This window comes from Ahaetulla prasina, chromosome 1 (assembly GCF_028640845.1).
Source record: "Ahaetulla prasina isolate Xishuangbanna chromosome 1, ASM2864084v1, whole genome shotgun sequence".
Classification (NCBI taxonomy): Eukaryota; Metazoa; Chordata; class Lepidosauria; order Squamata; family Colubridae; genus Ahaetulla; species Ahaetulla prasina.
Genome location: NC_080539.1, coordinates 300,883,646 through 301,006,189, shown reverse-complemented (window position 1 = coordinate 301,006,189; position 122,544 = coordinate 300,883,646). Strand labels below are relative to the sequence as shown.

At 40.8% G+C, this 122,544-nt stretch overlaps 8 protein-coding genes across 9 annotated transcripts; all 8 read left to right on the top strand.

Moving 5' to 3' along the window:
• The first annotated feature begins 31,590 nt into the window (after nt 1-31,590).
• MED6 (mediator complex subunit 6) lies at nt 31,591-67,633 on the top strand. 2 transcript variants are annotated; one of them, XR_009152571.1, is made up of 9 exons: nt 31,591-31,687; nt 36,617-36,776; nt 40,714-40,805; nt 42,337-42,419; nt 43,291-43,399; nt 44,149-44,264; nt 45,751-45,778; nt 46,347-46,529; nt 67,497-67,633. XR_009152571.1 is itself a non-coding variant. In XM_058161934.1 (8 exons), the coding sequence occupies exons 1-8, from the start codon at nt 31,666-31,668 to the stop codon at nt 46,475-46,477; spliced, it is 741 nt and encodes a 246-aa protein (XP_058017917.1). In that variant the 5' UTR covers nt 31,591-31,665; the 3' UTR covers nt 46,478-46,829. The 2 variants fall into 2 exon arrangements, 1 of the variants encoding a protein (XP_058017917.1); XM_058161934.1 differs by lacking the exon at nt 67,497-67,633 and having other exon boundaries at nt 46,347-46,829.
• LOC131187544 (disintegrin and metalloproteinase domain-containing protein 20-like) lies at nt 47,570-54,347 on the top strand. Its single transcript, XM_058161930.1, has one exon. It carries the CDS (start codon nt 50,479-50,481, stop codon nt 52,564-52,566), a length of 2,088 nt encoding a protein of 695 aa, XP_058017913.1. The 5' UTR covers nt 47,570-50,478; the 3' UTR covers nt 52,567-54,347.
• Nucleotides 56,972-60,705, top strand: LOC131187622 (disintegrin and metalloproteinase domain-containing protein 20-like). Its single transcript, XM_058162071.1, has one exon. The coding sequence runs from the start codon at nt 56,972-56,974 to the stop codon at nt 59,249-59,251; it is 2,280 nt and encodes a 759-aa protein (XP_058018054.1). The 3' UTR covers nt 59,252-60,705.
• Nucleotides 67,408-69,591, top strand: LOC131187614 (disintegrin and metalloproteinase domain-containing protein 20-like). Its single transcript, XM_058162059.1, has one exon. The coding sequence runs from the start codon at nt 67,408-67,410 to the stop codon at nt 69,589-69,591; it is 2,184 nt and encodes a 727-aa protein (XP_058018042.1).
• A 3,401-nt stretch (nt 69,592-72,992) lies between these two features.
• On the top strand, nt 72,993-76,073 carry LOC131187542 (disintegrin and metalloproteinase domain-containing protein 20-like). The gene has a single exon (XM_058161928.1). It carries the CDS (start codon nt 73,021-73,023, stop codon nt 75,223-75,225), a length of 2,205 nt encoding a protein of 734 aa, XP_058017911.1. The 5' UTR covers nt 72,993-73,020; the 3' UTR covers nt 75,226-76,073.
• A 1,921-nt stretch (nt 76,074-77,994) lies between these two features.
• On the top strand, nt 77,995-79,994 carry LOC131187546 (lamina-associated polypeptide 2-like). Its single transcript, XM_058161933.1, has 2 exons — nt 77,995-78,280; nt 78,434-79,994. Exon 2 carries the CDS (start codon nt 78,508-78,510, stop codon nt 79,777-79,779), a length of 1,272 nt encoding a protein of 423 aa, XP_058017916.1. The 5' UTR covers nt 77,995-78,280; nt 78,434-78,507; the 3' UTR covers nt 79,780-79,994.
• A 4,808-nt stretch (nt 79,995-84,802) lies between these two features.
• LOC131187543 (disintegrin and metalloproteinase domain-containing protein 20-like) lies at nt 84,803-87,175 on the top strand. Its single transcript, XM_058161929.1, has one exon. It carries the CDS (start codon nt 84,803-84,805, stop codon nt 86,990-86,992), a length of 2,190 nt encoding a protein of 729 aa, XP_058017912.1. The 3' UTR covers nt 86,993-87,175.
• A 27,200-nt stretch (nt 87,176-114,375) lies between these two features.
• Nucleotides 114,376-117,988, top strand: LOC131187545 (disintegrin and metalloproteinase domain-containing protein 20-like). Its single transcript, XM_058161932.1, has one exon. The coding sequence runs from the start codon at nt 114,542-114,544 to the stop codon at nt 116,642-116,644; it is 2,103 nt and encodes a 700-aa protein (XP_058017915.1). The 5' UTR covers nt 114,376-114,541; the 3' UTR covers nt 116,645-117,988.
• Nucleotides 117,989-122,544: the final 4,556 nt, after the last annotated feature.

The following is a 122,544-nucleotide window of genomic DNA, read 5'->3' as shown; positions in this document are numbered from 1 at the left end:
AACCTGGGATCCCCAGGCCCACTGACAAAACCATGTCTTTAGCGCTTTCCATAAAAGTATCAAGGTCAGGGCTAATCTTATCTCTTGGGGAATGATATTCCATAGGGAGGGACACACCATGGAGAAGGCCCACTAGATCACAGGTGTCAGACTTGTGGTGTCATGTTGCCATCACGTGATGTTTTGCAATGTGTTTTCCCTTTGTGGAGTTTGGGTGGGCATGGCCTGCATGGGACGCATCTGGCCCACGGGCCACCAGTTTGACACCCCTGCACTAGAGGCACTGTCCTAATATATGGGCTCTGTAACTTACTTTGCCTTCCTGCTCTGGTGGGTTGGGTAAATGGCGAGAGGTGGTCCTTTAAATACCCTGCCCCCCAGCCATAACCAGCACCTTGAATGGCACCTGGAAGCAAATCGGTAATCAGTGCAGCTCCCATAAAAGAGGTGACTTATCTTGATTTGTGCAAAACTGTGGAGGCCACTGCATTTTGACTCAACTGAAGCTTCATATTGAGTACATCACAGAAGTCCACACGAGATGACTAAGAGATGGAGAAAGTGTGAGAAGGGCACATTGATTGAGGGAAGAGTATAACTGGTGCACAATTCACAGTTGTGCAAAGGCCCTCCTAGCCATGACTGCCATCTGGTCTTGAACAAGAGCAGTGAGTCCAGGAAAACTCCCAGATTATGTACTAGGTCTTTTTGGGGCAGTGCCACCCCATCTAAGACTAAAAGAGCCAAAAAAAATCATGGACATAAAGCCTCTCTATCTTGGCAGTCTTCAGTTTTAATCTTTTGTTTCCCATCCAGACCTCAACAGTCCCCAGGAAATGAGAATGGGCAGCTGCAGCAGGGATGTGTAACTATCATCCAAAGGAAACCTGAATGCCTCTGAAGCAAACAATAAACCATAGCCTGGTTCCTATGGGGAGAATATATGCGTGGATGTGTGGAGAAATTAGTTAGATTGTTTACAAATGGTAGTAGGTGTAATTAAAAGACGTTCAAGAATTGGTGTGTATGTGTGAGGTAAAAACTAAAGACAAAATATGTAAGCCTTAATCTTAAAGTCATCAGATGTGAGTGTCTCGTTGAAGTCATGAATATGAAATGCCTGCTATGATACAATTAGTCATCTTTTGGCAATAGTAACCATTTCAAGTATTAAAGTTACAAATCAGTCTTTTTCTGGAGAGAATTTAATAGCATTTTAATGAATTCCACACAATAAAATGAGGGTTGCCATATGTGGATTGCAAAACTCCAGATGACCAATAGATGGCAAAAAAGAGATATGGAAAACTCCCTCTAGTGGCTCTCAGGATTTTTAAATCCCAGATATGTTAAAGCTAATAAAAAATACAGAATTCAGTTTTACACTTACTAGAGAAGATAAGGAAAGGAAATAATCTGGAGGAGTTTACAGGCTTTTATTGTCATGCTGGGTGCCTCAGTTCTGATTCTGCCCACATCTGCTAAGGCAGCCACTACGTGTATATCCATACCTTGTTGATGGCGAAGAAGACAGCACTCTGAATTATATTAAGTTACCCATGTAGATAAAGGAATTGTTAGTAGAATTTAACAGCCTAGAAAAGGAGCTACTGTTAAAAAAAAAGAGAGAGGGACGAAAAGCCATAAGTAACTGATAAAGAATTTGAACGAACAAAAAAAAATACAAGACAATTTCAGAAGTCTTTAAGTTTATATTATGCTTTTCGGCAAGCAGTTCTTCAGCAAAGAATATCTTCAGATCTTCATCATTTCTAGCAGGGGTGATGACAAACTGTTGAAGTATACATTGTGATGTCATGACACAAACTGTGTACTTGTGACATAAAGTCACAAGCACATACATAAGGGGAGGACTTTCCATTGTGACCCATGTTTTCTCCCTTGCTGCTTTTGCCTGTCACCTGGAAGACGGATGCTCTTCAAGAACCTTATCAGGTACCAGCTACCAGCTACAGAAAGAATGAGAAAGTATTTCTCTCCTGGTATTTCTCTCCTTATCAACAAAGGAGAATATTTGCAGCTCAGGGTTGAAATGAGGGGTCTTTGGTGCCCTCCGACCTTGGTTGTTTGTTTGGGGGTTTTTTAGGCCTATGCTTCATTACCTAGTGCTAGCATGGATGATGTTACCTAGTTTGGGTAATGAAACATCTGCAAGAAAACAAGATCACCTCACTACCATTTTTTGCATGGCATTTTTATATGTCTGCTACAGCAGAGGAAGGCAACTCACAGCTCACTGGCCATTGGCAGCCCCCAGCACTTCAGGATGGCATGACAAGCTTTAGTGGTAAAATGGCTGATTTACAGTAGTGATGGGGAGAATTCCCCCTAGGGAGGGAAAGAGAGTGGGAGGCCTCCAAGTAGTAAATTACTTCAATTTTCACCCTTAATAGTCCATTTGTAGTAGCTTTAGTAAAAAAAAAGTTTGAATGTAGCTGAAGTTTAGAGTCTAAATTCTTGCTTTTGTCATATGTTTGGCTGGCACACCCACTTTGGCAAGTTACTGGCTAGTAAAGGCTGGATGAAACCCAGGAACCTTGGCATAAGTATTGACTTTTCCAGTCAGCTGCAGCTGTACAGAGCTTCAGGGAGAAGGTTTTTGAACCATTTTCTACTTGAGCAATGTGCATAGCAGGTTTGCTAACAGTAAAAGTAGTGCCTTTTCCTCAATTCGTGAATACTTCCTGCAGGATTGTAGTGTCTTGTTGTCATGGCCAATCTTTCTCACATGTTCATCTATAGGTAACAAATGGAGAATCAGAAAAAATGGGCAGATTATGAGGTTTAAACTAATCTGGCATTCTAGCACAGATATGGTGATAGTAATCCAACATTCTCTAAGCATCGTCTAACACAAGGCTATTTGCTATGTTCACGCAACAAACTAGACTATGGTTTATTTAATCAGGGATTACAAATTGATTGGGTCAATATTTATCCATTTCAGTCAGGCTGAGTAAGTGTCTTATAAAACCGGTGGTGATTAGTGGTCTCACACATTACGTTGAACTTTGGTCCACAGTGGCTGGATTCACACAAAAGTAAACAAATCACACTATGGCTTAGAATGAGGTGTAAATCCAGCCAATGATTAGCTCAAATAATTTGGTTAACACTAAATTTTATTTCTCTGATCTGCATTTAATTCTTTATCCGTTAGAAATTATACAAGTAATTTTATTATATCACAAGCTGCCCTGTCTATTGCAGGTTGCTTTATCTATTCCTACTGTCAATAGGCATTCCCATTTTAAGTTTTGAAATTGCTAATATTATTGTTGATGTTGCTGCTTTCAAAGGAAAAAAAAGTTACGGATTTCCAAAGATTTTGATGTTTTCCAATATTAGCTGAGTTCCATTACTACTTATTTGCCACCTTTGCCACCATTTCTGTCTCTTGAAAGGTGGCTCTTTGGGGTCCTTCCTCAAACTGGTATAGGTAGTCCTCGACTTACAACCACAATTGTGCCCAAAAATTGTGTTGCTAAATGAGACATTTGTTAAATGAGTTTAGCCCCATTTTACAATTTTCTTGCCACAGTTGTTAAGTGAATCACTGCAGGTGTTAAGTTGGTAGCACAGTTGTTGAGTGAATCTTGCTTCCCTATTGACTTTGCTTGTCAGAGGCTGCAAAAGGGGATCACATGACTAATGTCACAGCACTAGCAATAGCACTCAGACTTATATACTGCTTCACAGTGATTTACAGCCCTCTCTAAGCGATTTACAGAGTCCTCATATTGCCCCCAACAACCCAGATTGTTGGGGGCAATATGAACCAGCTGCCATGCATCTGCGGTGTGGCTCAGGCTGTAAGAAGCCTGTTATTAAAACACAGCTGTCTGCAATTACTGCAGGTTCTAGTCCCACCAGGTCCAAGGTTGACTCAGCCTTCCATCCTTTATAAGGTAGGTAAAATGAGGACCCAGATTGTTGGGGGGGCAATAAGTTGACTTTGTAAAAAATATACAAATAGAATGAGACTATTGCCTTACACACTGTAAGCCACCCTGAGTCTTCGGAGAAGGGCGGGATATAAATGTAAACAAAAAAATAAAAAATAAAAAATTAATCACATGACCATGGGGATGCTGCAATGGTCATAAATGTGAAAAACTGCCTTTTTTTAGTGCCGTGGTAACTTTGAATGATCACTGAAAGAATTGTTGTAAGTTGAGGACTACCCGTACTTTCTCTATCACTCCACTTCACGAGAGGAACGGGGAAAAAATTGGAGAACACCAAATTGGAGATGGCTGCAGCCTTTGCAGCCTCATTGAGCCTCTCTGTTTAAATGCTTACAGGTATGATTGCTTGTCAGTCTGGAGTGACTCTGTGTCTGGATATACTGTGATGTGTCTGCCTTAAACTTTCAGAAGGAAAGTGATCTCAATACACTTTGAATCACCACACTTTGACATTACTCAGTTGGGTCTAAAAAAAGGTTACGATGAACTGTTTCAACTCCTTTTGGCATGTCTTAATTGCAAAGTAATTCATCTGGCTAGCCAACAAAATGGGCATATCAAAGGCGGAAATGGCTCAGAATCAAAGAGCTTGAATCAAAGATAGATGCCAACTTATAAATATTTTCAATTTAAGATCTTTCACCTCAAGTACTTAAAGGGTATCCAGGACAGGTTTAGCCACTCCAGATTTTATTACTGTACTATAGAATCAATTTCTCCTCTTTAATCAGGAATGTGTTTTCTATAATAGGAGATAGACACATGAAGAAGAAGAAAAATAAGAGGCAGCTGATGATGGAAGGGAGGCAAAATAACTCTGTTTAAAGTCCATAGTAATGTCCCCCCCCATCACAATGCAATTCATTTCTTTCTTTCTCATGTTTATTTGATGCACACATGGCCTAGCATACACTAAGCCATGGTGTGATTTGATTAGGTTGGACTTTGTTGCTGTATGTACCCTACCACTGCACTTGCAGCTCAGCTTGTCTCACAAGACCAGCCAACTGCAGTTTATTCAACAAATCAAGGGAGTGCAATTTTGAATCAGACTGAATGCCCATGCAGCATTAAATTAAACTGAAGCTCTGAAAATATGAGTGCCAAAATTAGTTTTTTTATCAACATGTACATCATCTTTGGAATAAAGAGGAAGAGAAATGATTCTATTTCTTTTTAAAGCAGAACCACAAGGAAATATTAAACTACATTCCCTATGTACAGGTATCTTCTTTCTAATCCATGCCTCTCTCTAGGGATTTTTGTTTCAGTTTACATTGAATTTGATTCATACATTACTAGATTCACAGGTTTGCTTTACCAGGATGTAATTACCTATATTTCACTGAAAAGATCATAATTGTCTGAGTTCACATTTTCCCTAAATTACATTTTACAAGCCACAGTGGTTAGGTTCAAGCAACACAGTAAGTCAAATACAACAAATCACATAAAAGTAGCCCCAGGGGTGGGTTGCTACGGGTTCACCTGGGTTTGGGAGAACCCACAGCTAACATTATGGCTGGTTCAGAGAACCTCAAAATCCCACCCCTGGCTGGCCCCTCCCACGCCTCCCTGCACCTTCCACCCTACTCCACCCCTCCCAGGAGCCTCCACATGGTCCGTTTTGGATGCGAGGTAAGTGCAGGAGGCTTGGGGAGGGGGAAAATGGGACTCCTAGAAGTTCCGGAAAGCTGGAAACAGGTCGATTTCTGGCCTCTGGAGGGCCTCCAGAGCCCGAGGGAGGCTCAAGGAAAGCCTCCGGAGCCTGGGGAAGGTGAACACACACACAACCCGCCATGGTGCAGGAGGTCGACCAAGCCACACCCACCATGGCCATGCCCACCCAGCAACTGGGCAGAGAACCGTTGCTGAAATTTTTGAAGCCCATCCCTGATTAGTCTTTGTTTACTGACTACTTATTTAGTGACCATCTGAAGTAGCATGGTGCTAAACAAGTAGTATTTGTAACTGGTCCTTGAAATGTTGGTTATCACACCACCTCTTCAGGTCTCATGACCATTATTCAGACACTTGGCAATTGGCTCACATTTACGAAGTTGCAGCATCCCACCATCACGATTGCTATTTGCGACCTCCCCTGCCAGCTTCACATAAGCAAAATCAATGGGGAAGCTGGCAGGGAAGGTTGGATCCCAACCTGTTGCTCCAATAACTTCCCCAGGCCTTCCTGTGCTAGTGCCAATCTGTGGCTTCCTTCCCACAGCCTCCCTGCATTCACACACAGCCTGCATTGGCCTTCCCAGGGCCTCTCTGCCCCCCCCCCCATGACATTCCTTAACTGGAATGCCCCTTCCCCTTCTTCCCACTTAACAGCCCATACTTTTTGGGATTATGATGGCACCCAGCATTGCCATTGGGATTGTCATTGCTAAGTGAATTGACCATATGATGTCGTGCTTTACGACCGCATTACTTAGTAATGGCAATCCTGGTCCCGACTTCTGTCCTAACCCAAGCACTACCTGTGATGACTCTGAGCAATAGTGACATAACACTGACTTTTAGCCACTGACCACTTGCTCTAGGTTTCAACCTTATCAACTGCTCACTCTCTATAAATATTTATTACTAGCCACATCATGCAAACTGGGGAGGAAGGTAGGGACCAAAGAAGAAATATGCCATCCTGATGTCAGAACACAAACTGAAAGACACAGGCACCCAGTGTCTGGATACAAGTGGATATAATTACTAAAGGTTGGCATTTATATCATGTTCCTCCTTCCTTTCTTAGCCTTTGATTGCAATATTCCTGTAAGGATTTATACATGGTATTTCTGTGCTTCTGGTCCTTTACTTATTGTTTTACTTAACCTGAACCATCACTGATCTGCAACACACACACACCTGGCCCCGACCACCAAAAACAAAAACAGAGATGGAAAACAGGTTATTTTCTTAGGGTGGCTTGGCTTGGCAGTGGAAAGAGAAGTAAAGCAGCATATGTCAGCAAATTCGGTTTGATCTTCTAATAATTAAAATTATTTAGGTTTTAAAAGATTAAAAGATTAAATACCACCTGATAAAACTCTTACAGGCAAGAAGGAAAATTAGATGTGTGCAGGAAAAACAAATGAAGTGACTAAGAAAGTTATCCTCAAACGTTCCTCTGTCTGTCTGCTTATGCTACGTGTTTATGTTCATAAGCTCCAGTGCTGCTTAAGGACACAATGCACATGGGACTGAAAGCTTGATCCTGTCCCTACACGCTTAAGAAAATCCATTAGACTAACTTAGAACACAGTAAAAGAAATACAAGAACATGTTTACCATATATCCTTGTGGGTAAGCTGAGAATTAAAATGCCAAAATACATCCCAATAATTGGGTTTGACGTAACTGTTTAATCCTTCTTTATATACACACAGTAATACATTTTTAAAGTACCTGCATATACTTAAGTCCATCCATGGATAAGACAGTCCTCAATTTTTTAAAATTAAAATATCATGAAAAAAGTGCCACACATGGGTAAGCCAATTGTAAAAATTAAAACATGATCACCTTATCTACGGGTGGCATAAATTAAATTCAATGACTTTGAAACTTAATTAGCAGGTAGATGACAAAACAGGAGATGATTACACAAGGTTATTTTTTCATGTCATGCTAAGCCATAAAGTAGTTTCTTCTGACTGATTATCAACCCAGCCATTACAGTTTGTATAAGATTTAGCATATATGAGTGTTCTCATATATGTTTCAAACAGATAACCTGGTCATAAGATAGCCATGGCTAATTACTGGCTTTGTACAAAGAGTGAACCCAGCACAGGTTTATGTTGTCATTTCATCTGTCAGAGATCTGAAAATGCTTTTAGGAATGAAAAAGTGCAAGACTGTACATAAATAAGGGCCCTGGATAGAGGGCAGAGCAAAGAGATTAAATAGGAATGAAAACCGACCTAGATTCCTGGGATGTAAAGCTCTTCCTGGATGTTTCTAGTGAGATTTCAGAAATAACTCAACTTCTAGAATCTTCCACCAAGCAACTCCACCGAGTAATTTTATAAACACATAATGCCCTCTTTAAGTAAATGTATACATTTAAAATTGTATGCTTCTGTAAAATCAATCAAGGAATGTAACTGAAATGTTCATACACACTCAAATCTATTGGGGTGAGCAGTGCTATGCAAAGTGCAGAAAAAAGTTAGGAAATAAAGCACTAAAAGGCATTAGGGAAAAATATAGATAATTATAAACTATCTTGTATCAACATCATTCATTACAGTCTGCAACATTCCAGGCCCTGCCCTTGTTTCCACCATGTCCACACATAGTCTTCATACATTGCTTTTTCTTCTTTAATTTTTCACACATTGTCTTCTTGTGAATCTCACCGATTCCTTTCATTTTTCTTGAACTTCTTCCTCTTGATTGATGCGCCTTCTTTCCTACATTCATTCTGCAATTCAACAATTCATCCATTGTGTTTATATAACCAGACCACCACCATGTACTTCCTTCATACTGATTACTTACTTTTGTACTTGATCCATATTCATTCAGTATCCATTCGTTCTTGAGGCTATCCCTTTTTGTTTTCCCAAAGGCCCCATTTGCACTGTATTCGGCATTTATGTTTCTCCTGATACACCAACTGGGAAGGAGATTACTGTTATATGCAGAAGAATTTCTGCTTCTGTCAACTAAATTCCTTACAATAGACCACCTGCAATCTAGCTCCTTTCTAGCAGAATTCGCAGTCTCAAAATTTCTCCCACACAGATGCTCATTTTTACTAAACATTTCACCAGGATATGCAATTTTATTTCACCTTTTTCACAATTTCTCTACAATGGGCAATTGAATTCTTTGTTTTGGTCCAAACACAGCTACCCTGATATTTAAAGCATTAAATTTTCAAATTCAAATTCCTTGTTATTTTTTTATAGTCTAGTTTACATTTACTGCAAAACATCTGTATTCTTTTGTATGCAAGTAATGCTATGTTTAAGAACATATACACACATTTCCTACCAAAACAGCCCTAACATTAGCATATCATTCAATATGTTATCCAGAAACATATTAAACAACTATAGGGATTTCATACATCCTTAACCTACCTCTTGTTCAATGCCAAACCACTTGCTAAGCATTCTTCTGTCTCATACATACTTAATTGCCATTATATGCTGCTCTTTTTGCAATCAACTTCAACTCCATTTATGAAAAATATTACATAATTCAAGTGAATTCATGTTGCCATACTCCTTTGCTAAATGAACAATAAATTATTTATATTCAAATTGAAAGCCAGGTTGGTATAGTGGTTAAGGTACTGGCTTAGAAACCTGGAGACGGTTAGTTCTAGGCCCGTCTTCGGCATGAAAGCTGACTGAGTGTTCTTGGGATAGTCATTCTCAGCCCAACTCACCTCACAGGGTTATTGTGGGAAAATAGTAGTAGTAGTAGTAGTAGTATTGGTAGTAGTAATAAGGAGGAGGAGGAGGAGTCTGCTCACAACATTGAGTTGTATATGGAAAAAAAGGCAGGACAAATAAATAAGTTCATGCATTTCTCAGTGTCTTACTGAGAAGCAGAAACGTGGTCTGCACATGCCCTATCCATCAGGAAACCACACTATATTTCCTGAATTTTGCTCACTGATACCTCTTGTACTTTTTCAATCAAAATTCTGCCGACACCTTCCCAGGCACACTTAACAAACAAATCACCATATAATTTTGCATCTGAATCACATCTGAATCAGCTACTTTTTCCTTTTCTATAAGGGATTAATAAGGTTTCTCCAATTTTCAGATGTGAATGCATCTGTCATGCACACATTCAACAAATCATATTGTTTTAGCATATTTTAATTCTTCCACTTACCATCATCTATACCTGCAACCTTATAATGTTTCAAAGTATTTATAATTTCCTTTTCCTCGGTTTTTACTTGGGTGCTAAAACAGCATTTGATTTAATGACACATTTTAACACAATTTCCATACAGATCTTTAAAATGGTCCTTCCAGTATTCTCTTGCTTCAACTCCATCTCAAATCCTTTCATGGATTGTTTTGGCAAGTCTGAAATGAGCAGGAAGCTATTTCTGGCATAGGCAGAATCTCAGTGTTTGCCTTTAGTAAATAATAATATGGACTAAAAGTATGAATTTCAACTGCATGGTCCGTGTTGTTTCTGCATCTGATAAGTTTGGAAGATGGATAACTTAACATCCTTCCTCGTTCTTCATATTATAATAAAAAGAGTTAAACAGAATGCTAAGACAAGAGGCAAACAGGAGGGAGATGTCTTGCCTAACTCCTACTTATCTGTCTTTTCTTATCTTACCAGCAACAGCTCCAATTACATAGAATAGAAATATGCAGTTGGAGGACATAGCAAGGATGTTGACCTTGACTTTGTGCACACATTGTGCAAACTGGGGTGGGGGTGGCAGTTCTGACTTATTTTGCAAGTTTCAAGAACACAGACAGTGTAGTTTATAAACCAGGGTTTTCAGTTCACCATTCTATTCAAATACAAATAGGTGTATCTGTTTAAAGCACAGCTTTGTGCATGAACGCAGTTTGTCTCAGAAGAAAGAAACATGACACTGTGTTATTATTAATGTGAATACAATAATGACTGCCATTGCTAGATGTGGCATAACTACAGCCCTTGAAGAGAAACTGAAGACAGACAGAGAATCACGGCAGCTCCGCTCATCTTCTGTACAGTACTAACGAAATCACCCATTTAGCAACCCACTGTGTTCCTAGTATTCTACAGTTACAATAAAAATGGATAGTCAACAGCCTGGTCTATGTGTCAGCCTAAATAAGGAAACTTAAAACATTAGCTGGATCAGAACACACAGTAAGCCATTTAAAAAACAACAACCCCAACACACATTGGTTTGGATTTGCTTAGAATGTGAATTCAATTACAGTTGTTTATATAGTCAATAAACTATGGGCAAGCCATATATGGCTCCATAGTCTTGGCAGCCCAGTCTGATATAGTCCCAAAACCTTGCAAAGAGTCCTATAGGCCTTCCAAATCTGGCTCCTAGAGTGTAACTTTGAATGTAACAATGTCATTAATAAGTACCGGGAGGAAAACATCTTTAACCTATGTCAGTTTTATTAAAGTCACCCAATCAAGTGTTTTGTTCTGGCAGCGTCTAATTCTTTGTCCAGCTACTTTGAAAGCACTGTGCAACCACCAGCGTGCTACCCAAGGGCACACTGTGGTTTTCATCCTAAACAAAGTGGTCTCCTAACTTAATTCTTTATGAACTAAGATCAGTAAATGACCATTTTGTTTCAATGGAGTTGTTAGAAGGGCCAAAAGAACACGTCCTTTTTCTTTAATAGACCAAATTGCTTGTGGACTGCATCTATTACTTATAATGGAATCCTGTATAACGAATGACCTCTGTATGATCTAATCACCCACTCTGAAGAAAGATACAAGCTGTCTGATAAAAAGGAACTTTTTATTAGGAACCTCACATAGAAAAATTACCTTTTTCTTCAAACCAAGGTAGCTTATACTGAACTGGACCAGGCAAGCTAATGGAGAGAAAATTAGTGTGTTCATCGTATGACCACTAAGATCCACTCTGTGGCTATTTTGACATGAAACGCTGAACCACAAATTATCACGTCAAGTTTTAAGGCAACTGTGCACCATAATTATCCACAAGTAAGCATATCATGCTATTACAACCAATATAAATAAGTATGATCAATGGTGCATTTTTTAATTTCAATAACATTATTCAAGTTTTCTAATTTAAAATGTTTGCTACAAATCTGAACTCCACCTATTCTAATTATACCCGAATCATAAAATCTTTAAAAATTATTCTGTAGTGGGTGGTAGAATATGTATACCACAGGATGTTTCTCTTATCTCTGGTTACTTTTATTGCTTCATTTTGTTTTAATTGTGAGCCACCAGTCATATAGATGAGATGGGCGGCCTATTAATTAATTGTTTAATTAATTAAATAAGCTTGCAAAATATAAAACATCATTTTGTTATTCTTGGGTTGTTTTTTTTTTTTTTATAGCAATGACAAGTGCTATTCTTCTTCTCTTTCAGTTGCTTCATTTATTTCAGTGACACATCCCAACTGCAACATTTTTCCTGATCTGCGTGAAGCACAAGATACATAAACATGAATGACAGGCTTGATACGTTTTAAGAAATAATGAGGGTTAACTAGTCTGGTTGCTGACAAGACTATATAACAGCAATTACTGAGCATGTTAAACTTCCAGTCTTTTCTCTATGGGGTCTCCTTTTATGTGTACACTCCATCAATTGGTCTTTGATCAACGTTCGGTATAACCTTGTATCTCTTGCTCTTGGCTCATCTGATGCAAGAAAGCAGTGACTCTCTCTAACCTGATAGTTTTGTGATAGGGAGAATTGCTCCTCTCCAGTTAGTGGTGTTTATTGGGTGAGTTTACCACCATAAAAGACCAAGCTGTCTCTCTGCAAAAGACAAGGTCCTCAGTGCATGGCAACTTTCACTAATTTAACATCTGCAGCACAATGTTCAGTCAGTATAGGCTGCCAAAGTGCATGGCATTCTTTTTAGCATAAAAGAGTTTGTCTCTGATGCCATTGATTCACGTAGGTGTCTGAGGGTATTAACAAATAAATAAATAAATAAATGGGCTCTTAGCTCTTTTAGGATAAGGTCAGGGGTGAAATCCAGCAGATTCTGACAGGTTCTGGAGAACCGGTAGCAGAAATTTTAAGTAGTTCGGAGAACCGGCAAATGCCACCTCTGGCTGTCCCCAGAGTGGGGTGGGAATGGAGATTTTGCAGTATCCTTCCCCTGCCATGCCCACCAAGCCACGCCCACAGATCCGGTAGTAAAAAAATTTGGATTTTACCACTGGATAAGATGTCATTTCTGCCATCCTTAGCTAGGTATAGACCTCCTGTTGTCATTCAACAGAATTTAAATCAGCAAAACTAAAAAGGATGACCAAGCTATGATACAATGATTGGATTGGTCCATTTAATTAGTTTAGGGTTTGCTTAACTATGACTTACAAAATAAAATGATTAGATGGTTGATATGCTGCACTAAGCCAAACTTGATTTTTATGGATCACGTGGTCTCGATTCACACACCCACGCTAGAAACAAACCACATTATGCTGGATAACTACTACATGGCAGTAAGGAAACACAAAAAAACCTCATTTGCTACAAGCAAGTACCATTCTAAATTATTATAGTGCAAATCTAGTAACCCTACCAGCTAGATCTCTTACTTTAAAACTTGTCTAACTACCTCCTGTTGTAGTTTGTCATATGAACAAGCTCCATGTTCTATTTTATTGCATTACTGCCTATAAATGTTATTTGGCTAATTATACATTTGTCTTCAAATCTAGATCTTTTTGTAGCCTGGGAAACAAAAAAAACATTAGAATAGAATTAGAATAGAATTTATTGGCCAAGTGTGATTGGACACACAAGGAATTTGTCTTGGTGCATATGCTCTCAGTGTACATAAAAGAAAAGATACGTTCATCAAGGTACAACATTTACAACACAACTGATGGTCAGTATATCAATATAAATCATAAGGATTGCCAGCAACAAGTTATAGTCATACAGTCATAAGTGGAAGAGATTGGTGATGGGAACTATGAAACGATTAATAGTAGTGCAGATTCAGTAAATAGTCTGACAGTGTTGAGGGAATTATTTGTTTAGCAGAGTGATGGCCTTCGGGAAAAAACTGTTCTTGTGTCTAGTTGTTCTGGTGTGCAGTGCTGGTGTTCAGTGTTCATCTGAATTAACTTGGCTTGGCTGCATGTATGGATAACAAAATTTAGAAGTCATATATTTATGTGGAAGAATTAAAAAAAAAGAATTATTTTCCTAATTTATTTGGGCATTTTTATATGAAGACACTTCAGTTGATTAACTTGCATGTTAGAAGTGCTCTGCAGTGTTGCTGTAGCTGGATGTCCACCAAATACTGTACTTGGGATCACGTGAATATTTTCTTCTTTTAAACTGACCTGAGATCTACAAAAGGCATCTCTGTATCAGCTCCTCTAGGGCAAATGTCCACTGTTGAACTGCAATTCCCATAATTCTCAGTCAGATTGCTAAGAATTGTAGAAGTTTTAGTACAAGACATCTTTAAAGCACCTTGTTGGGATGAGAAACACTAAATCTTTTCCTAAGACATTGTCAGGTGAGAATACCAAGCCCACATGTGCAGAGTTCGAGTTAACCACTTTATTATCTTCTGCCTGTAATACAGGAATTTTCCCAGACTAGCAGCTTTCCCTTGGGAACAATTAGATAAGGCTCCATGGAATTCAGGAAGGGCCAGTTCTGGCTCTTTTATGGTTGCACAGTGACTCTAGATTAGCTTCATGCTTGATAGCTCCTCCCTGCAAGTCTGACTGCTTCCCAACAGACATTCACTTTGAAAAATCTGAATAAAAATTGTGTTTGGAGCTTTTGGACAGAATGGAATTCTTTATATAATCTTTTATAAAAGCAATAAAAACATACCAGTATTTGAGAGTCAAATAATATCATCCAAAGTCTAGGGTTGAGTCATAGATTCCCTTCAAAAAAGTGATGCTCAATTATAATTTTAATGTGACAGAACCGCATTCTTACAGACATGGTAAGCAATCATATGCTTTATACAATTTTAAAAAGAAATTTATTTAATTTAAATGAAGCTCAATTTAGATGTTGTCCAAATTTTGAGATGCCCCAATATAGCCCTCCTCCCCTAATGATCTAAAGTGGCCCTGAGCCAGAAATAGGGGCTAGAAGATAACATAGTAGGAGCAACAACTATTTAAAGCAGGGGTGCCCATGCTTTAAATAGCTGAAGAGGTTGTTTAAAAAAAGAGTTTAAAGGGTTCTGACGGTTCCAGCTGAGCCGTGGGATCATCAAAGGCTTTTTTTTTTACTTTTAAAGGCATTTTTCGGCTGAAAAAAAATGCTTTTAAAAGTAAAAAAAAATCAACAACCTCTGATGATGACGCGGCTCAGCTGGAGCAGGGGACGGGGCCTTTTTGCTACCAGTTCTCCGAACCACCAGCCACCATCACTACCGGATCAGGTGATCTGGTCCAAACCAGGAGCATTTCACCCCTGGTGGAAGGGTATTCCTCAACATTTAGCATTGCTATGTCTCAGAGAGAATCCTTCTTATATATAATAGTGCTGTAAATTGAAATTAAGAAATTAATCAGAAAACCAAGACATTTGATTTTTTTAAAAAAATCATGTCTTTATCATGAACTCACCTGAGCCTGTGACAGAGTGACTTCACGATGAAGCATGTAATATAATAAACATTTTATGCAAAATCTTTGCAACACCATGCTAGATATTAGACCGAATCCACCAGGTGAACAAATGGATATCTCATACTGTAGACCTCTGGTTTACACATCCTGGCCTGTCTTCTCACTTTGGTTGTGGCACAGAGGTGGGTTTCAGCAGGTTCTGACCAGTTCTGGAGAACCGGTAGTGGAAATTTTGAGTATTTCAGAGAACCGGTAGTAAAAATTCTGCATGGCCCTGCCCCCATCTATTCTCTGCCTCCCAAATCCGAGCTGATCGGGAGGAAATGAGGATTTTGCAGTAACCTTCCCCTGGATTGGGAACGGAAGGGAGATTTTACAGTATCCTTCTCTTGCCATGCCCACCAAGCCACACCCACAGAACCGGTAGTAAAAAAATTTGAAACCCACCACTGGTGTGGCAGATTGATAGTTATTGTGGCCACTATCTATCTTCTGCAGATGCCTTTACCTGGAGTCTTCCCTCTGAACTACAATATGTGAGAAAGATAGCATCATGTACTTTATTGACAAACAGAAGAGGGGGAGAGGAAAAATTCACACAAATTTTTAAATAGCTACCTCCTTCCCTTAAAGCTTTGAAGTGTATGGGAAATCAACCTTCCCCCTTCCATTAGGTAGTTACATCAATATCACAAGATCATCATCTTCGTCATCATCATCATCATCATCATCATCGTTATTCCAAAGAGGAGGAAAGTAAATATTCCTTTTTAACTTTAGATAATCACAAGTGAAAACAATAAAAGATAAACAAAACGCAAATACAGTGCAGCTAAAATCTCAAACTGCACTTAAAAAAAGAACCATTAAGGAGAAATCTAAATTTGTTGGGAGAGATTATAAAGTGGGATGGAACTGCTGCTCAGAAACTCCAAAGGGTTTCAAACCTTACCTTACATTACCTTACATTACCTTACAGACGACCCCCATCCCGTTAAAGACCTTGGAGTTTTCATGTCAAATGATCTAAGTGCCAAAGCCCACTGCAACTACATAGCAAAAAAAGCTCTAAAAGTTGTAAACCTAATTTTGCGTAGCTTCTTTTCCAAAAACACCACACTACTAACCAGAGCATATAAAACATTTGCTAGACCAATTCTAGAATACAGCTCACCTGTTTGGAACCCTCACCACATCTCTGACATCAATACAATTGAACGTGTCCAGAAATATTTTACAAGAAGAGTTCTCCATTCCTCTGAAAACAACAAAATACCTTATCCCACCAGACTTGAAATCCTAGGCTTAGAAAACTTGGAACTCCGTCGCCTTCGACAAGACCTAAGTTTAACTCACAGAATCATCTATTGTAATGTCCTTCCTGTCAAAGACTACTTCAGCTTTAATTGCAATAATACAAGGGCAACCAATAGATTTAAACTTAATGTAAACCGCTTTAATCTAGATTGCAGAAAATATGACTTCTGCAACAGAATCATCAGTGCTTGGAATACTTTACCTGACTCTGTGGTCTCTTCCCATAATCCTAATAGCTTTAACCAAAAACTTTCTACTATTGACCTCACCCCATTCCTAAGAGGACCATAAGGGGCGTGCATAAGCGCACAAACGTGCCTACCGTTCCTGTCCTATTGTTTTTCTTTTCTTCTTCCTATATATGTTTATATGTGTATATACTATATAATCTTTTTGTATGATGTTGTGACAAAATAAATAAAATAAAATAAAATAAAACCTAACAGCGACTGATCTTGAGCTGATCCAATAAATATCAGAGGGAATAGATCAGACTTAACATCACATGGAAAATGAAATGAAAAAATAATCCCTTCTAGAATAGCTGCACATTTCTATTTAATCCTTCCTGAGGGTAACTATTGCCTGAAACGGTTTTCTTTCTGTCTCCATTATTCCTGGACTCCTCCTCCGGATGATCCCTGAGAATAACAGTGAGATCATTTCTGAGCCTGCTCGTTCCAACCTCCCTTGCTACCTTCTCTTTCTAGTTTCAAAAGACAAAGGAGCCTTTCTATCTGGCAGAAAAGGAAAGTGTTGGGGCCAATCTCCCTTCATTCATGAGCCAGAACATGCATCTCTCTGTGAATAAGACACCTTTAAACCCGGATGTGAGAATGTTTTCAGAATGTTGCAGTTTACCTGGCATGAAGCCAACATTCTAGAATACTGTACTGAAAAAAAAAAAAGTCTGGCTTTATAGTATCAGCATCCTTATTTAAAAAGAAAACTCAGATGCTGCATAAGTAACAGCCAATCAAAATGTGTTCTACCTAGCCAACAGATGACCACAGAGAAATCTCAACCAATCAGAACACAGCTGTTGGCCAGCAACCAAATATATAGTCTGCCTACTGTGCTCAGTTAAGTTCCAAAAAGCCAATGTCTTTTCCCTCTTCCAGTAACCACCCTGGTGACTTCATTCCTGGGTACTGAGCCAGAATGTTACCGTAGTTGAATCTGATGTACAAAGTTGGTTCGGTTTCGTTTGACTTTTTTAAAAAATGGGTGATCAGGAGCCTTAGTTGCATTATATCATTTTTGTCTATTTAGTTATCATTTAATTTAAATATAGATATTTAAATTACTTTTACTTTTGTATTACAATATTGCATGCTTTTAGATATTATCAGCTGCATAGAAGCACTATGCTGAAATAGCAATTGTATAAACCATTTTAATATGTGATAAATAAAAGATTATACTGTATTTTTGGTCTCTGTACTCCATCACTGCTTAGCTGACGCTCAGCAGCTGGGAGGTAGAAAAGGGCACCAGAGATTACCCCATGTAACGTAATTGGCTCCAACACAGGCACTTCTGCTGCGTCTTTCACTTTTTAAATTTTTTTTATTTTTTTTAATCTATTTTTATTTTATTTTATTTTTTTATTTGCATTTATATCCCGCCCTTCTCCGAAGACTCAGGGCGGCTAACACTGTGTTAAGCAATTTCACTTTGTGGAAATGGACGGTTCTTGCATGCCCCAAAGCCTGTAAATGGAGCAGGAGGAGATCAGGACTGGCCTTCAGGAGGAGGGAAAGCATTTAGTATTGACTGAACAGCAGGGGGGCTCCATTGATTTCATAAATGGCTCTGAAGGCACATCTGTCAATGCCCTGAGATATTACTGCATTCCTGTAAAAAAAATGCTGCCGGTATATTCTGGATCTTGAAAGATGAGTTTGTGCATGAAAAGAAGGAATTTTAAACGAAGGAATTTTATTTGCCTAGGATTGAAGGGAAGCAGGTACTGTACAGCTTTAATTATATATGTTTGTGGTAGGAGAAAAGCAGATTAGTTTTAGAGGTGAAAGGTATCTAGTTTCTCCAACATGAGACCCTAATTAACCTCACCTAAACTGTTTCTGTTGGGAATATTAACAATTTGTCCAGTCTGGCCCCAGCAGAGAAAATTCACATGACAGTTCACTGATGTGTACGAAGGATGTAAAGGCATTCCGCTGGCATCCCAAAGGGCTTTCCCCCAACTTCTATCTTGCATTTGACAGATGCCTTTCATCCTTCCATGCAAGGAAAGCCAAAATGCCCACTTGAACTCACATGAACTTTTTCTGATCATACTAATTCACAAGCACTGTTACACGATTGAAATGATTAAGGAACAAATTCTTTTTCAAATATGTATCTTCTGTGGTTTTATTCTAGTTTGGCGTCTACAATACAAAATTTCGTAGCCATTTTACTCTCTAATCTTCAAAGAATATCATTTATGAAGAGTACCACATAGTGTGGGAAGCTGCCTCCCCCATAGAATGAAATATTTTGGGGAATATTAAAAGAGGCAGAATATTAAATTTCCCCAAAGGAGAAATGGAAAAATATGCTCTTAAAGGCAGAAAGCAACCCCAGTCTTCCTGCTATAGGAAAACTCAAGCTGCCTCAAGCAGAATCCTGAAGTCTTTAGAGATGGATATTTTGTGTCCATTAAGAAATCCAGGCCAGCATATTCATAAACAGAACACTTTCAGCCCAGCTCTCCCAGGCTGGAACTGATGGGATTAAAAGTTTACATTTCCCCATCCAAATTCTAAGGACAGGACATGACCTTTAGGACATAATAGGATTAACTCACCACCATTGAAATAGTAAAAGACACAAGGCTCACTACATTGCACAACCCCCTGGAGCATCTCAATCACCAAACGCTATAAAAATCCATCCACTCATTGAGCCATTATGTCAGTCACCCCAGAAACAAGTTGTTGTCATTGATGTTTCTGGAAACCAAATAGAATAGAATAGAATAGAATAGAATAGAATTTTATTGGCCAAGTGTGATTGGACACACAAGGAATTTGTCTTGGTGCATATGCTCTCAGTGTACATAAAAGAAAAGATACGTTCATCAAGGTACAACATTTACAACACAATTGATGATCAATATATCAATATAAATCATAAGGATTGCCAGCAACAAGTTATAGTCATACAGTCATAAGTGGAAAGAGATTGGTGATGGGAACTATGAAACGATTAATAGTAGTGCAGATTCAGTAAATAGTCTGACAGTGTTGAGGGAATTATTTGTTTAGCAGAGTGATGGCCTTCGGGAAAAAACTGTTCTTGTGTCTAGTTATTCTGGTGTGCAGTGCTCTATAGCGTCGTTTTGAGGGTAGGAGTTGAAACAGTTTATGTCCAGGATGCGAGGGATCTGCAAATAAACAGAGACCTTCTTTCCAACCAGCCAGCTTCCATTTTATTTCCAGTGTGTTTCTCCCAGCTTGAAACTGGACTGGATTTTTCTTCCTACAACAGCAAGGACTATTCAATATCTCTTCTTCTTAAGAGTTATGACATGGCTGCATTAGCAACCGCTGCAGGGACTAGAGGGATGGGTCCTGGGAAGTTCACATGCTATTAGCAAGGCAGTTTAAATAAGAGAAGTAGCATAAATCCCTTCAGTGGCTCATCTGAAACAATACTCCCCTCTATACAGAAGCACTCTGTGCCAGCAACACTAAATTTTACATATAGGGAGCAGCTGATGTTCAATTTATGAATAGCTTGACTGGAGCCAATATGACAAGCAAATCAAATTTCCCCATTTCAGGATGGGGATTCAGGAAATCCGTCCCTGGAAACTGAGAAGCTAATACTTAGATTCCTGATGCAGAAACAAAAAAGAGGGTCATGAGATAATGAACCATTCTTGAAGACTCATAAATACGCCTTTAAGATGCTTAGTATGAGGCTATCCTAGCACTGTGCTTGTAGGTGTGCAAAATAAAACTTTCTGCCTCCTCAGCTGTAAAATGTCTGCTCTATTAATGAGAAAAAGTCATTAAATGGCTTCTGATTTGTCACAAAGAAAAACAACAGACTGCCCTCCATATGTTGGCCATTTGGCAATCTTCAAGAGATAGTGTTAGAGAGGCACAGAGAAGAAAAACGTATTGTAGTGTGTTTGAATGTTATCATGTATTAAGGGGAGGGGGAGAGAGAAGAGGTTAGGAAGGAAATTAATGGAGACAAACAGAGGTTGAGGTTACTAGGCAACCAGAAAACAGGAAAGGACCATTGGAAGGAAGGCTTTCAGTGAAAGAACTGGTTAAGCAAATTAGATTTCTGGGTTTTTTTCCCTAGTATCTATAGACCCTTAGGAAGAATATTGAAAGTATATAGCAGATGTTGAAGGGGAATTGAAGGCAAATGGTCTTGATCAAAGAGGCAACAAGCAAAGTGAAATATTTAATGAGAACTATATTTTTACAGTATAGAAAATTTAATATGAAGATCTTTGGGCTGAAATGAATTCAATACTGTAGACTGCATTGAAATGAAAGAGCTGGACAAGCTTTGCCTTTAAAAGAGATGACAGAGAGGTCTATGACAGCTGAATAGTGTCAAACAGGAAAAGGTGAAGATTATTAATGTATCAGAGTCAGGACATGAAAAATGGAACTGCATGTTGAATGTTAAAAAAATAAGAAAAACTTCGAATTAAGAGCAATTTGACAGTGGTTACCAGTGACTTGATGAGCTCTTGTTTAATGGATGTTTAAAAGAAGAAACTAGATATCCATCTATCAGTGTTACTTCAACATGGATTCTCCTTACCAAATAAAGGATTGGATTTAATCCAATCCTAACGTTTCTATGGCTTTTCTTTTCACAGATTTCTGATCAATTGCCCTGCCCAATTACATTCTGGTCAAATATATTCTATATTTAACTGTCAAATAAGAAATAAAAACTCCAATTTGGCCCAAGTTAGCAGCAAGTCTGCTTAGCAAAACATCTTCATCTATGATTTGGATGAGGGGATAGATGGGGAGCTCATCAACTTTGCAAATGACACCAACCTGGCAGGAATAGCCAACACTCCAGAAGATAAGCTTTTAAGATACAGAGGGATCTTGACAGTCTTGAACATTGGGCGCTATATAATAAAATATAATTCAATGGTAAAAAAAAAGTAAGGTTTTACATTTATGCAAGAAAAACCAGATGCACAGATATAGTATAGGTGGTACCTGGCTAAATAGTAGTAATTGTGAGATGGATCTTGGAGTCCTAGTGGACAATCATTTAAATATGAGCCAGCAGTGTACTGCACCTGCCAAAAAAGCCAACACAGTTCTAGGCTGCATTAACAGCGGAATAGAACTGAGATCACGTGAAGTGTTAATACCACACTTGGAATACTGCATCTAGTTTTGGTCGCCACGATGTAAAAAAAATGTTGAGGCTGTAGAACAGGGGTGTCAAACTCACATCATCATCATGGTGGCGTCACGTGATGTATCAGGACTTTCCCCCCCTTCGCTAAACTGGGCATGGGCATGGCCAGCGCGTGACTCATCCAGCCCATGGGCCAGGAGTTTGACAACCCTGCTCTAGAAAGATGCAGAGAAGAGCAACAAAGATGATTAGGCCACTGGAGGGTAAAACATATGGAATTGGGTATGTCTAGTTCAGTGAAAAGAAGGACTCAGGGTGACATGATACAATTGTTCCAATATCTCAGATCTGCCACAGAGAAAAGGGATTCAAGCTATTCTCCAAAGCACCTCAAAGCATGACATGAAGCAATGGATGGAACCTAATCAAAGAGAGAAGAAATCTAGAATAAGGAAAAATTTCCTGACAGAACAATTAATGAGTGGAACAATTTGCTTCCAGAAGTTGTGAATGCTCCAACACTGGAAGTTTTTAAGAAGAGATTAGACAACTACTTGTCTGAAATGGTATAGGGTTTCCTGCCTGGGCAGAAGGTTGGACTAGAAGACCTCCAAGGTCCCTTTCTAACTCTGTTATTCCATTCCATTCCATCCACTTAATTTTAACTTAAAGATTACCATAACTGTTGATTATTTCCTCAAGGTTACTTGTTTGTGGGAAAGTTCTGTTGGAAACAATGTCAACATTTCCATGACCTGCTACTCAATTATTTTTTTCATTTGAAACAAACTTGTTTCCTGATAGCTGCATGGACAAATTCATGCAGTTTTCTAGACAACACTTTCAGAAGCATTTTGCTATTACACTATGCTCTTCCTAGGGCTGAGAAGGAGTTTCCTGCAAATGGGGCATCACATTAAGCACTGAACCAAACTGGTCCTCATGATAAGCCTCTATAACAGGATAAATCAGTATCCCACATTCTATTCATAATACAAGATTTATCAGACTCATTCTGTCATCCAAATGCAGAGCAGTTGCCATTGTTGGACTACAGAAAGCAGAATATGAAACTAAAGCCTAATGTAAGTACACATGACACACCTAGCTTCACGAACTCTGTAACACTGGGGTAATATATTTAATTTTTAAGTGATTGAATATTATATAAATGTTATGTATCTTTAAATGTTTGGGCGGGAAACAAGCACGTTGCTGATTGGTTGAAGCCGCCGGTTGAACAGTATATAAGGAGAGGTTTTTCCCCAGCCACGTTGCTGGGTTCACCCTATATTAAAGAGCTGTTGTCACTACCCTGGTCTCCAGCCTCGTTACTTCCCGAACTTAACATTGGCGACGAAGGTGGGATTTCGAAGCTAAGGAGCACCAGAACCGAGCTGAAGCACGGAAGAACCGAACCCAGCAAACCCAGGGCAGAAACGCGGAGATGGCAAGTTACACTCCGCCCGCCGTTTGACCCAGCCAGAGAGAAATGGGAACGACATGACCCGCTTCAAAGCTTCCTAGAAGCCAACGAACTGCAAGGAGTTCCAGACAACCGCAAAAGGGCATATTTCTTGAGCCACTGCGGTCCCGAGGTCATCGACATCGCGGAAGCCCTGGCAGAGCCAACGCCGGTACAATCGGTATCGTGGCAAACTCTGCAAACCCTGCTTAAAAACCATTTCGCACCAACGCCGTCCAAATACGTGCGGCGTTTTGAATTTGGAGAGCGCCGACAGCTGGAGGGCGAATCCATAAGCGACTACATGGCCGCCCTGCGGAAAGCGTCCAAAGACTGTGGGTACCGAGACCTGGACGAGGTGCTACTAGAGCAACTCATCCGTGGGGTCAGAGACATGCGTTTGCGGAGGCGACTGCTTTCAAAAAGCAATCTAACGCTGGCCAACGCTCTGGACGAAGCCAGAGCTCATGAGATGCCCACCCAAGCGGCAGAGACCCTGCAAAAGCCACTCACGCCGACGGCGAGCACAAAACCAACCCCGGTACACCACGAAGAGATCCAGACCGAATCAGACGGTGAGGATGAGGAAGGGGTTTGTCGAACCAAGAAACGCGGAAAAGAAGACCGGAACGAGTGCGGAAGTTGCGGGGGTCAACACCATCGCCAACAGTGCAAGTTTAAGGACGCTACATGTCGGCGGTGCGAGAAGAAGGGGCACCTGGCTCAAGTCTGTCGAGCTCCCCAACCTTCCCGCCGAAAATTCAAATCAGCCAATCAGAGCGCGGAATCGGCAAGGCGACCCGCGATTGGCTCAAACAAAAAAGGCGCGAACTCAATCAAACGACTGTGATAATAGGTCACACAACCCGGTGGAGAAGAAAATCTTCACCAAGCCCAAAATAGAAGGAGTGCCGTGCCGACTAGAAGTGGACACCGGTCAGCGATCACAATCATGTCCTGGGACACTCTTGCGAAAGCTTTGCCATCAGTCGCGAAACGCCACCTGCAAACACAACGGCTACGAGTCCACGACTACCAAGGGAATCGCATCCCTGTTCGAGGGACCACCTCTGTCCGAGTCGAGTACGGACCACACAAGAAGACCCTGCCCATCACGATCGTCGAAGGAACCCTGCCAAGTTTGCTGGGACTGGACTGGTTCCGTGCATTGGGCATGGGAGTGACTGGCATCTACAGAAGTGATGTTAAACTTAAAGATGCACTCATGAGTGAATTCGAAGATGTGTTCAAGGACTGCCTGGGCAAGTACAAGGGGACCCCCATTTCCTTTAATCTAGACCCCCAGGTAGCCCCTATCAGGATAAAAGCAAGGAGGGTACCTTTTGCCCTTAAGCCAAGATTGATAGGGAGATAGACAAGTTAATAAGGCAAGGGATACTGGTACCTGTCGACCACGCCAAATGGGAGACGCCAATCGTCACCCCGGTAAAACAAGATGGGTCAGTAAGAATCTGCGCTGATTACAAGGCGACGCTAAACAAAGCCTTACAAAAGAGCGCATACCCAGTTCCCGTGGTGCAACACTTGCTGCACTCGTTGGGACAAGGGCAAGTGTTTGCTAAACTAGATTTGGCCCAAGCCTACCAACAGCTACCCGTAGACGCAGCTACAGCCGAAGCCCAAACAATCGTGACGCATAGGGGGGCTTTCAAGTGCACCCGGTTGCAGTTTGGGGTGAGTGTGGCACCAGGTCTATTTCAAAACTTAATGGAGCGACTTCTACAGGGGCTCCCCGGGGTAGTTCCCTATTTTGATGATGTGTTGGTGTCGGCAGAAAATTTAGAGGAACTGGGGGAGCGTCTAAGGAAAGTTTTGGGCATTTTCCGGTCAGCCGGTCTAAAGCTTAAAGTGAACAAATGCCAAATCGGGGTAGAATCCGTAGAATTCTTGGGCTACAGAATTGACAAAGAGGGAATTCACCCCACCGAGAGCAAGGTCAAGGCAATAAGAAAGGCTCCAGCGCCAAAAAACAAAACAGAGTTACAGGCTTTCCTGGGTTTAGTGAATTTTTACGCGGTTTTTTTAAAAAACAAGGCAACGATTGCCGAGCCGCTGCATAAATTGTTAGGAAAGAATGCTGCATGGTCTTGGGGGAAGGCGGAAGCAAGGGCTTTCGAAGCAGTAAAAAACTTACTCTCGAGCAATAGCTTGCTAATCCAATATCACAGCAATTTGCCATTGGTTCTAGTCTGCGACGCTTCCCCTTACGGAGTGGGGGCAGTGCTCAGCCACAGACTCCCAAATGGCACAGAAGCCCCAATAGCATTCTATTCAAGAACGATGTCCTCAACCGAGAGGAACTATAGCCAATTGGACAAAGAGGCCCTAGCTATAGTGTCAGGGGTCAAGAAATTTCACGAGTATGTCTTTGGCAGAAACTTTGAAATTGTCACTGACCATAGACCCCTGCTAGGAATATTGGCTGGCGATCACCAACGCCTGTGGCACTTTCACCCGATTGACCAGATGGACTATCTTCTTGGCTGCTTACTCCTACAAGCTGCAGCATCGACCAGGAAAAGACCTGGGGCATGCGGACGATTAAGCAGATGCCCACTGCCAGGGGCAATCGAAGACCCCACCCGGGACGCCCATACTGCTGATTGACTCTCTGACTCTGGCCCAGTCACATCTAAGGAGGTGGCTCGGGCATCATACCGACGTTACCTTAAGAACTGTACTGGGTTGGGTGCAAAGAGGGTGGCCCGCTGCGCCGGGCGAGCGTTTTAAGGAATTTGTGAAGAAGCGGGGAGAACTCTCGGCTCAAGGGGGGTGCCTGCTGTGGGGGGATCGAGTGGTGATCCCGGAGAAATTGAGGGCAAAGGTATTGGACCTCCTCCACGAGGGCCACCCAGGGATCGTAAGGATGAAGGGGTTAGCAAGAAGCTATGTGTGGTGGCCCCTCATGGACTTAGAAATTGCTGAGAGGGTAGGGAAATGCCTGGCCTGTCAGGAATCCAGACCACTACCCCCAACGGCCCCAGTCAGGGAATGGGAAAAACCCCAAGGGCCCTGGTCGAGAATCCACATTGATTTTGCTGGCCCTTCCACGGCCAAACCTTCCTAGTGGTAGTCGACGCTTCTAAATGGCTGGAAATCATTCTCATGAGATCCATGACAGCCGAGGCTGTAATCGCAGCCCTAAGGCACCTGTTTGCAACCCACGGGCTGCCCGACACGCTAGTATCCGATAACGCCCGCACCACGGCAACCCAGTTTGAGGAATACCTGGCAGATGAGGGCATCCGACATGCCCTCTCTGCGCCTTTCCACCCCGCGCCGAATGGCCTTGCAGAGCGTTCCGTCCGGAGCGCAAAGAGGCATTGTCAAGACTCAAGCCAGGCGACTGGCAAACAAAGATAGATTTCTTTCTGGCGTCCAGCATAGAACCCCAGCACTGCAACAGGCAGAAGCCCAGCCGAATTATTGATGGGACGGAAGCCCGTGCCCACTAGACCGCTTAAATCCCCATTACACACCAGAGGGTTACAAGGGGAACTGGAAAACTAGAGAAATGGACATAGGCGATCAAGTGTGGGCACGAAACTATGGGGACGGCCCAAGTTGGCTGGCAGGGCAAATCATAAAAGCAACCGGTCCAAAATCATACTTAGTTGAGTTAAAAGACAACCGAGTATGGAGACGCCACATAGATCAGATAAGAAAACGAATAGCCGAGCAATCCGAGCTAAATGAAGCAGACCATGACCAAACATTATTTGAACCCACAGCTGACTTTAACCCGGGAGAGGCGCAAGACTTAGCTGAGTCCCCGGAGGTCCAGCGACACCATCAGGTTCCCTTTGGAAACAGCAGGGACAGCTCTGCAAGTAATCCAAGACCGGATGGCCAAGAAAAGAGTCTGCAGTAATCCGGGGCCGGATGCCCCAGAGAAAGAGGTGGGAGGACCAACCAGCCCCTCCGACCAGCTCAACCCATTCCCAAGGACTGAACCGCGCAGGTCCGAAAGAATCAGGAGACGCCCAGGTTATTTGCGTGACTACGTCGAAAAATAACATGTAAATAATATGTAAATATAGGTAAAGTGTTTTCTGGGAGGGGAGGAGTGTTATGTATCTTTAAATGTTTGGGCGGGAAACAAGCACGTTGCTGATTGGTTGAAGCCGCCGGTTGAACAGTATATAAGGAGAGGTTTTTCCCCAGCCACGTTGCTGGGTTCACCCTATATTAAAGAGCTGTTGTCACTACCCTGGTCTCCAGCCTCGTTACTTCCCGAACTTAACAATAAACATAGCCAATATAACTAAATTCTGAATAAATATAGTTTAAGTTCAGATATTTACTGAATAATTTGTCTTCATCTATACCAGGGGTGTCAAACTCACGTCATCACGTCATTGTCATGTGACATATAGGGATTTTTTCCCCCTTTGCTAAACTGGGTGGGCATGGCCAGCATGTGACGCATCTGGCCCACGGGCTGTGAGTTTGACGCCCCTGATCTAGACATTGTTTAGCCTGAAATTTGGAAAAGAGGCTTGATTTTTTTAAAAAGAGAGGTTAGCTCTCTTCCAAGCTCTAACACAGAGACTAAAGACTAGAGTGCCTTTGCAATAAAGTTCCTCCAACTATACTGATCCTTTTTTATTTCACTACTCTGTGACTATACAAGAAAGTGAAATAGAAAAACGCCAAACCTCCTTCCATCTATTGTCACTAGTTCCAATCATTAAGCCATTGTTCAGAAACTATCCAGGTTCTTCGATGCTTTAAAATAGATCTAGGCTGCAACTGCACTGCACTGGATAGCAACAAGGAGCTGGTGTTTTATGGCTTTCAGTAGCAACGCTGCTTGCATAAAAATACTTCATGCCCCTGATGAAGTGGACAAAATCTCAGGAAAACATGCTTTAGAAAAATACTAAAATAAGTAACTAATCAAGCAAGCTGGTTCTCACAGTTCCACTGTACAGGATCCTTGGTTCTCTCTGAGTTTGGTGGGTTTTTTGTAGATGTTTCATCACCAAACTAGGTAACAGATCTAGTAGTTGAACACTGAGCTACAAATAGTCTCATCTATCAGCATCTACATTGCATTTATGTATTAAGTGTCTATAAGGATGTACTGAGTTGCAGGCTTATAGAATAGAATTTTTATTGGCCAAGTGTGATTGGACACACAAGGAATTTGTCTTGGTGCATATGCTCTCAGTGTACATAAAAGAAAAGATACCTTCATCAAGGTACAAAAAAAAATACTAAAATAAGTAACTAATCAAGTAAGCTAGTTCTCACAGTTCCATAGGGATTGTTCCTGCTTACACCTAAGTACTTAAACTTATTTATAACACTTAAAAAAGAAAAGCAAGAAGTACCGTAACAATTGACTTGATGCTGCAAAGTTGCAGGAATGCTGCCCAAGATACCCCCTTCTGGCAAGCTGAGGTTATTCTTGGTTTGTAGATCTGATGCCAAATCACCAGGAAGTTAGCTATGCAAATGAAGCTTTTAACAATATTCAAACAGGGATTATCTCATGGTAAAAATCTATTGATCCAATTATTGTTAACAATACTAGAACAGAAGTAAAATTTAAAAGGCACGTTAGAATCAATAGTTGTTAATTACTGTTGCTCAAAATGACTTTCAGTTCAGATTTTCATATTTATAATTATATTCTGCTAACATAGACAGAATGCCTATGTTCACAAGATGACTTCAGTTTCTTAAACAAAATTCTTCGAATAAATTATAATTGATTGGGTTCCTGTGATACCTTTTGTTTCAAAAGACCATAATTCAGTATATTATGGACAGATGTTGACTGAGTTTATACAACATGCTAAATCATGTGGCTTGTTTGATTTGGGTTAAATGTATTTGAACCAACCTTGTCTGTTTATCTGTTCCTAGCCAATTAAAATGCTAATTTATTCAGCAAACCACAGCAAGGCAAACCATGGTTAAAGATGTGTAAACACAGTAAATTATGGCATGTTGCTCAGGAATATTTAAATTTCTATTGGTTAGGCAAAACTAATATTTGTGTTTTGTAATTATGATTGCATGGCCTTCTGTGGTAGTATTTGCATAGATATTTCCATTGGGTTTTACTTTAACTATCTTTGATAGTCCTTAATCCTTATACAAGCTTAGCTCAAATATTGGGCCATCTCATTTCCCTTAGCAATAAGAGAAATTACATAATCTCTGTAGAGTATTGTTCTCCTGAATACCCGCTATATACTGGTAGTCCTGGAGGAGTTTCCCCAGGAGGTAAAAATCTTTAATAAGTTTTATAGTACAAAAGGTAACTTCAAGTCAGTCTCAAATCCTGATTAGTTCATGAATTCATTCACTTAGTTTTCTTGCCAGGAATACAAAAATGTATCTTTATCTTTTTCCCCATTTTTTTTTGAGTGGGGGGGCTTCCTAGTCTAGATGACAGCTGTTGTATTCTCTGGCCAATTACACTATGTTTAGTTTCTAAGACCAGAAATACTTGACAGGTTGTTCTGCCTGTTGAGGCCAATTTACCAGGAGTTGCTGGAATTAGTTACATGTAAAGCACTCTGCTCTGATAACAGAGATTGATAGGAAAGTCAATAATAAAATATGGAACAGGAGGAACATTTGTTTAATAGTTTGCTTTTCCAACTTTATTGAACATATATTGAACATATAACTGATATTGTCTCCTGATTGCTTATTTGTAGCCTATGACTATCATTAAGTGTTAAATTTGTATCCTATGACTATCATTAAGAGTTGTAAGTGTTGTACCTTGATGAAGGTATCTTTTCTTTTATGTATACTGAGAGCATATGCACCAAGACAAATTCCTTGTGTCCAATCACACTTGGCCAATAAAAATTCTATTCTATAAGCCTGCAATTCAGTGTATAAGGATGTACCTTATAGACAATATGTAAATGCAATGTAGATGCTGATAGATGAGATTATTTATAGGTCAGAGTTCAACTATTAATCTGTTACCTAGTTTGGTAATGAAACATCTACAAAAAACCCACCTAACTCGGAGAGAACTAAGGACCCTATACAGTGGTGAAATCCAATTTTTTTTACTACTGCTTCTGTGGGCATGGTGTGGCTTGGTGGGCATGGCAGGGGAAGGATACTGCAAAATCCCATTCCTTCCCCACTCCTGGGGGAAGTATATTGCAAAATCTCCATTCCCACCCCACTCCAGGGGAAGGATACTGCAAAATCCCCATTCCCTCCCCACTCCTGGAGAAAAGATGTTGCAAAATCTCCATTCCCACCCCACTCTGGGGCCAGCCAGAGGTGGTATTTGCCGGTTCTCCGAATTCCTCAAAATTTCCATTATTGGTTTTCCAGAACCTGTCAGAACCTGCTGGATTTCACCCCTGACCCCATACAATGAAGACAGATAATATTTCTGAGAAGCATGCATCTAAAGGAAATGAGAGGAGCTAATTAAGAAGCCCTACATCCACATATTTTGCTAACCATTGTTCCCCATGCTGGTTGTTATTAGCCTTTGAGAATATCATTGTTTTACTGCCCATTCACAATAATCAGGTAACTTGAACTTCCTTGGCCCAGGAATTTTGCAACATGAAAAAGCCGATGAACATTAAATAGTTTGTTTGCATCCACCTAACCAATTGCACAATGTAATTAATTTTACAAAAACATTTAAATTGGTTGATCAAAGTCATACCAAGTGTATATCATGATTAGTTACAATGGGACGACTTCCCCACTTCCAGATATTGTTAAGATTCGTAGCTGTGCTTGGTGGGTAGGAAATGATGGGAGTTGCTCTCCTATCCATCTAAAGTAGGTACAGAGGTGAGATGAGGCTTAATTACCAAGATTTCAATAAACGATATACTTCGGTCACTTTACTTTGGAATCTAAGTCTTTATCATCATTCTCTAAGGCCCAGCACTTCCTGAGAACTACAATGAAAATCTTTCATAGCGTCTTGATTTGAAACCCGTTTTTTGAATCAAGTCTTGATTACGCTCCGAGGCGAGCGTTCCTATAGAAACCGTACCATATTCTGCGGTTGCCTGGACACATGAAGCAATGAATACGCATGCGCTGCAGGCGGGTTTTCCCCCCCCCCCACCTTTCCCCTTCCAGTCTAGGAAAGCGCTGTTTCTCCCTTTTGATCGGTCTAAGCGCCGTTTCTCTATGGTTTGCAGAGATCATCGTTTCGCGTCAAGTAGAGAGTGGCTGCGACGCGCGGAGGTGAATCATGGCGGCGGTCGACATAAGAGGTATTGGAAGCGGGTAGTTTAGCTGCCTGGTACTTAGGTATAAACAGGGACGATCCCTACGAAACTGGGACGATGAGCTTGCTTGCTTAGTTACTTATCTATTTTAGTATTTTTCCAAAGCACGTTTTCCTGGGCTATTTATTGTCCGCTTCCATCAGAGGCATGGAGTGTTTTCATGAACTGCGTCGAAAGCCACAAAACGTCAACTTCTCCCGACTATCCAGTGATTGTAGGATATTCGCAGCTTAAATCTATTTTAAGACATAGAAGAACCAGGGTAGCTTCTGGACCGGAGGAGCTTCAGATGTTCAGATCCATTCAGATTTCTTTCCGATTTCAAATCTCCAGTATTTGGGAGGGGGAGACGCCGTAGTAATTAGTCGTGCAGCCTGACTAATATTGGTCAGCAAAATTGTACAGACAAATCCTGTTACGCTAGTTTTCTTCTGAACAAATGACGTGTAGGCTTGATTTGTGAATATAGCAATTGTATATAAATTTTCTAGTCTGGTAATTAGATAAAGATTGCACATGAATCAAAATGAGAAGATCAGACTTGTAATACTTTACTATAATCATTTAAATAAATGTTCATGCTTTGAAGTGTCGGGTTCAGTTTCAGGAGCCACTTGGATGAGTGAGACAGTTACACAGCAGATTATAGAGTCTTAAAACAGGAACTATTTTAATTTTTTAAAACGTGTTAGATGTTAATGAAACACCTATGTAGTAGTTGTATTGTTTTACTATTTATATACTATTAAATTTCTCCTGAATAATCAGTTTGGTTGAAGTTTTTCTAGTGCTGCAAAATGTTATGCCAATTAAATAATTGGTTAACTTCTTGGATAAGCATATCTATTTTATATCATGTTTAAAATAGATATGAAATCAATATGCATGAAACTGATAGAGATAAATTGTTATAACTTTAGGAAATACAGTGTCTAAGCCAAAATGTGTTTTTAAATCCAACTCTCAAGTTTTTCATGAAGAAAAAATTATGAAGTATATATGTGAATCAAGTCACCATAGCTTGTTCATACTATGATTAAAACAAACCATGGTTAGATTAGGTGAAACCAGTTTTTGTAATTGAGAATCAAAACATACAATCAAGGCATCTGTCAAACTTCGACTCTATAAAGAAGAGAAATTTCTTCCAGTTTTGTAGCAGTGAAAAGGGAAAGAAAGTCAATTGATCAGATCACTCACTATTAACAGCTACTATACAAAAACTATAGTGACAGAAAAGACAGACCTTCAGGTCTGAAAAAAACCATATTTTTTACATATTCCAAGGTCAAGCTAGAATTAATTTTAAATTTGGTTTTTTTGTAATTTAGTGCAAGTCATAAATGCTTTTAAGTAGAGTTCAGAAATAATCAAAAGCAACCCTTAAAGAAAAACACAGCTGATACTTATTGGTTATTATTAATCTGATCCTGTATTTCTGTTTCAGAATATCAAACTTCTGTTTAGCAGAATGAGGCCCAAACAGACCAGAGATGTGTGGGCGGGTGGGGGGGGGATCTACTCCAGAGCAGTGACAGAAAAGGAATGTCTCTGGGTTCCTACAGGGTGTCATTGTTTGATATTGGAAGCCGATCATGCCCACCATGCTAGATCTTACAGGATAGCAGATGTAATTATGTAAGGATGATCCCTTAAACATCCATGCCCTGATCCTTGAAGAACTTGATAGACAATAAATAGTACCTTGAATTGTACCCAGGAACCCAACTACAAGTAGTTCTAGACTTATAACAGGTTGCTTAGTGACCATTCAAAGTTATGATGGACTTACCTAGGGAATATTTATGACCTGGATTTGAAGTTTCTGTAGTTCTGGAGTCACATGACTGCACATTGGAGACTTAGCAGCCAGGTCATATTTACCCACAATCACATGTTTACAATGTTTTTGCCAAAACCCGCTGTTTACTTTCAGTTTTCAGCAAAACCAGCCCAGAGCAAAACATGGGTTCACTTAATGACCATGACAAAAAAAAAGATAGTAAAACCATCTCTACATAAACCATTATGGTTGGTTTACCTGAGTAACCAATGTAGCCCATGAAAGAGTGATGTCACATAAGTGTACGGTTTACTAAAAAAATGTCAGTGGAAGTTTCTGTTAAGCCATCCTAGCTTGGATGCTTCTGTAATGTTTATTTTAATTACTTTTAAGAAGTAATTTACCCCAGTAAAAAAAAAAAACTGTTTTCATAGAAAGGAATGGAGCAGATATATTTACATATGATTGTCTGATGTCTTCCAAGAGCTAGAGAGCAGCACATGTATTATTCATAGACCTATTTATGCTGCATTAAGCATGGCTTCCTAGCCATCTGGGTTTTGCTTTCTAAAAGATTTCTGAAGCAGCATATGCATATTTTATGCAACCATATATCACAGGCTGGATTTCAAGTTGGTTCAAAACTTCCCTGTCAAGAATCTGCTGTAAAATAATTGCTAGGAGAATCCTGGGTTTAGAATTCTTTATTGGCCAAATGTGATTGGACACACAAGGAATTTGTCTTGGTGCATATGCTCGGAGTACATAAAAGAAAATATACATTTAAAAGTTTAAAGGTAATAATAATGCTAAAATATCTTAAATTGAATTAGAACACTTCTGTATTCTTTTTTTCTATATATATTAAGAATATTTTTTTCAATTAAAAATCTCATGAAATTGTATTTTTTTAGATTTCAAATGGCCTTAACTATCATGTACCTTAATCTTTTATATAGCAATTGCCCGGAGATATGTGATGCTACTAGACTATCATAATGCAATACCTGAATTTTATCTGCTATATGTAACATTTTAGGAATATCATGTTATTTGAAGCTTCCAAAGAGCTTGGCGGAATTAAACAAATATAACAAATATGGAGAAGGGAAGGAGATCCATCTGTAGACCTATGAGACGTAACTTATATAAAGTACTGCCAGCCACTCTACATTTACTTTGGATCACCCCATTTCTTCCCTTCTTGTGTTCTTTTGTCCCTATCAGTCATGCTTTCACACTGTAGCCATCCCCAAGGTCTTGTGATCAAAATTCAAAGGATTGGCAACTGACTTATGATAGTTGCAGTATCCTAGGGTTATGTGACCACTTTTTGCAATCTTCTGATGAGCAAAGTTAATGTGGAAACCAGATTCACTTAACCACCGTCCTAACAACTTAACAACTGTAGTGATTCACTTAACAACTGTGGTAAGAAAGATAAAAATGGGACAAAGTTCACTTAAATGTTTCGCTTAGCAACAGAAATGTTGGGCTCTATTATGGTCATAAGTCAAGGACTAACTATATTCTGAATTCAGGTGTTATAGGAAAAGAAAGAAAATCTGTCTAAACAATAGTCACATTTATAAACCTTTATCATATTCACTACTATCATTTTTATAAGCTAAAAATTCTCAGTACCATATTTTTCTTATATCTTCTTATGGCATCCTGTTGGACATAGTGTCGTGTCCCACTCCTCCGCTGACGGCCGGGTCAGGGAAATCCGAATCAGGCGTGCCTCTGCAGCTCTGCCAAAGTCCTATTAAAGTCCTCAGGGCAGGCAGGAGACCAGAAAGTGACTTCAGCAAGATATGTTTAGACTTTGCCTGACTCAGAGAATGCCAGAAAGCAGGTCCTTTATATAGGCCATGGGATGTGGCTCCATGACTCAGCACTTATCCAGGCCTGCCCCTCCCTTCCTTCTGTTGCCTCTGTCTATCAAGTCTTCTGACGCGAGGGTCACTCCAGTCTGCAGCTGTTGGCAATTGACCTCCCTCAGGCTCACATGCTGTGGAGGAGGGGGAGGGGTCTAGTTGCTTCATTTGCCTGGGCATGGAGCCAGAGCTGGGGGCTGGAGATACTTCCTCCTCTTCAGCCTGTCTGGGCATGGAGCCAGGGCTGGGGCTGGGAGGCATACTAGGACATTCCTCCGTGTTCGGAAGCAGATAAGAAGGCCCCGGCTGTGGACGGGACGAGACACAACACATAGAAACCATTGGAGTGAAATAATATTCTAAGTATATTGGTATAAGTCAGTGTCGGCGAACCTATGGCATGTGTGCCGGAAGCAGCATGCAAAACCATCCTGCAAAGAATGTGCAGCCTCACTGGCTCCTATTCCATGTTCCTGTGTTCACACACACGCTGGTCAGCTGGCCGTTGTGCATGCGGGAGCAGTGGAACCCGAAAGAGCAGCGTTCAGTCACCCATGTGCAGGCCGGCACCTGAACTTCCAGGTTGACATTGCACCTCCATGCTGGTGTTCGGGTGCCGACATGCGCGAAGGACCACTGCCCCACATGTGAAGGCCAGCGGGTCTGCGCATACCTCGCAGAATGGTTTCATGTGCCACTTTCGGCATGCAGGCCAGCACGTGGTGACATCAAAGGTTCGCCAACACTGGTATAGGTGATGGAGTGATAGTGTGGCTTTGAATTTGTTTTCTTTGCTTAAAGATTTCTGCTGTGATATTATTTATCACTTTGATGCATTGTTTGTTTTTTACTGAGAACTCATAGGACTCAAGACCTCAAATGCAAGTTTCTTAGGAGACTTCTTATCCAGTATTCGTCTCAGCAAGTTTCTGTTTTGTGTGCCTTGGGGCTAAAACAAAAATTTGTAAATGATAGTTTAAAATGATAGTTTAAATGTTTTACTTTAAATATGCAGTATTGTTTAAAGATGCTTCAGTGAGTAAAGTATAGATCTTCATCTTAAAGAGATAATTTATTGTATTATTTTGGGACTGATGTCATTAATATATAAGTTTTTGCACTGGATATCTCAGGTTGGTTAAACTGAGTTTTTTTTTTTTACTGTCATTGGTTTTTCTGAACGCGAAACTATGTTTTTCTCTTTTCTCCTCTTACTTTACTTCTCCCTTGCACATTATTTTACTCTTATAGATAATCTGCTGGGAATTTCCTGGGTTGATAGTTCATGGATTCCAATATTAAACAGTGGGAGTGTATTGGACTATTTCTCAGAACGCAGTAATCCATTCTATGATCGAACATGCAACAATGAAATGGTCAAAATGCAAAGGCTAACCTTGGACCACTTGAAGTAAGTTGATGTAGTATTATTAGTTTTTTAGCTTTCAGGAAGAAATGATGTCATAATATCAACTAAGATGTTAAGAAAAGAAATATGTGGCATAATGCAGATAGTCCTGAGATTACATCCATTTGTTCAGTGACTGTTCAGAGTTATGATGTGGCCATGTGACATTATGCTTTATGATGCATTGCTTGGCAATGCAATTCCGGTTCCAATTGCTGGTCTAAGCTACAGATTTGCCTTTTATGAAAGAATAAACCAAAGGTTTTTAAAGTTCACCCATGAAAATAAAATGGGATGTGTATGTGCCATAATTTAAAGGCAAACTAAACAGATGAGTGAAGCTTATTTTGTTTATCAATTGAATCAGTGAATAGGATGAATTATTAAAATGCAGTTAATTTAACAGGCTCATTTTAAATCAAATTAAATTATTTAGTGTTTTTTAAGTTTAACAGTTTAACAATATTTTTAAAAAATGTATCTATCTTAAATCTGTAAAGCAGTTATGAAGGATCTAGAATAGGCCTGTCAAACTGGTGACTCGTGGGCCGGATACAGCCTGCGCAGGCCACACCGACCTCAGCTCTGCAAAGGCAAAAAACATCCCGATATGACATGATGTGGCCCCCGATGCAGTTGGGTTTGACACCCCTGATATAGAATATTCATTCCACTGCTAAACAAAAAAACAACCACAAAAAACAAAACAAAACCAACCTTCTGACATGTTAGTGGCCAGAGATTAGAGGACAAACATTAAGCCATATTATGCCAAATCTAAACTTCTGTTTTTGTTTGTAATTAATTTGTTATATCTATATTTGATAAATTATTTTCTACTCAGAGCAAAATTGTTTTTAACTCAAATGCTTCTATATCTTGCTTTCTTCCTTTCCATCATCTCAATTTTAAATCAGTTTAGTGTTAATATTTATTGTTTTTACGTTTTAATGTTTTATCTTGTTTTTAGCACTTAGCAATAACGCTTAGTTGTATATAGTGCTTTATACATAGTACTTTACAGCAGTGGCTCCCAAACTTTTTGGCACCAGGGAATGGTTCTGTGGAGACAGATTTTTCCATGGATCGGAGGGGGTCTCCCACGAATGGGGCTTTCTTTGTTTGTGCAGCCCGGTTTCTGGTATGCCCTGGCCCAGTGCCAGTCTACGGACCGGAGGTTGGGGACCCCTGCTTTACAGCACTCTCTGTGTGGTTTACAAATGTCATCATATTGCCACCAACAATCTGGGTCCTCATTTTATTGACCTCAGAAGGATGAAAGGCTGAATCAATTTCGAGCCTGTCAGGATCGAACTCCAGACTGTGGCAGAGTTAGCCTGCAATAGCAGTAGTCCTCGACTTACAAGAATTCATTTATTGATAATGCAAAGTTATAATGGCACTGAAAAAAGGGACATAATTGTTTTTCACACATACCACTGTTGCAACATCCTTATGGTCACGTGATCAAAATTCAGGTGCTTGGCAACTGGTTCATAATTATGACCATTGCAGTTTCCCAGGGTCATTTGAGCACCTTTTGCAACCACCTGACAAGAAAAATCAATGGGGAAGCCAGATTCATTTAACAACCTTGCTACTAAGATCATAAAATGGGAAAAAACTCAAGTAACAATTGTCTCGCTATGCCACAGATTTTGGATTAAATTGCGGTCATAAGTCGAGGACTATATCTCTACTGCATTCCAAGCTCTGCTCCACCAGAGCTGTTTTTATGACTGTAAGCTGCCTGGAGTCTCCTTTAGACAAGATGCATAGCATATAGGTTTAATTAATCATTAAATAAATATTTTGACATCAACTAATCTTGATTCAGCATAGCTTCTTAACCAAAACTGAAAACAAAACCAACAGTTTGTCAGCGTTCCAGAAAACTCTCTGCTCCAATTAAAAACTCTGAGGCAAGCATTTTCTCAAAGTTCCATTTATTAGAGTAGGTATACTGGCACATCTTGGGAAAATCCAAATCTGAGAGTTCTGGGTTTTCCCTCAGTAAATCAAAACCCCCCAAACCATCCCTTCACTCCTCAGTTGATCACATGCTCCAATCACCATCCGTTCCATCTCCAGACAGCAGTCCAACCACTCCTCCAGATGCAGGCTCAGCCTGACCTTTGACTGACGGGAAGAATGCTATTTTGTCTAAATACAAAACCCTCAAATAAATCCCCCCTCTTACTTTCCCACACATGAGAAGGTGGCAGCTTGGCAGCTTCCAACCTAATATGGCTTCCAAAGCTGACACAGTGTTGATACCATTGTAGTTACTGAAGTTTGAAGCTGGGTGAGGCTGGCATCTCCAATATGAGAAAGCCCTTTTGTAAACATGGGGCAAATCCTCAAAGCAGCCAAATTGCTGTTGATTCAGAAAATTTAAGGAAAGACCTAGGATTTAAGATGGGGATTAATTTCTTTATTGGGCGAGATTCCAGAGTTCTCTTAGATCGAGCCTTTCTTCATATGTATTGTCAGCTTTGGAAGCCATATTAGGCTGGAAGCTTCTGTGCTGCCACTTTCTCATGTGGGAAAGTAGGAGGGGCGATTTAGTAGAGGGGTTGTCTTTAGACATAATAGCATTCTTCCTGTCGGTCAAGGTCAGGCCGATCCTGCATCTGGAGAAGGAGTGGTCGGAGTGCTGTTTCAAGATGGGACAGTTGGCGATTGAAGCATGTGATCGACTGTGTAGTCAGGGGTTGGTTTTGGGGGCTTCAATTTACTGAGGGAAAACCCGGACCTCTCAGATTCAGGTTTTCTTAGATGTGCCAGTTTACCTATCCTAGTAAATTGAACTTTGAAAGATGCTTGCTTTGGAGTTTTTACTTGGGGTGGTGGTTCTGGAACGCTGACATGTATGGCTTTCTAATTCTTTGCGGTAGATCATTTTATCTAACTGTCTTGTGTTTCTTTGTGACTATGGAATGAGGAGAGTCTCTTTAATCATTGCCACACTATGAAATTTTGACTGCTGCATAGTCTTACTATACGTTTCTAGTGGAAACTATAAATTAAGGAATGACTTTAAGCACCTGAGGGTAGAACAAGAAGCAATGGGTGGAAACTGATCAAGGAAAAAAGCAGCTTAGAACTAAGGAGAAATTTACTGACAGTTAGAACAATTAATAAGTGGAACGACTTGCCTTGTGAATTCTCCAACACTGGAAATTTTTAAGAAAATGTTGGATAACCATCTGTCTGAGATGGTGTAGGGTTTCCTGCTGGGCCCCCCTGGTTGGACTAGAAGGCCTCCAAGGTTCCTTCCAACTCTGTTGTTGTTGTTGTTGTTGTTATTATTATTATTATTACTTAGAAGCCACATTTCTGTGAGGCTAAAGCTTAACATGTACTATTCCTTTTTTGCATTGGAAAGGCTGCTTTCTAAAGTACCATTTTCTCGTTAGTAAATAGTTATTCAGGATCTTCCCAGGCCTTCTAGGTTTGCTCCTATTCTTTTTACTCCTTTAATTTGCTTCCTATTAAAGTTGCTAATTTCTTTTTTGTACATCCTGAAACTTCTTAATTGAGTCGTTTCTTTTTCATTTTTCCAATCATATTTGAGATTTTTGAATAGCATTACAGTTTCTGTTTCCTGATATTAAAGATTAATGCCAGTAATTTAAATCAATATGCTTTTAAATCACCGTCTTTCACCTATTTATATGCCGGGGGCGAGTGGGAAGATGATCAGCAGTTGATAAATTTATTAAAGCTGTATTAATATAAATCCCCATTCATTATTAAGAGCTATGGGGTGTGTGGGAAGGAAGAAATAACTTACCACTTAAATGATTTCTAGATTAGCTGTTTTCAAAAAGGGACCATTCTTTTTTCTCTACACTAAAATAGCTTATAATTTCAGTGTTTATAGCGTCTGCGACTGTTTTCTGTCTCTAGATTTCGCTCTGTCCTTTTTATCTTTCAGTCAAATGGTTGGAGTAGAATATATTCTTCTCCATGCACAAGAACCAATCCTCTTCATCATCCGCAAGCAGCAAAGACAGAACCCAACACAAGGTAAGGCTGTAGACAGCTGTCCTATTTAGAATGACTTTTCCAGTCTGCATGTTCTTCAGACAGACCAATTCCAAGTTTGTTTGTTTTTTTAATATGGCTGGAGAATTTGGGGAGCTGAAATCCAAACATCTGGATGCTCTCTAGGTTGTGGAATCTTGCCATTGATACAGATTTTCCTTGTGCAGGAATACTACTTCCATATAGAGTGGTGGACTATGTGTCCCTTTTCATTTTGCATGGAGCACTGGGTTTTACAATGGCCTAAATTACCTCTTTCGGTTCTGTGATTCTGTAAATCTAAAGTAACATTGTATGTTATTCTCCAGTGCTTCCATCTTGCCTCACAGCCCTACCTACTTGTTTGTCGGGACAGACTGCATACATTCTGAGCAAATATATTCCTATTTTTGAGCAAGGAAGTTCCTCCTTTTGATTATGTCAATAGAAGAAGAAATAGAACCAGAATCAGTGGTATTCATTCTGATAATTTGTATTGTTATGTCTTCTTCTTGAATGTTACTTAAAATAGTTTAAAAAAAACCCTGGGGTGCTGTAAAAGTGTTAGATTTTCATTACCTCAGGAGTGAGAAGAGAAGAAAGGATTGCTGTGAAAAGGAAAAGATGAAATGGAAGAAAGGCAACCCCGAATATATTTGAATATATTAGGAAAAAAATTTGAAATAGTTAAAAAAAATGAAAGAGAATGAACACTAATAAAAATGGAGAAATTAGAACTTGAGGGCGAAAGAAGATGTGATTTAATGAAATGAACAAGGAAATATTAGGAAATGAATAAAAATTATGAAAAAAGAACATACTGGCAAAAATTGTTTACTAAGTAAAATATATTTGAATATATTGAATTGTATAAGATACGATATGGCCAATACTCTGTTCATAAATCATGTATGTGTGTAGGGGGGGAACTAAAAAACCAATAACAGCTTGTTCTAAAAAAAAAAAGGTTTTCATTACCTCCTACTATCTAACCCAATTTGAAATAATAGTATTTGCCTTGGAGGATATGTGGATAGTTTTGGAAGCTGTCTTTGAGGCTAACCTTATTTTTTTTGCAATAAGGAAATGCCCTCTTGTGGTAAAATGCAATATGGATAACAAAATGAGCTTTGTCTTCAAGCTATTTCTCTTTTTGGATTACACTGGTATCTTATTATGGTTAAGATTTTATCTGATGTTATTATAGTTAAGATTTTATCTGGCCATGTTTGTTCAATCTTTCTGCATTTTAAATGTCTTATCACTATAATACTTTTGAAGTGGAAGGCCAATTATTTCTGCATCTGATTAGTGGAAGCAGAAGTTGGAGAATTTATATATTACTGTTTTATTACACTGAAGTAGTTTTAAATACATGCCCATAAAAGTAAATCTACTGAGGATGTAGGCTTTAAATATTCTTGTAATCTAGCTATATTTCAATTTCTTTACTGTTTTATGCAATAAATTAAGCAATTGAAGCTATTATATATCTAGAATGGATTGGTTGACTAATGCTATGCTTCTTTTAAAGTTATCCCATTGGCTGATTATTACATTATTGCTGGAGTAATTTATCAGGCACCTGACTTAGGGTCAGTTGTAAACTCAAGAGTGGTAAGTTTCTGTGACACTTGTTTTATTAGACTAAAAGAAATGCCCACAAAAATTTGGTTTGGTTTCTGGTTCTTTGTTCTAATTTAAGCCTCTGAAAGTTTTATTTTTCTGAAAAAAAAGTCTATAAAAATGTAAGCAAAGGGAGAAAAATGAAAAGATTTTAAAAGGTTGGCTTTTCCCACAGGCACTGTGTCAGTGTGAAGTTGGAGCATGAGTATTATACGATTGGATGGATATGAGATTGTGGATCAGACCCTGGCTTCTTTGTCTTTAATTTTATCACTACAGTGAATCAGCTAAAGTTGGTGTCTGGCCATGTAAATCTTTTTAAAATATGAATAAGTAATCATTGATCCTTTATTTCATTGATCCTTCCAGAGACGGTTTCTGAGACTGCATGTTATATGAAATCAGGGTCATAATGAATACATACACCTATTTGTCTGAAAACATTTTCCCTCACTTTTTTTTTTGTATCCTTTTTTCTCTTTTCCTTTAGATGTAGCAGGGATGGTTAGATAGGTCTTGTCAGAGGTCTGTACTGAGCTCTTGTACTGTACTGAAACTTTAAAACTAGATCAGACTATATAAAGTTAGTCTGAAGGCAGATTATCACTCTTAGTTTACCTCATGTCTGTTATTTCCTTTACTGAAGGGAAGGTTAGCATATTGCTCTCTTTGCTCCTTTTATATTGACTTGCCCAACTTGCATTCTCATTTGCAATGACATAATTGGAAATTGTATCAAAACAAAGCTTAGAATATTGAGTTATGTGTGAAAAATATACGTTGTGACTCAGCCCATTTGGCTGGCTGAAGTACTGTACAACGAGAGAAATCACGTATTTTCTTACAAATTTATATTGTTCAGCTCACTGCAGTACATGGAATCCAGTCAGCTTTTGAGGAAGCTATGTCTTATTGTCGCTATCACCCTTCCAAAGGTTATTGGTGGCATTTCAAAGATCAAGAGGAACGAGGTAAGATATCTGGGACTTCAGATTTCAAATTTTATCTTTCCCTTTTCCTTAAGAATTATGTGATTGGCCTTGGTCTGTATATTTCAGTGAAATTCAGTTAATGTTGCTGTCACTTTATATATTTAAAACAATAGAATATAGAATGAGTAAAGTATTCCAGGAAATGCCATGGTGTTCTTCACTACATTTTCCCCATTTGATTGCAGGTTCTGGGTTTTTTGCTCCGTGCTTGCCTAGATCACCTAGCAAAAGTGTCAGTGCATGGAGGAAGGGAGATTTTTTTTTTTTGGGCTGGGTTATAACAGAGCCTAATTAGTTCTGAAAGGAAGTGTCTCTCTTAAGATCACCCAACGGATTTCTATGCTTAAGGTTGATTTAGAATCTGGGCCTCCCTGCTTCTAATCCAATATTTTAATTACTAAATGACATTGGCTCTTATTCCAGAAATATCATGTATCAGTATAATATTTTTGTGTATGGTGTCAGGTTCTTCCATTAGTACTTACTGTTTTAAAATGTATTCTCAGCTAATTATCAGATAATTATTATCTTCTGCCAAATACTATTTTTTTTCCTTGTAGCAATACAAACTGATCAAAGCCATACCTATTTTACCTGAATTGCAGAATACCAAAAACATCCATCTGACTTTCATTTCTAAATAACTAGAATTAATTTCCCCTTACGCCTATAAATTATGGTATCAAAAAGTTGGTTCACTTTCATTATGATCGTAATTTTATTTTCAGATAAAGCCAAACCAAAAACAAAGAAGAAGGAGGAACCAAGCTCTATTTTCCAGAGGCAACGTGTTGATGCATTACTTCTAGATCTGAGAAAAAAATTTCCCCCTAAATTTGTGCAGGTAACAGTCAGATAGTAAACTACTATTTGCTACAATGAGATACTTTGTCAAAACTGTTCAAGACCTGCTCTGAGCTGGACTCTGGCTTTTCAGGTTGTTTGAGTTTGACTGATGTGGTAATTTAGCATGAAAAGAGTTTGAGACTGTTGTTCCCAAAGAACTGGATGGGATCTTCAGGCTGTGGAGAAGATGACCTGGGAGGGAGCAAAAAACTCCCAACATTCTTGGATTCAGCAGTTCTGAAGAATTTTCATCCTGTCTCCAACCTAAAAAGAGAAGGTTGTTGAAAAAACATCCACTTTGCAACTCTGAAGGGACCTCAAAAAAATTATTATCTGGATCCTTTTCAGCTGAGCTTCAAATCAGGATGTGGTACTGAAATTACATTGTTCACATTCATAAATGACCAAATAGATGAAGAGCATAGCAGAAAAATATTTCATAGAATTTTAGAGTTGAAAGGAATCTTAAAAGTTATGTAACCTCCTATCCAATTTAGATCCTGTCAGATGCTCTAGGGCAGTGGTAGTCAACCTGGTCCCTACCGCCCACTAGTGGACATTCCAGCTTTCATGGTGGGCAGTAGGAGTTTTATCCAATACGGAAGCACTTTTCTTTTTTTAAATTTAATTGATTTTTTAAAAAAATTTCATAGCATTATTTAAAAACATTTTCATTAGGTTTTCATAAAATTCCACGTGACAATTTAAATTTCTGAAAATATAATATTTCGATCGCCCATGCATAAGTTTAGTTCACGTTACCTAAGTGAAACTAAATGGCACTATAGTGCAATTGAAGACAAAAGACCCTCGTCCCAGAATAGCTCGCGCACACCACCCAGCTGTAACAGACAAGCAGAGATGGTAGCCAGCGTCCCCCCCACCAACCCAATCCACGATGTGCGAGAGTCATGCACAGACGATAATACACAGCGCGTTACTATGGAACCGGTGGGCAGTTAGAAAATTTTACTACTAACAGAGATACAAAAGTGAGCGGTAGGGATAAAAGGTTGACTACCCCTGCTGTAGGGGAATCGGTACTGAACAGGAAATTAGATGAATCCAATTCTATAATAATGTGAAACATTTTTTTGCTCTGCCATCCATCCCAGATTACAATATTTTGAGTAGGCTTCCAGCAATGAGAACTCATCACCTAATGTAATAGCCTGTTCCACTGGCAGCTAGCTTGTAAAATTAGAAAGTTTTTTCTGACATTTATCCTAAACTGACTTTATTGTAATTGAACTCATTAGTTCTGGTCATGCTTCTTAGGCAATAGAAATAAAATCCATTTTCTAAGCGGCAACCATATGTGTGACTTGCTATGTTAATCTTGAATCCAGTTATACTAGATAGATTACAACCAACATTTCTTATTCTCCATTTGGGCAATGTTCAGTAAAAGAATGCAATCTTATATCTATACCAAAAAGATGTGCATTTTTTATTAATGACTTGGTTTTTCTCTTTATTCACAGCAAAAATCTGGAGAAAAACCAGTCCCAGGTAAGAATTTAGTTAGTGTTTTTAAATGAGACCAAATCCAGCAAAAGTATATTATTAGATTTAATGCAGGCTCTTGAGAAGATAGTTTTGTCCAATTTGGTCATTATGCATATCATTTTATGCGTATAGAATTTATGTAACTTGGATCCTAAAGAATTCCAAACCTTCAATCTTTTCCCCCCTTTATGCCATCCAAAGAGCAGGAATTTATGATTTTCTCACAGGAAAAGAAAATCTGCATGTAGCAATTCCAGCAGTCTTGGTATTCTGGCAATTTTGAATTGCAATTCTGGTTTTAGGTTAAGGGAAGACCACTTGAAAATTGGAAAAAATAAATAAATAAAGGTTCTTTTCTTCCTGTAACTGTTGTTTCTGCATTGCTCTGCTAAATGAAACTGTTTAGTTTTAGATATAGGGCAAGGGAACAGAGTTTGTTCCTGGTACTTACTGCTAAAAATCGAGGTGATTCTTTCAATGAAGTTCTAGCATTAGGAAATATCTCATGGTACTGATAATGAGACATGTAAGTCTATTAGAATTAGACTTAATATGGTTTATTTTTTCCCAGTGGATCAGATTAAGAAAGAATCAGAGCCAGCACCTGAAGCTATAAAACAAGAGGAGAAGGAAGCTGCAAAGACCACACAACAGAGTACTACTACTAAAGGGCCACCAGAGAAACGAATGAGATTACAATGACAGAAGGGAAAATGACATTCATAACTAGTGAGGACTTGGTGAAGAAACAGAGGTAAATAAGTTAGCTATTTAAAAATGGGACAGTGAACTGTGACATTTCCAAAATGTATTTTTTTTTTCATGTTACAAACTTACAGCAACTTTCAGGATGGAATGACCTGTTTTTGTGTTCGAGACTAAATTGTGCTTTGTGAATCTTTTGAGGACTGTTTTAGCCTCTGATATTTTCAAATTGTAATCTCATACTTTTTATCAATGTCTTCTTGGAGTCTGAAACGTCTTAATCTTTCATAAAGAGTGTGTGGCTCTATTGTTCTGTCAGGTCTTTTCCAAATAAATTAATTACACCAGTTCAGAGAGAGTTCTTTTTCTGAATTTCTACTTTTTCGCTAAGATTAAATTCAAATTGAGATAGAAGATTTTTTTAAATCTTCTTTCCTGCACCTTGGGTTATCGTATTAATCATTGGTGATTTTTCCCTTTTCAGTTTATTTTTTGAACAGCTTATGCATGGGTGTGGGAAAAAATGCCCATGATTCTGATACTTGCCTAAATATTGAAGTACAATAGCTAAATAAGAGCATTGTAATATTTCATAGGCTTAGCTTCTCTCAATTACTGTATTTTTTTTTAAAATATAGGATGAGGTTTTATATGTACAGAATATTATGTGGTAGCTATTCTCTGGTAATTTCAGTACACTAGCTAGGAACATCTTACTCCTTGCAGAGAAAAATCCTGTAAGGTAATTGTCAATAAAATAATTTTATAATCTGTGATTTTTGTAAATATTTATTTGTTTTGAAGAGGGAATGGAGACAAGAATATTTTTAATCTTTCTCCTTGGTTTTTCACAGTACATGGTTTTTCCTTTTTTTAAATTCTAAAAATGTTTTGTCCATTTGTACTTCTTTCCAGTCTACTTTTATATTATTATGAAAAATAAAACCTTTTAAATACCATTTACAAATTCACAGACATCCTATTTTGCTTCTCAATAGGCAAACTTTACTAATGTGATATTTTCAAGTGTGTCGGATTAGCATTAGCATGACTTCTAACCTTTCTGGCTGAGCATTTTAGAAGGTATTAATACAAGTTATTTGGAAAGTCATAGATTGTAGAAAACTATTCTAAGGTTATTACTATATTCTTATCAATCGCTCCCTTTGAATTATGAAGAGCTAATCATACTGAGAAGTATTTAATACTCTTAAATATATGCAATGCATTTCTCCAAAGAACTAAGAAAGATGTTTGTATTTTCTCTTTCTTACTGTTGCCCTCATAGTAACCGAGTTGATTGAAGTCCTTGTACAGGACAGAGGGATTCATCTGAAATTGAGTCAGTAGTTCAAGGTCACTAATAGTGTATCCCTATAAATCTCTATTCAAATGTGACAGCTATATTCAGTGGTACATATTTCCCAATGTCTGAACATGACACACATTCTGAAGTCCCCTGGAACAGTAGCGCAGAAATAGAGGGTGAGTTTGATGTTTGCTGAGTTATAGAGAAAGAAAAAAAAAATGGGACTGCATATTTTAGGGTGATAAATTTTCCACCACTGAAAAGAAAGAGCATCAAATATAATGTGAAAGAAGAAGAAAGCGCTTAAAAACCCTACTTTATCCTTAAATGATTTGATATTTTCTTACCCTGCAGAACTTTTCCCTAAACTTTTCTCCCCCCTCCCCCCTCCTAGTTACTTTGCTTTCCTGTATTTCTCTTTTCCTCTTCCCTCTTTCCACTCTCCTAATTCATGTTGTATTGCTTCCATCTCCTTTTCCCACTTTCAAGAGAATGGGAAGATCCCCATAGCAGATTTACAGAGTAGAAAAATAAGGCCGCCTCTGTGCCCATACATTTCCAGTTGTAACTTGTTCAGAGTTGATTGATTGCAGCAGGCTAAAATTGAGTGAGTGAAAAAAAGAAAAAGATATTGTGTAATTAATTTCCTTTAAGTTATGTTATTACGAACAGCATTGGAATACACACACACACACACATACACACACACAAATTGCAAAGTAAGACAGAGCAATACTCCCAGAAAATACTGACTGGTATATATGGTGAGGAATAAGATTATTGTCGACTAGAGACAAGGTGAGAGGAATATTTTACAGAAGATAGAACAAAAGATCATAGAAATTCGGAATACAGCGCAGAATCATCATCATTTGTCACAGCTGCCATTATCAAGCTTCTAGTTGAAAAGATGTGAAAACCACTATTTCTGCATTGTGACTGCCTGATCTAGAATGCCAAGAATGCCTACAAATCCCTTAGAATGAACTTTGTTGATACAGAATAATGATAACACTAATCTCGGAAAGAAAGAATCAGACTAAAGAATTACTTTGTCCTGGATGACATTAGATTGCACAAGAACACATTATTTGTGAATACAACTGTAAGCCGGAAACGGTTTCTGGAGTTGAACTTCGAAGCTATCTGCATGCTGGGTTAGCTTCGAAGCTGGGAGGGAGGGCTTTCAAACGAACAGTAAGTTATGCCTTCCTCTTCTTAATCACCTTCAATGATTATTATTCTATCTTAAGCTAATTTAAAAGAGGCTCATTCTAGCAACAGCCTGCTATACCTTTTTGAAGGTATGCACCATTTTAGGGATTTCTTTTTGTCTCTAAGAACAAGGAAGAAGGCTGCTAAGGCAAGCCAAATAAGGAAGTGTGCTGAGAAAACAAAGAAACAAAAATGCTGAAGGAGAAAAATAAAGATTGAAAGCTGTGATTTTAGTTCACTACTATTGTAACTGGTAGCTTGATCTTCCTAGCTGTGGATGGCTAAAATCTTCTGATTCTGACTAAAAGAGGAAGCCAAGATGGTGGAGACATATTTGAAAGGTCTCTAAATAAAATACAACAATTTGTTGACCAGTTGTTCTCTGGTGACAAAAAATCTTCTCAAAGTACTCCTGAGATGCAAACATGTGGAGAATGTTACCAAACTGCTGAGGCAACTTCACAAGGAGCTGAAAATGCAGAGGAGTTTATCACAGTTTTGGAAGAACCGGATATTAACTTTCACTTTCACCTTTACTACTATGGTCCAAATGTAAATCTCTCAACACAACTGAAAGAAGAACATTGAGAAAAAAGACAAATTTGGGACTTTTTCTTTAAGGACATTAACAAGGTTGAAGATCTCATGATAAAAAGAAAGGCCTTCAAAATGTATTCAAGAGTACCTGTATTAGGAGAAAGTTAAAGAAAATGATGTACCAGTTTAAAGAAAAACTGTAAAAAAAGGATGTTTTTTTAAAAAAATATTCTGTAAGGGTAGTTTGGCAGGAGGGAGCTAAATGCAATACTGAAGTGATTTGAATACTTGAATGTTAAGTCAAAGAAAAAGATGTATTAGATAGAAAGTTTTGATTTTTTTTAAAAAAAGTGGTTTTTAGTACTTTTAAGGGAAAAAAGGGGGGAGGGGTTTTTCTCCTTTTTTTCAGTAAGACCAAAGAATTTGAAAGAATATAATAAATTTTATTTATTGGTACACTAGATATACTTGTGTAAAGGTCCCTATTTTGCACACAAATTTCAAATACGGAATTCTGGGCAATGCCACTGAGGGTCAACAATGGGACATCTGGATCAGGGGACCCAAACAAACACAGCCGTTAGTCTTATCAGGATTGAACTTGAGTCTGAAAGTTTGCTTCTGCTTCAGTGACTTGGGACTAGGGTGGTTTGGAATGGCAAAATAGCCTACCTGATGGAATAGATCAATCCTATTGGACTCTGCCTGCCAACTAGAGGGAGGGGCTTTCCTGAAAGTTCTGGAATGCCCTCCAAGAAGATACAGGAAAAAGCCGTTTGCTGTACAGCCAAAGGGAGCTCCATGGCTGCCCTCCTCCCACTACAGTGGTGGCGGCGGAGTTTTATTTTTATCCTCTGCCTTCCGCCTTGCTGCTTTCATCATTGTCACTCTCCAACGTGAGGCAAGGCCTCCCCTCCCTTGGCCCCTGAAGGGAGAAATGGGGTTGGGTAGAGGATTTTTCTGTCTCGTTCTTGCCTCTGGGATATTCTGGAGTCAGCCCATTTGTCATGTACCACCTCAGGGGTTTCCCTTCATTTCTTACGAAGTTATTATCCCAAGAAGGATGGCACCCCGACGAGGCCGGGAACCCCAAGATCTTACTTATTTAATGGAGATAGAAGGGAAAGGCCATGTGGTACACCTCAGGCAGAAGAAGAATTTCGTTCCTAAACACTTCCCTGTTTTTACCTACAATGAAGATGGAGACATTGAGGTGGACTACCCTTTCATCAAGAATGACTGCTTTTACTATGGTTTTGTACATGACGAGCCTTCCTCTCTAGTCACCCTCAGCAGTTGCTCAGGAGGACTCAGAGGCTTTCTGCAAGTGGGTAATAAGCTCTACGAAATTGAACCTCTGCAGACATCTACTTTTCAGCACATGGTCTACAGACTGGAAGAGAAGGGGATTGATATCCCAATCAGGTGTGGAGTAATGGAAGAAGACAAAAATCACCCGGAGGCCATGATCCAGAACAGAGAGAATATTGTAAGCAAAAGTGCTTTGAGCGGACTATGGCAAACATACCCCAGGTACATGAAGATAGCGATTGTAGTAGAACATGAACGATATGTCCAATTTGGTAAAAACGAAACTGCCACTACTAGGCAAGTCCTGGATATTGTTCACCTTGCAGATTCGCTGTATAAGCCTCTTGGGATTCATCTGGTGGTGGTTGGATTAGAAATATGGTCACAAAAGAACCTCATTGCAATAGCCAAAAGCATAGACGAATTGCTTGACACGTTCAATACGTGGAGGAAAACGATACTTGTCCAGCATCTAAGGCATGATGTTGGCCACTTATTTGTGTATAAGCATTTTGGGTTTAAGTTTGGATTATCGTTTGTTGGATCTGTGTGTGATCCGAACTGGGCGTCTGCTGTTGAGGCATTTATTACTTCTAGTTTATTTTCTTTCACAATAACTTTTGCTCATCAACTGGGTCATAACCTTGGTATGCAGCATGATGAGAAATCCTGCACCTGTAAACAGCATTCTTGTATTATGGCTCCCTTCCAAAGCAACACAAGTAAGTTCAGCAACTGCAGTTATACCAGTTATTCTAAGCTAATGGATACTAGTAGCAAGCAATGTCTGTTAATTCCGCCAGAACATGAGAAATTGTATGACCTCAAAAACTGTGGCAACAAGGTGGTAGAGAGTGGAGAACAGTGTGACTGTGGTTCAAAGTTCCACTGTGAATCAGATGCATGTTGCCAGTCTAACTGTATGTTGCGTTCAGGAGCCACTTGTGCTTTTGGAAAATGCTGTGCTGACTGTCAGCTTCTTCCAGCCGGAACAGTTTGTAGAGAAAGGACTAACATATGCGATCTTCCCGAATACTGCACCGGAATTTCAGAGTGGTGTCCTGAAGATGTTTATGTACAGGATGGAGCTCCGTGCTCTGATGGAGGCTATTGCTATCATGGAGAATGCTCTACTCACAGTGAGCAATGCAAAGTTATCTTTGGCGAAGAAGCATTGGTTGCCCCAGTGGAGTGCTTCAAAGCAATAAATTCTCGAGGTGATCGTTTTGGCAATTGTGGCGTTATTCCTGGTAATATGTATAAGAAGTGTTGGAACAATAATGTCTTGTGCGGCAGAGTCCAGTGTGTAAACATCGGCGAAGTGCCTAATTTCAATGAGCAGACCACCATCATTCAAACGCCTGTTAGCAACCATTTGTGCTGGGGTATAGATTCTCCAAGTGGAATTGGTGTAGTTGATGTTGGAGCAGTGAAAGATGGCACGCAGTGTGGCCTTGGCATGATATGCATTAATGGTGATTGCATCAAGGTCTCCCTCCTGAACTATGATTGTAATCAAACCAAATGTCACGACAAAGGAATATGCAACTCCCATAAACATTGTCATTGTAACTCTGGTTGGGCTCCTCCATACTGCCTAAAGAAAGGCAGTGGTGGCAGCATTGATAGTGGGCCTCCTCCACCCAGCAGTGCCAGTGAAAGAAGGACTAAAGGCATTGTAATAGTTCTTCTAGCTGGGTTTGGCATCTTATAACAAACTGAATGTCGGATGACAGACTTCGATAACTCCGATTCCAATATGAGGACAAGTGTCCAGCCTGATATTATAAACTCTTAGGAGGCTAGGAGGATATAAGAAATATCCTTTCAATGCATTGTGCTGGAAATAATGCAATTTGTTTCTTGCAATTTGGCCTCTAAAGATAGTTTTACCATCTTTAACTCTGTAGCTTTCTAGGCATATTGTCTTATGAAAAGCCTTATGACTGTCTGAATGTCATGTGGGGTGGCCCGAACATTTAGATAATTACTGGGGAATATCCACAAGAGTGCTGTTGCAGTTCATTCCCCTCCTTATTGAAATGGGTGGTCGTTGCAGACTATGTGGATGTAATCCAGGCTATTGGGGAAACTATCAGATAAAAATATACTAAAAAAATTCAAACTTTATCCACTACTTTAAATGGCTCTTCCTATAAAAAGTGCTGTATGGAGGGAACAACTGAAGTTTCTTGTTCTTGTTAAAGCTGAACCCGCTCAGTACTTAACAAATTGGTACCATAATATTTTGGATTCAAATACTTTTGAAAGCATTTCTTGAAAGTATATGCAGCTGGTAAAATTTGATTGGAAGCGGACAATGATAGAGCTGCTTAGAGAAGTAAAATGGGTACCTAGACAGATCAGGTTTGCAATGGCATCTTCAGTTGATTTATCTGAACGGCCTATTATGATGAGATGCATCTTTACATGTGCACATTTTAAATGCCGTTTTGAAAAGGCAAAAGTGCAGCTGGGGCTGATCGTTGTATACATACTGTGAATGGGAAAAGGACCAGATGATGAAGTAGCAAAGTCAAAGGTCGCATTTTGCTCAGAAGGAACATTGCTCTAAACTCTACAGTAAGAGCAGTAGCATTGGGCTCCTAGTGTCTGACATTTCTTTAGAAAAGAATACCTCAAAATTGCACATCCAAGAACTTTTTGCTCAAGAGCTGTATGGGTATCCTTAATTACAGAGTTTTGCAAAGGTATTGAACACGAGATCAAATACTGCACAGAATCATAGTATAAATAATCTACCACAGACCACGTTAACCTTTGACAATATATTTCTTCTAGTGGGGTTTTATATATTTAATACAAGATTTGAGGTAGTGGTGAAATTGTTTGGTGCTCGTACCAACACTCCCATTGACTTCAGTGATATATAATCATGTGTAACTGTATTGGGAATCTGCTTGCAGCTTAATTGTTACCCTGCTATTCTGTAGTGACTCCAGTGTATTGACATCGATTCAGAAACTGTTTAGTAAGCATGAGAATAAACACGTTATTGTAAAATTGTGATGACAAAAAATTTAGTTTGTTCAGATTTTTTTTCTGTAGTTTTTGCAGAAAACACAAGTGCAAACCAGCAGAGTTTTATATGCAATAGCAGCAATGCTCCTTCAGCAATCAAACATCTGAAATGAATACATTATTTCTGGAATTGGGTAATATAATATTCCTGTCATTATTTAGGAAAACGCAATCTAAATTTTAAACATTCTGTATCATTTACAGTCTGCCTTGCCCACTCTTTTATCTTTGAATTTCCTTTCATAATCCGTACACGACCACTGCATTTGTTATCACTTGAGTTTCCTGTAAAAATTATTTTGTATATCTGAACAATAACACTTCTTCAAAACAGACCCAGTTTACTATATATCTTTAAAAGAGGGATCTCAGCCAGCTATCATTTATTACTTATCACATTGTATAATACAGTAACTACTTTCAAATGTGCTTTGTTATTGTATAACCATGAGAATTATTTCTTTTAGGGATTATTTCACATTATTTAATAAATTATTTTATACTTATTCAGTTGTTGCACTCTTTAGATTTTTATTATTCAGTAGTGATTTAATTAAAAAGGTATGTGGTTATTTCACAGAGTATATAACATGTTATTCAAAGATTACTGAACCAGAGATTTTGCTATGAATGCATCTTAGCCTCCTGGACCATGCAGCATCCATCCATAATCAAATTTTAGTTAATTATCTGTTTATTTGATGTACAAACCATTGTACATGATTTGTATGTCTGGTGCTCTATTGGTACAGTGTTTTTCAGTCTAATGAATATCCCTTTTATGTGGATAATGTATTGATTTAAAACTGAGTGTTTAAGAATAGAAAAGGGGCTTAATATACTAATTACATTGTGTTCGGTGTTCATTCAATTCTTCATAAAATTTCACTGTTTTTAATTGTGGGTTTGGTAGAAGCTCTATTTCATCCTAAATTCTTTGCCAATGAATAAATATTCCAATAGTTCTTGTAATAGAGGAAGCAGAAAAAACTGTGTTTTTTTTAAAAAAAAATCAGAATTCTTCTGAAATACTTTGCACCTAAATACTGAAAATTGGCATTATTGTTCAAATTGCAAATAACAAGACCATAGTAATATTATTGTGGCCTACTATAGGAGGTTCATAGTCACAATACAAAACCAGTGCTTGCAGGATAACTAATTCCCTTGGTTTCATGGACTTAAGGAACATAATAATTTTCTTATCACAGGACTGCTGATCATTAGATCAGAATGCTTAATAGTACTTTCCTTAGGAGAAAATGGAAATAAGTAAGAGAGCTATATTCTGGGATGGGAGGAGGAAGCTTTATTTTTCTCCTCATTCAATACATTGCCAAATTTTTGAGGAATGACCCCAGATTGTGAAATTCTCTTCCATGCTTTAATGTTGGGTACTTCCAGTGATGGGTTGCCCCTGTTGTGATCCGTCAGCAGCCTACGGAGCTGTCGGCGGAATCGGACTGCAATGAGCCTGTTCCTAATGCCCGTAGGAGAAGAGCTGCCAGAAGGCAGGAGCAGCTCAAGCAGAGAGGTCACCTCGGGAGTAGGGCCAAGAGATGATTGGCCCCTCCCATAAGGTTTAAAAGGAGACCAGCACCAATGTCTCAGTTTGCTGGAAAGCATCGTTGCAGCTGCGCTCTTTGCTCTGTTCTCTGCTCTGGACGTTTATTAGAAAAGACCTTGGCAGTTATCCAAATTGAACCAGATTTGAGATAACCAAAGACTTTCTGTTTGTGAAGCCTTTGTTTCGTTTTGAATTACCCAGCACTGGGAATGAATTAATTCCCAGCTGTTTGAATAAAGTGTATTTTTACTAAAGACTGCGTTTGTTGCTACCTGCTTGGGTCTGGGTCACAACAGCCCCTGGTTCAGACCGGTTCGCAAGAACCAGTAGTAAAACTGGTGGGAGGCGCCGCCCACTGACCCGGACATTATCAGGAAGCTTCTCCGCATGCGTGGCCCCGTTGCGAACGGGTAGTAAAGGTAAGTAGAACCCACCCCTGGGTACTTCGTAGGTGTGGGTGGCAAATTTTGAGAGTCCTTTCCAAGGCACAGACAGATGTGTACGCATGTATATTTTTATGAATATTTGTATGTGTATGTACATATATTTATTATTAATATGACATGATTACATCATATACACTATATACAAATAGAAAGATAAATTTCCATCAACGTGGCAAGTTGGAATTCTAATTTAGAGACAGAAGGACAGTTTTTATGGTGTTATCATTAAACAAGTAGAATTATAATCCTTGTTATATCAATCAATAATTTATTCATAGATTAAATCTTCTGACTCCCCAATGCTGTTTTAGAGCGATTGAAAACAGTGACTATAATGCTGTTACATGCAGCATACTTACCAATAGGAATCTGTCAGCAGCTGTAAAAATTAAAATGGCTTCCTCTAGATAATGTGAAACCTCTTTTAAAGAGGAGAACAACATGAACAAGAAAAATAATTCAGGTCTGCTGCTTTCCCTTCCCCAAGGTATAGGATCGGTTTAATGGAATATTCATTGAGCATATTTTGATTCGTAACTTTATTAATTCACAGCATCTGTGTCAAAATAAGGCGACCTATTTTTTTTCTTATTTTTGATGCTTTCTGAACTTATGTCTATATTACCAAGTCATGATGAAATGTCTTAATTTTTTTAAAAAAATATTTATTTATTCACTAAATTTATTTCCCAACCATCTTGTTTCGAAACCATGGTAGTAGCAATCATCCCTGAAGAATGGATAGTCCAGCTGCAGATCCCCATCCTTACTGTAGGTGAAGATGGGCAAATGCTTAGGAACTAAATTCTTTTTTAACATGGAAAAGTGTACCATAAATAAGATATGATTTATCTGGTCAGCAAAATACTTGGGGATGTGGGGAAGAGAACCGTCTTCCTGCCAGTCTGTTCCATTCTTCATCGTCCAAGCTCCACCCACATTCCAAAGGAAGCTACATAACTGTTGCTATATACAGAATCCTTTTCATCATCTTATTTACATCTGAGATTCTTTCCAGCTTCTTACTACTCTGTCATCTACTTTAAGAGAGCTTCCTTCTGGAAATGAAATATGAGAATGTGTGCTTTCAAGATTTCCTTCAGCCACGAAAAAAGACCATCCATCTTCTGTGGCTCTTGATGTTCCTCAGGAATCTCCTAACTGTGACTACCAGACAAATACTTCCTCAGGGCTTTATTTACGCTTCTTATGAGGTAACTATCCCACAGTTATTAACTTTAAAACCTGGACAACAGGAACAACAGAATGTCACTTGTCTCCTTCAGTTTGAGGGAAAGAAAATCATCATGCACCTCACACAAAAAAAGAATTTCGTTCCTAAGCATTTGCCCATCTTCACCTACAGTAAGGATGGGGATCTGCAGCTGGACTATCCATTCTTCAGGGATGATTGCTACTACCATGGTTTTGTGCAGGACAGGCCCTTCTCTCTGGTCACTCTCAGTACTTGCTCAGGAGGTCTCAAAGGCATACTGCGGTTAGAAAATAAGACATATGAAATTGAACCAGTACAGGGATCTCCTACCTTTCAGCATGTGATATTTCGTTTAGAAGAAAAAGAGACTGCTATCCGAATGAGATGTGGCTTAACACAGGAAGAGCAAAAACATCAAGAGACCATGTTCCAAAACATAGAAAATATAGTTTCCAAAACTGCATCCAAAGGAGACTGGTGGCTACGCACTCGATATGTAGAAATTGCTTTTGTGATTGAACATGAACGTTATTTAATGTTTGCCAGAAATGAAACTGTTACTGCTTTGCAAGTTCTTGACATTATTCATATTGCCAATTCTTTTTATGAACCTCTTTCTATTCAGTTATCTGTAGCTGGACTGGAAATCTGGTCACAAAAGAACTTCGTAACGATTTCTCCTGCCATAGATAGCACTCTTCAGGATTTCACTGACTGGAGGAGAGACTTCTTGGTTAATCATCTAAAAAGCGATGTTGGTCACTTATTTGCATATAAGTCTTTTGAATTATCACTTGGATCAGCTTATGTAGGTACCGTTTGTGATGAAAGGATGGGATCTGCTGTTATCTCGTATAAGACTACCAGTTTGTCCATTATCAGTAGCATATTTGCCCATGAATTAGGGCATAATCTTGGTATGCAGCATGATGAACAGTACTGTAGTTGTGGTAACGCTTACTGCATTATGGCTCCAGTTCACGAAGTGACTGATAAATTTAGCAATTGTAGTTACAATGACTATTTTCTCACAATGAATGCTCCATGTTTGTTAAGTCCTCCAGACCCTGATAGAATCTTTAAAATCAAATCATGTGGCAATAAAGTGGTAGATAAGGAAGAGCAATGTGACTGTGGTTCAGAAGCTCAATGCAAGCTGGATCCATGTTGTCAGTCTAATTGTACATTTCGTTCTGGTGTCAGTTGTGCTTTTGGTGAGTGCTGTGCTAAGTGTCAATATCTTAAGTCTGGAACTATTTGCAGAAAGAAGACTAAGTATTGTGATCTTCCCGAATACTGCAATGGGACTTCTGAGTGGTGTCCAGAAGATGTTTACATGCAGGATGGTGCCCCATGTAGTAACGATGCGTACTGTTATCATGGGAACTGCATATCTGAAGATACACAGTGCAAAATGATTTTTGGCTTCAGTGCAAAAACTGCTACAGATGTTTGCTTTAGAGAAATGAATGCTAAAGGCGATCGCTTTGGCAATTGTGGCTTTAAACATGGAATTTACCACAAATGTCACACTAAGAATACCCTGTGTGGCCGAATCCAGTGTGAAAATGTCCAAATCTTACCTTCTTTGGAGGAACACAGCACCATAATTCAAGTCCCCCTTGGTGATAAGCAGTGCTGGAGTACAGACTACCACAGTGGAATGAAGACGGCCGATATTGGAGCAGTGACAGATGGAAGTCCTTGCGGCAAAGAGAGGATGTGCATTAACAGGAAATGCGTGAGCGTGTCTCTCTTGAATTATGACTGTAACTTCACCAAGTGCTATAATCGGGGAGTATGCAACAGTCATAAACATTGTCACTGTGATTATGGCTGGGGTCCTCCAGACTGCCTGAAGAAAGGGCATGGTGGTAGCATTGATAGTGGGCCTCCTCGACCACGCAAACGTTTAACCACTATTGCAAAAGCTGGGATTATTGGAGGGATTATATATGTCCTTTCTTCTGCTTTTGTTCTGGTTAGCGTAGGGATATATTTCAGATACGGATTTGTTCGCTTATTTAGAAGGCTTAGAAGAACTGAGTCAACCACAGAAGTGAAAGCCAATCACAGAAATGAAGTATATCAAATACGTTCAGAAGAGTTAATAGATATTATTATATAAAATGTATTTGAGCCTCTGGGATTTGAGTATTACTTTATAATGCTGGGAAAAAAATTGAACTTAATTTCAGGCAGTGTCATTTGTAAAAGTTATGTTTTATTGCGTGGGAACCAACTCTCTGGTAAATGCTGAAAACATTTCATTGGGAATTTACTACATTAATTAATTACCAAAGAAGAAGAAGAAAATAATAATAATCTAACATTGCCTTTTCAAAATTCTAGCTGAAACATAGTACGTACGGGTGTTTAGGAAAAGCTGATCCTCCTGAAGCAGGGTCTTCCAGCCTGGCAGTCAACTTCATAGCAGCTATTGCTCAAAGAGGAGAAAAATGTTGCAACGACAAAAAACCAACATCATCACTCATGGTTTTTATGGATTGCACAGGTATCAACCTATATCGCATCTTTATCATCATCTTTCCCATGTCCTAGACTTATCTTCACATCAAGGGCCACCTGTACAAACAGCACACACACTGTGTAGGAAAATCCCAAGCATGAACACGGCAGATGGCAGCGAGTTCAAGAATGGAATCTGCCCTGTGTGCTGGAAGACTCCATGGAAGAATCAAATTTGAGGAGAGAATTTCTCTTGATAAGAAGTCTTCTTTATATAAGACACCCCTGTGTTTAGAACTGATCGCTAGTCGTCCGTAGTATGAGGGACACTGATACCTTCCTTTCCTCATAATTTAAACATTTCATTCATGAACTACAATAAAACCAAGCACCAACCCATCCTCCAGTGTTATCAGAGACAATGAATGGGAAATCACACAAGACTACTGAAGGGGTCAGGAAGATGTCTTTTATCCACTCTCAGTGAGTACCTGCAATTTGGGGGCACTTTTAGAAAAGATAACAGACAGTTCCTAGTTCTTGGGGTTCATGATGAAGAACCCCAATAGAGGCTTTTTTCCCCCTAAACTGAAATGGACATTTGCAATGGTTCAAGAAAAGACATTAGCCAGTGAAACTGCACTGCACAAGTGACAGAAACCAGAAAGAGAAACTAAGGTACATGGTATGGCACTGAGTGGATTAAAAATGCAAAGCAACGAGCTCAGGTAACATAAGAAATGCCTTCTTCGCAATCACTGAACATAGATTCAGACATATCAATCTCTGCTTACACTGCGGAGGATTATATATTCTGTGCACAGATTGAAGGATGTGGAATGTAGCAGTTTTTCAATAAGATGATATGCTGTACAAGGTTCTTTAGTATGACCTCACCGCTGTACTAAAGTCATATCACCTAGTTTCAGAGGAACTTGATTTTTCACAGGATAATGAAGATCAGCAGCTGCATCATGTTCAGAATGTGTGTAAGAAGTAGCCAAGATGATGTAACAATGTTAATTGAAGCTTAGTAGATCTGAAATGGATGTTGACTTGTTGTGGACTACATTATGCATAGTCAGCAAGGTTACTTTATTGCATATTTTCAAAAGAGCCTCCTCTCAAATATATTTATTGATACATTAATTTATTTGGGTGTCCATCTATCAAAAAAAACAAAAAAAACCCTCTGTGCAGCAAACAAGATGAAAACAAAGGGTTCCAAAAAACCTACCCAAACAATGACTACAAATATACTGAAACGCATTAAAACTGCAAAACCACTAACCGCATACAACCATCCCACTACTAACATCTTGACTCTGATGTCTATGGGAAAATACCCTTCTGAAAGGCCAGTAGAGTTGAAGCTGTCCGCATTTGGGATGGGTGGGGGTGGCGATGCTGTTCCATAGGCCATGCGGCATAACAGAAAAGGCATGCTTTGGGGGACCACCAGAAGACATTGTTTTTTTCAGTAGAACCCAGAGCATGCCTACTTTACCAGTTCTGGTAGAATGGGCAGAATTCAGGGAGAGGCAGTCCTGCAAGAAATCTGGTCCTAAGCTATTTAGCACTTTAAAGATAACAACAGTCTTCAACTGCACTCAAGCCTTTTAGGAACCAGTACCACTTACATAGCAGTATTGTTGCGTAGGTATTAGATATGCATGCCACTGCACTCTGGACCAGCTGAATGCTGTTCAAGGGCAGCCCCATATAGACCATGCTGCAGTAGCACAGTCAAATTATTAAGGCTTGAGTGACTATGAGCATTGTCTCTCTATTTACAAATACAGTAAGTGCCACTGATGCACAAGATGCAGCTCTGCAAATGTTGTCCCGGCTAAGGCTGCAGGGCCACCGGCTTCTTGAGCAAGAATTGTGAGTCCAGGAGAACCCCCACATTATGCATCCTGACTGGAGGCATATAATCCCATTTCCCATTATGGAAAATCACTAGATCCAGGGGAGGGGGCTAAAACGTCTTACCAAGGTAGAGCTGAATCCATCCAGATTTACATAGCCTCCAGGCATTGGGAAAGCACCTTGCATCACTTGGCCAGCCCAAGCTTAGATATACAACATGGAGTATCTTCACCATGATGATGATACGTAATCCCATGCTGAAAAATGACCTCACCCAGCAGTTTCATATAGAGCATGCGTGTCAAACGTTGCCGTCACGTGACGTTTTGTGACGTTTTTCCCATTCACAGAGCTGGGGTGGGTGTGGCCTGTGAGTGACACATCCGGTCTGCAGGCCGCCAGTTTGACACCCCTTATGTAGAAATTCCTGTAAATAGGAGGGAGGAGACAGTCGTACTCTCTGGCAGCCCACTATGGCTAGACCATTCTTGTTCTACTAGTACTGATTAGGCCTTCTAGGAAAGCCTGGGAAACAGGAAAACCACTGAAGACCTGGGCCTCCCTCTCTCAACCCTCTGAACTAATTGAACACTTTGACTGGTGGTACTGAAAGCTGCCAAGAGATAAAGGAAGATCAGGGTGGATACAGTAGCCCCTTCCCAGGCCACAAGAGTAAACTAATGTGCTAACTGTTGTCAGTGCTATATCCTGATATGAAACCCAACTGCTAGAGATCCAGATAATCCATTCCTTCCAGAGCCTTTTGGAGCTATGCATTCTCAGTTATGAGGCCCAAAAAGGGAAGGTTGGGGTCTGAATGAGAACTGTCCAGTAGAGTTGAAACCAGTAATGGTCTCATGTGTAAGGATAAAACTACCATCTTCCTGAAGACAGGTGGAACAACCTCCTTCCTACAAAGAGGCATTTGCCACACATTGTAGTAGTCTTTATTTTATTTTATTATTTATTCAGCTTACACAGCTGCCCATCTTACACACATGACTCTAGGCAACGCATACTACAATAAATAAACCAGCTAATGCAAACAAAAACACATAGCAACTGAACATGTAAAATGACCACCAACACAGCCAAGAGACAGGCTCTATCACACACCCCTAACCCCAATCCCAGGCCAGGGCACAAATCCAAGTTTTCAGCACTTTGTAGAAGACCAGCAGGATCAGGCCCGTCTAATGTTGGAAGGAAAGAAGGTTTAAAATGCAGGTACCATGGCATAAAGGCTCTCCTGAGCCCCACCAGCTGCTGGCTTTGGTCAGTGTGTGGAAGTCATCATGTTTTATCTGTGATTATGCTGAAAAGAAAGTTGTTGGAAGCTGCAATATAGATGTGTGGTGTCTCTTTTCCAAATCTTCCAGATCATTGTCATGAAATAGGAACATTTTAAGGAGGAGCTGATTCTTATCACAAGGAATCAACCCAAGAGATGAATATCATTAGTATTGGTCAACACTTACTCAAAGAGATTAATAGATGTCAAAAATCTATTAGTTTCTCTGAGGAATTGGGAGACTATCAAAAGAAAGTACTGTTATACCACTTCAGTGTATTTGTTATGGCCATTGTAGCATTGTTAAAACCTAATGGGAAATAAGGACTATAGAAACATTATAAATAAGGTACTTAAACATTTTATAATATATAATATAATATATATATCCCATCTTTATTTTCTACAAATAACTGAAGAAGGCAAACATATCAAACACAGTTTCCTTTTTTCCCTACAACTCTTGCTGTTCTTGCTACATAGAGAGTTTGCACAATTTTACCTAACTGAACCGTATTAGCAACTGGCTATTAATGATTTGATAATGAATGTCCTAACTATTATTATCCATCTCAGAGTATTCAGAGTTAAGCATATTCTGTTTGGAATCCTTGAGGTCGCAAAAATTTCAACATTTCATGGAGATTCCACATTTTGGGGAAATTCAGTACTGTGTTATACTATGTTAATATTCTGGTTTGGGAATCAAAAGGGTTGATCAATGTGGTATTCATTAAAAGAGAAACAAAAATAGATTTCCCCCCTTTTAGCTGCCTTTATTGATGCTTTGGTATAGTGATCTAATCAAGATAAAATATTAGCAATGCTTGATGCTCCAAAATTAAACAGGGGCTTCAGGTTCCCTAGGGTTCCTTAATTTTTATAATGAAAACAACTGGTGAGTCACTTCATCACTGTACTAGGCACTTCATCACTTGCTACACAAAGAAATTATGTGACTTTGGGTTTGCATCATAATGCTAATAGAAACGTCTTGCTACTCGGATCAAAATCAAATCAAATCAAATCAAACCTTTATTGTCAATGCACAACATGTGTACAATGAAATTGAATGAGCCTCCCTTGGTGCAGCCCCCACAAAACACAGAATACATCTCAATAATTTAATAAATAAAAAGAAATCCCTAAATCGAAATAAGTAATAATTAGCACACATTCCCGTGTGTGTGTGTGTGTGTGTATAACATTGTATTATATTACACCAGTATTGCTTGTTGCTTGTTGCGATGGCCCTGCAAGTCTATCATATTAAACCTAATTGTGATGTTATGTTGCGTCAGAAGCCTGACAGCCCATGGATAAAAGCTATTTTTCAGCCTATTCATTCAGCTGGCTATGCTTCTATATCTCCTGCCCGATGGTAGGAGAGTAAAGAAGTGCTGACCAGGGTGTGAATCATCCCTGAGGAGTTTCCTCACTCTGCTAAAGCAGCGGGTCCTGGCGATTTCATCTACTGGGGTTATGGGACAGCCCATAATTTTTTGTACTGTGCTCATCACCCTCTGTAATGCCTTTCTGTCAAGCCAGCATACCATACCGTAACATAAATATGAATGCTTTCTATTGTAGACCGGTAAAAGGAAGTCATCAGTTATTGTTCCACCTGATTTTTCCACAAAACCCTAAGGAAATGGAGTCTCTGTTCGGCCTTCCTGACCACCTGGATTGTGTTATTTTTCCAGGTTAGATCCTGGCTGAGGTGGACTCCCAAGAATTTGAAAGAGGAGACCCTCTCCACACAGCCCCCCCCCTCCCGCTTGATGTAGAGTGGGACAGGTTCCTCTCTCTGCTTCCGGAAGTCCAGCACCATCTCCTTTCTCTTGCTAGTGTTTAGATGCAAGTTGTTTTCTGAACACCATATGGATAACTTCTGGACTTCTTCCCTGTATGCTAATTTGTCTCCTGGTACAGTGGCATCATCTGCAAACTTTATTATCATATTAGATTGATCAGAAGATATGCAGTTGTATGTGTACAACAAGTACAGGTAGGGACTGAGCACACAGCCCAGGAGAGAGACAGTGCTGAACTTCAGGGAGGAGGATGTGAAAGACCCAGCCTTCACTGTTTGTGGCTGGTCCATCAGAAAGTCTTTAATTCAATCACAAGTGAGAAAGGGGAAATTCAAGCCAGTCAACTTTTCAATGAGGATGCCTGGCAAAATGGTGTTAAAAGCTGAGCTGTAGTCTATGAAAAGCATTCTGACGTAGTTCCTAGATTTCTCTAGATGACTCACTACAAAATGTAAAGCAGTAGCAATGGCATCGCCTGTCAACCTATTTCCTCTGTAGGCGAACTGATGTTGGTCAAAGTTTGATGGAAGGCTTGACCTGAGGGGTTGAAGAAGCAGTCTCTTGAAGCACTTCATCACTACAGACGTTAGTGTAATGGGTCTGTAGTCATTCAGGCTGTTTATTGCTGTTTTCTTCAGGACTGGAATGATAGTGACTGCTTTCAGACATGATGGAACAGTGGCCGTTTGCAGGGAGATGTTAAAAATCCTTGTTAGGACCTCTGATAGTTGGTCAGCACAGATTTTTAGCACTATCCCCACCACCCCATCTGGACCTGTAGCTTTATTGGCATTCATGGCCTTCAATACAGCTCTCACTTGGTGTTTATGCAGGGTGAGTGGTTGGAAGTTGGAGGGCCGGCGGGCTGGGATTACAGGGTCAGGTCTCTTGACCTCGTAGCGGGTGAACTCCTCTACCAACTAGGCATCTGTTAACTGTCTTCATCGTATTGCCCTTATAGTTGGATAGATTCTGCAGTCCCTGCCACACCTGCTTCGGGTTGTTGTCTGCTAGATGGTTCTCCACCTTTTGTTTATATTTTTGTTTAGCTACCTTGATGCCTCACCATAGATTTGCCCTGGCCTCATTGTATTTATCTCTGTCCCCTGCCTTAAAGGTGGAATTCTGGGCTCTCAGAAGTATCCGTACCTCTGCTGACATCCAGGGTTTACAATTCCCTTAGATTCTGCTGCACTTGTCCACTGTTACATTATCAGTACACGTTTTGATATATGAAAGTACGGTGTCGGTGTATTCATGAAGTTCTAGATCGGGGTCCTCAAACTTAGCAGCTTTAAGATTTGTGGACTTCAACTCCCGGAATTCCCAGCTATGCTGGCTGGAGAATTCTGGGAGTTGAAGTCCACAAGTCTTAAAGCTGCCAAGTTTGAAGACCTCAAATATGCTCCACTCAGTGGTTTCAAAGCATCCTGCAACTGACTGAGTGCACCCTCTGGCCAGATTTTAAAAGTTTTCATGACTGGCTGTGTTCTTTTCCTAAGAGGGACATACTTTGGGCATAACAGCAGAGAGAGATGGTTGGATGTGCCCAGGTTGGGGAGAGGAATTGCTCTTTATGCCTGTTTTAAGTTTGAGTACATCCAGTCTAAAGTGTTCTTCCCTCTGGTTCGGCACTGCACATACTGCACAAACTTAGAGAGAACAGTCTTTAGATGGGCTTGGTTAAAGTCCCCAGCCATAACAAAAGCGCCCTCAAGATGAGTTTACTGCTACCTTCAGATGAAGTCATATAGCTTAGTGAGCGCCATGCTAACATTGGCGTCAGGTGGAATTTAACAGTGATAATTATCACAGTGATTTCTCTGGACAGATAAAATAGCCTACATATGACGGTAATTAATTCCACATCTGGGAAACAATATGTATATATTACTCTGCTGTTAGCACACCAGTCGCTATGTATATAAATACAAAGTCCTCCTCCTTTGCACTTACCAGAGTTGCCATTTCTATCAGAGCGGTAGATAGCACAGCTAGTAAGCTCCACTGCCGCATTGGGTATGAGTGCCTATAGCCAGGTCTCCATGACAATCATTACACAGCATTTGCGGATAAGCCTGCTCGCTGCCATCTACAGCTCTAGTATGGATGAGACAACTAACATAGGTCAAAAATAGTTTGGTACTGCTGGTCTGTGGGACTGTTTCCATAGTTGAGCTAATAGACCACTCTACATCCACGCTTCTGTTTCTGCAGCTTTTGCTGCCGTCAACCCCTCCCAGAACCAACAACAATCCATGGAGAACCTGGAAGTCTCGTCATTCAGTTTGGTATGTTATGGGACCACTGGACTTGCAAAACTGATGTTTAGCAATTCTGCATGGGTGTAGACAAGTTTTACCGCATATACTCCACTGTTCACAGACATCCATAAGCACATTATTTCAAACACAGCCCACCAACACCAGGAGCTCAGGGGCATAACATCTGCACATGTCGCCATCTTGAATTATGCACCCAAGTGCATCTTGGATTATGCATCCAAAACTCCAGAAACAATTCACTCATGCAGGCCAGGCCATTTTATTAATCAAACAGGATCCATTGTTTCCAATTTTCCTGAAAGAGGTGTGTGCTCAAATTCAAAACTCAACATTATCTATTCTTTGGCTGTCATTTTTTGTTCTTGCTGTATTAAGCTCCACCCATATTCCAAAGAATTCCATGTATTGTTGCTATGGTCAGAATCTTTCAACTTCCGATTCATACACATCCTTCTTTATTTTTCTCTAATCCACAAAAGTTATAATGGACTCTCTTTCCACGAATAAGGGGTCAGAGGTTCTATTTTGATGGTCTTCTTTCCCTTGATGGGAAATGGATATGTACATTTCATGGCTATTTGTGATGCTGTTGAGGAAGAGTTTGGCTGAGACCATTGAAGAGAGATGGCCTCCAGGCTTCAGGCGCATTTCTTATGAAACAATCATTCCAAGGAAAGTGACTCCCAAGTCTGGACCTGAGGAACCAGAGCATGTAAGCTATTTACTGCAGATTGGAGGGAATAACCAAGTGGTGCATCTGAGACAGAAGTGGGGTTTGGTGCCTAAACATTTCCCTGTGTTCTACTATAATGAAGAAGGAGATCTCCGGATGGACCAACCTTTCATCAGAGATGATTGTTTTTATCATGGCTTTGTTCAGGATAAACCTTCTTCTCTGGTCACCCTCAGCTTTTGCTCAGGAGGACTCAGAGGTATTTTACAATTAGAAAATAAAACTTATGAAATTGAACCAGTTGAGGCATCTGCTATCTTTCAGCATGCTGTATATTCTCTGGAAGAAGTACAAGGTGCTAGCTCGATGAGATGCGGACTAACAAAAGAAGAGGAATGGTATCAAAAGGCCATTATGCCAAAAATGGAAAACCTGCAGGATAGAAGTGCTTCCAAGTGGTGGCCATACACTAGACATGCAGAGATTGCATTTGTGATAGATCATGAACGATATTTGAAATTTAACAGAAATAAAACTCTAGTTGCTATGAGTGTAATAGATATTCTTCATATGGCAAATTCATTATACGAACCACTGTCTGTTAAACTGTCTTTAGCTGGACTGGAAATCTGGACCCAAAAGAATCCCATAAACCTTAAGTGGGACATACACAAGACCCTTAGATCTTTCACAGATTGGAGAAGACGATCACTACAGAAACGTCTAAGGAATGACGCTGCTCATTTATTTGCATTCAAGCATTTTAGTGATTTAGGATTAGCATTCACAGGAGGAATTTGTAGAGATGACTATGGATCTGCTGTTGAACAATACATAACCACAAGCCTGTTCACTATATCTTTAATATTTGTTCATGAGCTAGGACATAATCTCGGGATGAGCCATGATAAAAAATATTGTTCATGTGAAAAAGTTCAGTGTATTATGGCTGAAGTTCTTTCAGGCTATAATAAGTTCAGCAATTGTAGCTATGAGGATTATTTCAAGAACAGAAATGCAAAGTGTTTACTAGATCTACCAAATCCAAGTAAAATATACACCATCGAATTTTGTGGAAACCAGGTCGTGGATGATGGAGAGCAATGTGATTGTGGTTCTGAAGCTCAGTGCAAGTCAGATCCCTGTTGCCAATCTAATTGTAGGTTGCGTCCTGGTGCTACTTGTGCATTCGGCTTATGTTGTGACAAGTGTCAGTATCAAGAAGCTGGAACTGTTTGCAGAACAAAGACTAGCAGTTGTGATCTTCCTGAATACTGCAATGGAACTTCTGAAAGGTGTCCTGAAGATGTTCATATGCTGGATGGTGTGCCATGCAGAGATGGTGAATATTGTTATAACGGGAATTGCAACACTCACGACCAACAGTGCAAAACCATTTTTGGCAGCACAGCAGTAGCTGCTTCTGATGTGTGCTTCAGGGAAATGAATACCAGAGGTGATCGTTTTGGAAACTGTGGCCTTAAAGATAAGCACTATAAGAAATGTAAAGTTGAGGATGTCCTGTGTGGCCGTATCCAGTGTGAAAATGTGAAAAGGTTGCCTTCTTTGGAGGAACACAGTACAATAATTCAAACTTCCATTGACAATAAGCAATGCTGGGGTATCGACTACCACCTTGGAATCGGCATCATGGATGTTGGTGCAGTGAAGGATAGCACCCCTTGTGGCAGTGGCATGATATGCATCCATCAGAAATGTGTCAGAATAACCAGAGTAATGTATGATTGTAATATCACAAAGTGCCATAATCGGGGAGTGTGCAATAGTCGTCAACATTGTCACTGTGAATACGGCTGGAAACCTCCCGACTGTCTATATGAAGGCTATGGGGGCAGCATAGACAGTGGACCACCTGCACAACAATATGTCGGTAGATATTTTGCAAAAACTAGAGTGATAGGAGGATTAATATATGGCCTTTGTGGTGCTGTTATTTCTGTTGCCGTGATTGTACATTTCAAAAATAACATAATGTACATATTTTGGAAATTGGGGGGCAAAATTCGTCCAACAGTATCAACAGAAGAAGAATATCAACACTAAATCATAAACCATAACAACCTACAAGGTATCAGATATAAAGCTTGGAAGCAATGGATAAAGACTAAATGAACTACCGGTAACTTCGGGGGAGGGTGGATATTTAGTGTTTACGTTCCATTTTAACATGATTTTTCTTTCAGATTGATTTATGAAAAACCTTTCCTTGAAAGGAAAGGACTTCTGATATATATTAATTTCATTTAAGAGGCATCCTTTTTATCTGAATTTCTGTATCACAAAAGAGATAAGCAGTTCTAAAATTAATTCATAACTTTCAATAGAAATTACAGAGAGAAACTAAATCCTGTGGTAGCCTTCTCCAATTGAACAGTCATAATACTAGAGGGATTCAGTAAGAAATAATAAATGACACTTCCTTATAACCCAGAGATAAATCTCTTTTATCTCTACTACTAGTAAGCACTATGACATCTTTGTATTTTTTGTCCTCATTTGATAGAATCATCTTCTTCACACCAAGGATCACTTATACAATCAGCATGCTCTTGTTAGTAGAAAAAGATCACACAAGACTATTAAATAGGTCAGGAAGATGTTTTTAACAGGTCTCAGTGAGTTCCGAATCTTGGTTGGAAACATGTGAAATTCCCTTCTTGAGATGTTTGTATCCAGCCTTGCCTTTTTTGTAGCTCTTTGTGGATTTCTGCAACATTACGTTTCTTATTTGTGATCCTGCTCTGCTTCCACCAATTCACAATCCATTGCCATTCCTCTGAATATCCAATGCCAAAACCAGCTTTCTTCTCATCGTTCCTGTTCTGAACCATCATACTTCTTCGTTTATTCCACGTACTGCAACATTTCTGCTTTTGCTTTGACAGTCAATAGACTTATTTGTCCCCAGTAGATTTATGTTATATTAATCCATTGATTTGCTTTCCAGAAATCCCTGGATGTAAATAAAGCTTTCAAAGTATCTTTTGATGGTTTCCTTCATAATGTAGAATACCTGGAAGAAACTGCTGTCATATTTCTTAATATTGTAGTTATTGCTTCTGGACTGGGAGGAGCTGTTTTTATCAAGGCATCCACCCATGAAACCCAACCATGTCTTATGTTGCCACATGCATGTTGACTCTCACTGCCCATCTTTGCCTGCTACATTTATCATAGAAATTCACAGTGCTGCTGTTCCTAGAAATTCCAGTTGACAGCCTTCAAAACTTTTTCTGGGAAAGATGATCAGGGAAACAGCAACACATGGATTGAGAGGAAAAAGGAAGATGACAGCACTTCTTCAAGAACAGTAATAGTTTCTTCAATCCACATTGTGTGCCAAGTCAGTTTCTTTGACAATGGATTTTTTTCCTTTGATTCTTGCGGAAGCTTTCCCTTAACACATTTGGGAAACCATTTAAGTTCAATTTGAAACGTCCCAGGTTAGAGGAGGAAATGAGGAAAGGATATTTATACATATGCTTTTATTTTAGGAGGGTGGTTGGAGTAGATGTACAAAGTGTACATCTGTGTAACTGTGTAACACTCCCACACTTCCACCAATTCACAATCCAACCATCACAAGAAAATAATGAAAAGATGATGTTGTTGAGGATTTTCCCTATTCTTACAATGAATGGAGTGCTTTCCACTGATCTAACTAAAGGCTTTGGATACCTGGAGATACAGTTTGGGCTGGTGGGGGAGTTTGCAGTCAGAGGTGTCAAGTCCAATAAATTTAACCCTTCCAAGTATTTGGTAAATCCCTTAGGTATCACTCAAAGAGCTTTGATTACCATTGCCTTAATGGTTGTTTCTTTTCTTAAAAAAAAAACACCTCTTGATTTTCTATTTGTTTTTACTTTTTCCAATTGTTTTTCATTATACTGACCGTGTCCTAATATTGTTACAGTATATCTACACATCACACTTTCTTATTTTTCAATAATAGCCATGCTGGCGATGGTGTCTTTCAGTTACATGTTCTGAATTTTCTGCATCTTTTCTAAAACTTTTCAGGCATATGGTCCTAGTAATTGTTGATAACCATCAAGCCAAACATTTCACATACGTTCCAATGTACAATTTTTGCAACTGTGTCTGATGTGGCTTCAACTCAGTTTGGGCAATTTTGCTACAGCCACTAATGAAAATTATAGTTTCAACTTTGATTTAACATGGTTTAATCCCTGCTTATCTAGGTGTAGATTGCTGGTGACCTTGTCACTGGTACCACTGACTATTACAATAACAAGGTATCATCATAGTTCATAAATCAACTAAAGCCCTCCAAAGTATAAACCAAAGTAAACCCTACTGGTTCGCACACACTTCCAAACCAGTAGGAAACGTAAGTAGATTTCATCCCTGTATACAGATAGGGTAAGGACTGTAACAACTATTAGGTATGACACACAGCAAAAGGGTAGCACAGCACATCCATAAACACCAACTAGCAGAGAAAAGACATAGTGAAAACTACTTAATCCTACCACACATGGACAGACACAGGCATAATTTGAATGGGGAAACGGTTATCCTAGACCAAACTAATTCTCAAAGTGCAAGAGAATTCTTGGAAACTTGGTATTCAAACAAAGCAGCCATCAACAGGTACATAGAAACAAAACAACATTTGCAGACCATTGGAAAGAGATAATGAAACAGTTAAAAAAATTAGCAAAGTTACCAAAGCTTTCATTTTTGGAATCTATTTTTAGTAGGCTTTTTATCCATTCAACATCAGATGCATAGAATCTATAGAATCGAATGCAATCTTTCTTGAACAGGACAATTCTTCTTGTTGATCTTTCATATGACATAAAAGCACAGTCTGTTCAGCCTTTAAAATTGGGTTTATTTGTGCTAACAGTGCAACTTTGTGAATCTGTTAACAGATTCTCCCCCACTCCCCAATAGTTGTGAAATTTCTTAAGGTAAAGATTGAGCCACTTGTTATGAAAAAGCCTCAGACCCTTTTATAGCCAAAGATGACCTGGATGAAAGGAAGAAAAGCCAAATAAACATGAATTAGAAATTAGAAGCTTCAGCAGGTTATTGATTTTGAGCTTTTACAAAGCCACATGTCTCCTGTTGTGATAGGCTACTTCACTATCCACTTAAATTATTGAATTTCAATTCACACCTTGATCCAACCAGAGAAAACATACAGTTTATTCCTGTTAGATAAATTAAAGACCATGGGATATGAACAGTAGTTATTCTACATTGGTTGCTTAAACTCCGCCTCCATTCCAAAAATCTATTGCATTTCTGTTGCTACCGGTACGTTCAGAATCCTCATTTTCAAATTGTTAAGTTTCTCTCTCCCTCCCGCCTTCCCTCCCTCTCTCTCTTTCTATCTCTATCTCTATCTCTCAATATCTCCCTATTTTTCCCTCCCTCCCTCTTTCTCTTTTCCTCTCTCTCCCTTTTCCAGAATACGTTCAGTTCTACACTCATTCTGCGAAAATGAGTACTTATTTGTCATTGTTGAGTATGATATTGCTGAAGATCATCCAAAATGCAGCTTCTAAAGAGGCACCTCCTCAGGGCTTCAGATATGCCTCTTATGACGTGATCATCCCAAGGAAGCTGTCTCCCAAGTATGGGCAAGAAGAAACCCAGCATGTGAGCTATCTCCTGCACATTGAAGGAAATCCCCAAGTGGTATTTCTCAGGCAAAGAAGGAACTTTATCCCAAAGGTCTTTCCTGTCTTCACTTATAATACAGCAGATCATCTCCAGGTGGATCATCCATTTATCAAGGATGACTGTTTCTACCATGGATTTATACAGAGAAAGTCCTCTTCTCGAGTCACCCTCAGTACATGTTCAGGAGGACTGAGAGGTCTCTTGCAAATGGAAAATAAGACCTATGAAATTGAACCAGTCCAGGAATCTTCTATCTTTCAACACGTGGTGTTTCGGTTAGAAGTAGAGGAAGGGGCTCTCCGAATGACTTGTGGAGTAGGAGAGGAACAACAGAGTCATCAAGAGGACATAATTCCTGAAACAGACAATCTTGGAAACAAAGTTGTTTTTGGAAAATCCTGGTGGCCACACAGGAGATACGTTAAGGTAGCAATTGTGATTGATCATGAACGATATTTGCAGTTTCACAGAAATGAATCTTTTATTACCTTGCAAGTTCTAGATATTGTCCACACTGCAAATTCGTTCTATGATTCACTTTCTGTTCATTTATCAATAAAAGGCTTAGTGATCTGGTCACAAAAAAATCTCATAAACATTACCCATAGAGCAGAGGACACACTTTTCTCATTTAATGAGTGGAGAAGAAAACATCTGCTTAAAATTTTTAAAAATGATGTTGGTCACTTATTTGCATATAAAGATTTTGGGATAACACTAGGAACTGCATATGTTGGAACTATATGTAGCATTTATGGGGCAAGTGCTATTGAATCCTATAGAACTCCCAGTTTGTTTATTATGTCTGTCATATTTACCCATGAACTGGGACATGTTCTTGGAATGATACATGATGAAAAATATTGTCATTGTGGAAAGAGTGAATGCATTATGGCACCCTATGCAACAGAGACTGATAAATTTAGTAACTGCAGTTACAAGGATTATTTCCACTATAGAAACACTGACTGTTTATTGGTCCCACCAGACACTAACACAACATTTAAATTTGAATCCTGTGGTAACCAAAGAGTGGAAAAGGGAGAGCAGTGTGACTGTGGGTCAGAAACACAATGCAAGTCAGATCCCTGCTGTCAAGCTAATTGTATGTTGCGCCCTGGGGCTGTGTGTGCCTTTGGACTGTGCTGTGCTAACTGCCAATATCGTCAACATGGAACTGTTTGCAGAGAGAAGATTAGCAGTTGTGATCTCCCTGAATATTGCAATGGGACTTGGGAGCACTGTCCAGAAGATATGCATGTGCAAGATGGTGCCGTGTGCAATGATGGCGTGTATTGTTATCATGGGAACTGCACGACTCATGATATGCAGTGCAAAATGATATTTGGTAGTGGAGCAACAGTCGCTTCTGAAGTTTGCTTCATAGAAGTGAATAATAAAGGTGATCGCTTTGGCAACTGTGGCCTTAAACATGGAATTTACAAGAAGTGCGATACTGGGGATAGCCTGTGTGGCCGTATCCAGTGTAAAAGTGTAGAAATGCCTTCTTTGGAGGATCACAGTACAATAATTCATACTTCCACTGGAGTTAATCAATGCTGGGGCACTGACTACCACACTGGGATGAAGGTAAATGATATTGGAGCAGTGATAGATGGTACTTCTTGTGGCAATAACAGGTTGTGTATTGAGGGTAGTTGTCTCAATGTTTCCATTTTGAAATATGACTGTGATGTCACAATGTGCCACAATCGGGGAATATGTAACACCCTCAAACACTGTCACTGTGATGTTGGATGGGCCCCTCCAGACTGCAGAAATAAAGGCTATGGAGGTAGCATAGACAGTGGGCCACCTCCAGTTTCAGTACAGGCTAAAGCTAATATGAAAACCACAGCTGTAGCTGCAATACTCTGTGCTTTTTGTCTCATAGTAGTTTTTGTTGGCCTGATTATCTGGTTCAAGGATGAACTAAGAATCCGATTTGGAAAATTTCAGGGAAGAGTCCATGCTATGAAATCAAGACATGAAGGAACACCAGAAGAACTCACACTTGCTTAGAATTCACAACGCATCTAGTATAATCACAAGAATTAACAATCAATTTTTAAAAAGGCATCTGGAATTTCATTGTAATAAATTAAATTAAATTGTTTTAATTTTTTTAGTTTAAAACTCCAAGTTCCACTTTGGGAGGAAGAGTTAATTCACCTTGTCCCAGTGTGATTGTTACGAGTTCCTATCAGCATGCAGAAACCTGTGCTAGCAATGAAGTACAATTAAAATCCATCAGCTCTTTTATTACTTCTTCATTTTCTGCTAGAATATTTTTGTTCTCACCAAAAATTAATCCAGTCACTCACAATAGGTTAAACATGTTCTTCTCTTGCTGAAAGTCAGAACATTTCTTTCCAGGATTGATGAAAAATTTGAAGGATGGCCCCTGTATTGTAGATTATTCAAATGATAGAACATCTCAAGTATCTTTGAAACAAGCAAATGGCTTGTATTGACCCATTTATGGATTTTTTCCAATTTTCCTGAAAGGGGTGTGTGCTCAAATTCAAAACTCAGTATTATCTATTCTTTAGCTGTCAGTTTTTGTTCTTGCTGTATTAAGCTCCACCCGTATTCTAAAGAATTCCATGTATTGTTGCTATGGTCAGAATTTTTCAACTTCCGATTCATACACATCCTTCTTTATTTTTCTCTAATCCACAAAAGTTATAATGGACTCTCTTTCCACGAATAAGGGGTCAGAGGTTCTATTTTGATGGTCTTCTTTCCCTTGATGGGAAATGGATATGTACATTTCATGGCTATTTGTGATGCTGTTGAGGAAGAGTTTGGCTGAGACCATTGAAGAGAGATGGCCTCCAGGCTTCAGGCGCATTTCTTATGAAACAATCATCCCAAGGAAAGTGACTCCCAAGTCTGGACCTGAGGAACCAGAGCATGTAAGCTATTTACTGCAGATTGGAGGGAATAACCAAGTGGTGCATCTGAGACAGAAGTGGGGTTTGGTGCCTAAACATTTCCCTGTGTTCTACTATAATGAAGAAGGAGATCTCCAGATGGACCAACCTTTCATCAGAGATGATTGTTTTTATCATGGCTTTGTTCAGGATAAACCTTCTTCTCTGGTCACCCTCAGCTTTTGCTCAGGAGGACTCAGAGGTATTTTACAATTAGAAAATAAAACTTATGAAATTGAACCAGTTGAGACATCTGCTATCTTTCAGCATGCTGTATATTCTCTGGAAGAAGTACAAGGTGCTAGCTCGATGAGATGCGGACTAACAAAAGAAGAGGAATGGTATCAAAAGGCCATTATGCCAAAAATGGAAAACCTACAGGATAGAAGTGCTTCCAAGTGGTGGCTATACACTAGACATGCAAAGATTGCTTTTGTGATAGATCATGAACGATATTTGAAATTTAACAGAAATAAAACTCTAGTTTTTCCTGCCTGAGAAGTCGTGACTCCAGTGCATGGGTATCACTCTGTGTCTTCTGGCTCTATGGACAGGGTTCAAACTTAAGAGACGCCCCCTTTGTAGACCTCCCACTTTCAACTCTGTCCTGAGCTCATGAGGACGTTTTTCTGGGTTTACTCCTGTGTGTTTGGATTTAGCAGGAGTTGAAGTTTGAAATTTGTGCTTTCTCTTTGAAATGGCATCAACTGAGTAAGTAAATGAAGCTATCTTTGTTTAGGCGTTTGAGGTTTTTATTAATATGAGTTTTCTTGGAGCCTCTATGAAAATGTAGAAGCTGAGTGGAATGAGCGAACCTTATTTAAGTGTTTGATGAGTTTAATTACAAGGCTGAGGATCGTTAAAGTGTGTGTGTGTGTGGAGAGCAGCGGGGGAAACTATTATTTGGAGCTGCAAGGAAAGTTTATTTTGTTTGTCTCCATTTTAACTTGTTTGTACCGGGAGCACATGGTGTGAGTACCGGGAGATTTAAATCAAGCTGCTGATTCCACATGGTTACTCCTTTGGGGGAGAATCAGAGCAGCGGGGGAAGTTTGAGAACACATTGCCTCCAATTTATTTATTTTTTGTTTGTGCTGCTATTTTAAGCTCCGGATTTCAGGTGCCTTTGCTGGAATACCCACCATATGTGGGGAAGGCACAGGAAGGAACAAGCTCTTGAGCACCATGTTGGAAGCCACATGGGGCTAGCCAGGGCGGTGGCCATTTTGGGAGCTGGCTGACTTTATATGTATAGAGAAGATGATGAAAATAAATACATGAATGAGATATATATATATATATATATATGGAAAATAAACAGGAATAATATGATAATAATAATAATAATAATAATAATAATAATAATAAAGAAAAAAAATAAATAATAATTAAATAATAATAATACCAGAAAAATAAAAATAAAAATAAAAAAAATAAAAGAAATAAAAAAATAAAAATTGAACTGAAGAAAGAGAAAAGAGGCTGTCATGAGGTTTCGGTGATCGGCCCTCCAGTACAGCATAGGCCTTTGGAGTAAAGAAGTGAAGAGGCCTGATTTAGCCTGAGGCAGCTGTTTCCAGGCTGCATGGCTTTGGAGTTTTGAGCAGGCGTTCTGACCTGCAGAGGGAAAGGACCAACAGTTTAGGGAATTAACCCTTGTAATGCTGCTGAGTTCTTAAGATGGTAACTGGTTATTGAGGCTTGTACATTGACATGTATATGTATTACATAGAATTTGTTATGATAACAATAAATAATAATAATAATAATAATAATAATAATAATAATAATAATAATAATAATAATAATAATAATAATAATTTAAATATATATATATATATTTATATTATTTTTTTAATTTCATGGAATTATAAAAGGTGCTTACTTATATGTAATTTTATTTCTATATGTGTTCTAGAAATATGGCGTCGGATGCCTCACTTAGTGACCAGATGGAGGTCACTGATGCTTCTCAACCTCAGAGAGCTGCCACTGAAGGCTCGAAGAGCCGTTGTCATAAGACAAGGAGTGGCAGTTCGGAAGCAGCTGCAAAACTTAGAGCAAAAGCCTTGGCGCTTAAAAGGCCCACTAAAGCGCAGGAGAAGGCGGAAAAACGCCGCCAGAAGGCGCTGGAAAGACAGGTACAGAGGAACACCAACAAGGCCACTAAGTCCACATTTATTAGGGATCAGGTACAGCCTATGGAGAAAGATCCAATGGTGGAACCGGATCCTTCTTCCAGTTTTCTGGCCAGGGCCCTGTCGCCCCAGCCATCAGGAGCGGCTCCAATACAGGGAGGCCCAGTTCTACACCTATCAACTTGGTAGCATCACAAGGGGATAGGCAGACCATAGACCAGGTGACAGAAATGCCTGAGTTAGTGCGGAAATGGATCGCAGAGGCGGTTCACCGGGAACTTGAGGCAGGCAAAAGTCGTAACAGGCAATCTGTTCTTGGGGCGGAAGCCCAGTCACAGGATAGGGATCAGGTAGAAACAGAACCAGCAGACGGACACATGGGGTCGCGTTCTGACAGCTCTGATTCGCCTTCAGAGGCGGAGAGTTCCCCATCCATGGAGGATGAACAATGGGACCAGGAATTGTCTGAGGAGGAAGGTTTTTTACCGGAGCAGCCCATGTTTAAAGGGCTGTTCAGGCCTCATCTTTTTAAGGCCTTGTTGAGTAAAGCTAAGGCGGTTACTAAACAGGGACTCCTAGGGGAACAAAGCGCCTGTCCAGAGCAGGACCCTGCAGACATGCTTTTTTCTGAACCAACGGTGGAGACGGAGACAGTTCCTGCTCCTAAATTATTTCTAGATATGATTAAGAAACAGTGGGAAGCCCCGGCCGCATTACCGAACATGTCCTCCCTTGAGAGACGGTTTTTTAACACGGCTTCTGACCTGATGGAACTCCTGAGAGTGCCTGAGGTGGATGACCCGGTTTTGGCCCTGGCTTCCTCTTCGGCCACCTTGGTTGAACCTGAGGAAGTTTTGAAGCCAGAGGATCGGAAGTTGGAGCAGGCCCTCACGAAGACGCATCAGGCGGCAGCCTGGGGTATAAGGGCGGCCACAGCAGCATCCTTCTTCAGCAGGGCCGTCCTCCTGTGGCTTAAACAAATGCAGGAGAAAGTGCCGGTGACCGATCTGAGGACTCATCAGGATTTCAACAAGATAGTGGCAGCTGTGGAATACACAGCGGATGCCACTATGTCCTCCGCGAAATATGTGGCAAAGTCGATTGCGTCCTCGGTCACAGCACGGAGGTTTCTTTGGTTAAAAAATTGGCAGGCAGACACAAAGCGCAGATGGCGATTGGCCTCTGTGCCATTTAAAGGTGCAAAGTTGTTTGGTGAGGCTTTGGAGCCCGTGTTGACGGAAACTAAGGGGAAGAAGAAGGTGTTGACTGCCTTGTCAAGGAGAGGGGATACAAGGTTTTCCCCCTCCTTTCGGAAGTCTTATTTTCGTCCCTATTGGGGGTCGGCCTTTGGCAGATATCAGAGAGGTTTTCAAACACAGGGAGGTCAGTGGGGCCACTATCATCACTCAGAGGAGGGGTCCTCTGACAAAGGCAGGTCCCGCGGTCAGTCACGGCGTCCTTTTCGGGGGAGGGGCAACCGCTCCTTCCGCAGACACCGCTGACGGCAGGCATCAGGCTCCCATTGGTGGCCGTCTAGGGCTGTTCGCCGACCAGTGGGAGAAAACCACCTCCGATCTATGGATAAGGGAGACCATTTCATCAGGTCTCTCACTAGAATTTCTTGCACCCCCTCCGACGGTCTTATTTCGATGTCCCAGGTCTCGAGATGCGACAAAAAGAGAGATCATGGACACTGCGGTTCAGCACTTGCTGAACATCGGAGCGGTGGAGCCTGCCCGTTCACGAACATTGGAGCGGTTATTACTCAATGTTGTTCATCATCCAGAAGGCCTCGGGGGGGCTGCGACCAATTCTCAACCTGAAAGGATTGAACAGGTATGTGAAGTATCGGAGGTTCAAGATGCACTCCCTGCGGTCAATCCTTACGAATGTCCGGAAGGGGGACTTCTTGACCTCCATAGACCTTACGGAGGCATACCTTCATGTTCCGATAAATCGGAAGCACAGGAGGTTCCTGAGGTTCTTTTACGACGGCAAGCATTTGCAGTACCGAGCGCCTCCATTCGGCCTTGCCTCGGCCCCCAGGGTTTTTACGAAGATCCTGGCGGCGTTAGGAGCGCTTCTCAGGGCTCGTCCAATACGGATTCAGGCATACCTGGACGATATTTTGGTGCAGTCAGTCTCTCACAGACAGGCAATAGAAGATTTGAGGGAGACGATACTTTGTCTGCAGACTCATGGTTTCTCCATAAACATGGGAAAGAGTCACGTCATTCCCACGAACCGGCTGTTACATTTAGGGGCAGTAATAGATACGCTGAAGGGTCAAGTTTTCCTGTCCCCAGACAGACTTCAGAGCATCAAGGACCTGGTAGTGCAGATTCGCTCACAGAGGAGAGTTCCACTGGCATTACTCTCATCTCTGCTGGGCAAGATGATTTCCTGCATAGAGGTGGTCCCATGGGCAAGGTTTCATGCAAGGCCTCTACAATGGTTCATGTTACCGTTTCAGAGGTCAGGCAGGGACACGTCGCAGTTCAAGGTCAGGGTCCCGGGAGACGTTCTAATGTCTCTACGCTGGTGGAAGTCCAGGAACATGGAAAGGGGCTGCCATTTTTTGGAACAGGACCGCATCACGGTGACAACGGACGCCAGTCTGATAGGCTGGGGGGCTCATTGTCAGGACCAGGTGATCCAGGGCTCTTGGTCAAGGGGGGAGACAAAGAGGAGCATAAATTGGCTGGAGCTGAGAGCGGCCAGGTTAGCGCTCAGACATTTCAGGCACTGTTTGAGGGATCGACATGTGCTTCTCCTGACAGACAATATCACAGTGAAGGCCCACATCAACAGGCAGGGAGGCACTCGATCCAGGGGGCTCATGGCGGAGGCGGATCGCCTTTGTCGCTGGGCCGAGCGCAATGTGATTTCCATCAGGGCGGAACACATTGCCGGGATAGACAATGTCAGAGCAGATTGGTTGAGCAGGGCACCTCTGGATCCTGCAGAATGGAGACTGGATCCGGAGTTATTCAAGGAGATTGTGAGGCGATTCGGACAGCCGGTCATCGATCTCTTCGCATCTCCAGCGAACCATCAACTTCCTCGGTATTTCTCCAGGTCCCCAGCGCCAGGGGCGGAAGGTAAACGCCTCCGTCTCCCTTGGCCCAGGGGTCTACTATATGCCTTCCCGCCGATGGCTATCCTTCCTCGGGTAATTGGTCGGATTCTGCAGACCAGGGCACAGGTCATTCTGGTGGCACCATACTGGCCCAGAAGGCCGTGGTTCGCGGATCTGGTACGTCTGTCGGTCGCCGCACCATGGAGGATTCCACCCGACAGGGTGTCTCTCAGTCAGGGACCGGTTCATCACCCGGGTCCCCAGTGGTTGCACTTGACCGCGTGGCTGTTGGGCGGAGACTGCTAGAAAGTCGGGAATTTCCTCAGATGTGATAACGACAATGCAGGCGGCTAGACGACCGTCTACTACACGAATTTATGATTCCACTTGGAGAACCTTTGTGATTTGGTGCACTGGTAGGAGCATTCAGCCAACCAAGGTAAAGGTTCCACAGTTGTTGCAGTTTTTGCAGGCTGGGTTGAAGAAAGGGCTGGCACCAGGGACGTTACGCAGGCAGGTGGCAGCGATAGCGTCAGTGTTAGGTTCTGCGGGTAGGCGGTCGGTGACAAAGGACCCAGAGGTAAAGAGGTTTTTGAGGGGGGCGACCAACCTGAGACCGGCAGTGGTTCACCGTTATCCCACCTGGGACCTTCAGAAGGTTTTGCAGGCACTTTGCAAGGCTCCTTTGAACCGATTAGGACAGTTCACATCAGTTTTTGACTTACAAGACGCTGTTTTGGTAGCCATCACATCGGCCCGCAGGATTTGAACTGGCCGCACTCTCGGTGCGAGAAGACTTGTGTGTTCCACTCCGATAGAGTGGTTTTGCGTTGGACCCAACCTTTGTGCCGAAGGTCAACTCCTGGTTCCACCGGGCCCAGGAGTTGGTTCTTCCGGATTTTTGTCCTAATCCATCACACGCGAAGGAACGTGTGTGGCACACTCTGGATGTAAGACGGGCTCTGAGGGTTTACATCAAAAGAACTAGGGCTTTCCGACGGACAGAGGCACTTTTTGTGTCATTCCAACCATCCACCATGGGACAGAAGCTTTCCGCTTCGGCGGTGGGCAGGTTACTCAGAGCCACCATAGCCAGAGCCTACGAGGCTCAGGCTTTACCAAGGCCTAAGGCTATTACGGCACATTCAACGAGGAGTGCGGCCACATCGGCTGCATGGGCCACACAAGCGTCGGTGGAGGAGATTTGCAGGGCAGCGACCTGGTCGACTCCGTCACCTTTTATACGTCATTATCGGATTGACGCATATGCATCGGCTGAGGCGGCCTTTGGTCGGAGAGTACTACAACGTGTGGTAGAGACGCCGGAAGGAGATGACCAGACGGCTTCCCACCCATGAGGACTGACAGCTTGGGTAAGTCCCATGCACTGGAGTCACGACTTCTCAGGCAGGAAAATGGGTGTTGGTCTTACCTGATACACCCCTTTTCTGACGAGAAGGAGTGACTCCAGCCCCACCCTAATGAAAGGGTCTGGTCAGGGAGGTGTCCGTGGGGTGTTGTTACAGGTACATTATTCGGAACCCTCGTCGAACATCGTTGAAAGTGGGAGGTCTACAAAGGGGGCGTCTCTTAAGTTTGAACCCTGTCCATAGAGCCAGAAGACACAGAGTGATACCCATGCACTGGAGTCACTCCTTCTCGTCAGAAAAGGGGTGTATCAGGTAAGACCAACACCCATTCTATGAGCGTAATAGATATTCTTCATATGGCAAATTCATTATACGAACCACTGTCTGTTAAACTGTCTTTAGCTGGACTAAATAACACAAAGTGCCATAATCGGGGAGTGTGCAATAGTCGTCAACATTGTCACTGTGATTACGGCTGGAAACCTCCTGACTGTCTATATGAAGGCTATGGGGGCAGCATAGACAGTGGACCACCTGCACAACAATATGTTGGTAGATATTTTGCAAAAACTAGAGTGATAGGAGGATTAATATATGGCCTTTGTGGTGCTGTTATTTCTGTTGCCGTGATAGTACATTTCAAACATAACATAATGTACATATTTTGGAAACTGGGGGGCAAAATTCGTCCAACAGTATCAACAGAAGAAGAATATCAACACTAAATCATAAACCATAACAACCTACAAGGTATCAGATATAAAGCTTGGAAGCAATGGATAAAGACTAAATGAACTACCGGTAACTTCGGGGGAGGGTGGATTCTTAGCATTTACGTTCCATTTTAACATGATTTTTCTTTCAGATTGATTTATGAAAAACCTTTTCTTGAAAGGAAAGGACTTCTGATATATATTAATTTCATTTAAGAGGCATCCTTTTTATCTGAATTTCTGTATCACAAAAGAGATAAGCAGTTCTAAAATTAATTCATAACTTTCAATAGAAATTACAGAGAGAAACTAAATCCTGTGGTAGCCTTCTCCAATTGGACATCATAATACTAGAGGGATTCAGTAAGAAATGATAAATGACACTTCCTCATAACCCAGAGATAAATCTCTTTTATCTCTACTACTAGTAAGCACTATGACATCTTTGTATTTTTTGTCCTCATTTAATAGAATCATCTTCTTCACACCAAGGATCACTTGTAGAATCAGCATGCTCTTGTTAGTAGAAAAAGATCACACAAGACTATTAAATAGGTCAGGAAGGTGTTTTTAACAGGTCTCAGTGAGTTCCGAATCTTGGTTGGAAACATGTGACATTCCCTTCTTGAGATGTTTGTATCCAGCCTTGCCTTTTTTGTAGCTCTTTGTGGATTTCTGCAACATTACGTTTCTTATCCTGCTCTGCTTCCACCAATTCACAATCCATTGCCACTCCTCTGAATAGCCAATGCCAAAACCAGCTTTCTTCTCATCGTTCCCGTTCTGAACCATCATACTTCTTCGTTTATTCCACGTACTGCAACATTTCTGCTTTTGCTTTGACAGTCAATAGACTTATTTGTCCCCAGTAGATTTATGTTATATTAATTCATTGATTTGCTTTCCAGAAATCCCTGGCTGTAAATAAAGCTTTCAAAGTATCTTTTGATGGTTTCCTTCATAATGTAGAATGCCTGGAAGAAACTGCTGTCATATTTCTTAATATTGTAGTTATTGCTTTTGGCTTGGGAGGAGCTGTTTTTATCAAGGCATCCACCCATAAAAACCAACCAACCCTGCACTAGGACATTGGTTGTTTAAACTCCGCCTCCATTCCAAAAATCAATTCCATTTCTGTTTCTACCAGTATGTGTAGAATCCTCATTTTCAAATCATTAAGTTTCTCTTTCTCTCTCCATTCCTGCCTCCCTCCCTCCCTCTCTTTCTCTTTCTATCTCTATCTCTCAGTATCTCTCTATTTCTCCCTCCTTCTCTCTCTCTCTCTCTCTCTCTCTCTCTCTTTCTCTTTCTCTCTTTCTCCCTTTTCCAAAATACGGTCAGTTCCTACACTCGTTCTGTGAAAATGAGTACCAGTGTGGCATTGTTGAGTCTGGTATTGCTGAAAATCATCCAAAATGCAGCTTCTAGACAGGCACCTCCTCAGGGCTTCAGATATGCCTCTTATGATGTGATCATCCCAAGGAAGCTGTCTCCCAAGTATGGGCAAGAAGAACCCCAGCATGTGAGCTATCTCCTGCACATTGAAGGAAATCCCCATGTGGTATTTCTCAGGCAAAGAAGGAACTTCATCCCAAAGGTCTTTCCTGTCTTCACTTATGATACAGCCGGAGATCTCCAGGTGGATCATCCATTTATCAAGGATGACTGCTTCTACCATGGATTTATACAGAGAAAGTCCTCTTCTCGAGTCATCCTCAGTACATGTTCAGGAGGACTGAGAGGTCTCCTTCAAATGGAAAATAAGACCTTTGAAATTGAACCAGTCCAGGAATCTTCTACCTTTCAACACGTGGTGTTTCGGTTAGAAGTGGAGGAAGGGGCTCTCCGAATGATTTGTGAAGTAGGAGAGGAACAACAGAGTCATCAAGAGGACATAATTCCTGAAACAGACAATCTTGGAAACAAAGATATTTTTGGTAAATCCTGGTGGCCACATACTAGATATGTTAAAGTGGCAATTGTGATTGATTACGAACTATTTTTGCAGTTTCACAGAAATGAATCTTTTATTACGATGCGAGTTCTAGATATTGTCCACACTGCAAATTCATTCTATGATTCTCTTTCTGTTCATTTGTCAATAGCAGGATTAGTAATCTGGTCACAAAAAAATCTCATAAACATTACCCATAGAGCAGAGGACACACTTTCCTCATTTAAAATTTGGAGAACAAACCATCTGCTTACAATTTTAAAAAATGATGTTGGTCACTTATTCGTATATAAAGATTTTGGGATAACACTAGGAACTGCATATGTTGGAACTATATGTAGCATTTACGCGGCAAGTGCTGTTGAATCCTATACAACTCCCAGTTTGTTTCTTATGTCTGTCATATTTACCCATGAACTGGGACATGTTCTTGGAATGATACATGATGGAAAATATTGTCATTGTGGAAAGAGTGAATGCATTATGGCACCATATGCAGCAGAGACTGATAAATTTAGTAACTGCAGTTATAAAGATTACTTCCGCCGTAGAAACACTGGGTGTTTATTTGTCCCACCAGACACTAACACAACATTTAAATTTGAATCCTGTGGTAACCAAAGAGTGGAAAAAGGAGAGCAGTGTGACTGTGGGTCAGAAACACAATGCAAGTCAGATCCCTGCTGTCAAGCTAATTGTATGTTGCGCCCTGGGGCTGTTTGTGCCTTTGGACTGTGCTGTGCTAACTGCCAATATCGTCAACATGGAACTGTTTGCAGAGAGAAGATTAGCAGTTGTGATCTCCCTGAATATTGCAATGGGACTTCGGAGCACTGTCCAGAAGATGTGCATGTGCAAGATGGTGCCATGTGCAATGATGGCGTGTATTGTTATCATGGGAACTGCACGACTCATGATATGCAGTGCAAAACGATATTTGGTAGTGGAGCAACAGTCTCTTCTGAACTTTGTTTCATAGAAATGAATAATAAAGGTGATCGCTTTGGCAACTGTGGCCTTAAACATGGAATTTACAAGAAGTGCGATACTGGGGATAGCCTGTGTGGCCGTATCCAGTGTAAAAGTGTAGAAATGCCTTCTTTGGAGGATCACAGTACAATAATTCATACTTCCATTAAATTTGAAGATTGCTGGGGCACTGACTACCACACTGGGATGAAGGTAAATGATGTTGGAGCAGTGAGAGATGGAACTCCTTGTGGCAATAACATGATGTGTATTGAGGGTAGTTGTCTCAATGTGTCCATTTTGAAATATGACTGTAATGTCGCAATGTGCCACGATCGGGGAGTTTGTAACACCCTCAAACACTGTCACTGTGATGTTGGATGGGCCCCTCCGGACTGCAGAAATAAAGGCTATGGAGGTAGCATAGACAGTGGGCCACCTCCAGTTTCAGTACAGGCTAAAGCTATTATGAAAACCTCAGCTGTAGTTGGAATAGTCTGTGCTTTTTGTTTCACAATTGTTTGTACTGGTCTGGTTATCTGGTTCAAGAATGGGCTAAGAAACCCATCTGGAAAATTTCAGGGAAGAGTCCATGCTATGAAATCAAATGATGAAGGACCACCAGTGTAACTCACCTTTGGTAAGAATGAAAAACCCATCCAGTATAAGCACAGTCAGTTTGAAAAGCAAAGACATCCAAAATTTCATTGTTTAAAGATGTCTCCCAGACACATTTTGTATTGGGAAATTTGTCTTCAGAGGGGAAGAAACCCCCCGATCTATGTAAAGTAGAATTCACTCAGAATAAGTCAAGAAAATCTCTCATTTCTAAAGAATAATAAATTGTTTTAATTTTGGATCTTAAAATTCCAAGTTCAAAGTAGAAGGAATAGATAATTCAGAAGCAGCTTGTCCCAGTGTGATGGTTCCTAGTTTCTACTAACAGGCAGAAAGTTGTAGTAGTAAGGAATCACAATTAAAATCCGTCATCAGTTTTTTACTAGTTCTTCATTTTTCTGCTAGAATATTTTTATTCTCACTAAGGATTAGTCCAGTCATCATAATAGATTAACCTGTGCCTCTCTTGCTTTAAGTCAGAGAATTTCTTTCCAGGATTGATGAAAAATTGCTTGTTCCTGTCCCACCAAAGCCATTGACTCAAAAAAACTGCTACAGATACAATGAATAATAGGTGGCTTCCTCTATAGCCAATAAATACTTTTATTAACAGTTGAGTGAACTCTTAAATGACCTTTAGAATCATCTGAAGCTGCTGATTGAGTCTGCTTCTGGGTTGACCTGCAGTGATCATCAATTGGTCTCTGAAGAGAACTTTCCAGGATATTCTTGAAAATGAAGCATATGAGGTACAGATGCTTTGACCAATAGACAACAGTATATTGGATGTCAAGGAAAGATGAAGAGGCATTGTTGATTATAGGTAATTTGGGCTGCCAACACAGCACTTCACACCGACCCTTCTCTAAGTATGCCCCAGTAACATTAATGATGAAATTATTATGGACGTTCAGTATTGTGAAGCCACTCAGTGACAATTGGAGAAAGACATCTCCATCATGGTCCTCTGTGTTATTCAGTTACAACTGTTCTCATCAGTTCTACTATGATTGCTCTGTTTTAAATAAAATGTTCTTGGTTGGTTGGTTTATGTTGGTTTTTACCCCACTGGAAACATTAACTCTCAGTGTCGTCAGTGTGCCCAGCTACCACTTCCTCACACACTGCAAAACACACACACACAAACATACATTCAGAGAGAGAGAGAGAGAGAGACAGACAGACAGACAGACAAAGAGAGCAATACCTTCATGTAAACCGACTCTCATAGACTCCCTCCCCTGCTGCTCTTAATCTGGTAGAGGATTCCCTTCATTCATTTACCACCAAGTCATTTGGTACCTTAACAAAGAAAGCCATGTTGATTCTTCCTTCTTTCTTCCTCCCTTCCCAGGATACCTGTAGGGCTCTAGATAGGTTATTTAAAGAAATATACTCAAACTTACTGGACAAACAGTCCAGTGTGGCTCCCTCTCCATTCTCCACCATAATGGGAATGTTAACTGGACAGGCTTCCCTTTTGCTTCCAAGGCTGGCCAATTGTGCTTATGTTCAACAGAGATCCAGACTACTGTACTAACAAGAAGAGAGTCCACCAGTGAGTGAGCTCCAAATGCAGCAGATGTTCTTGCACAAAGATCTGTTCCTTCTTGGATCCATTGCTATGTGACTCAATTTATGGTTTTCCTTTAAAAAGCCACATCTTGACTGTCTGGTGACCAAGATCCCAATGCTACTGAGTTTAGCTGCCAATCCCTCTCTGCCTTGTGCTCTATTGATGTATTTTTAAATCGTGGAAAAACAGGGTGTAACATCCAAAACATGTCACACTAATAAATGAAATGGAAATAAGAATAGAATAGAATAGAATAGAATAGAATAGAATAGAATAGAATAGAATAGAATAGAATAGAATAGAATAGAATAGAATAGAATTTTTATTGGCCAAGTGTGATTGGACACACAAGGAATTTGTCTTGGTGCATATGCTCTCAGTGTACATAAAAGAAAAGATACCTTCATCAAGGTACAACATTTACAACACAATTGATGGTCAATATATCAATATAAATCATAAGGATTGCCAGCAACAAGTTATAGTCATACAGTCATAAGTGGAAAGAGATTGGTGATGGGAACTATGAGACGATTAACAGTAGTGCAGATTCAGTAAATAGTCTGACAGTGTTGCTGGAATTATTTGTTTAGCAGAGTGATGGCCTAGAGGGACCTAGAAGATGATTTTTTTTCTGTTTTTTGTACTGTGTCAAATTTGGTGAGGTTGCAATCTAAATTTTGTGCAGTTTCCAAGAGGAAAAAGATGTGCTACTTCCCATTCTCATTTTACCCTTTATTTGATTTGGGAAATGACAGGAATGCTATCCATGAAGATTATCCAAATGTATGAGAAAGACTAACCTGTCTTTCTGCATATTAAAAACAAACAAACAGAGTCATGGGGGATATCAACCTGCCATCAGCTGGCTTGTTATCGACTGCAGCTCGGGAGTTCCAGGCTTCCATGACGGCCTTGGACCTGATTCGAGTAAATGATGGCCCTACGCACATTGGGGGAGGCACGCTGGATTTGATTTATATCTCTGGACAGTGGTTAAATGATCTGGTATTAGATGATATAGTAACAGAACCAATGTCATGGACCGATCATTTTCTCCTTCGCCTAGACTTCCGAACCGCCACCCACCATCGCAGGGAGACGGAACCTATACGTTGGTTCCGTCCCAGGCGCCTGATGGACCCCGAGAGGTTCCTGACGGAGCTTGGGCCATTCCCTGAGGATCTGGCCCACGGCACGACTGAGGAACTAGTCGTGGCCTGGGAACAGGCCGCAGCTGGGGCCTTGGACCGTGTCGTGCCTTTGCGGCCTCTGACCCGGCGTAGATCTCATCCGGCCCCTTGGTTCTCCGAGGGGCTGAGGGAGATGAAACGCCGGAGAAGACGCCTAGAGAGCACCTGGAGGTCCAGTCGCAAGTTGATCGGACACTAGTTAGGACCTATTCTAGGACCTACCTAGTGGCAATGAGGGAGGCGAGGCGACGCCCACCCTCATTGCGCCGGCAGATAACCGCCCGCCGCCCCAGCCTGGTGACCCGCCTCCTTCATCAGGAGGTGCGGATGACCTTTGCAGGACGCCGAGGAGTTTAGTGGTTATCTATACGATAAAATCGCCAGCCCGGGATGGTCTGGACCGAAATTGGGATGATCCAAGCGAGGGAGAGGAGGCACGCCTTGTTGAGTCTGTTTGGGATGAGTTTGACCCTGTGGCTCCCGAGGACGTGGACAGGTTGTTGGGGAGGCTTCACGCCACTACATGTTTACTGGACCTGTCCTTCCTGGCTGGTACTGGCCACTCAGGAGGTGACACGAGGCTGGCTCCAGAGGATTATCAATGCTTTGTTGGAAGGGGTTTTCCTGCCGCCTTGAAAGAGGCGGTGGTGAGACCCTCCTCAAGAAGCCCTCTTTGGACCCAGCTATTTTGGGTAATTATCGTCAGTCTCCAACCTTCGCTTTGTTGCGAAGGTTGTAGAGAGTGCTGGCGACAGCTACCCCAATACCTGGATGAAGCTGTCTATCTAGACCTGCTCCAGTCCGGCTTCCGACCCGGATACAGCACGGAGACAGCTTTGGTCGCATTGGTGGATGATCTCTGGAGGGCCAGGGACAGGGTTATTCCTCTGCCCTGGTCCTATTAGACCTCTCAGCGCTTTTGATACCATCGACCATGGTATCTTGCTGCACCGGTTGGGGGATTGGGAGTGGAGGCACCGTATCGGTGGTTCTCCTCCTATCTCTCCGACCGTCGCAGACGGTGTTGACAGGGGGCAGAGGTCACCGCGAGGTGCCTCACTTGTGGGTGCCGCAGGGTCGATTCTCTCGCCTTCTGTTCAACATCTATATGAAGCCATTGGGTGAGATCATCAGTGGCTTCGGGTGAGATACCAGCAGTACGCTGATGATACTCAGCTGTATTTTTCCACCCCGGCCACCCCAATGAAGTTGTTGAAGTGCTGTCCCGGTGTTTGGAAGCCGACGGGTCTGGATGGGGAGAAACAGGCTCAAGCTTAATCCTCCAAGACGGAGTGGCTGTGGATGCCGGCATCCCGATTCAGTCAGCTGCAGCCGCGGCTGACTGTTGGAGGCAGTTACTGGCCCCAAAGGATAGGGTGCGCAACTTAGGTATCCTCCTGGATGAACGGCTGTCGCTTGAAGATCATTTGACGGCCGCCTCCAGGAGGGCCTTCCACCAGGTTCGCCTGGTTCGCAGTTGCGCCTTCCTTGATCGGGATGCCTTGTGCACAGTCACTCACGCGCTCGTTACCTCTCGCTTGGATTATTGTAATGCTCTCTACATGGGGCTCCCCTTGAGGTGCATTCGGAGGCTTCAATTAGTCCAGAATGCAGCTGCGCGGGTGATAGAGGGAGCTACCCATAGCTCCACGTAACACCGCTCCTGCGCAGACTGCACTGGCTACCTGTGGCCTTTCGAGTGCACTTTAAGGTTTTGGTTACGACCTTTAAAGTGCTCCATGGCTTAGGGCCTGGGTATTTACGGGACCGCCTGCTGTTACCTCACGCCTCCCACCGACCCATACGTTCTCACAGAGAGGGACTTCTCAGGGTGCCGTCCGCCAAGCAATGTCGGCTGGCGGCCCCCAGGGGAAGGTCCTTCTGTGGGGCTCCACACTCTGGAACGAGCTTCCCCGGTTTACGCCAAATACCTGACCTTCGGACCTTCCACCGCGAACTGAAGACACATCTTTTATTTCAAGGGCTGGCTTAAAATTTTAAATTTTAAATTTTAAATTTTATTATTAATTTTAAATGGGTTTTAGTTTTATATATTTTAAAGTTTTCAGGCTAATTATAATAAGTTTTTAATTTGCATTTTAAATTGTATATTGTATTGTGTTTTTTTATTTTGCCTGTACACCGCCCTGAGTCCTTCGGGAGAAGGGCGGTATAAAATCAAATAAAATAAATAAATAAATCTCTGCCTCTGACAGAGACTCCAGCCCTCCAGCCTCCTTAACTAACTCTGCTGCCAGCTCCACAGGCTGCCGCAGACCACAACAACTTCTGCAGACAATGTGGAGATATCAAAATAACAGGCTGATTCCAATTGACGATATGACCCATTCCATGGAGGGAAGAAATTCATTTTTAACTGCAGAGTTGCACTGGAAAATTTAGACTTGGTTTTGCTTTCACTGTGCCTCAGTAAAGATTTGCTTTGGGATTTTAAAGTTCCTGAAGATTCCTGCTTTATTGGGTCTGTTATTTAGACAGTTGACACAATTTTTCAAGGTATGGCTCAAAACCAGAAACCCAAGTTTTCAAATTTCTTGCAAACTGTAGAGGTATCTTATGCAAATGCCTGTTGCTAATTATTTGATATTTGAACTCTTCAAAATATGGTCAAAGATACCTGTCTTTATCTATATTCTTAAGATAAAGTAAAGGTTCCCTCAAGACATATGTGCTAGTCGCTAACTCTAGGGACAGTGCTCATCTCCATTTCAAAGTCAAGAGCCAGCGCTGTCTGAAGACATCTCTGTGGTCATGACGCATAACTCAATGCCAAAGGCACACGGAACGCTTGTTACCTTCCCATCAAAGTTGGTCCCTATTTTTTCTACTTGCATTTTACGTGCTTTTGAAACTGCTAGTTGGCAGAAGCTGGGACAAGTAACGGAGCTCACCTCACACGGAGCACTAGGATTTGAACTGCTGAGCTCCCAACCTTCGATGATAAAGCTGTCCTAGTCTGAGCTACCGCATCCCTATCTATATTCTTATATTTAGTTTATTTCATAGTGCAGGTGGTATCATTCACTTATCAAATATTATCATTCGACTGCCATATTAATCCAGATTGCAACAGAATATAAATAAACTAAATGTGAAATGTGACTGAATGAATTTTTATTATGGCCTTGGACAATCAACAAATACAGAAAATGCCAGAAAATAAAGTTTGACATGGAAAAATATATCTGAACAAATGATACATATAACATAGATCTGGTTGCTAAATTTCAAAGGAAAAGAAATTGAATATTTAATGTAATAGCAAATGTATTTATAAATTAGCAAACACTATTTTATCTGATTGAAGTAAATAACTAATATCAGTATCAATCATATAGAATGGTATTGGTATTCAACTGCTTTGAAACACATCAAATTTGGTACTCAACTCATTTTAATGTGAAAATTTGTCCCAGTACTCATCCAATTAAAACCCCAATGTATTATTCAAAATCTGTTTAGATTAAATCAAATCTGGGAATGAGCTTAATAAAGTTGGTCTCTCTAGTTTTGATTAAAGTTTGAAGACAAGAGGAGATAGAAAGATAAATGGATTTGTATCTTAACTCTTGATGCAAGATGCTGATGCTGTTTTATATACGCTTATATATTGATAGTGTTGGGTAGGTCTGATGGGTAGAGCACAAAATCCAGCACTAAAGATATTAAAGTCCTGGATCTTGGCCTCTTTGCACCCAAAGCCATTTGATCTTGTTATGGTTCAGGCCAAAGCCTGTGGTGCCCTACCTAGCCCGCCACAGCTTTCAGGCACTGTGAGAGATGTCAGTAACAGCATCACTTGTATCACCAGGAAATGTAGAGTTGGTTAGCATCTGCATACTGCAGATATGGTGGCTCCTGCCTCAACCCGGCCCCATGCCCGAAAGTGCCTTGGAGCCGGGCCTGCTGCCAGAAAGTGACTGGCCAGGCCTGCTGCCAGAAAGTGACTTGACAATGAGGGGAAGGGCCATCAGGACTTACCTTGGAAGCACCAGCCTCCTGGATCAGCTCCAGGAGCCAGAAGCAGCTGTTTAAAGAAATAACGAGACCTCCTTCTCCTGACTCTTCCCCCAGGCAATGCCTGTGACCCAGCTGAAACAGCAATCAGGCTTGGCTCAATCCCAGGTTTTGTGAGGCAGGAGAGAAGAGAACAACAGAAGCAGGAGGGCAGGCCTAGGAAGTGCTGAGTCATGGAGCCACACCCCACAGGATATAAAAGGCAGCAAGAGCTGGTGAGTCTCTTGTATCAGGCAAATCCACGGATTGACTAGAGCTGAAGATTGTGACCACCAGCGCCTTGGCAGCCAACGAGGGCTCTTGGCAGACACTTGCTCTTTGCTGCCAGAGCTGATAAGAGCCGCTAATGCCATCGCTCGACGGAGGCAAGGAGGACATAACAAGATATCTTAATCCATGGTGATGTATGATCTCACCCAGAGGCTTCATATAGATGTTAAAAGGAGTAAAGATAAAGAGAAGTTGATTCAAGACATTTATTATATAAGAGAAGGAAAGAGTCATCCCTGTAGCACAGTTTATTTTAAAAATAACTTTCCATCTGGATTTAAATTGATTTGAAGAAATTAAAAATACCAAAAGAAGAAGAAAATTGAGGAAAAGCATCTTTACTAACAAAAGACTTAATTGAGGAAGACAGAGAAACTATCTTTGTGGATTAACAATGACATTTTGTTGCCGGGATTGTGTATAGGAGAGAGACATCGCTGAGGAGAAAAACCCATTGCATTGCTAAAGCTATGATGGGAAAGGCTGGAGCAGTGTTTGTTTGAACAGTTGCAGCATAACAGCAAAAAGGACTGGAAGATTAAAGATTTGAATTGGAAATGACTTAAAGAAACATCTGAACTGAAAAAGGGAAAAAAGAGACAATATTTGGACTTGAATTTGAACTATATAAGTTAAAATAATAAATTTAAAAACTTTTCTCCCGGCTCCAGTGACGCACTGCTTCCTCGGGTGCTCTAACAGAGCACTGTGTTAGAAGATTGTAAAAGTCAGTGAAACAGAATAAAAATCACTGTTCACTGAGCTTAGCATACCCTCTGGGCAAAAGAGGGTTATCAGAGTTGTGGGAAAGTGGCAGGTCTGACAGGGGGTTTGCTCTTAAGAGCGAATTTTCCTGGATTTATGACCCACCCCAATTCCATTCCAACTTCAACACGCCCTGTTTTTATCAGGAAAAGGAGGAGAGTCGTCTGCTCAAAAGGACTTATTAAATTGATTGATCTTCTAAGCAGACGGAATTTCACAAGTTGCTCGATCTTTGATGTAGAATCAGCACGGCAAGTACCGACTCTTTCTGAAACCTGAAACCTTTCTTTGTCTTTGATTAATTGACTTTTAAAATGGCGTCTGAAAGTGAAAGTAAAAAATTTTTAGTACGATAAAGTAGCGTTATTTGTAGATTGTTACAAACGGAGTTTTTTTTATACTGAAAGGAGGGAAGGAAAGTTGTTAAGTTTAAATTCCTGATTCTTTTGAAGACAGAATGGCAGCTAAACCTTTAAAGCCTTCTGGAAGAAGGGGATCTGAACCAAGTCTTGAGGAAATATTGAAAGAACAATTAAAACTTTCTGAAGATAGGCAAAAAGAGATGATGGAGAATTTTAATGCAAAAATAAGAGAAGATATTCTCATGGCAGTTCAAGGACTGAGTAAAAAAATTGAGGGATTGGAACTGGAAATGCAACAGATCTCTCAGTCAAATAAGCATTTAGAAGACAAATGAAAGGTGTTCAGAAAAAGTGGATCAAAATGAAGGTCAGGTTGTGATATTACAATATTAACTTATGGAAGGAGCTCTTAGAATTTATGGTATGCAAGAAGAGCGAGGAGAAGGCTTAAGAAAAATTATATCAGAAGCATTGGCTGAATTTATTGAAGTGGAACCCCAAGAGGTAGCTTACCAAATTGATAAAATATATAGAGTTAATTCTGGATTGCAAGACAGAGAAAGCTTCCTCGACATTGTGGTTTATTTTGTGAAAAGGACTATGAGAAATCAAATTCTGCAAGTTTCATATCAGACAACTTTAAAAATTGGAGAACAGGAGTTGAAGGTGTTGAAAGAGATTCCTTCAAAGATGTTAAGGGATAGAAAAGACTTTACATTTTTTACACAAGAACTTAAAAAACACCAGATTCAATTCAGATGGGAGGTGCCAGTTGGACTGACACTATTCTATCAAGGAAGGAGATATAGAATTGATACTGTTTTAAAGGCAAAGGATTTTCTTTCTACAGTTTTGAAAGTCGAAATAGAAGTGATAGAAAAACTTCAAGAGACTCAAGAAGGCGTGGTGATCCAAGAGCCTTTATTGCTGCCAGTATTAGAGGAACCACAAGAGCAAAGGGTGACAAGAGGAGCTTAAGCGTAAAGAAGAGCAACAGTCTCAAAGTAAAAGTCAGGATCCCATTATGGAAGTTGTGGAGGAGCTAGACGGAAGATACCGCCTTCCGTTGTCTGCTTCAAAGCTTCAGGAGGCCAGTAATGGCAAATAGAATCTTGTCATGGAATGTTAATGGCTTGAATTCAGCTCAGAAAAGAAGGAAAATATTTCACTACTTGAAACAATTTAAAAATGATGTGATTTGTTTGCAAGAGACACATATAAAATTATCAGACCAAAAATATTTAATTAATTCAAAATTGGGTAACCATTTTGTTGCATCAGCTTTGGAAAAGAAGCATGGAATTGTTGTATATATCAGGAAGGATATACCAGCTAAGCTAATTGAGGCAGATATTCAAGGAAGATTTATTGCTATTGAACTGGTGATAGATGCAAAAAAGACTTTGTTGATAGGTATTTATGCACCTAATCAGCAACAAGAAAAGTTTTACAAAATGTTACATGAGAGGTTGACCCTCTGGGATTATAGTTCGTTTATTTTATTAGGAGACTGGAATGGAGTAATTGATACAAGAAGGGATAAGAGAACCTCCTCCAAGAAGATACCTATACAGACAAAATTACCAAAACCCTTTTTTGAAATGATGGAAGACTTTGAGTTTAGAGATATATGGAGGTTACGGAATCCAGATGAGAGAGATTTTACTTTTTTCTGATAGGCATCAATCTTTTCACGCATTGATTTTATTTTAATTTCTAATGACTTGCTTTCTAGGGTGAAGAAAATGAAGATATTTCTGAGGTGTTTAACTGACCATAGCCCAGTATGGATGGAATTATTACAAGGGAAAAAGGTGGTAGAACATGAAGATTATCCAAATGTATGAGAAAGACTAACCTGTCTTTCTGCATATTAAAAACAAACAAACAGAGTCATGGGGGATATCAACCTGCCATCAGCTGGCTTGTTATCGACTGCAGCTCGGGAGTTCCAGGCTTCCATGACGGCCTTGGACCTGATTCGAGTAAATGATGGCCCTACGCACATTGGGGGAGGCACGCTGGATTTGATTTATATCTCTGGACAGTGGTTAAATGATCTGGTATTAGATGATATAGTAACAGAACCAATGTCATGGACCGATCATTTTCTCCTTCGCCTAGACTTCCGAACCGCCACCCACCATCGCAGGGAGACGGAACCTATACGTTGGTTCCGTCCCAGGCGCCTGATGGACCCCGAGAGGTTCCTGACGGAGCTTGGGCCATTCCCTAAGGATCTGGCCCACGGCACGACTGAGGAACTAGTCGTGGCCTGGGAACAGGCCGTGGTTGGGGCCTTGGACCGTGTCGTGCCTTTACGGCCTCTGACCCGGCATAGATCTCGTCCGGCCCCTTGGTTCTCCGAGGGGCTGAGGGAGATGAAACGCCGGAGAAGACGCCTAGAGAGCACCTGGAGGTCCAGCCGCCAGTTGATCGGACACTAGTTAGGACCTATTCTAGGACCTACCTAGTGGCAATGAGGAGGCGAGGCGTCTTTCGCCTCCACCCTCATTGCGCCGGCAGATAACCGCCCGCCACCACCCTGGGTGACCCGCCTCCTCCTTCAGGAGGTGCGGATGACCCGCAGGAGCCGAGGAGTTTAGTGGTTATCTATACGATAAAATCGCTCAGCTCCGGGATGGTCTGGACCGAAATTGGGATGATCCAAGCGAGGGAGAGGAGGCACGTCTTGTTGAGTCTGTTTGGGATGAGTTTGACCCTGTGGCTCCCGAGGACGTGGACAGGTTGTTGTTGGAGGCTTCACGCCACTACATGTTTACTGGACCCGTGTCCTTCCTGGCTGGTACTGGCCACTCAGGAGGTGACACGAGGCTGGCTCCAGAGGATTATCAACGCTTCTTTGTTGGAAGGGGTTTTCCCTGCCGCCTTGAAAGAGGCGGTGGTGAGACCCCTTCTCAAGAAGCCCTCTTTGGACCCAGCTATTTTGGGTAATTATCGCCCAGTTCCAACCTTCGCTTTGTTGCGAAGGTTGTAGAGAGTGCCGGGACAGCCGCCCCAATACCTGGATGAAGATGTCTATCTAGACCTGCTCCAGTCCGCTTCCGACCCGGATACAGCACGGAGACAGCTTTGGTCGCATTGGTGGATGATCTCTGAGGGCCAGGGACAGGGTTATTCCTCTGCCCTGGTCCTATTAGACCTCTCAGCGCTTTTGATACCATCGACCATGGTATCTGCTGCACCGGTTGGGGGATTGGGAGTGGAGGCACCGATATCGGTGGTTCTCCTCCTATCTCTCCGACCGTCGCAGACGGTGTTGACAGGGGGCAGAGGTCGACCGCGAGGTGCCTCACTTGTGGGTGCCGCAGGGTCGATTCTCTCGCCTTCTGTTCAACATCTATATGAAGCCATTGGGTGAGATCATCAGGTTTCGGGTGAGATACCAGCAGTACGCTGATGATACTCAGCTGTACTTTTCCACCCCGGCCACCCTGTTTCGGGTGACCCGCTCCCTCCTTCAGGGACGTGCCGAGGAGTTTAGTGGTTATCTATACGATAAAATCGCTCAGCTCCGGGATGGTCTGGACCGAAATTGGGATGATCCAAGCGAGGGAGAGGAGGCACATCTTGTTGAGTCTGTTTGGGATGAGTTTGACCCTGTGGCTCCCAAGGACGTGGACAGGTTGTTGGGGAGGCTTCACGCCACTACATGTTTACTGGACCCGTGTCCTTCCTGGCTGGTACTGGCCACTCAGGAGGTGACACGAGGCTGGCTCCAGAGGATTATCAACGCTTTTGTTGGAAGGGGTTTTCCTGCCGCCTTGAAAGAGGCGGTGGTGAGACCCTCCTCAAGAAGCTCCTTGGACCCAGCTATTTTGGGTAATTATCGCCCAGTTCCAACCTTCGCTTTGTTGCGAAGGTTGTAGAGAGTGCTGTATGCGACAGCTCCCCAATACCTGGATGAAGATGTCTATCTAGACCTGCTCCAGTCCGCTTCCGACCCGGATACAGCACGGAGACAGCTTTGGTCGCATTGGTGGATGATCTCTGAGGCCAGGGACAGGGTTATTCCTCTGCCCTGGTCCTATTAGACCTCTCAGCGGCTTTTGATACCATCGACCATGGTATCTTGCTGCGCCGGGTTGGGGGATTGGGAGTGGAGGCACCACATCGGTGGTTCTCCTCCTATCTCTCCGACCGGTCGCAGACGGTGTTGACGGGGGCAGAGGTCGACCGCGAGGTGCCTCACTTGTGGGGTGCCGCAGGGGTCGATTCTCTCGCCCCTTCTGTTCAACATCTATATGAAGCCATTGGGTGAGATCATCAGTGGCTTCGGGGTGAGATACCAGCAGTACGCTGATGATACTCAGCTGTACTTTTCCACCCCGGGCCACCCCAATGAAGTTGTTGAAGTGCTGTCCCGGTGTTTGGAAGCCGTACGGGTCTGGATGGGGAGAAACAGGCTCAAGCTTAATCCCTCCAAGACGGAGTGGCTGTGGATGCCGGCATCCCGATTCAGTCAGCTGCAGCCGCGGCTGACTGTTGGAGGCGAGTTACTGGCCCCAAAGGATAGGGTGCAACAGGTATCCTCCTGGATGAACGGCTGTCATTTGAAGATCATTTGACGGCCGCTCCAGGAGGGCCTTCCACCAGGTTCGCCTGGTTCGCAGTTGCGCCTTCCTTGATCGGGATGCCTTGTGCACAGTCACTCACGCGCTACTCTCGCTTGGATTATTGTAATGCTCTCTACATGGGCTCCCCTTGAGGTGCACTCGGAGGCTTCAGTTAGTCCAGAATGCAGCTGCTGGTGATAGAGGGAGCCCATAGCCCCATGTAACACCGCTCCTGCGCAGACTGCACTGGCTACCTGTGGCCTTCGAGTGCACTTTAAGGTTTTGGTTACGACCTTTAAAGCGCCCATGGCTTAGGGCCTGGGTACTTACGGGACCGCCTGCTGTTACCATGCCTCCTCCCACCGACCCATACGCCTCACAGAGAGGGACTTCTCAGGTGCCGTCCGCCAAACAATGTCGGCTGGCGGCCCCAGGGAAGGTCCTTCTGTGGGGCTCCTACACTCTGGAACGAGCTTCCCCGGTTTACGCCAAATACCTGACCTTCGGACCTTTCGCCGCGAACTGAAGACACATCTTTTATCAAGCGGGGCTGGCTTAAAATTTTATCGGTTTTAATTTTAAATTTATTAATTTTAAATGGGTTTTAGTCTTTATATTTTAAAGTTTAGGCTAATTATAATAAGTTTTTAATTTGCATTTTAAATTGTATATTGTATTGTCTTTTTATTTTGCCTGTACACGCCCTGAGTCCTTCGGGAGAACACTGTTCCTCGAGCACTAATTCCCAGATGACCCTGGCCCCATCTCTGCCTCTGACAGATCTTGTCTGAGCTCTTCCTAGACCCAGGATTGGTGTTCCTGTTACTATGTCCATTTGATGCCAGCCTCTGACAAATTCTTCTTTATCAGACAAATTTCTGCCAAGATGGCTGATATTAAAAAGATGAGACAAACTGCATAAAACCATATGGTAAACCTAATATTCTAACTTCAGTGAAGAATTGACAGACTGGTTTTGCTTAATATGTTCAGTAAATGGCTTTGTTTTAAATTTAGTAAGATTCCTGCTATCTGGGTAATATTATTTTAGACAGTTGACCAATTTCAAGTATTATCAAGCCAAAAAGCAGTTTAAACAATTTTCAGAAAACTGTAGTTTATGCAAATGCCTGCAGGCAATTATTTTTATTTGAACTCTTCAAAATATGGTCAAAGATACCTGTCTTTATCTATATTCTTAAGATAAAGTAAAGGTACTCTTCTTATAACAAATATAGGTTTGACATAATAGGACAAACACATTAGCTATTTATCTATTGCAATTCTAAAGAAAATAGTTCTGTAGAGTGATAACTCAATGCCAAAGGCACACGGAACGTTGTTACCTTCCCATCAAATTTAGTTCTCCTATTTCTAGCATTTTAGCTTGAACTGCAGTTGAGGAATGTGGGCCAATCCTGGAGTCTAGGGAAGGCTCGGACGAGGCTCTCCATTGGAGGCAGAGAGGGGCCAATGCCATCTGGTAGTTATGTGCTGCCTCAGAGCTGGGCAGATTCAGACAGTGAGGAGGTTGGGGAGGAATGTGGGCCAATCCTGGAGTCTAGGGAAGGCTCGGACGAGGCTCTCCATTGGAGGCAGAGAGGGGCCAATGCCATCTGGTAGTTATGTGCTGCCTCAGAGCTGGCAGCAGATTCAGACAGTGAGGAGGTTGGGGAGGAATGTGGGCCAATCCTGGAGTCTAGGGAAGGCTCGGACGAGGGCTCTCCATTGGAGGCAGAGAGGGGGCCAATGCCATCTGGTAGTTATGTGCTGCCTCCAGAGCCTCCGGAATCTGACATCAATGAGGCAGAAGAACAGTGTGAGCCTGTTCCCAGTGTGCGCACATGCAGAGCTACCAGAAGGCAAGAACAGTTAGGAAAAAAAGGGCGATGTAAGAGTAAGGCTTGGAGATGATTGGCCCCTCCTATAAGAAATAAAAGAGGAGCAAACGGACATGAGCCTTTGCAGGAAGCAATTTGTTCATATAGTCAATTCAAGCTCTGAGAAGTCTGTTTGTGCTTCGTTTGGCCTTGCAAAACTAATTGACAATTAGCAGACCTCTGTCGGAATCTTCAGACTGTTTTCATCTTCGGAATCTTCAGACTGTTTTCATCTTGAATCTTCAGACTGTTTTCATCTTGAATCTTCAGACTGTTTTCATCTTGAATCTTCAGACTGTTTTCATCTTGGAATCTTCAGACTGTTTTCATCTTGGAATCTTCAGACTGTTTTCATCTTCGGAATCTTCAGACATGATGTGTATTGAGGGTAGTTGTCTCAATGTTTCCATTTTGAAATATGACTGTGATGTCACAATGTGCCACAATCGGGGAATATGTAACACCCTCAAACACTGTCACTGTGATGTTGGATGGGCTCCTCCGGACTGCAGAAATAAATAAACTAAATGTGAAATGTGACTGAATGATTATTATGGCCACAATCAACAAATACAGAAAATGCCAGAAAATAAAGTTTGACATGGAAAAATTTATCTCAAATGATAGATATAATATAACTGTGCTATATAAAAGGAAAAGAAATTGAATATTTAATGTAATAGCAAATGTATTTATAAATTAGCAAACACTATTTTACCATTAAAGCTACAATCACTAATATCATTTTTCACATTATGACCTGGTATTCAACTGCTTTGAAACACATCAAATTTGGTACTAACTCATTTTAATGTGAAAATTTGTCCCAGTACATCATTACTAAAACCCTCTGTATTAAAAAGTCAATGGAGAAATCTGGGAATGAGCTCAATTGAAGTCTCTCCTAGTTTTGATTAAAGTTTGAAGACAAGAGAGATAGAAAGATAAATGGATTTGCATCTTAACTCGTAATAATTATGTATGCTGATGCTTTTCTGTCATACGCTATATAATCAGTGTTTAGGTCTGTAGAGCCAAAATCAACAAAAAGATAAAAAGTGGAATCTTATACTTTGCACCCTGACATTGATCTTGTTATGGTTCAGCAAAGTGCCTCAGCCAAGACAAGTGGTCAGGCAGTGAGATGTCAGTAACAGCATCACTTGTATCACCAGGAAATGTAGTTGAGCTGCATTCTGCTATTTTGTCAGGCTGCCTTGAAGTGCCTATAAGAGATGAAAGGTACAATAGTGATCAGTGACTCAGGCCTGCTGCCAGAAAGTGACTTGGCAATGAGGACTTCCAGACACTACTCTGCCTCCTGTTCAGCTCCAGGAGCCAGAAGCAGCTTTTAAAGAAATAACGAGACCTTTGCCTTCCTGATCTTTAGGCAATGCTCACCAGCAATGCTGAAAGTAAACAGTTGCCTTCAACTTGAGGCAGAGAGAAGAGAACAACAGAAGCAGGAGGTACCTAGGAAGTGCTGAGTCATGGTGAACAATCACAGTATAAAGAGCAAGAGCTAGTCTTCTATCAGGCAAATCCACGGATTGACTAGGTCTTTCAACCATTCTCTCTCAAACAACCAAGGGCTCTGGCAACACTGTCTGTTTTGCTGCCAGAGCTGATAAGAGATCACATTAACATCCTACTAGATGTAACATAATAGATCTCTTTCTATGTCTTTGATCTCACAGAGGCTTGTATAGAACCAATGAGCAGGCTTGATTAGAGAAGTTGATTCAAGACATTTATTATATAAGAGAAGGAGTCATCTTTGACCTTCTGTAAAGCTAAAGACAATTCCATCTGAAAATTGATTTGAAGAAATTAAAATACTAAAAGAAGAAGAAAATTGAGGATATCTTTTACTAACAAAAGTTAATTGACAGAAAACTATTCAGGATTCAGCGAAATTTTTAGCTTGTATGGAGAGAGACATGGAGGAGAAAACCCATTGCATTGTTCGGCTTTGTGATGAAAACAGATCTGGGCTTGAGTTTGAACAGTATGCATAACACAAAAAGATAGACAAAGATTTGAATTGAAAATACTTAAAGACAACATCCTAAAGAAAAAAGAGACATCCAGACTTTGAATCACTATATATTTAAAATATATTTAAAATTTTTCCCTCCAGTGACGCCATCTGCTTTTTCTAACAGAGCCTCTGTTAGAAGATTGTAAAAGTCAGTGAAACAGAAAAAAATCACTGTTCACTGAGCTTAGCATATCTGGGCAAAGAGGGTTATCAGATTGGAAGTGGCAGGTCTGACAGTTTGCTCTTAAGAGCGAATTTTCCTGGATTTATGACCCCACCAAATTCCACCTCCAACTTCAACACGCCCTGTTTTTATCAGGAAAAGGAGAGAGAAGTCGCCTGCTCAAAAGGACTTATTAAATTGATTGATATTCCAAGCAGACGGAATTTCATAGATGATGCTCGATCTTTGATGTAGAATCAGCACGGCAAGTACCGACTTTCTGAAACCTGAAACCTTTCTTTGTCTTTGATTAATTGACTTTAAAATGGCTAAAGTGAAAGTAAAAATTTTTAGTAAATAAGCAGTTATTTTAGATTGTTACAAACGGAGTTTTTATACTGAAAGGAGGGAAGGAAAGTTGTTAAGTTTAAATTCCTGATTCTTTTGAAGACAGAATGGCAGCTAAACCTTTAAAGCCTTCTGGAAGAAGGATCTGAACCAAGTCTTGAGGAAAATATTGAAAGAACAATTAAAACTTTCTGAAGATAGGCAAAAGAGATGATGGAGAATTTTAATGCAAAAATAAGAGAAGATATTCTCATGGCAGTTCAAGGACTGAGTAAAAAATTGAGGATTGGAAGTGGAAATGCAACAGATCTCTCAGTCAAATAAGCATTTAGAAGACAAAATGAAAGGTGTTCAGAAAAAGTGGATCAAAATGAAGATCAGGTTGTGATATTACAATATAACTTATGGAAGGAGCTCTTAGAATTATGGTATGCAAGAAGAGCGAGGAGAAGGCTTAAGAAAATTATATCAGAAGCATTGGCTGAATTTATTGAAGTGGACCCCCAAGAGGTAGCTTACCAAATTGATAAAATATATAGAGTTAATTCCTGGATTGCAAGACAGAGAAAGCTTCCTCGGGACATTGTGGTTTATTTTGTGAAAAGGACTATGAGAAATCAGATTCTGCAAGTTTCATATCAGACAACCTTAAAAATTGGAGAACAGGAGTTGAAGGTGTTGAAAGAGATTCCTTCAAAGATGTTAAGAGACAGGAAGGAATTTGCTTTTTTTACACAAGAACTTAAAAAACACCAGATTCAATTCAGATGGGAGGTGCCAGTTGGACTGACACTATTCTATCAAGGAAGGAGATATAGAATTGATACTGTTTTAAAGGCAAAGGATTTTCTTTCTACAGTTTTGAAAGTCGAAATAGAAGTGATAGAAAAACTTCAAGAGATTCAAGAAGGCGTGGTGATCCAAGAGCCTTTATTGCTGCCAGTATTAGAGGAACCACAAGAGCAAAGGGTGACAAGAGGAGCTCTTAAGGGTAAAGAAGAGCAACAGTCTCAAAGTAAAAGTCAGGATCCCATTATGGAAGCTGTGGGAGGAGCTAGACGGAAGATACCGGAGGAGGAGCTTCCGTTGTCTGCTTCAAAGCTTCAGGAGGCCAGTAATGGCAAATAGAATTTTGTCATGGAATGTTAATGGCTTGAATTCAGCTCAGAAAAGAAGGAAAATATTTCACTACTTGAAACAATTTAAAAATGATGTGATTTGTTTGCAAGAGACACATATAAAATTATCAGACCAAAAATATTTAATTAATTCAAAATTGGGTAACCATTTTGTTGCATCAGCTTTGGAAAAGAAGCATGGAATTGTTGTATATATCAGGAAGGATATACCAGCTAAGTTAATTGAGGCAGATATTCAAGGAAGATTTATTGCTATTGAACTGGTGATAGATGCAAAAGACTTTGTTGATAGGTATTTATGCACCTAATCAGCAACAAGAAAAGTTTTACAAAATGTTACATGAGAGGTTGACCCTCTGGGATTATAGTTCGTTTATTTTATTAGGAGACTGGAATGGAGTAATTGATACAAGAAGGGATAAGAGAACCTCCTCCAAGAAGATACCTATACATGCAAAACTACCAAAACTTTTTGAAATGATGGAAGACTTTGAGTTTAGAGATATATGGAGGTTACGGAATCCAGATGAGAGAGATTTTACTTTTTTTTCTGATAGGCATCAATCTTTTTCACGTATTGATTTTATTTTAATTTCTAATGACTTGCTTTCTAGGGTGAAGAAAACGAAGATATTTCTGAGGTGTTTAACTGACCATAGCCCAGTATGGATGGAATTATTACAAGGGAAAAAAGGTGGTAGAACATGGAGGTTGAATGAAAATCTGTTTAGATATGAGGATAATGTAACTTATTGTAAGAAACAGTTAAAGAATTTTTGATTTTAATATGTACAAAGGGACACCTATAGGAACTGTGTGGGAGGCGAGCAAAGCGCTTATTAGAGGGATATTGATTTACTTGGACAATAGGCAAAGGAATAATAAACAAAGGCAGCGAGATATTTGGAAGAAGAAATTCAAAGGAAGCAACAGTTATTAATTCAAAACCCACAAGATCACAAACTTAAAGAGGCTATAAAATATTACAGAGTCAATTTAATATGTTAATGGCAGACCAGGTGGCAACGAATATACAATATGCTAAACATAATACCTTTTGTAATGCAAATAAACCTGGGAGATGGTTGGCATATAATTTAAGGAAGAAACAGAAAGCACGTGTCATACAAAAAATAGAATATAAAGGTAAAGAGATATACCAACAGGATAAAATTAAAAGGCATTCTCAGAATTTTATACTGCATTATATGCAAAAGACAAAATATGGAATAGGGACATTTATGATTATTTGAAAGATTATAAGGTTAATATTCTAACATTAGAACAGAGGGAGGAGCTGAATCGGCCGATAGCTACTGGAGAAATAGTGGAGGCAATTGAACAATTAAAATGGGAAAACCCTGGTACAGATGGTCTTACAGCAACTTATTATAAAAACACAGGATGAAATATTAGGCCCACTTAAAGAATTATTTAATCAGATACAATTAGGAGTGGAATACCCCGTCATGGAAAACATCTTTTATTTCACTGATACCAAAAGAGGAGCAAGATTGCTCTAAACCTGGTAACTACAGGCCGATTTCACTTTTAAATAATGATTATAAGATTTTTGTAAAAATAATAGCAAATAGATTAATGTTAGTTTTACAACAAAGAATTCATACTGATCAATCTGGTTTTATAAAAGGGAGGCAGATGAGGAATAATGTTAGACAGATTATTAATATATTGGAATATTTGGAAAAGAAGAATACTTCAGCAGCACTTATTTTTTTGGATGCAGAGAAAGCCTTTGATCGATTGCATTGGGATTTTTATTTAAATTAATAGAGAAAATGCAATTTGGAGATTGTTTTGTTAGAATAATTAAAGCGATTTATGGAGAGCAAACAGCACAGATTATAATAAATGGTAGTTTGACAGAAGTTATTAAGATTATGAAGGGACTAGACAGGGATGTCCCTTATCACCATTATTGTTTGTTTTGACTCTAGAACCATTATTAGATAAAATACGAGAATTAATGAAAATAGAGGGAATTAAGATTAGACAATATGAGTACAAAGTTAGAGCTTTTGCAGATGATGTAGTGGTTACGTTAACGAATCCTATAAATTCAAGTAGATTTTTGTTGGAAGTAATTGATAAATATGGAAAGGTATCAGGATTTAAAATAAATCAGAATAAAACAAAAGTGATAATTAAAAATATGTCTATACAACAGAAACAAAAACTAGAGGAAATGACAGGATTTGAGGTAGTAAAAAAGGTTAAATATTTAGGCGTCTATATTAGCTCATCGAACAAGAAACTTTATAAGAATATTTATGACTTGCTATGGCAAAAAGTTCAGAATGATATGAGTGGCTGGAAGAAATTGCAGTTATCCCTATTGGGAAGGATTGCGGCTATTAAAATGAATGTGTTACCTAGATTTTTGTTTCTGTTCCAGATGATACCAATAATTAAAAAGGATAAAAATTTGGAAGATTGGCAGATTGGGATTAACAAATTTATATGGCAGGGTAAAAAGGCGAGGGTTAAAATGAAAATAATACAGGACTCACGGGAAAGAGGTGGTTTAAGAATGCCTAACTTTAAACTATATTATGAAGCAGTAACCCTTTCAGTAATAAGTGACTGGTTTAACTTAACAGAGGAAAGAATTTTGAATATAGAAGGTTATGACTTGTTATATGGATGGCATGCGTACTTATTTTATGAAAAAAAGTGGATAGGGCTTTTAAGAATCATGTGTTGAGAAGTGCTCTTTATGGTCTGGAAAAATATTCCTATAAATTAGATTACAAGATTCCTATATGGGCGAGCCCTAGACATGCAATAGAGAATATAAATATAGAACAGAAACAGGAAATGATTACATATAAAGAACTTTTGTATGCTGAAGGAGGTAGATTGCAATTAAAATCATTACAGGTATTAAATGAAGAAGGGAGGAATTATACTTGGTTTCAATATGGGCAAATAAGTGCTAGATGGAAAGAAGATCAAAAAATTGGTATAATGCAAAGGAGGAAAATTTAATAAAGCAAATTAGAAATCAGACCCAGGAGCATATAAAGAGATTGTATAATGTGTTGCTTGAAATAGATTCGAAAAGGATTTGGTAAAGGATTGTATGATAAAATGGGCACAGAATATTCAGGAACCAATAATGTTGGAAACATGGGAGAAAATTTGGGTTAGAAATGTTAAGTTTACACAAGCACAGAATTTAAGGGAAAATTTTTATAAGATGTTTTATAGATGGCATTTAGATCCCAAAAAATTATCATGTATGTATCCTAATATCCAAGCGAAATGTTGGAGGTGTGATTGTGATGATGCTACATATTTTCATATTTGGTGGACTTGCAAGAAAATTAAGGTCTTTTGGATAAGAATTTGGTGGATTATTCAAAATGTACTGAAGAAGAAGATAAAGTTCCTGCCACAATTTTTCCTTTTGGGAATTATAACGGATTGTACAGGGATTGAGACTAAATTGATTTTGAACTTAATAACAGCAGCAAGACTGTTGATTGGACAATACTGGAAGAAAGAAGAGATACCTACAATAGAAGAATGGATATTGAAAGTTATTAATTTGGCTGAGATGGCTAAAATCTCAGCGTTTTAAAAGACAATACGCAGGAAAGATATTTAATTGAATGGAAAAATGGATTGATTATCTACAAAACAGATATCAGATTAAGAAATATCAGATTGCCTTTGAATAATTAGAAAGTTATTTTATGTAATGGGGAGGGGGTTGGGAGACGAAAAGCTTTGGATGTGGTTATTTGGATTGGAAGGGAAAATTTTATTCTATGTTTGGTTTATGTATAACTATACCTTGTGATTGACCCGGGAAGCCGGGGGGTGGGGGAGGGAGGGGGTGTTTTGTTTTTTGTTTGTTTTTTTGGGAGGCAGGGGGAAAAAAGGGGGAAAAATGTTTTTGTTTTTTTAAAACTCTTTCAATAAAAAAATAAACCATAACAACCTACAAGGTATCAGATATAAAGCTTGGAAGCAATGGATAAAGACTAAATGAACTACCGGTAACTTCGGGGGAGGGTGGATTCTTAGTGTTTACGTTCCATTTTAATATGATTTTTCTTTCAGATTGATTTATGAAAAACCTTTTCTTGAAAGGAAAGGACTTCTGATATATATTAATTTCATTTAAGAGGCATCCTTTTTATCTGAATTTCTGTATCACAAAAGAGATAAGCAGTTCTAAAATTAATTCATAACTTTCAATAGAAATTACAGAGAGAAACTAAATCCTGTGGTAGCCTTCTCCAATTGGACAGTCATAATACTAGAGCAGGGGTGTCGAAACTACGGCCAACTGCGGCCTTTCATTGTTCGCAGCAAATTCTGGAAGTATAATTTAATATGGCCCTCGTATGAGGCTCGTGGCTCCTCCCATGGGCGGGAATAATGAAGGAGGGGCAGAGGAGGCGGCGAGCGGGAAAGAGGCTGCTGGCCGTGCCTGCCCCCAGCAGTTCTACCCTCGCCTTCCTCGGGCCGCCTGGCGAGGCTCCTCGCGCCTCCCCATGTCGGACACGCGTGGCAGCAGTGACAGCCATCGAGAAACAGGTGAGGAGGCGGCAAGCGAAGAGGCTGCTGGCCGTGCCCGCCCAGCAGTTCTATCTCGCCTTCCTCGGGCAGGAATAACGGCGAGGGGAGGAGGCGGCAAGCGTGAAAGAGGCTGCTGGCCGTGCTCGCCCAGCAGTTCTATCCTCGCCTCGGGCAGGAATAACGAAGGGAGGGGAGGAGGCGGCAAGCGCGAAGAGGCTGCTGGCCGTGTCCGCCCAGCAGTTCTATCCTCGCCTTCCTCGGGCAGGGAATAACGAAGGGAGGGGAGGAGGCGGCAAGCGTGAAAGAGGCTGCTGGCCGTGCCCGCCCAGCAGTTCTATCTCGCCTTCCTCGGCAGGGAATAACGGCGAGGGGAGGAGGCGCGGCAAGCGCGAAGAGGCTGCTGGCCGTGCCCGGCCCAGCAGTTCTATCCTCGCCTTCCTCGGGCAGGGAATAACGAAGGGAGGGGAGGAGGCGGCAAGCGTGAAAGAGGCTGCTGGCCGTGCCCGCCCAGCAGTTCTATCCTTGCCTTCCTCGGCAGGGAATAACGAAGGGAGTGGGGAGGAGGAGGCGGCAAGCGAAGAGGCTGCTGGCCGTGCCCGGCCCAGCAGTTCTATCCTCGCCTTCCTCGGGCCGCCTGGTGAGGCTCCTCGCCTCCACCCCTTGGGCAGGGAATAACGAAGGGAGTTTCAAGTTCATACCAAATACAAAACAAAGTTAAGATTGGTGTCCAAACTTGGTCTCTTTAAGACTTGTGGACTTCAGTTCCCAGAGTTCCTCAGCCAGCTTTGCTGGCTGAGGACTCTGGGAGTTGAAGTCCACAAGTCTTAAGGGACCAAGTTTGACACCCCTGGCCAAGATGAATGAATATGAAACATTTTCCCCCCTTAAATGAAGATGATATCCACATATTGTTGCTTTTTAGTAGACTGACTGTATCCATCTGTATTGTAATGTCCCAGGTTTTCAGGCCTCTAATATAGTCCTAAATATTTACCATGAGTCATCAGAAATGGCAGCAATCAAGAAACGCAAGATAGCAAGTGAGTGTAGAAGATTTCAAACACGGTGGGAAAATGAATATTTCTTTAAAGAAATCAACGGAAAGTGTGTCTGTTTGATTTGCAATGAAGATGTTGCCGTGATGAAAGAGTATAATGTCCGTCGGCACTATGAGACCAAGCATCAGAGCTACGCATCGTACACAGGTGCCAAACGAGCACAGAAATTCAAGCAAATGGCAGCTAGCCTGCAAGCTCAACAACAGTTTTTATTTCATGCTAACAAAATACAGGAAAACGCCACAGCAGCAAGCTATGAAGTCGCAAAACTTATTGCCCAGCATGGCAAACCGTTCTCAGACGGTGATTTCATAAAGCAGTGCCTCATCAAAGTCACAGAAGTAATGTGCCCGGAAAAGTGCAGGATTTCAACAATGTGACCTTATCCAGAAATACAGTGGTGCGGAGAATCGAGGACTTGTCAGCTAACCTGAAACTTCAGCTGAGAGAGAAAGCTTGTGCTTTTGATTTTACTCGATAGCATGCGATGAGAGCACAGACGCCACAGACACCGCACAGCTTTTAATTTTTATGGGAGTCGATGATAATTTTGCTGTACGGAGGAGCTGCTTGATATGATGAGCCTAAAAGGCACAACGACAGGTGGAAATATTTTGACGCTGTGTCAGAGGCAGTTGAAAAGATGGGGCTTAAATGGGACAAGCTCTGTGGAGTAACAACGGATGGAGCTCCGCCATGACGGGTGAGCGCAAAGGAATGGCATCCATGGTGTGCGTCAAGGTAAAAGAGAGCGGAGGTGAGGCTGTTAGGATGCACTGTATAATCCACCAAGAAGCACTGTGTGCCAAGACTGTGCAGCTGGGCAATGTGATGAACACTGTTGTAAAAACTGTCAACATAATTCGAGCTAGAGGACTGTACCACAGGGAATTTCAAGCTTTCTTATCTGACGTGGATGCTGAATACGGGGATGTACTCTACCACTCTGATGTGCGCTGGCTCAGCCGTGGCTCTGTGCTGCAGCGGTTTTATTCGCTGAGATCAGAAATCGACAATTTTTTGAAAGAGAAGGACCGACCTCTTCATGAACTGAGTGACCCTCTGTGGCTGGCAGACCTGGCATTTTAGTTGATCTTACTCATCATCTGAATACACTGAACAAGAACCTACAAGGCAAAGAACAGCTGGTATCACACCTGTATGCGCACATGAAAGCCTTCTGTGTAAAGCTCCGCCTGTTTGAGACACAACTACGAAGCTTTAATGCTGTACACTTCCCTGCGCTGTCTGAAATCAAGTCTGCTTTTCCAAAGGCAGACCTTTCTGCTAAAAGGGAGAAATATGTTTCTGTAATTACATCTCTCGTGACAGAATTCAACCAGCGTGTTCAAGATTTTTCTGTCATTGAAAACAAATCAAGCTGTTCACGACCCCCTTCCTGGTGGATGCAGAAGAAGTGGAGGAGAGTCTGCAGTTAGAACTGATTGAAATGCAATGTGATGATTCTCTGAAGAGTCAACATCAGCTTCTCTCCCTCCCTGACTTCTATCAGAATTTGGATCATGCCAAGTTTCCTCTGATGAGACGCCATGCAAAGAATGATGAGCCTGTTCGGCTCAACATACATATGTGAACAAACATTTTCTCTGTTAAATCAGAACAAAAGCAGACTGAGATCCAGAATGACTGATAGCCATCTCTGTGAAGTCCTTCGTGTCTCAACCACCAAACTTTCTCCTGACATCCCAGCCATCCTTCAATCCAAAGGACAGCATCACTGCTCCCACTGAGAGCAATGTTCTTCACATTATAGGCGAGTTAGAAATACACACAGTAATCATGTGTCAATATGTCACCTCTTGTGTGTGGCCCGGGCCACACATGAATTTACTAGGCTTATATACTGTTTGTTGTGCAGCCGCATGCCTTTCTGAATAATTATATTTAAAAATATTACATTAAAAATCAACATAACACAAACACACACGTACACAAACATAGAGATACACATGCACATATATATAACTCACACACATATAGTATACTTAAGCCTAAACTGTGCATAGGGACTACCCAGACGGCTGAAAAAAGTGATTTCTGACAGGTTCTCACACTTTTGACTGGTCCTCACACGTACAACTATCTTTACATTTTGCACCCTATCTTGTAACCGTGGTGAAGAGAAGCAGTTGTGAAATGAGTGATATGGTTGTTAAAAATGCTGCAATGGGCATAAATGTACACTTTTATGTACACTGAGAGCATATGCACCAAGACAAATTCCTTGTGTGTCCAATCACACTTGGCCAATAAAATTCTATTATTATTAAAAATGTGAGGATGGTCATAAGTGTGAGGACTGGTCAAAAATTACTTTTTTTAGCCCTCTGAGTAGTTTCTATGCCCATAGCCACATCCACTAATTCACATGAGCAGTTAGCCACGCCCACCAGTCACATGATCACCAAGCCACACCCCAAAATAAGCCACGCCCATCCCCCCCCCCCTGTGGCCCGGGACTTTGCTTATTTTTCTGTATTTGGCCCTCTCACTCAAAAAAGTTTGGACACCCCTGTACTAGAGGGATTCAGTAAGAAATGATAAATGACACTTCCTCATAACCCAGAGATAAATCTCTTTTATCTCTACTACTAGTAAGCACTATGACATCTTTGTATTTTTTGTCCTCATTTGATAGAATCATCTTCTTCACACCAAGGATCACTTGTAGAATCAGCATGCTCTTGTTAGTAGAAAAAGATCACACAAGACTATTAAATAGGTCAGGAAGATGTTTTTAACAGGTCTCAGTGAGTTCCGAATCTTGGTTGGAAACATGTGAAATTCCATTCTTGAGATGTTTGTATCCAGCTTTGCCTTTTTTGTAGCTCTTTGTGGATTTCTGCAACATTACGTTTCTTATTTGTGATCCTGCTCTGCTTCCACCAATTCACAATCCATTGCCACTCCTCTGAATAGCCAATGCCAAAACCAGCTTTCTTCTCATCGTTCCTGTTCTGAACCATCATACTTCTTCGTTTATTCCACGTACTGCAACATTTCTGCTTTTGCTTTGACAGTCAATAGACTTATTTGTCCCCAGTAGATTTATGTTATATTAATCCATTGATTTGCTTTCCAGAAATCCCTGGATGTAAATAAAGCTTTCAAAGTATCTTTTGATGGTTTCCTTCATAATGTAGAATGCCTGGAAGAAACTGCTGTCATATTTCTTAATATTGTAGTTATTGCTTCTGGACTGGGAGGAGCTGTTTTTATCAAGGCATCCACCCATAAAAACCAACCAACCCTGCACTAGGATATGAACAGTAGTTATTCTACATTGGTTGTTTAAACTCCGCCTCCATTCCAAAAATCAATTCCATTTCTGTTGCTACCGGTATGTGTAGAATCCTCATTTTCAAATCATTAAGTTTCTCTTTCTCTCTCCATTCCTGCCTCCCTCCATCCCTTCCTCCCTCCCTCCCTTTCTCTTTCTCTTTTTCTTTCTCTTTGTCTTTCTATCTCTATCTCTCAATATCTCTCTATTTCTCCCTCCTTCTCTCTCTCTCTCTCTCTCTCTCTCTCTCTTTCTCCCTTTTCCAAAATACGGTCAGTTCCTACACTCGTTCTGTGAAAATGAGTACCAGTGTGGCATTGTTGAGTGTGGTATTGCTGAAAATGATCCAAAATGCAGCTTCTAGACAGGCACCTCCTCAGGGCTTCAGATATGCCTCTTATGATGTGATCATCCCAAGGAAGCTGTCTCCCAAGTATGGGCAAGAAGAACCCCAGCATGTGAGCTATCTCCTGCACATTGAAGGAAATCCCCAAGTGGTATTTCTCAGGCAAAGAAGGAACTTCATCCCAAAGGTCTTTCCTGTCTTCACTTATGATACAGCCGGAGATCTCCAGGTGGATCATCCATTTATCAAGAATGACTGTTTCTACCATGGATTTATACAGAGAAAGTCCTCTTCTCGAGTCATCCTCAGTACATGTTCAGGAGGACTGAGAGGTCTCTTGCAAATGGAAAATAAGACCTTTGAAATTGAACCTGTCCAGGAATCTTCTACCTTTCAACACGTGGTGTTTCGGTTAGAAGTGGAGGAAGGGGCTCTCCGAATGACTTGTGGAGTAGGAGAGGAACAACAGAGTCATCAAGAGGACATAATTCATGAAACAGACAATCTTGGAAACAAAGATATTTTTGGAAAATCCTGGTGGCCACACAGGAGATATGTTAAGGTAGCAATTGTGATTGATCATGAACGATATTTGCAGTTTCACAGAAACGAATCTTTTATTACGATGCGAGTTCTAGATATTGTCCACACTGCAAATTCATTCTATGAGTCTCTTTCTGTTCATTTGTCAATAGCAGGATTAGTAATCTGGTCACAAAAAAATCTCATAAACATTACCCATAGAGCAGAGGACACACTTTCCTCATTTAAAATTTGGAGAACAAACCATCTGCTTACAATTTTAAAAAATGATGTTGGTCACTTATTCGCATATAAAGATTTTGGGATAACACTAGGAACTGCATATGTTGGAACTATATGTAACATTTACGCGGCAAGTGCTGTTGAATCCTATAGAACTCCCAGTTTGTTTCTTATGTCTGTCATATTTACCCATGAACTGGGACATGTTCTTGGAATGCAGCATGATGGAAAATATTGTCATTGTGGAAAGAGTGAATGCATTATGGCACCATATGCAGCAGAGACTGATAAATTTAGTAACTGCAGTTACAAGGATTATTTCCACCATAGAAACACTGACTGTTTATTGGTCCCACCAGACACTAACACAACATTTAAATTTGAATCCTGTGGTAACCAAAGAGTGGAAAAGGGAGAGCAGTGTGACTGTGGGTCAGAAACACAATGCAAGTCAGATCCCTGCTGTCAAGCTAATTGTATGTTGCGCCCTGGGGCTGTGTGTGCCTTTGGACTGTGCTGTGCTAACTGCCAATATCGTCAACATGGAACTGTTTGCAGAGAGAAGATTAGCAGTTGTGATCTCCCTGAATATTGCAATGGGACTTGGGAGCACTGTCCAGAAGATATGTACGTGCAAGATGGTGCCGTGTGCAATGATGGCGTGTATTGTTATCATGGGAACTGCACGACTCATGATATGCAGTGCAAAATGATATTTGGTAATGGAGCAACAGTTTCTTCTGAACTTTGTTTCATAGAAATGAATAATAAAGGTGATCGCTTTGGCAACTGTGGCCTTAAACATGGAATTTACAAGAAGTGCGATACTGGGGATAGCCTGTGTGGCCGTATCCAGTGTAAAAGTGTAGAACTGCCTTCTTTGGAGGATCACAGTACAATAATTCATACTTCCATTAAATTTGAAGATTGCTGGGGCACTGACTACCACACTGGGATGAAGGTAAATGATGTTGGAGCAGTGAGAGATGGAACTCCTTGTGGCAATAACATGATGTGTATTGAGGGTAGTTGTCTCAATGTGTCCATTTTGAAATACGACTGTAATGTCACAATGTGCCACAATCGGGGAGTTTGTAACACCCTCAAACACTGTCACTGTGATGTTGGATGGGCCCCTCCGGACTGCAGAAATAAAGGCTATGGAGGTAGCATAGACAGTGGGCCACCTCCAGTTTCAGTACAGGCTAAAGCTATTATGAAAACCTCAGCTGTAGTTGGAATAGTCTGTGCTTTTTGTTTCACAATTGTTTGTACTGGCCTGGTTATCTGATTCAAGAATGGGCTAAGAAACCCATCTGGAAAATTTCAGGGAAGAGTCCATGCTATGAAATCAAATGATGAAGGACCACCAGTGTAACTCACCTTTGGTAAGAATGAAAAACCCATCCAGTATAAGCACAGTCAGTTTGAAAAGCAAAGACATCCAAAATTTCATTGTTTAAAGATGTCTCCCAGACACATTTTGTATTGGGAAATTTGTCTTCAGAGGGGAAGAAACCCCCCGATCTATGTAAAGTAGAATTCACTCAGAATAAGTCAAGAAAATCTCTCATTTCTAAAGAATAATAAATTGTTTTAATTTTGGATCTTAAAATTCCAAGTTCAAAGTAGAAGGAATAGATAATTCAGAAGCAGCTTGTCCCAGTGTGATGATTCCTAGTTTCTATTAACAGGCAGAAAGTTGTAATAGTAAGGAATCACAATTAAAATCCATCATCAGTTTTTTACTAGTTCTTCATTTTTCTGCTAGAATATTTTTATTCTCACTAAGAATTAGTCCAGTCATCATAATAGATTAACCTGTGCCTCTCTTGCTTTAAGTCAGAGAATTTCTTTCCAGGATTGATGAAAAATTGCTTGTTCCTGTCCCACCAAAGCCATTGACTCAAAAAAACTGCTACAGATACAATGAATAATAGGTGGCTTCCTCTGTAGCCAATAAATACTTTTATTAACAGTTGAGTGAACTCTTAAATGACCTTTAGAATCATCTGAAGCTGCTGATTGTGTCTGCTTCTGGGTTGACCTGCAGTGATCATCAATTGGTCTCTGAAGAGAAGATTCCAGGATATTCTTGAAAATGAAGCATATGAGGTACACATGCTTTGACCAATAGACAACAGTATATTGGATGTCAAGGAAAGATGAAGAGGCATTGTTGATTATAGGTAATTTGGGCTGCCAACACAGCACTGCACACCGACCCTTCTCTAAGTATGCCCCAGTAACATTAATGATGAAATTATTATGGACGTTCAGTATTGTGAAGCCACTCAGTGACAATTGGAGAAAGACATCTCCATCATGGTCCTCTGTGTTATTCAGTTACAACTGTTCTCATCAGTTCTACTATGATTGCTCTGTTTTAAATAAAATGTTCTTGGTTGGTTGGTTTATGTTGGTTTTTACCCCACTGGAAACATTAACTCTCAGTGTCATCAGTGTGCCCAGCTACCACTTCCTCACACACTGCAAAACACACACACACAAACATACATTCAGAGAGAGAGAGAGAGAGACAGACAGACAGACAGACAGACAGACAAAGAGAGCAATACCTTCATATAAACCGACTCTCGTAGACTCCCTCCCCTGCTGCTCTTAATCTGGTAGAGGGTTCCCTTCATTCATTTACCACCAAGTCATCTTTTGGCTCTTACCCAGAACCAAGAATCAGTCAAGTTTTAATGGTACCTTAACAAAGAAAGCCATGTTGATTCTTCCTTTCTTCTTCCTCCCTTCCCAGGATACCTGTAGGGCATTTGCTCTAGATAGGTTATTTAAAAAAATATACTCAAACTTACTGGACAAATAGTCCAGCGTGGCTCCCTCTCCATTCTCCACCATAATGGGAATGTTAACTGGGCAGGCTTCCCTTTTGCTTCCAAGGCTGGCCAATTGTGCTCATGTTCAACAGAGATCCAGACTACTGTACTAACAAGAAGAGAGTCCACCAGTGAGTGAGCTCCAAATGCAGCAGATGCTCTTGCACAAAGATCTGTTTCTTCTTTGATCCATTGCTATGTGACTCAATTTATGGTTTTCCTTTAAATAGCCACATCTTGACTGTCTGGTGACCAAGATCCCAATGCTACTGAGTTTAGCTGCCAATCCCTCTCTGCCTTGTGCTCTATTGATGTATTTTTAAATCGTGGAAAAACAGGGTGTCACATCCAAAACATGTCCCACTAATAAATGAAATGGAAATAAGGGACCTAGAAGATGATTTTTTTTCCTGTTTTTTGTACTGTGTCAAATTTGGTGAGGTTGCAATCTAAATTTTGTGCAGTTTCCAAGAGGAAAAAGATGTGCTACTTCCCATTCTCATTTTACCCTTTATTTGATTTGGGAAATGACAGGAATGCTATCCATGAAGATTATCCAAATGTATGAGAAAGACTAACCTGTCTTTCTGCATATTAAAAACAAACAAACAGAATGAATGCCTGAAGGAAGCTCATCAATCTAACATGAGGGGAGAAGCGGGAGTGAATGATACACATTTGGTACTGTCAGTAAGATAATTCACATAGCTGGTTCTGGATAGGCTATTCTTGGTCATGAAGAGATGGTGGGTGAATTGGGAATTTAGTATCAGTCTTAGTATTTGTGAGGCTCTTCCGGTTGCGGGCTGTTAAATGGACATTTGGACAAGTGGATGGGGGCCAGACTTATGGTTCACTTTCAATCTTTGCTATTAAAATTCTCTAGAAGGAACTAGGGGACATAATGAACCTCTCTGCAAAGGACTAAGAGATAAAACTGCTGTAGTAACTGGTTCCTTAATCCTTGTGGGTGTTTTTTTCCTTAAACTCTTCTGGAAGCTTTCCCTCTTAAAATTTTGAAAATCATTCAAGTTCATTCAAGTGAACGTCACAGAGTTTAGATTGGGTATGTTCCATCTAACTGAAGGCTTCTGTATGCTGGATGTACTGTGGGGCAGGTGGGGGAGTTTGCAGTCAGTAGTGTCAATAAATGTAACACTTCCAAATATTGCTCTGTATTTTAAAAGTCCACAAGATCTCAAGATCTGCATCTTTTCTAAAACTTTTTTGAGTATGCGGTCCTGGTAGTTTTGTTAATAGTGAAGCCAAACTTTTCACCTAAATGCACGATTTCTGAATTTTTTCTCATGCTGTTGCTTCGAGTCAGTTCGGACAATTTTACTAAAGCCACTAATGAGATCATATTTTCAACATTTATTTAATGTGGCTCAATCTCTGCTTAACTGGGTGTTAATTTCTGCTGACCTGATGATCTGGTACCACTGACTATTATAACAACAGGGTATCACCATAGCACACAAAATAAACTAAAGCCCTCCAAAACACCTTAACTAAAGTGGAAAAGCAGAAAGGCTGAGAGCCTGAAGAGCCGAGAGATTGGAAAGGTACAGCTTGATGAGACAGAGAATAGGAGGTGGATGATTTATGACTGTGTGCCTTCCCTGGACTCCCCTGGATTTCAGTGAACTTACCTTCTGTGTGCTGTGATCAGTTGGAGCTAAGGCCTGGTCTGAACACCCAAAAGCTATCTCCTCCTGGGGAAAGAGGAGACTTGGTCCACCTAAAGGGGTGCATGGAAGAATTTGTGGATTTTCTGGAAGACAACATCAGACAACTTTGTTCCTAGTTAGATACTGGCATGTTTGCTGGTCCATTGGAGGCTCCTGGGGCAGATTCTTGCCCTGGTATCTGGGAACAGTTTCACTCTGCTGCTCCTGAGGAAGTGGACAGGTTCCTAGGGTGGATGTATGCAAGCATCCTTGTTTTAGACCCATGCTCCTCCTGGCTTGTGAAAGCTTCCTGGGAGGTGACATGTGGGTGGATTCTGGCAGTGATTAATGCTTCTTTACAGGAGAGGGTAGTGCCCCAGCACTTTAATAAGGCTGTGGTCCGCCCTCTTATTAAGAAGCCATTGCTGGATTCGCCCTGTTGGATAGTTTTCAATCTTTCTCCAATCTTCCCTTTTTGGGAAAGGTTGTTGAGAAGGTAGTTGTGTGGCAGCTCCAGAGGTTTCTGGATGAAATGGATTATCTAGACCTGTACCAGTCAGGATTCAGGTCTGGATATGGGACAGAAACAGCATTGGTCAGATATTTTGATGATTTTTGGCAGGAGTGGGATGGGGATAGTGCATCCATCCTTGCTGTTGTGGCCCGCCAGTGGCCAGCAGAGCTGGCAGCAGATTCAGACAGTGAGGAGGTTGGGGAGGAATGTGGGCCAATCCTGGAGTCTAGGGAAGGCTCGGACGAGGGCTCTCCATTGGAGGCAGAGAGGGGGCCAATGCCATCTGGTAGTTATGTGCTGCCTCCAGAGCCTCCGGAATCTGACATTAATGAGGCAGAAGAACAGTGTGAGCCTGTTCCCAGTGTGCGCACATGCAGAGCTACCAGAAGGCAAGAACAGTTAGGGGAAAAAAGGCGATCTAAGAGTAAGGCTTGGAGATGATTGGCCCCTCCTATAAGAAATAAAAGAGGAGCAAACGGACATGAGCCTTTGCAGGAAGCAATTTGTTCATATAGTCAATTCAAGCTCTGAGAAGTCTGTTTGTGCTTCGTTTGGCCTTGCAAAACTAATTGACAATTAGCAGACCTCTGTTGGAATCTTCAGACTGTTTGTGAATCATTACAGGCTGTGAATGACCATAATTTACAGCCACCTCAATAAAAGAGGATTTTTTGGGACTAAGATTGTGATTTATGCTTTCTCAGGAAGCCTAGGTCAGAACAGTTGCTCTACTTGACCTCTCTGCTGCTTTTGATACCATCGTCTGTGGTATCCTTCAGGAGTGACTTCGGGGGTTGGGAATAGGGGACTTTGTGGTATCTTGGTTCACTTCCTCCCTATGTAGCCTCTCCTGATGTTAGTAGGAAGCAAGATGTCCAGCCCTTGTGAACTGTCTTGCTCAGTTCCACAGGGCTCGGTATTTTCTCCGCTTCTATTTAAAATCTACATGAAGCCATTGGGTGAGATCATCCATCACCATGGACTGAGATACCATCAATATGCTTATGATACTTAGCTATATCTCAGTCCATGGTGAGTTAAGTGATGCCCTGATCTTCGTCACGCAGCACCTGATGGGTGAACAAGAGATTGAACCTGAACCCTGGCAAGATTGCGTGGCTCTGGGTTTGGGGCAGGGGGTGAAATGCTACTTATTCGGACCAGTTCGGGCAAACCAGTAGTGATGATTGCCATTGGTTTGCCGAACTGGTAGCAATCATCCCTAGTGGCCCCACCCCCGCCTGCCTGGTCACCCGGTCTCCTGCTCACTGCTTCTGGCTTGCTCTCGGCGCTTCCAGCTTGCTCGGTGCTTCTGGCTTGCTCAAAAAAGAGGTGAGGACCAAAATACAGGGTAAGGATTGTATCAGCCACTAGGTAGGAGAGACAGCAGCACACAACATCCATGAACATTAACTAGCAGTGAGATGACACAATAAAACTCGTTAATCACATAACATACAGATAGACCATAATTTGAATGGGGAAGCAGTCAGTGTCCTTAACCAAGTTAAATCCCAAAGTGCAAGGAAATTCTGGAAAACTTGGCATTCAGATGAGTCAGCCATCAACAGACACATCGAGAAGTTAAAAAAGAAAGCTAAGAGAGCAAAACATTCATTTTTGGAATCTAATTTTAGTATACATTTGACCCCATTTAATACGAGGTGTGTAGAGTCCTCGGGGATACAACGCCGGCTCGAGCCTTGCCAACAGCAGGTTGCTGCTGATTGGCTAAGACGTGAGCCGGCTATGAAGTGGGAAGTCTGAGGCGCGGCTATTGGAGCAGCCATCTGACAGCCGGATATATAAGAGCTGTCAGAGGTCTGCTCGCATTGTTGTTGTTGCTGTCCAGTTGCTGTTCGTTCCTAGCACCAGTTGCGCTTGTTATTAAAGTCTGTTGATTGAACCTGCCTGCCTGCCTCATTATTGACCACTCATTTCGATATATATATATATATCACTGGCGAAGGTGGGATTCTGAGGTCCTGAAGCACAACAACAGTGAAGAGCGGTTAGTGTCGAATAGCTTCAACCTGTTGTGCCTCGTCCTCCCTCCTCTCCTCAACCAGGCCCCTCCCGCCTACACCCGGGCCTGTTATCAGACTTGGAGTCTGATAATGAAGATGAACGGCCTGTTATGCCTCCAGCCCCCGGCCCTGGC

What these genes read in the sequence shown, in the direction of transcription:
- MED6 (XM_058161934.1), top strand. Translation starts at nt 31,666, where the DNA reads ATGGCGGCGGTCGACATAAGAG. An exon ending in AAGACAGAACCCAACACAAG is followed by an intron (nt 40,806 to 42,336) that starts GTAAGGCTGTAG and finishes CTTCTTTTAAAG; the next exon opens with TTATCCCATTGGCTGATTAT. An exon ending in TTCCCCCTAAATTTGTGCAG is followed by an intron (nt 44,265 to 45,750) that starts GTAACAGTCAGA and finishes CTTTATTCACAG; the next exon opens with CAAAAATCTGGAGAAAAACC.
- LOC131187544 (XM_058161930.1), top strand. Translation starts at nt 50,479, where the DNA reads ATGGGGTTGGGTAGAGGATTTTTCTGTCTCGTTCTTGCCTCTGGGATA.
- LOC131187622 (XM_058162071.1), top strand. Translation starts at nt 56,972, where the DNA reads ATGAAATATGAGAATGTGTGCTTTCAAGATTTCCTTCAGCCACGAAAA.
- LOC131187614 (XM_058162059.1), top strand. Translation starts at nt 67,408, where the DNA reads ATGGATATGTACATTTCATGGCTATTTGTGATGCTGTTGAGGAAGAGT.
- LOC131187542 (XM_058161928.1), top strand. Translation starts at nt 73,021, where the DNA reads ATGAGTACTTATTTGTCATTGTTGAGTATGATATTGCTGAAGATCATC.
- LOC131187546 (XM_058161933.1), top strand. Translation starts at nt 78,508, where the DNA reads ATGCCTGAGTTAGTGCGGAAATGGATCGCAGAGGCGGTTCACCGGGAA.
- LOC131187543 (XM_058161929.1), top strand. Translation starts at nt 84,803, where the DNA reads ATGAGTACCAGTGTGGCATTGTTGAGTCTGGTATTGCTGAAAATCATC.
- LOC131187545 (XM_058161932.1), top strand. Translation starts at nt 114,542, where the DNA reads ATGAGTACCAGTGTGGCATTGTTGAGTGTGGTATTGCTGAAAATGATC.